Below are 132,500 nucleotides of genomic sequence, written 5' to 3'. Positions count from 1 at the left end.
GAAGCACTTCCTCTGTCTTTAAAACACCTGCACCTGCAGCCTGTTGTTATTACTCCTGGTGTTCTGCACTGCCATCCTCCCACTAAAGCCACACTCGACCCATTTCAGTGTTGATCCAACAGCCAAATTCACACGCTCTCTCTAGGCAACTGCCACAGTTCATTCATGTTAATATTACAAGTAATTTTGTATTCTGCCACAACAGCTTACAGCTAATTATATGTCTCATAAATTATATATGTCCTCTTGGCTGAAAGAAAATCATTTACATTTCATTACTGGGCATACACTGAATTAAATCCTCACTCAATAAATGTTGATCTTTTGCATTTGCAATGTGTCGTATTAGTGACAACGTTAACTTTAATTAACTGCTGTTCAGGTGTGCGAATGCAAACACCGATATTGACTTTAATGGGGGTTTCTTGGGGGACTTACCTGTGCACAAGAGAAGCACGGAGAGTCCCACGCACTGAAGTGGCCCCATCGTGTTTCGGCGTGGCGTCACCTCTCCTCCCGCTGCCTCCCTCGAGTTATACCGCAGAGGGAAAAGCCACTGCCGGTGACTCCTCCGTAGAAACCGTCACAACTTTGCACACGATAATTTATCCTCTCTCAGCAGTGCTCCATTTAGGATAAAAGTGTCCTATTCTGTGCGACACGACCTACCATCACAGACATAAGGAAATGGTCAGGAAACGTCCCCCCAAAATACAGTTTCAATACACTTTTCTGGCAACGTAAAGAGGGGAAATTATAGGGGCCAAAGGAGTGTTCACATTTCTCGTTTTCGCCCCAGAATGATGGATTTATGAAGTACACAAATTAACTTCTCGCAACCTTCTTTGCTGAGCTTTAGGCTGGGATTTCTGCACAGTACATTTTGAGTTTAGTGTTATTTTTTTCAGGGCGTGGGATAAAACAGGTGCTCTGGGGTGCGTAAAAACAAGACGCCTGGCTGTCATTAATCACACCTACAGTACTGAAGATGCTGTAGGTGTGATTATATATCTGAGCATATCTGAGCTGTATGTGTCAAAGATTTTTTTTTTTTTTTAGGTATCTTATTAGTCGTCTACTGTAGGCTCAAAAAATAAAAGTCATGTGCTGCAAAACCATATGTGGAAATCCATCATTAGGTTATAATAAATAAAAAAAAATAATAAATAAAAACGATAACGAGTCGTTAAATGGAAATAAAGATAAGTCCGTTAAAATGATACAGAGGTTAGTGGTTTCTTTGCATCTTACCATTTCTCTTAACGCACAGGCAACGGCGCCGCGGTCTCATCCAATATTGGCATGTGGCATCAAAATTGAAGCCTTCTTTCCTCATTACAATATTTTCATCAACGGGTAGAGCAAATAAAAGTCCTCAGCAATTTCTGTCTCTGTCTCTCCACAAAGATCCTATGACATGCGCAGCTATATATCTTCTTTTTTTTCCCCCTCTTATTCATAGAGTGATGAATTCTGCCGCGGTCTGGAGATAAATCACCTGGATGTGACAGGTGCCACAGGATTGCAACATCTGAGAAAATAGTCCAACTTTCCCATGCGATGAAGAAGTGCACAGATCTGTGCTGGGAGAAATCCTGTACTGTCGTCGCTCTGCACTCCGCCGTGACTGTGCGCCGGTGCAGAAACCGGAGGGGGAATGGGACGCACTCCGGGCTGGATTGGCAAATTAGAGGGTTTGCGATCGTCACGTCAGCAAGTATTGTGCCATCCAATTCCCAGCTCCTGTCATACGGGGACTGATTTTGTATTTAGTCCCACTGTTGGAGGAAAACTACTCTTGGCTCTAATTTGCAAAACAACCCCACTGCTTGAATATGTTTAATTAGCCAGGCTACACTTTCGATTAGATTAATCTTTCCCCGTGGTGAAAAGCAGCAGCAGAGAGCAGGATATAGATAACAGTGATACGTGCAGAGAGGAAGATAACGCAACAAATAATTACAACGAAAAATATCGAAAATAACACAGAAAATTATGTAGAGATAGTCTTCTCTAATAGATTTACAGAATGGAGCGAACGTGTGCATCATTATCAGGTGTGCACCATGCATGAATTTTAGCAATTTAAATAGCCTGAGGAACTGTCAAAATAGCACTACATCTGGAAACAAAATTAATCTAACTGCATTCAAAGTAGGCCTAGTTCATCTAAAGATATCGCAATGTTTCATGGCTTGCCTGTTGTCATACCAAATGTCGTTGCTTATGTTTTAGGCTAATTAAGCCTATTTTTTAAGCTTTCTCTAGATACCCGTCATATAGCTTCCTCTGTCATAGACTTTAACAGTGTCTAGCACTACATACCACACAGCCTATAGGCGATTTAGATTTGGCTTAGAAAATATTTTGTCTTGACACCCTGATGAAGTTTTGACTTAGACGACACTGAAATAGCCTTGAATTTAATTAAAACTGGTTAACCATGAAAACAAAATGGCACACAATATATATTTTTTTAATACTCACCAAATAACTTGGATTATCAGTCGCTAGGTTCTAGTCAACCTCTTTATAATACTTTTCATGGCAGCTGTTTTTTCATCAGTTTCAGATCAGACAGTCTTTCCCCAGCTGAGTAGCTACAACCTGTTGTGCTATGGGGTCGTTCATGAGAATCAACAGTGCCCCCTATGGGGCGCCTCTGAGTGCAATGAGCGTCTGACTCATGACTCAGACACCACAAAATGCTGCATATTATACAGAGAGACTTCTTCAGCACAGCTGTGAGCCATACGTGACGAGGGGAAATATAAAATTGCCGTCGAAAGTCAAGTGGCATCAATTCAGCAGAAAAAGATAGCAGAGCTGCAACCAGATAGATGAAATCACAAACACAGAACATTTTAAACAGTATTTATATTGTACAGCTCTCTCTCTCTCTCTCTCTATCTATCTATCTTTCTATCCCCCTCTCTATCTCTCTCTCTGTGTGTGTGTGTGTTTCTCTGCCTTAGTGCCTTTAAAACACCATGGAACAGAGGACCTGTCACTGGTTTAAGTGGCTCCTACACACCCTGCTGGGTGCAGGGCCTGAGCTGCCACAGTACATGCTCGCCGTGCCTCAAAGGAAGAGTGAACAAGCCGTAATGGGACACACTGGCCGTTGACACTTTTAAAGGCAGCCGGAGGAGCGGCCCTTCAGCTGAAGTCGCTCCACAACAGTGCTAAACACCAATTATAGGCCATCAGAGGAGTGGAGGGACCCTGTGGGTTTTGGAGGAGAGAAGTTCTCCTTCGTCATTCTCTCTTTCCTGCTTTCCCATCCACCAGAGGCATTCAAATAGAATGAGATATCAAAAGGAGAAACAAATTCTGGATTTCCCCCCTCAAACAACTCTGCTTGAGGAAGGCTTCCCATAAAAACGCAGAGCAGACTCGTAGAGAGAACGTAAAATATGAATTGAACTTTTTATCACTGTATAGTCTGTTATATATTGAGTTCAAACTGACCTCTATGACACTGGCTGGCTTTGACTATTTTCTGAATCCTTTGCCTGCCTTTTGCAATTTTCTTCCGAGCTCAAAAATCGAAATATGTGGTTATTATGTGTCCTGGAACATGTTATTACTTAAACATTATTGTATAAATAATATTAAATTGATGCTTTGAAGAGCTGTCAGATGATTTGTCAAAGCACATAAGTGGACTAAAGAGACCAATAAAGAGACAGAAGTTATTAAAGTTATGAAATGTTGCCCAGAACTAAAACAGTACAGCAATCAGAACAGCAAAATCATTCTCCATCTTCCATCCCTGGCTGAAAACTCATCTCTTCAAGAAGTACCCATCATCAGCCTCTCATTATACTGTATCCCCTCTCCCACATCTGCCTCTACTCACTTTAACTTGCTCTTATCAAAAAATATATCCATTCTGCCTCTCTCCTTAGCTCTTATTCTATTTCTTTTCCTGACGCTTTTCTCTTACTTGATCATTCTAGGGTCACAGTAATATTGTGAGGGCGCTATGGCTCTGACCTCTGCCCTCATTATTAGTGGTTGCTTGCAATGTTGGTGATCTAAGAATTTAAGCTGATTCACTGTTAGAACTTATATGAATCACTATGAATAATAATATCAAATACAACATGTTACAAAACACAAAATAATAATGTGAAATGTGTGTGTGTGTGTGTGTGTCTCTCTCTCTCTCTCTCTCTCTCTCTCTCTCTCTCTCTCTCTCTCTCTCCCTTTCTCTCTCTCTCTCTCTCTCTCTCTCTCTCTCAAACTATAAATAAATATCTCACTCCACCTCTCTCAAAGGAAATGTCATTTTCCATCCCATGTCTGTCCGGCACCAGGGTGAGAAGTTCAGGGGAACAGATCGCCCATTTCAAATGTAATGTATCTGTTGTAATAACGGACATCAAGCTGTTTTATACTGATTTTTAGAAGCTGCAGTGGATTTCTCAGGTTTGAAGTCATTCTGTAGACTGTTTCACCACTGTTCCCACAGTGGGTGTTTAATACGCTTCTGATGAAACAGGCAAAAGACAGACTTAAGACAGATTATCTGATGCCGGTGTGAAGTGATGCACCACTCCAGAAAATGTAATTGTTGTCAGGAGAAGGGGGGGAAGGACCCAGTGTGACCCTGCACACACACACACACACACACACAGACACACACATTCAGGCTGTAAAACCTTAACTGGTGTCTACCTCCTGGTGGGCAGAGTCCCATGGGATTTTACTTGATGCTCTGAGCGTCTCCTGGTTTCCCTCTGGGACAGGTCAGCAGGGCGGCATGCTTCTGGACAGCCGCTCTGCTTAAAGAATAGAGAGAAGCTTACTGTAGAAGGCTCTCACATGAAACATCTCTCTCTTTCTCTCTCTCTCTCTCTCTCTCTCTCTCTCTCTCTCTCTTCTCTCTCTCTCTCTCTCTCTCTGTCTTTTTTTTTTTCTCTCTCTCTCTCTCTCTCTCTCAAATAGTTCAAAGGGCAGCCCTATAAGTGATGCTTAATGCCATGGATCAGGCAGTGCATGTTGTTGAACTCTAAAGGTCTGGAGCATATACACCATGTCAGCGTACAGTGAAACGGCTTGTTAAACATCACAAGTGACTTTTCCACAGCAGAGCCCGAGTGTGACTTAGCAGGAGCAGGTCCACAGTTACATGTTTATAAGCAGCGGTGGGCTAAGCAGAAGCACCCGCTGCACCAGTGACCCATACATCAGTTATATGGGTCACAACACTCTGAGGAACACAGGTCATAAAGTGGAAGGCAACTTAGTAAAAGGGTTGAGTGCAGTATTAAAAAATACCCAAAGGCACACAGGTCTGAGTATTTCACAGGTGCTGGACAAATAAAAAAGTCAATGAAAAATAAAAAGTAGAGTCCACACACACTGTTCTACTCCCATTTGCACATTTATTTACCAATTTGCAGCTATGTTGTGACGAGTCATGTGATGCGGTTAAAAGCCTTTGAGACCGGTCACATGATAAGTCACCTGGTCAAAGAAACATCACCAATCATAGTGCATATAAATAAACACATTAAAATATACTATACTCAATAGAACATTGTATTTACAGTATTATGGGTCATTTACAGTACACACAGTACACATTTACAATGTAAAGTAAAGAGCCACAACTTGCAATAAATAGCATTTAAATGAGACAGAATAGAGAAAGTATGATCAGGCCAAGTTATCAAAAGAAAGACACACACACACACACACAATGGGGACATTTGACCAGTTGAACGCCCAGGTATCTGACGGAGGAAACATTATGATGTGCTTGTGTAAAATGAGCAGCTACTGGGCTTTTACAATCACGGTTCCTTATTGCAGATCAGTTTCCTTATTGCAGATCTCGTTTCAAGTGATCTGGGGGTTTTGCCGATGTAGGCGAGGCCGCATGGGCGATTAAGCATGTAAATTATGTTATTAATATTGCAAGTAATCACACCCTTGATCTTGTAAGTCTTGCTCGTGCGTGGGTGGTTGAAGGTAGAAGCTTTATATGTAATTTTGTATAATAGAATTACATTGTTGGCCGTTTGCACATCTTTAATTGCCTTGAGGAATGTAAAAATTGTGAGGTCTCTTCAACACGATACAAGGCAGTTGAGCAAAGCATGTGCCAAGTGCAGGGTCAGATTTTCAAATAATATTTCCAGCATTGTCAAATAACAGATTCAAATTTTTTTACCAAAAGGTGACTATTGAATAATGCAACTGACTCGAGACAATCTGCCATAATGCAACTGACTCGAGACAATCTGCCTGAGGCCTTTGATTGATTGAGTGATTGATTGATTGAGTGCCCATGTCATCCGTTGTTGTTTGTTCTTTCTTTGTTGAAAGCATTGCTCTAAATCAGCAGCTTGTGTTATAAAGTGCTTACCAGAGCTACAGATCCAGTGAATGCGAATTAATTGGGAAATGGAGAGACTCCTTTTAAGAGTTGTAGGATGATAAATCTGTCCATGTAACAGAGGATTCCTGTCTGTGGTCTTGCGGTAGAGACTGGTGCTGCAGTTTGTTGTTGTCCTTGCTAACGAAGTTGTCCAAGAAGTTCATCTTGTGTTTGTCATGCTCAATGGTGAATTTTAAACATTTGCTGCTACTATTAATGAACTCCATCACTTGAGTTTGAGAAGCTGTCCATTTGAAGAAAACATGTCATCAATATACCTCCGGACCGGTAGTGGAGAATGAATGGTAGAAAGGGGTTTCGTTGATTATTCAGGATGACTTAATGTTCACAGGGGCCGCAGCAGAGGGAGGCAAAACTGGGAGCCATTTTTTATCCCGTGCTCGCACTTGACACCTGCAGGCAGAAATCCAAACCTGATAAACTATAAATAGTTGTAGGAACAATCTCAGTAAACTCCATAATGCATTGGGTGCTGGGATTGCAATCTGGGTGTTGGCTGAGGAAAATATCTTAAATTCGAAGTTCTGAGTTTGAATCCAGCCATGGGACCTTTGTCACATGTCATCTCCCTCTCTCTCCTATTGTTTCCTGTCTATCTCTAATGTCAAATAAAGGCCAAAATGCCAAACAAAATTATCTTCAAAAAAGATACATTAGTGTACAGGGATTAAATGTCCATAGCCACTACAAACAATCTATGTCTGGAAGTTGAATGAACTGGATCGTTTTAATGAACTCCCTGATGTATGAGGGATACGACATGTGGTAGGAGAAAGTAACAAATTCTGATATAGTACAAATTCTGATATAGTAGTATAGTAGTATTCAACGCAGGATTATGATCCAATTTACAACTGAAAGCAGTGTTGGTTAACTGTCTTTTAATTTTCCCAGTCATAAACTGAACAGTCAAGGACGACAGCGGCACCTTGGATCACCACAGATTCATCCTCCTTAATGGACTTGAGTTCCTCCCTTTGTGTTTTGGTTAAACTGTTTATAACCGTATACTGTATATATTCCCTCTTTTTGCCAAGAAGTAAGAAAACATCTCTCTGTATTAGTCTGCAATATGTGTCTAAGGATGCGTTTCTGTTTTTAGGGGGGAATTAATGTGTTTTTACCTCTGTGGAAGTGTGTGTGGTGCAGCAGTTAGGCTTGGATTGGCTTTGTCTCTACCAGTCAGCATTCCTGGTGTCTCATGGTTGCTACCTTGAAAAACATCCAAACTGGAATTAGAAAAAGGCCTGTCTTTCTTTCTCTCTTAAAATGTATGAAAATCAACAACAGTAAGTCTTGGCAATATACAGTGGGGACAAAAGAGAGCCGTTTGCTTAAAGCGTCTAAGTCAATATCATATATGGTCTTAGTTGATAAGCTGATAGCATCCAGCGCCTCTGGTCCCTCCTGTGAGTAGGATATGGATCCTTTACTGGATGAGCTGTTCCCTCACCTGCACTTTTTTCTTTTTCTCCATTCTGGAGGGCCTCATCTTGTCTGATGTTCTGTGTTAAAAAAAAAAAAACCACTTGAGTAAGAGTTGGCACCTGTTTCTGAGTCATGCTCAGTATCAAATCAGGAGGACGTCATTGTAACGGTTGCTTAGACCAGATGTAGCCTACTGATGTGTCATGTCTGACTCAAGTTGTGGTGGATAACTGTGTATACATTGTGAGTGTGGTGCTTTACTTTGCATGATATTTTGCAATGATATATATTGTAAATATTGTAAATACTGTATCATGAAATGTCACAATGTTTTACTGAGTATAGTATATTTGAATGTGTTGATGTATATGCACTATGATTGATGATGTTTCTTTGACTATAGGTGACTTATTATCTGAGGCTTTTAATGGAGGCGGTGTTCATTGCCTTTCATGTCTGATGAAGTTTCGAAACGTCACAATCTAGCCGGTAATTGGTAAATAAATGTGCAAATGGGAATAGTACAGTGCGAGGACTTGATTTCTCCTTTGAATGCAGTATTAATCAAAGTGTTCTTCCTCAATCAATATTGATTGAACAGATGGGGTTTGCTGGAGACCCAGCTGCACTGTTTGTTGATAAGTTAATACAAAAAAGATTTAGCAGTTAAACATATGGTTTTCTTCATGATGCAGTGGAGCCATCAGGCACTGAAGCCACCTGCTTCGTCTTGAGAGAAAATTAAATGAGCAAGACAGTGAGACAAGTACCGGTATCATTAAACCATTTCTCTCTCCCTTTCTCTGCCTCTCTCTCTACACACATATACCACGCACACACACACGCACACACACACACACACACACACACACACACACACATATACACACACACTAACACAAATGCACATGATTATTAAGGATCATTTCCAGAAGCTGACCTGATTGACCTGATTAGAGAGATTTAAAATGATTTAAAATGATTTCATGCCCTTCTCACAATGGGGGCAGCAAAAACAAAACCAGAAAACGAACAATAACACAGTAATGCAGACAACTTCTTAACCCAGATAGTCCAGAATAGTCTGTCTATGGAAACAGGCTAACATTTGGGCTGATTTGAGAGTGCTCCCTTGTCTCTTTATCCATAGACAGTCTATTCTGGACTGCATAATAGTTTGTTTTCTCTTTTTGTTTTGTTTTTGTTTGCTGTTCCCCATAGTGACAAGGTTATAAAATAATTTCAAATCATTTTAAATCTCTCTAATCACGTCAGTCTGGTCAGTCTCAGCGTGTAGCACCTAGTCCTCTTTATTGTTCAAGCCTTGCAGAAGCTGGGTTCTTTATACCAATTATACAGTAATGTTTCAATGAATAAAAGTAGAACCTAAGCAGAAAGGCGAATAGACAGTGACTGTTTGTATTAAGGCCTATACAGCGACACTATGTTTGCTGATGACGTTATGAATAAAAGATCAGATGTCGCTGTGAAACACATGTTTTCCTTCACAATGTGATGCACCTTTTAAATATTCTTCAAAGCACAAGAGGGGCTAAGGAGGTCAATCAGAGACAGAGGGATGTTGGATGTTGTTCAGACAGAAAGGTACGAGAGAAGCAGCGTTGAGGTAAACATGTTGTCAAGCATGCTGAACTATCTCACTGAACTTTCATTGTGTCATTAGGAAACACAGCGGTTCATTGTGCTGTGTAAAATCTGCAACCTGCTGATTAGAACTGATTCATAAATTTACTCTGGGATTAATTGAGATGGTTAATTAATTGAGATTCCCATTTCCCAATTCTGAGAGGAGGAGCAGGTGACTCTTGCCAGCATTGGGTAGCAACAGACTACACTGCATTCGAAATAATGAGAACATAATGTATTCTTATTCCAGATACTTGTGGAAAATGAGAGGATTACTTCTGGAAAAGCTTTTAGGGTGAAAGGAGAAACTCACAAGGCCATTTAAATAATGACAAATTGTGTTCTAGTTTTTTATAAAATGTGGCACAGAAGAAACTAAATTTCCTGAACTTTTCCCACTTTTTCTTATTTGTACCTTTATACCTCAAATATGGCAAAGTAGTCTGAAAGTGACTAGAATACATTACTGCGTTTGGGTAATCCTTTAGATTATGTTACTGATTACTATTTCAATGAGGTAACTAGTAACATTTTTAAAGTAGCCTACCCAACCCTGTGTGTTGCGTATTTAACACATGCAATTACAAAGCAAGAAAGCCGGAGTCCTCGCCTGCACAGTTTTATGAAAAGAGGTAAAAGGAAATTCTCTTGTGCTGCCAAAGAGACTGACAACAACCTCCATGGCGCCATACGATACCTTTTAACAAAACTGGTTACACTAGTGCAATGCCCGTTCGCACCACTGCTGCACAGAGTGCTGGTCACTTGTTTATTCAAAGTTTCTTAATATTGAACGTGTCGCGTGTCCAAATTGCACCAAAGCCGACACTGGACTTCCTTGGGTCCCCAGTAATACACCCGCCAAGTGTGAAGTCAATCAGACGAACGGTTCTGAGATATGCGACGGACACACAGACAGACAGAGAGACAGAGAGACAGACAGACAGACAGACAGACAGACAGACAGAGATTCCTTGCTTTATAGTATGATGATGATTTGTAACTAGATGGGCACTTGGAGAGCGCAGACCTCCACCAAGGTTCGTGCTATTATTGCTTGTTTGCGAGTCGGATCCGGATCCGCTCCAAATTTTTATGGGTTCTTCCTTGGCCCATGCTACACCCTTCCACGAAGTTTCATGAAAATCGGGCCAGTAGTTTTTCCATAATCCTGCTAACAGACAAACAAACAAACAAACGGCACCAAAACCTCCTTGGCGGAGGTAATAAAAAAATATTTTGGTAATATTTCATCTGACTAAAATACCAGAGTAGTAGGTATTTTTTTAACATCACTCTAACCCTGTATACACTGTAAGAAAAGAAACCCTTTAAATGTATCCATTCAATATGAGTATGCAAAACAAGAAGGAATTAATTAAAACCTAAACAAAAATATTGAGTTGTTATCAAAAAGGGAAACCACCAAATTTATATATAGTACCAATAAAAACATATTTAATTATACACACAAATGAGACATAATTGATTAATAATCATCTATATTAATCAGTGCATTAATTTGAATTTATTTATTTATTAAGTCAATTAAATCTAAATATGTATCTTACTTAAGAATAACACAAACTCAGAGTTAATGATGAAGAACTCTGCACTTTATTTTAATGGGATACTGCTGACATGGTCTTAAAATTCATGTAGAGCTTAAACAACTTATACAAAAACACACCTTTGGTTTGTTAAACCAAACCATGAAAAGGACGAAGTACAGTTTAAAGCAAAACATGGGCCATAATTCTTCAAAACGGCCTACATATGAATACTGTTAACACCTTAAGTGACAAATGCAGTCACATTAATTGTACATGTTCAAAACCTTGAGTGCTTGAAAAAAAAATATCTAAACAATGAAAGAGATTAATAAATAATACCATTCCATTAAAGCCAAAAACATTATAAGAGAGGTGATATTAAATGGGCTCAAAATAGAACTTTGAATGTCATAGACAGGTACAAGTACAGACTTCACATATGTAAACTTGTGCATGGAGACATTAATCAATCAAGAACAAAAGTTGAAGTTTTAAAATTCAGTGCAACTGGAACATTATTGTCATCGTCTCATATCAAGCAGGCAATTTGCTCTTTGGGATTGGACTTTGTTTGACAGCTTTGAAGCATCCAGCTCCAAGAAAGGTTTTTGGAATACCTCAAAGGTATACTTCAGCTGCCTGGGACAACTGAGAGTCAAGGCGTAGGTCAAGCCAAGGAGGAAGCCAAGGAGCAAGCCCTGGCAATACCTTGGAGTCCTGTGATGACTTGCACCCCTCGACAGCAACTCCAATGTCCTTTGGACTGTCACTTGTAGAAGCATCCTCCTTCGTGATCACAGTCATTGCCACTATGAGTGCCACTGCTCAAGCTCCTCCAAACCCTCAGTATCCTGCAACATGAAATTGTAATTAGTGTCATATAAAACTGTCCAAAAAACACAGTAGTACGCATATCACATCACTAGACAATGTTTTTTTTTTTTAATAAAAAGGGCTCGTGTGTTAAACATGTTAATATATCAATCTACTTGACAACAAAATTTAATCAAGGAATCAAGCCAAAGAGTGGGGCAGTTCACCCAAAATACAAAAAGTGATATCTATTCATCCAGATAGTGATGAGCCAAGGTTTGGAGATATCTGCCATATCTGATGTCAATCCAATACAATGGCGCTCAATGGCATAAGGTCTATGGTGCTCAAATTAACAAAATATTAGATTTGAAAAACTCAATAGCAATGGGCCTCATTCACCAACCGTTCTTAAGAAGAAATTTCTTCTTAAAACCCACTTACGCAGTTTTCACGAAGATTCTGACATTCACCAATGTTTTCTTATTTGGGATTTGTTCTTAGGTAAGAACAGAATCTACGCACACTCAAGAGCACACTTACGCACATTTGAGTGCTGACATGTTTGTGCAAAATAAATGGTTATTGCGTTTCCTTCAATTCTACAGTTGTATAATATTATAGGATTTAAATTACAATAATATTTGTATCATTTATAATATTTTTTAAGAATTATTTTCATTATTTTACAAAGTATTATGGTCTTTTAAAATAAATAAACACTACACTAACACTTCAATTAATATCAATTATGTTAATTGGGATCCCATGCATCTTTTCTGTTATTTTATATCCACTACTGACGCTACTACATATGACAGCTCGTTTGGTGTTCACTTCCTGCAGCAGTACCTCCACTTCAGAACTATTGAAGTTTTTTTTTACGTTTGGAGTCTGGTGCTCCACCCTCTTTAGACTTTTGTTTGGGCATTCCTGACTTCTCTCAACTTTTCTTTTCAATTTCTGTGTGTGATTTCTGTGTGCACACGGCCCTGCAGTCTCATGCCCTTTTATGGGGATTGGCGGGGCGTTTACCTATGCTAATTAGGATCACCTGGCACGCGCTTTCAATTCACGAGGACAATGGGATTCATCATTATAAGAACACAGGTGCGAACAATTCTGCGGTTTAAGAACATGTCATGAATCTGACGTAGACTTTTCTTAGGACCTTTCTCAAGAACAAATTTAAGAAAAAACTTAGGAAGATATTGCTGAATGAGGCCCAATGTTTCTTTCCAGAATTCATGACACAGTTACTCAAGTAAATCTACAGACCTCGTTGTGCAGTTTCATTGTGAACTATTTTCCACAAGAAAACGCCTGCCAAAAGAAGTGCTTTCGCCGTGCCAGCTTGTCTGCAGATGTCTTGTGTGGTAGCTGACAAACTGCTACATTCAAAATCGCACAGACAGGAAGTGCTTGTCAATTGAAAACTGCCTATTTGCATTAGGATGGATTCACTCAATATTCTCTCTATTTGGAATTACATAAACGGAATACTTATGTTTTAAACAACAAGAATAAGAGGATTTTATTCCAAACATTTTATATTTACACAAACAATTGCCACAAAACCAAGGACACAATTCAGTTGAATACATTTTACATAATACATTTAGTAAAATCTACATGACCACAGAATCATTTATTACAGTGTATGTCTATTTCTAACTCATTTAAATCATTTGTTTCGATATTGTCTCTCTGTCCCACTGTCTCTCTGTCTCTCTCTCTCTCTCTCTCTCTCTCTCTCTCTCTCTCTCTCTCTCTCTCTCTCTCTCTCACACACACACACACACACACACACACACACACACACACACACACACACACACACAGATGTTTGCATACTCTCATTGGCTGGCTACATCAGGCTCTCTGAGATAATTTGAAGAGAAGATCTCTCCACTTGTGATACTAGCTTATCTCTGATCAGAATTTCTCGAGGATACAACAGCTGGTTCACACACAGAGCATGTGTTCTCTTACAGGCAAAGCCATTGAAGTATTGATTAGCTGTATTACATTTGTACCCCTTTGGTCAGACTAGGAGTGAGGCTCTTAGCTGATCCGTATTTATTAATGAGGACAAATGTATCGTGGATAAGCTTCTACATGAAAACCTCTTTTGTTGTCCTATTCCAAAATGTTCACGTTTCCAAAATAGTTTCCACAAGCAGTGGAAACTATTTTTTTTTTTTTAAGTTGTTGGGTATGTTGTGAATATGCCCTGACCACACGCTCCTGCTCCATTTCTTTATGATTGGTACTTTATTGGTACACATTAAGGATGACAAACCACAACTTGAAGATAAAATACAGGGAAAAAAATTGACAAAATGAATACCAGGATTGTAAAAAAAAAAAAGGGCATCAGCGCAAAAAGAGAGTAATGACCCAAATAATGTACAGCTATAGAAATTACAGTGGGCTGTAAGCAAATACTCTGTCCATTATAAAATGCCTTTAGACTCAGAGACACCATCAAAATGCACCCCAGTGTGCACCCCAACATGGGTGATTTTGGTTCTGGTTTACTCCTGGAAACCACTCCAGGATCAGTTTCAGAAAGTGCTGCAGAAAATGTGGATATTCTAATTAATTAAATCCAGTTTAAGAATGGGTCTTGTTTGGATATTTATATCATAATATATGGGAAATCATGCTGTTATGTCAATCATAATTATTAATAATAGTAGTAATTTATTGTATTTACAAAAATGTTGAGGCAAGTTTCCTACGCACACCCTTACTGCTTACACACACCATTCTTTCTCTCCCCTCTCTCTCTCTCTCTCCCTCTCTCTCTCTCTCTCTCTCTCTCTCTCTGACAAACACATAATCACACACAAACACATAGCCACACATGCAACAATGCTGATATTTGATAGGGACATATCCAACCCTTCTCTCCAGCAGTAACTTGCCCTCTGCTTGCTGTCTGCGCCGTATTCTCCGGCCTCTGTCGGCTGGTGTCAGGGTGGAGTAATTAACATTTATCAGTCTCCGAGCGAGACCTTTCCCCCACCAGGGAAGACTGATGTGTAACCTGCCGTGGTCTTTACTTGCCCGCTGCGCTGCTCCCTCAGCCATTACCGACAACAGGCGGTCAGGGAAAGAGCTCAGATCAAGGCTGAACTGTTATCAGCAGCCATTATACACTGTAAAGTAGGTAATGCTGAGAGAGTGGCCAATTTGATGTGGTGACATGAACCAGCAGCAAAGTTCATGACCACCTACACAGCTATTAGATATAATGTGCACCTGAAAAAAAGTGATTATTTTATCTCGTAAAAGATAGGTTGATCATTACCATCGCTGCCTAAAAAGTGACTTAGAGACATTACTTAAGTGTTCCATTCACCGAATAGCTTATTTCTGAATTGAAGGAATTATTAAGAGTGGCAGCTCTTCAGAGGAAATTATTCTCCATTATCTTAGTGATTACACCTGGAGATTTGTGGTTATCACAGAGCAGCGGTACATGCTACTCAATGGTGAGAGATCAGGTAGAGGCGCGATAATAGTTTCCACCTGTTTTTCCTGTGACATTACCATTCTCTCAAAACCCCACAAATTCAAGCAGAACAGTAATTTAGAGCTAGGTAACTCACTCACAAAGAACCAAACGTGTTTATCTTATTAAATAAAAATAAACGTATTCTCGTGGCTTCCACAATTTGATGTGATCACCTCATTTGAGTTTAATGAATAGTATGTACTGTATACACCTGAGGGGCGCCTACCTTTGTCAAGAAATTAAAGAAACTGCATTAATTAACCAGACTTAAAAAGGTGTCGTTTTTGGGGGACACAGTACCCATCACCTTTTGAATTAATGTGTAATCTTCCAGTCAGTGAATTATATTTCCAGACAGATTCCATACAGCTAGAGATGATGACTAACAGGTTCAATTAAAGAGTGCTTAATGAATCATTGTCATGAAGTCATTCACAGGGTCATTAAAGGAAACTCTGTCATTAGCACTTTTATAACATCAGAGGGTAGCGGATAATTATCTGTCTTATATTAGCGTGCATGGCACGTCAGACACAGACTGACAACGTTTCTCAAACTAAGAGGGTTTGACAGCTACCTGACAGGTACGTTAACAACTGTTCAACAACTAGACAATATAATATAAGGGAAGGAGCGTTATTTGTTTGTAATCACACATTATGATTCACACAGCATTTGAAACTAATAAAAATTAAATGAGAAAAAGAAAATCTCTCAATAAATCAACAAAAAACATTTTTGATTGTGGTAGTATGTGTGTGAGTGTGTGTGTGTGTGTGTGTGTGTGTGTGTGAGGTTACCAAAGGTCAAGAGATCTCCTTTTCCAGCCTTGTGACATGGGGATTAGTATGCATTCAGGAGCCAAAGATACATAACAAAGTCCCTCAGTGTCTCAGTAATCCTCCCCTCTGCAGCAGAGCCAAGCAGCAGCTCCCGACAGCAGCTCCCTGCACCTCAACCCCTGGTTAAGTGGGATGGACAGCAACAGATTGCAGCAGCCGCTGCACCTCCAGCGCTTACTAAAGGGCTCTGTGATCCACACAGAGCCACTTAGAGACTAACTAACAGCAACAGACCCTGCCTTTAACCTCTGCTGGTCAGAGATGCACTTGCAAAAATGGAATCAATTACCTTTTCAGCTCAAATGGTAATATGTAATATCTATCTTGCACTATATCACTAACACTACAAGGGGGAGCAGTTTGATTCACGGGTCATCCATGCTTAAAATGCATGCACTATACAAGGATTTATCTATGAGGATCAATGAAAGTATCACATTAAACTGCATATATTATTCTATTCTATTCTATTCTATTCTATTCTATTCTATTCTATTCTATTCTATTAATATTTGCAATGGATTCAATAACTTATCTCAGATTGCTGGATTTTGTACTAGAAGCAACTTGATTGTCCGAACAATAATTGCTCCAACCCATGTTGCAGTTGCAGACATTTTAAATAAAGGGCTGAAAATAGCAATAATAACTGACTGAACTATCTGATTTTCAAAATCATGTAACTATATGTAATGGTTGACATAGGTACTTTTACAATATTTCTGTCTGAGTCCTTCTCATGTAACAAGATTTCACTCTTTCCATAACAACTAAGATCTAGGGGGTTTTACCCAGAACAGACTCATTTTAAGTTGTCTAAAAGGCTATGAGCGGACACAAGGCGGCCTGAAGTCAGCACCTGGCTGGAGGCCCCAACACAGTACTGACAGGCCTGCAGCACCATGGACAGCACCCTCCCTCTGCCCCAGGTCAGCACCATGGACAGAGCAGCTGGGAGAGAACTGCATGTGGAAGCACAACTGATGACACATCTAACACATCTGAAGCCACTTCAGCTAATCACTGCTATTCCATAAAAGATAAGTACTACAGGTATGTAAGAGACAAATTATACTGTATAGGTCCAAAATTGCCGAACATATCCTTTTAAACCTTCTTGGGTGAGCCATTGTTTGAGTTTGGGGATGGAGTGACCTCTCTTTTTTCTTCCCCAGAAAGCAGCAAAAGTGGTGACAGTAGAGACCAGAGTGGAGACTCACCCTGCCAAGAAGAAGAAGACTTTTTTGTTACCCTTTTTCAAGAATTGAGTTGTACAGTATGAGGCTGGCAATAACAGATCTTTTTTGGTTTGAACCTCAATATTGTCCCTCACAAAGACATTTCTAGTTTTGTAATGCATGCATGCATGACAGCATGGAAACAAAGCAGGCCTGAAAATCTATCACACTTCTCTATAGCATGCATACGTGGACAGTTGCAACAAACTTTGAGTTACAGAATGTGTATTGAACAACAAATATGTAAAAAAAAAAAAAAAAAAAAAAAAGCACAGGTTAACATGCATTTGCAGCATTTTTATTTTTTTGGTCAGTTTGTCAGGACATCCTGATACAAGACCTACTCTCCACCTCCCTAATCAAGACATCAAAAACAGTCCTGCTAGTCCCTGGATGTGTCAGAGTGACATATGAAAGCGCTTAACATCGGGGGGGCATCGAGGAGGAGGAAGCGAGTGCAGGAGTGGAGAGGTGTTGAACTGCAGGCCTAGCATGTTTGTAATGAGGAGAGGACAGGTCACACTGCAGCAGCCCATAAAGAAAAGAAAGAGCTCTATTGCACATTAAGTCTGGAATGTTTTACAGAGGGTAATAAAGCCCCTAGCTAATCACATTCACCGGGAAACCACTATCCTTCAAGCACTGACCATGTACAGTCTGCCAGGAGGTTTTCTATAACAAACAGTAAATATCTTTTTTGTCCTTTTTTGGGATGGAGGAGCAGGGATTTGGGTTTGCTATTGAAGTAATATCCTTTATCTAGAGGTGTGTCTCTCTTCTCTTTAGATACAAATGAAAGGATTTTGGATATAGGCCTGCTTGATCTGCAAAAAGAAAAAAATGCACTGGATGTTGCTGTTGGAGGCTAGCTCTGCCACAGATAGAATAATGGGGAACATTATCATGAAATACCACAGTAGTGTTTTAGGTATCAGAGCTATAGGTTATGATATTATATGCAATTTATCTATTGGAATACAATTTGGTTCATTATCTAAACTAGTTTATTGTCAGCTAAATAACAATGAAACAGCAGAGGGCTAAGCTGTTTTTTATGTCTTTTCAGAGTACAAGTAACATTGCTTAGATTATTATGTCCAGTCTTTTGTTTCTGCTTCACCCAGGATAAATATCCAACAGCTTGACCTGCAGAAAAACTGACACAGTCCTGAATGTGTTGTCGGTGACGAGGTGCCACTTCTCCCCTCTCATCATCATCAGCTCATCACCCAACACGTTACTATGCACCCGCACGGTATCACCATGACACACGAGTGGCCAATCCAGCCTATTGTTCAGCCAGCAGCATGATGGTGACACGACCACATCTGAGTGTATTTTATGATTAATTTGGCTTTGGAGGATTCAAGGCAATTAAGAGTCTCATTCATTACAAGGTGCATCCTGCTGAATAGCAAACAGAGGCTCTTGAGGGAGGAAGATGAAATAGGTTTCCTGCCTTAGACTGACACAAACACAGGAGTGGGATATAATCAGATGTTTTATTTAACATCCTTTATGATTAGGAGGTTCAGAATGAAAAGTTGACTATCATCGTGGGCATTGGATCAGAATGCATGGAAATAAAGCCAGGAAACTTCAATCCTCTGAACAAAGGTTTAATTTCTCCAAAATCAAAGGAATTGCATTTATGAGCATAAAGGGAGAAAAAAAACACACATGGGCTTTTGAATCTGAAAGAAAACAAAGATTAAAACTTAACACAATAGATCAAATTTGTCTCACATGTTCGGTAGCAACATTCACTGCCAAATGGTTTAGCCTGTGTAGTAACTTATGTAAATGTATTGTAATACACAATGATACATAAGTACTTAATGAAACAATTAAAGTATAAATACAAACCATATAAATGTAATGCATAATTAATTACTAACTTTCCCTCCAGTATCTAACATAAGCTTTACAAGATGTGACTGTTTCTGTCAGTTTTCTTTACTGACATTATGTTCTCTATCATGTTCTACAGAGTAATAAGGCAATTTGTAATTTTGTGACTTTGGTTCAAATGATTCAGCATATTTTTGGAATAAGTATTTACATACAATTCTGGAATATTCCATACTGTCTTTGAAACAAAGGCTATTTCAGTGATGAAAGGTTAGATCCTACATACATTCTCTTGCATTTATAGTGTTTCATATGTTTATGTTTATGTTTATATTTGCATAAAGCATTTAACCAGCATTTCTTGTATTGGCAAGAGTCTAAAAAAATTGCACATCTCTCCTGTGTTGCATAACTGCTAACATTCAGAATTATGCAGACACACGTCCGCAGGTCTTCATAAGCATGTCATCCCAATATCCCTCCAAAACTGAAAACTGAATTAGAGTAAATTGTACTTTGGGCTTGTTCAGGCAACTTCATGTGGCATTGTGCTCTGAACTGCAACATTGCAGCATTTACTGTGTGAACACTTCATTTCTGGACCATCAAAGAACCAAAATGGCTCTTTTTTCATGCAGATTCTTGAACCGCAGTGATCAGTGACCTGTTCCAAGGCAAAAAAAAAAAAAAAAAAGCTATCATACTATCATTTTTAGTTTCTTGTCTTGTTATGGTTTAAAGGTAGGCTAAAGTTTGTTAAGACATGATGAGGAAATGCTAATGACCAAAATCCAAAAATGCCCGCGTGACATAGGCGTAGGTGCACAGGGGGGTGTAGGGGAGGCTAATGGCCCTGCCCTTTTGTCCTGGGTGCCCTTTTCAGACTGAAACACCGAGATAGTTTCTAAATGGACATCATTAACACTGATTGCCTGAGGAGTTATAAGTTAAAAGGGCATTAATACCACAGCATTACCACTATATATTGGATATTTCTCCCCTGGTGCACATGCCTCACCTCTCTTCAAGAGATTACATTGGGCAGCAGTAAGCATTTAAGGAATATTTTCATCCTCTCCAAAAAATTGTAAGGTACTTCCCTCCTCCTCTTATCCAATCTGAACAGATAAAATGTCTGGAATAAAACTTTCTGAGATGCCAAACTGCACTGCATACTAATCAGGCCTGTAAACACTTTTACTTGTCTAATTTTTAACACCATTAATTGTGTGATTACTTTTGGTCTGAATATGGGCCATACTTTAAAAGAAACAGCATGCCAAACTATCAATAAAGTGATTCTCAAAATGCCTCTTAACTTTCAGCAGCCTGGTGCAGATTCACCTGGAATTCATCAGGACAAAAAACAGTTGAGCATTGACTCTTAGTGATACAACAGTGCTACTTGTGGATGAAAGTGGAAATTTCAAATACTGAATACTAACACTGGCTTTTTTGTATAAACTGAGTGACATACTAATACTTGTTGAGTGCTTTCTTATCTCGTATGGAAACTGTCAGGGTTTTGACTTTTGCCCTGTCTAGATTTTGTATTTCTTTGTATGTTTTCCCTGTCTAGTTCTCTTAGTTCTACGTGTACCTTGTTTTCTGTCTGCCCCAGCTGTGTCTCATTTGTAATCACCCCATGTGTACATTAGTCTTGTTTCCCCAGTCAGTCTTTGTCGGTTCATTGTTCTGTTACTGGTGTCAGTTTGTGTAGAGCGCTTGTCTTTTGGTTTCCTGTGTCACCTGCTATCTGTGCATTAAACACCCAGTCTTGGGGTTTTTGATCACCACCTGTCTCGCTGTCCTGCGTTTGGGTCCTCACCACACCTACCCGTGATAGAATGAACCGACCAGCCTGGACCCAGCGGACAGCACCCAGCTACCACACAGCCTGCCTTCACCTGGTGAGCCCCACTTGTCTGCCTGACCAGCGCACTCAAGCCCCAACCCTCTCGTGTCCCGGCAGTGGAAGAAAGCTCCGGGGGGTATCAGCCCCTTTCCCTGCCTGCTTGTCTGTATCCCCAGCACTCTCAAGTCTACCCCTTTGTCCCGGCAGTGGAAGAAAGCTCCGGGGGGTTTCAGCCCCTTTCCCTGCCCACTTCTGTCTCCCCAGCGCACCTCTCAAGTCCCCCTTCCTCATTGACCTTGTGGGACGTCAAGAGCCATCCCTAGAGGGGGGATACTGTCAGGGTTTTGACTTTTGCCCTGTCTAGATTTTGTATTTCTTTGTATGTTTTCCCTGTCTAGTTCTCTTAGTTCTACGTGTACCTTGTTTTCTGTCTGCCCCAGCTGTGTCTCATTTGTAATCACCCCATGTGTACATTAGTCTTGTTTCCCCAGTCAGTCTTTGTCGGTTCATTGTTCTGTTACTGGTGTCAGTTTGTGTAGAGCACTTGTGTTTTGGTTTCCTGTGTCACCTGCTATCTGTGCATTAAACACCCAGTCTTGGGGTTTTTGATCACCACCTGCCTCGCTGTCCTGCGTTTGGGTCCTCACCACACCTACCTGTGACAGGAAACATGTTTTTCTCAGTTTCTGGAAAATGGAAACTATCAAAATACTTTGGTATTGATGATATTCCAAAGTTCTTATTGCATATAATGTTATACCTGTAATTTTAGATTGGTACAAAACTCACCAGAAATTCGTTTTTTTTTTCCAACATTCCAACATCATGCCCTGGACACCCCTAGCATCTCTGGGGAAGTGCCCTTTTAAAGATTATCTTCATGGCATTTCTGTTTTTTATTAGACAGTTCACAGTGAAAAGAGACTGTAAAGATGGGGGAGAAGGGATGTACTAAAGCAACACAGGCTGGTTTCAAACCCAAGACGTTGCATTTGTATGATAGACGCCATTAGGGAAAAGGAAGATGGCTGTGGATAAATACATCAGCAATTTAGCAAATAATTGTTCTTGTCAATTAAAATAATTAATCAAGTACATAATTACAGTGCTTAATTTGTGCCGGATACTGTTCCAGCAGGATCCGGCACCTCGCGGTTTTGGACTACCTGCATTCCGGTACTTATTTGCGTGGACCCGGCACCTCTGGTGGCATGAAAGTTGTTGTTTTTTTTGGTTTGTTTTTGTCTGCCATGTAATAATCCCAATAGTTGACTCTTCCTTTCCCCTCCCTTCCAAAAATCTAATTGGCTCATTTCCATATGAAGACAGGTGTTTACCATATTAGAAAGTAGCAACAAGCGCATAGTAATCACGTAATCACGTCACAGTGAGCTGCTCTGTAGAGCATGTTATATTAAACTTGAGACATCGTCATGGCTAAAAGACAGTTGAATTTGCTGTCCATATGTCCGCTGTGTGGACTATTTTTGGAAAATTAGACAAGATAAGCATGTTTTTGTTTTTTGTTTTTTTTGTAAACGTGTTACAGTTCTCTGCTGGGACAATAACATCTAAATTCATATTTGCATAGATGAAAATAGAAATTATTATGGAGTGCGGACCTGTAAGTCCCACAGTTAAATATGTGGGCAATTGCGCGTGTTATGTTGAGTGTCCAGAAATAATTGGTAATATAATTGGTTGAGTGAAGGGTTGTAAGCCCCACATCAATGTGGGCATTTCAAAACCAGCGCGTTCCAGCTGAGTGTGCGCATTTAGGCTGCATGGCATGACCATGACACGTTTTATTTCTGTCATTTCATTATTCGCTGACATTGTTTCCTACGTTCAAAATAGATATCCTATGAAAGTAGTCTATTCGTGTTGAATATTAATGCGTAACTAGGCTATTCGAGCCAGAATTTGTCTAGTAAATGGTTGAAGCCATTGCAGTTTCCTTGATGTGTTTATGTATGATTAGGATATCTCAGAGCCAAGTATGCGGGCATTTTTATGATGTGCACAGCGCTGTATATCTTTAGTCCACTACTTGAAGGGCAGGTTTATAAAAAACCCATCGGTTTGGACAAAATGAGCATTATGTAGCCTATACAATAATCAAATATTGTTATAGGTCCCCAGTAGTCGGGGCTCTAAGGTCATATAGTCGGTCATTTAGTAATGTTTAGGCTGTTAGGTCTACAGTAAGCTATATGGCTGCAGTGAGCACCACCGTGCCTCCAATGCGCTTGTAGTCTTGATATGTTCCGGAACCTTTTCCCTCCAGACCGACTCACGGGAACACCGACCACTTGGTGTTCCAGGACCTCATCATCAATAATAAAGTAAATATAACTGGCCTAGCCAACCTTCCCTCTTCTCAGATTGGTTAACCCTCATCATCAAAGCGTGTAAAAAAGTAGAAACCAGCTGAACTTAAGTTTGTAGCTGTGCTCGCCCGACACACTGCTACATTTTACGCACTGGTGTTTGTAGCTGTGTGTCGCCAGCTTCCATTGAAAATTAATGACTTTCTGTTGCTTTGTTGCATGTAATCTGAACATACCATAACACAGGATTTATATACGTATATGGTAGCACAGCTGTGGTAGCAGGAGTGAGTAGAGTAGTCGTACACTGTTCTCAGCTCTTTACATAATTGCCTGCTGATACAGTTCGGTTTCTGAACTGCTGAACCGGCTGTTTCAAGCCAGAAGATCAGTCATCCCTATAATCACTGATAGAATTTGGTTTCTGAAGTGATGAGTGGGTGGTTCCAAGCCCGCAGGGTCAGTTTATTGTTACAAATAGTGAGTTTAAAAATTAGTAGATCATTCTGGGAACTATGGAAGCAAAGCACAGGTGACTATAGCAGTGTTTTGGCTTTGACAGACGGGTTTCTGGGATGCCAGAACTCACTGTTGAGATTTCTAGAGGTGTTGTGGGACTAATTCAGCGAAACATCTGTGTTAGGATGTGCCCACTTGCAAACCCCAATGACATATCTGCACTCACACACTCAACCCTGTAACATTTAGATTAGGTGGCAGGTGAATGGCGCTGCCTGTCTGAGGGTCCTGTAGATTTATGACGTAGCCTGTTGTCCTCTATAGTCACAGTTGGTGTGTTAGTGCATCATTCTGTTGATGTCTGAATTGAGCTTCTGTATGAACGCTCGACCTGGATTACGGTACAAGAGACTGTTACATCCTGTGTATTGGCAAATTAAATTTCAGTACAGAAAACAGCAGGAAATGAAGTCAGCAGTCCACACTATATTTGCACATTATATTTGCACACTTTCTACTTAGGCTACATTATGTTGTTATGTCCGTATAAGTAGCCTACATTACATATTAGGAGGATTTTCCAAGTACTAGCACAGTATATTTAGAATAGGCTGCTACAGATCAATATACAATACAGTTTAATACACTGGAATAAAGCCATAAATTCAAATGTTACCCACTGGGTAGTCTAGTTTAGTGGATGTTGGCCGCTGGATAATCCTCCCATTAACTCCGGCGATTGCTGGGCGGCTCCCTCCACTTCCGCTCTTCACTGTGTGTTACCTCTTTCAAAATCCCTCAACAACATACAACAACAACAACAAAGCTAGCTGTCCCACTAGCAGCAAAATGCTCCCTATTTTATGATGGAAAACTGCAAGGAAGAGTTCAATCGAGCACATACAATTTATTCAAATGATAGATTAAAAGGGCTCTTCTCTCGTGTGCATGCTAGTCCCATTTGCCCCCAACATTATTTTGGAAGGGCAGCATCACTGCATCATGACTCAGCACTGCCCATGACTATAGTGATTGGTCGCTTAATAATTAAACAATCCCAACTGGGTTTTTTTGCACTATCTAAGCTCAGAAATGGGTTCTGCCGGACCATTCTTCTGTGCTGTTATTCCAAAAACAAAACTGCAAAAAATAGTGCAAATTATTAATTAAGGATCCCCTTAAAGATTAAAAAAAATGATCACATCTCAATATTAGCCAATGCAAATGTCTAACTGTGGTCTATTAGATACTGTCAAAACAATCGATTTTCTATCTGTCAAACCACTTGGAAAGAAGATGTAACATAATTTGTGAGAGATGCAAGATTATTGGGTGCCTTAAGGCGATGTTATGCTCTGAATTACGTTTGATTTATTTCACTGTTTCTCTATTTGCTGAGTTTGAAATTCTACTTATGCCGGTTTATGCCAATTTAGATATGACATGAAAAAAAGGCATTTTGAGACGTGGGCAGTAGCATCATGAAAACACTCTTTGTTCAAACCTTGAGGGATATTTGATTAACGAGAGAGAGAGAGAGAGAGAGAGAGAGAGAGAGAGAGAGAGAGAGAGAGAGAGAGAGAGAGAGAGAGAGAGAGAGAGAGAGAGAGAGACATAAACAGACCTGCCCTATACTGTGTCCTGTGAAAACCATGTAACTCCAGTTTTGGTGATTTTCATGTTTTCACTTCATTTGAAGGATTACATGCTCCTCAGACGGTTGTGAAATTTCTCCGACCTCTTGGGTTTCAGAAACCAAAAGAAAATCCACAGGATAAAGTAAAACATTTTGATCAAGCATTGTGATCAAGCTAAAACAAGGCTGTTTTTCTTAGTTCCACCACATTTTGGTGACACAGGGTTTTCACCTGACAGCGATGACTTATGCCCGAGCGCTGACTGTTCCTGCTGAACTGCTTCTCCTGGGTTACAGTTTCGCCCCGCTGATACAGTAGGCGCTACACTCCTCACTGTTAGCTCTTTGTCAGTGTCATTTCCAATCTTATTTTAAAACTCCTTTGTCTGGCTAGATATAGGCACTTCTAAAATCATTTTCCCATACTAAGACACTGTGGGACTCGCTATTTCCTAACAAGCTAATTAGACCCTCTAACTTTGATATAGGTATCTCATATGCTGTTAAAGGGCCACATTAGTCAAGGCAACATACCCATAATTGTTTTAATACAGTTTTAACTTGCTTGGTAGTCCTGACCTCTCCATGCTCTAGTATAATACCTCCTGCCTTATTTTCTGAATCTGGCCCTTGTCATTTAGGGTTTGTTTTTAATCACATTTGATGGACCGATGGACACAATCCAGATTCCCCCTTTACCCTCTATCTTGTCCTTTTATCTTGTGGTGCCTTCTTGTTTTACTGTTTTAATATATTTTAGGAGTTTGACATGTGCTTTTTATTTGATTGTTAAATTACTTTGTACACTCTGTTATGAAAGAGAGAGAATATTACAATTTGGCCCGTATGAGAATAGTTCCTTTCAGTGGAACTTCAAAAGTGTAAGTATGTGTATTGTAGGATATTTTTTAAGGTTGCATCATGCCACCTTCCTAAGCTTTTGACAGGCTTCTCTAAAACTGTTGGAACTGCTTTCTCATCTGTGTAGAACATTTTGTTTGCCAGTTTCCCCTTAACAATGCAGATGCTCCTAGTTTAACTTTCATCCTAGCCCAGTTTAGGTTATCATTTCATTTAACTGTCATCATCCTGCTGGGTTTATAAAGGACAGCATCCACTCTTCCAGCAGGGTGGAATTCTGGGTAATCGTGATCTTCTCATTTCTGGCTAACTTTCAACCAACTGAGTAGAAAGTAATGTATTTTGTGATAATATCAATCCAAGGAAATGTTTGACCTTAGTAACACACTCAAAGCAACGAGAGTTGAACAGCCAAGAGGTAATGCTCTAGGGAGGTGTAAATTCATAGAATAGATTAGTTGCAGTTTCAGTCGATACACAGCAATATTATGGTCTGGATCTGTGCCACTGAGAACCTGTTTTCAATATACTGAGTGAGTATGATGGACTTAGATTTGCAACTCCATTATTTATAACTACCAAAGCTGTAAAATTATTCATATTTAATTCAAATAAAAACAGGTAAAATAAAAAAAAACTTCTCTGCTATTGGACATTGTGTTCACTATGTGAAATAAAGCGTCACAGCAAATGAATAGAAATAAAATTAAAAACACATAAAAAGGACAGCTCATTCAAATGGACTTCACAATAACAATTTGTGCCATGCTTCAGTAACATTCATTGTTGAACCTGCATTTTGAGACAGTGAGGAATGATCAAGTTCCTTTAGCACAAAATATTCAGTATTGGCCATGAAACGCTGGCCATTAATGATGAAAACTTGTCCTCAGAGATTCATCGTCTTCTTAACTTTACTTCCAGTCCCAGTTTCTCTAGCATAAATGGGGGAAGCTTAAGTTTGAGTCTCTTTCAAAGAAAAAGAAACCTGAAGGGATTCCAGGAAAGAAACACTGATCACATATCATGAATGACAGAGCAGCAGTATAAGAAATAACTGAAATCGAAATAAATGTAATTAGGCGAAATGTAATATGTGAAGTAGAATAATTGCTTTTCTGAATCTTTTTCCTGAACTGGCTGGTGACTCAGCTCACACCCTCGCTGTGGACGGGGATGGGACGTCCATCACTATTGATGAAGACCCAAACAGGAAGCAAATAACACATTGCAATGAAGTTACATTAGATATAAACTGCATTACATATAAGGTAAGATAAAGTAAAATATGAAATACTGCAGTGAACACAGGAATTGATGCATTCTAAAGTTAAAATCAATATACAGGAGTTAGCTGATGTATCTCTCTCTCTCTCTCTCTCTGTCTCCCTCTCTCTCTCTCTCTCTCTCTCTCTCACTCTCATACTCTTTCTAACTTTATCTTTTTTCTCTTTCCATTTTGGGATTCTCTCTGTCTGTCATATTATTCATGCGAGTGTGCGAGGATGAAATTATTGAGATGAAATGAGCAGAAACACCCAATCTTTCCATCCTGGCCCAATTCCATTTTTCTTTATCTCAGAAAGAGCAAGATACCTTAGGAATGCCAGAATTAGACAGGACAAACATTGTTTGAGCAGAATTCATTTTATGACCAGCACCCTGAGGACCATAACAGAGGGAAAAGATAGATCGGGGAAAAAAGCTATATGGGTCAAAACTGGCAAAGCTCCAGGTTAAGTCAGACTCAAAAGATACTCATCAGAGTCTCGTGGGTTTCCTAAATCCTCATCTGGAACATCTCATTGCCTGAGATGGATGCCTTCTTTCCAAAAGAGCCTATCATCTCTGAACTATGAACAAAACCCCATCAAATTTCAATGGAAGTACAAATGACACCCCAGACTCTCTGTCTCTCTCTCTCTCTCCCCCCTCACTCTCTCTCTTTCTTTCTTTCTTGCTGTCTCTTTTTTTCTCCATGGAGACACACCGCCCCTCCCTGACTCATCCCTGACAGCATTCATGGCTTAGCTGGGCTGGAGCCACCAAATCCATCATCCCTCTCCAACCCGGCCGCTGCGGCTGTCTGATCAATGATACCACTAATAATAACTGCCACACTGTCACCTCTGTCTCATCATCCCAACTGGCACAGCCAGGGGCAGCTCTCTCCAGATTGCCTCCACAGATTAGGACTCCATTAGAGGAGCTATTTACCCACGATTCCGTCCCTCAGGCTCCCCCTCACTTTGTTTGCCTATCAAAAGACCCCATGGAGGGCATTATGACCTTTTTCAAAGTGAGAAATAACTGTTTTATGTATATTGCTTGAGAGGCATCCGATAAAACTTGGGTGGAGTTCTTTTTTTGGGACACCAAAGCGTTTAAGTCTCAAACTTTCAACTTTGGGGCCCATGGCAGGAAATTGTATTCAACTTTTTCAGTGAGGATCATTCATCATTTTGCCGGTACACACCTCCATGGCACCACCCACCCTTCTCACTTAAAGGTTAGGTTGAGACCGGGCCGATCCTCTCGTGTTCACTCTGCAATAAGTATGCGAAGCCACACTTTGCTTTGCGGGAACGAGCAACAGTGATAGTTTAATTTTCTATGAAGCAGATATTATTGCAAAAAGAACGCCTGAACTCTCTGCTCAGCCCCTACAGCTTGGCTCAAAGGCTTGACGACAGGAAGAGGTCCCGTAAATCACCGGCTCTGGCACCCTAGCCCATTACAGCACTCACTTAAACCAATCATTAGAGAAAGAAGACCCACTGCCTTGTCTATCCCTGCCCTCCTCTGCCATTACCACTTCCCTATCAATCATCTGCTTCTCTGGAGAGGGAACGGAGAAGAACAAAGGTCTTTTCCCCCTAAAACAACAGGACAGGATCCTTTTTGGCCTTTTGTCTGAAGAGTAAGTGGGTTCAGTCACTTTGGAAAGCACTATTGCTCAGAAGAGAAAACTCTACTGTTACTGTGAAGCCTTTCTGTGAAAGAAGTAAACATATAGAATTTTTTAGGAACGATGGCTCCTTGTACTAAGCATGATGAGACTTGTAAATCCAATATTCCTCCAACGGGGGGTGATTTGGGGACGCACAGGATCTGTTACACAATAGGAAAAAAGGGTATTTAAGTAGATACAAATGATCTATTATGATAATGTAACTCCCCTGTCTCTCAAATTTCCCACAAGGCTGTAAAGGTGTTTCGAATTTTCAATGCCAATCTGCCCTTACGAGAAGGGAGAAATTACTAGAGTGAATCGCGTTTTTTGGCAGTCCATTATCGGACCAGCTTCTCTCCAGGTAATTTCACTGGCAAGCGAGTAATCCCGATAGACAGAATGGAAAAAGAAAAATGTCATATTTCCTCCATCACTCTTTAATTCATGAGGCCTCTGCCTTATCAGACCACTGGAGTCCTGACCTGTTTTACTTTCTGCAGGCGTCCATTGTGTGTGTGGGTGTTCTTCCCCCTGAAGACTTCCCTTTTCCCTTCCCCAGCACTGCGCAGGCCAAGGTTCCCCTGCGTTCCCCAAGGGACTGATAACACCTCACACATACAGAGTCAAGGGGATGGGGTGGGATAAGGCTTTCAGAATTCAGAATTGGTTTTCGTAAATTTGATTAGCATTTCACCGTGCTTCACTTTTCTGCCCTGCACCAAGGGCAAGCAGTGGAATTATGCAGCGTACTTACTTCATACGTGACAGACCTGGGTAAAAATAGTTTTCACAGATCATTTTTAGTGTTTGTTTTAAACTGCAGGGAGCGCCAGATGGCCGGGGTTTGCCACGTCGGAGAATACAAGGAGTACCAGAATGCCATTTGACCTGAAACTGATACATGCATATTTCTTCTGTGCGGGGGAAAAGCCTTTTGTGGTCTCCGATGCTTCCGAATCAGCACAACGACACAAAGCAGGTTTATGTTAATGAATCTGCGTATAAAGATAATATCCCTATCTCTGATTGAGTATGAATAAAATCATGGTGGGTTAATTGCACTGTGATTGAATCTAATCAAATAAAAGCAGAGCAGTTAAAACATAATTAAGAAGAGGATTAGATTGTGGATGGTCTTTTAGTTAAACCCATAACTCATGAAATTGATCAGAGAGGATGCGCGAAGAAGCCAGCTGCCAAGGAAGGGCGCCAGTGAATGATAGATCATAGGTCAGAAGGACCATCCTGTATCGCTGTCATATGCAATTCTGTGATCAAACTTGTTGACTGGAAATTTTTTCATGCCTTTTGACCTATGGGTAAATCGATCGGGATGTCAATTGGAATCAGTCAGGGACGAGCCATCATTTCATCACTCTCCATGGTATTTGGCCCGGCTCTAATATAAAAGGAATAACATTTGCAATAACATTTATATTATTCATATTGGCAGCAGGAATATACAGTAAGATAACACCATCTGGGCAGTTTAGATAGCTTCCCATTAAAGATAGTTGCTTGTGCGGAATATGGCAATGGCTGAAGTATTACCTGACTATAACTTTTCATCAATCATAGGAGGCAGAACAATGTTTAAAACTGGGGAGGCACAGCTGACAATACAGCATCCATTTGTCTTGTCCTTTATTATAGTCTTTCTCCATTTGCATTGATTGGCCAAAGAAAATGAATGTGGGCAGTGGGAGGATGGAATTAGAGCGGCAAGGGGGAAAGAGAATGAGTGTGTGTGTGTGTGTCAGAATGAGAGAGAGAGAGAGAGAGAGAGAGCGAGAGAGAGAGAAGGAGCAAAAGAGGGATGGAGAAAGAGATACGGACAGACAACCAGACAGACAGACAGAAAGATTAGGAAGCCAGGGAAATTAGGGCGAGAAGTCACAGTAATGGAGGAGGAGAAAGAGAGAAAGGCCGACAGAGTTGAGCGGGAGGAGAATGAATGATAGAAAGAGTGGTACAACGAGAGTTTCGCAGAGAGAGAGAGAGCGAGCGAGAATCAAACACACACATGCACACAGATAATGATCCAGGTTAAGCAATGGTTTGGCCCACCTCCAGCTGCTGCTGGTCACAGGGAGGTCAAGCAGGCCACATCCATCAGCACAGAAACGCAGGATAGGCTCCTAAACGGCCTGGTTCCTCCCCTTCCAGCCACTACAGAGTGATGACGGCCTTGTCTCAGATAAAGGCCGATCCATTGGTCTGATTTGTGGCCGGCGGGGCAATTTCAATACCCGTCTTTGGCCTGATAGATGAGGCCCCCATTTGATAAAGGGCCAATTTGCCAAGGGGCCAATAGGGATGAAATTGCGGCAGTCGCCTTTATTTTGTCCTCTCCTCAATCCACAGCAAAACAAGGCTGGGGGCGAAGAACCACATAATGCAAAGCAGACACAGTAAAAGGAGGGTTAGATTGCAATATTGCTCTTCTCAACTATGCCAGATACTGAGCCCGTCTTTGATCATAAGCAGACGTCTTGTTTCGTTATCCAGCAGCAGTCAGATTTTCGGTGTATGAATGTCAAGAAAGCAAATTAAGATGTTTTTGGTCTTTGGATGAAGACTGGGCAGCTGGACGACACACACAGAATTTTAACTATCCCGATCAATAGGCCCAATTCAACTTCAGTAGTTAAAATAAGACCCAAGCCATTAGAACTTAAGATGCATTTCAGCCTCCTGCCTATCTTCCCTGCAGACTATAACTCTTTCTGGGTAACTGATAATGACATGCGGTGCGAGGGTCTAAAGTCTAAAACTCAGGCTGACAAATAAACACAAATTTGCAGATTTGATTCCCAGCCCTGATAGGAGGGCCCATTAAAGCTCTGCCCTGGATGGTGGGCAGTGTTACAGACTGTCTACCATCACTGCAGGTGGAGCAAGGCACTGAACCCCAAATTGCTCCAGGGGCTCTGCACCGAAAACACCTGCAATCTGGCCTTTCAGGAAAAATTTATATTTGGAGAGTTTCATTCGATAATGAGATACCCACCATTTTTTTTTTTTTTAAATGACACCCATATTGACTGCTGACCTGAAAGTAAGGGTTTTTGTTGGTTTTTTTTAATTTGCCTATAAAATGGTTATTTTTTTCAGGACAGACTAATTTGTGTTTTTCAAATATTGCCTGATGAATTGCATGTGGCAATATTTTTATCCAAAATGGATAAATAGCATTTTGAAATGAAACCCTTAATTTCTAGAGGATGTGTATATAATTTGGAGAGACATGAAGATATGACATAATCCTGTCAACAGCTTGGACATTTGCTTTCTTCTTCTTCCTTTTCCTCTTCTTCATGAAGCAGATTTGAAACTGCACCATCATATCTGAAATTTGGACCATTATGAGAGCCATCTGTGCGTTATGTGTTAATAACACCACTGATATTACACAATGATAAATTATTAATATTCTTACTACTCTATGTAGATGTGTGCATTAAGTGAAATTGAACAAATAATAATTATCATCATCATCATCCTCATCCTCATCCTCATCCTCATCCTTATCTTCATCATCATCATCATCATCTTCATCCTCATCATCATCATAAACTTTATTTATACAGCACTTTTCTAAAATAAAAACAGCCTTTACAAAGTTCTTACTAGAGACCAAGAGAAACAAAGCACAAAACACAAATAGCAATACAAAAAGAAGGGCAACAACAACACAAGATTAAAAACATGAAAAGCAATTACTTAAAGGCCAGTCTATAAAAGTGTGTCTTGAGAAGTGATTTAAAAGAAGGCACTCTGGCAGGCCGTTCCACAGTGTATAGGGCCTCTGATGGCAAACGCCCGATGCACTGTGGCTCATATGGGGTTAAAAGGTCTGACATGTAGCCAGGCTCCAGGCTTAGCCCTCCAGACAAGGGAGATAGATACATATAGGCTCACAAACAGAAGCAGACTGTAAACAATTTCACAGAGCCGGGTAGAGTTTGGTAGAAGAAATGGTGCAGTGCTGCTACTTCCCAGGCTGTGGATAGAAATACATCGGTTGGTCGCCATATCGTTTTCAGAGACTGGCTTTTTTGGAGACATTTTGATAAACCCCATTTGGACTCATTGTTAGCAGCAAGAGGCCTAGCAACATAGCTTGCTGTTTCAACCACCAGCTGGTCTGGAGTCACTATTTTCTTATACTTATGTAGGGATTTGAACTGGTCACAAACTCGCTTCTCCAACCTGAACAATCTGTACCAGCAAGTTTAATTTCCAATAATGTTTACCAGCTCACTACACTGATTAAGCTAGTTAATCACTACAATGTTTGTATTTTCTAAGATTATCAAATTATCAAAAGATAAGATGGTTACTGGTCAATGATGCTTGAGAAATGAAATTTGGGGAAATATTGAAGTGGATTAAGATTGGTGCCATGATGTAAAACTACAGTCAACAATCATTTCTGCCAATTCAAACCCAGTGAGCATAGCCCAAGTTTTTTGAGTTTTTCAGCTTGTTGCAACTTACAGTAACATGTCAGCTTTTTCTCGTTCTTTTCATTTCATTCCAGTCATTTCTCCATGTTAAGCTTGGCTAGCTTGCCTGTATTTTATGATTCATGACTGAATGATTGATGAATGATTTATGAGATAAAATTTTTCTATGTTCCAAAAGATAGATTCATACTAGTTATATCTATCTGGCGTTTTGGGGTGGGGTGGTTTGTGTTTGTGTGTGTGTGTGTGTGTGTGTGTGTGTGTGTGTTTGTGTGCACGTCTGCAACTATGTCTCATCATCTCTTACCTGTTTCTCTTTAAACAGAACAGCCCAATTGTTCACATTAGAAAGATTTGAGACCAATTATCTTCTAAGAATGTCTTTTTGTATAACAACAGTAGATCCCTTTAATTTAAGACTCATAAGAGGAAGTACTGACATAATGATGAGAGAGGCCTATTGCTCTGATTGCACCACCTGTGTTCATTACAGTGGGAGTGTAATCAATCAAAATTCAGCTTCCCAGACAGAGATGATCGGAAACCTTGTTTCTACCTCCTGAGTCTCATTATACTCTATATGTCCACCATTATTTTTTACTTTCATTCCACTGTCATCATCATGGAGCCTGAACTCTGAACAGAAAGATGTGCTGTTAGGTGTTGTCTCCCTCTTATCATTAATCTCATGGATTACTGGGGTTTTGTTCTCCAGCTCTTGTTTCTGATTCATGTTGCATGCACAGTGTTTAATTAGCATGTGTGCCTGTTGCTAACCAGAGGAGACAAAACATAGGTTCTGTAAAGGGGAATAAGATAAGGCCGGGCTTCATCTCACATACTCCCACAGAAACACTTTTTAAATAAAATATACAGCACTTCACACAACTCTTCACACAGTAATCTCTAAGAAGCAAGGCCTTCACAAGTTCAATGTGTCTTTGTATGAAACAGCTCTGACTACATGTTAAACAGAGTCAAAGTTTCCCATGTGTGTACCCTGCATCAATGGTAAATCAGTTTTATGAATTTCACTGATCATTGGGCCTATTTTATAGTAGAAGGAGCATATAACTATTCAGAGACAGACTCAGAACGGCCTTTTACAGAAGAAAAACGAATACAATGAAATGCATCTGAACGATCATTATCCACTGAAACAAATTTCCATAGGAAACTATGGCAGCTATTCTAGCTATCCAGCTATTAACTGGCTTTAGGGTAAGAATATATCATCTGAGAAATAAACGGAAGTTGTGCTCCCCACGATCATGCAGGGCTTTTCTCTTTAAAATCAAATTTGATAGGCGATAATCATATTTTTCCCAAATGTGGGTTAATCTTTCACAGCCTATGTCTTGGTTTTTCAGGAGGATATTCAAATAATTTATTTTACAAGGCATGCATTCCCATGCAGCACCTCATTCAACCCTTTTGCCTGTATGGATGATCTCCTTAAATGTTGTATTACCCAGACCAATCCTGTTTTTGTCCTTTAATCCTGTTAAGCAATTTGTGTTTGCCTCTGTGTCACAGCTTGCTGTGTATCTGTATGAGTGAATAAACGGAAACATTGATGATGTTGATCATGATGATGCCTCTTATTCAAGGCCACCCACTGAGAGGACAATCAGGACAGCTATCCTGGCCATGAGCCCAAGGGTGCCCACCGCCCATGGGCCCATGCAGAGTGAATCATATCATCATCAATCATCAGAATCATAGGTCAATTTGTTTTTTATAAGTTATTAGTAGTACCCATAAGGTCAAGTATTGCCCTGGTATTTACAGTGTTCCTGTGTTGGGGAGCCAATCTGTGTCTTATATGTAGGTAGTTTTCATTGTAATTTCTTTTGGTCCTTCAAGCTACACTCATGTGCCTTAGTAAAAGAAATGCATTGATTAATGTCATTCCAGATTGAAAACACAAGCATCATTTGGAGATTTGCCACCTTGCTATAGTTGGGAGTCCAGCAAGTCACTTAAATTGCGACTGGCCTCTTGTTGAGAGAGAGGCTGACATGAAAAACCAAACAACATCAGTGGTTTTAGTCTCTAAAAGACAATTTTCCTCCATGATCTCAATGAATACTGTGAAACCATTAACCATTAATCCTGCTCCAATAAAGAAAGACATGGTGATATTGGATGCCCAAGTGTGATATGTCTGTTGTAAAGTGATGAAATTCGAATTATTTACCAGCCATTTATTAATCATGTTGACTGGCTCACTAATTTCCGGGCAGAACAGGGGACTCCGAGGGTGTTTGTGAAGGATGAGTGCATCTAAATCAAAGCAGGATGTAATCAGCCATGTAGGGTGTTGAGCTGTCCCAAGGGGATTTAATACTCCATTATTTAAAGCAGGGTATATCAATGTGAAAATAAAACACAAACACCAGCAAGAGAATGACACTGAGCTGTCAAACAGCAAACTAACAAACATCAACATATTTTGTGGTTTCATACCTTATTATCAGATTTGTCTGGTTTTTTTTTTTATCATATAAATTATTATTTTATTATCATGACAAGTCCCCAACATTTTAATTGGGAAAATGTGTTCTTTCTAACTTTTCATTGCGTCTTCTCTCATGTGCTGGTGAAAAATGCACCTGTTACCTGCTAGTTCTTAGTAAAGACTTTAACTAAAATTAGTTGCCTCTGTGTTTTTCCTTACAAAGAAAGACCAAACCCATTATTACACAATTTTAGCCCCAAATCAAGGCTGTATAGGCTTTTAAAACTCAAAAAAAGTGTAAATTCCTGGTGTCATAACTATACGGAGTAATTATTATCTGTTGGTGGACAATAAACAGACAGATTAATTACAGATTAATTTCCACAGTGAGATATGAGTGTAAAGTAGAATATAAGACTATTCCTGCAATAAAATCACTCTAATGTAATCTAGATTTGGAGAATACCATCGGAGGCTGTGGCATTAAAAGTTAGAAAGGCGGGCTTATGGCTGGAGCAATTTCCCAGATGTGAAGGAAGGATCGGGGAAAGTGACCTTCTTATCTCTCTCATCTTGACAGTAGTCACTGCTGGTTGCACTAGGCTGCTTCCTGATGTGTTTGTGTAGCAAGATGGTGGAAAAAGAGTATTGTGTGCTCAACAGCCTTCCCTGGATAGATAAATGTTAAAGAAACTAGCAAACTATTCAAACCACTAAAGTTGCACATTGTAATTTTTAACTCATCTATATGTGAGGACTTACAGCTCACACTTTCGGCTCAATATGTGGCTCGCACTGCCATCTACTGAAAGGTTTTGCTATCACAGGCTGCAGTGCACCTTTTGAAAATGGGAGGATGCCGTCTTCATGAAAGTGAATTCCTTCTTCCTACTCCTCCTTTTCCTGTTCTTCTTCTTCTTCTTCTTCATCTATATTTTATAAAAATTCCAGACTTAAGGTCCCTGACTGCTTTCATGCTTTCCTGTCACATCTTCAATAGATTTCTCCTTATTATTCATTTTCCCTTTCTTTTCCTTTCAGATCAATTCTATGTCCAGTATGGATGTGATTGTAAAAGCAGCTGGGAGTCATGATAAAGAAAGGGGAAAAAACGAAGAAGGGAGGGTATGACATGTGGGCCAAGTTGGCATGAAGGCACTTGGCAAACTCACTTTTGGAATTTTCAGTGATTTGCATAAAGCAGGGGAAGAAGAAGAAGAAGAAGAAGAAGAAGAAGAAGAAGAAGAAGAAGAAGAAGAAGAAGAAGAAGGCAGTAAAAGACAGTTGATTGGAAAGGGAACTTGAGTTAAGAGAGGTTCTGATAATATCATTAATTTCAGTTCAGTTAACTCCATGTCTGCCACTGACACCAGTGTTAGTTTGTAACATTAAGTGAGTGATGCTGTGGATGCCTGTGAAGGTACCAAATTAATTAAGATGGTGTGACACTAATTAAGGTACCTAATTAGTTACCTTAATTAGCATTGCAAACTTGACACCTAGCCTGTTCTCTCAAATCTGCCAATTTCAATGAATGCCTAATGTTCCTAGCTAGCTTACGTTTACATGTAAGTCAATTTGCACAATGATAAAAGGATCAGAGAGATTTAAAAAAAAAAAAAAAAAAAAAAAAAAGAACAAAAACATAAAAACAAGGAATGTAATCAATAATCTGTGCAGTTTGGAAGAGGCTCACAAAAACATCTCACAAAAACATCTCACAAAACCCCCCCCAAAAAAAGCAAAAAAAAAAAAAAAAAACTGAGTTGAAAAACATGATCTAAATTACAACATCAAAATCATAGTGGACATTTTTGGGAAATTAAGAAATTTCAAAATATAATATTTGTAGAACATCTGAGGTCAAGTCTCTATAAAAAAGGTCCTGGTGGCATATGTACTGTGCACAAATGCATTTGTGTTATGTGTAATGGTGTATGTGTATGTGTGTGTGTGTGTGTGTGTGTGTGTGTGAGAGAGAGAGAGAGAGAGAGAGAGAGAGAGAGAGAGAGAGCGCATGCATATGTGAAAAGGGCAAGAAGGAGGGCGAGAAATACATTTTGTGTTGAGTCACTGGGACAATACTTCCAGCAGCTTGGTTCACCAGACGGGTCAGACTAGTTTATATTTGAAATTGTTAAAACATGTGGATTCATTGGGAATGTGAATGTGAAGTTATTCCACAGTTGAGATCCTCTGGATATTAGGGTGAATTTATAGTGAATTGTATGACAGTCTGGGAACATGCAGGTTATCGGTGCCTGATGTTATAAAAAACTTCTCTGTATGTGTAGCAGGTTAAATATTTGTATAACATGCTGAAACTGTATTACATGTGAAAGTTCAATTCAGAAAGTGTTCCAAACCCTTGGAGATCAGGGATCTGCCACGTTCTGATACTTTTTTTAATGCTCATACAGAAGAGCATTGTCCGTTGGTCCGTCTCCTGCTGAAGCACCTGCATACCTTTTCTACCAGCAACTCAACTCTCACTTACAAAAGCCTACTGGAGGAGTTCAAGAGGTGAACTTCGTGTTTTGAGTTGTGATTTTTATGCTTTATGAATGCAACAGTTCCATTCTTTGTTAATAGATATTCCTTCTTTCCTGCTTTTTCCTCGTTGTGTTCTACCTTTTTGTGTTGTCCTGATCAAATCTCTGAACAAAACACAAAAACACTGCTGATTGTTGTGTAGCTGAATTGTGCGAGTGCAACTTGAGTGTGTTGCTTCCTCTCCAGGGAACACGTGATATTACATTACACAGGAGAACAGAGCACTACAGTATATGCATATATATGAGGAAAAAACCCCAAAAATATTTACAGTCCCAGGCTGAAAAGGTTTAAAGAGATCCTGTAAAATATATAAGATTGAAATAGGATTCAGAAGCATTAAAAACATTTCTTATGCTGATTTATGGGGTATGTTTATGTAATTAAATTTCTTTAAACTTTTTCAGCCTGGGACTGAAATTTAGTTTCATGGATGCTGTCTAATGACATGCTTTTGCCCAGAAACATGCCACTATTAAATCATAGGAAGCCACGTTTTGAGACTGTGAATGCAGCACCCGAAAGGTTAAGCCATGGTGGTGACTCATTCATGAGGGAATAGCCTATAATAAGCCAGGCAAAGACAAACAACCAACTGTAATTTACACCAGGTTTGCTACAGTGGCTGAAACAGTCATGTTTACTGTCCTGAGAAAGTCTGTCAAATCAAATGATACACTTTAATATGCTTCCAGGTTGTAGAAGTACTTTTATTGTCCTTATATTTCACAAGTAACTGTCATCTTTAGTGGAGGTAGTTTCTCTGACAGACCAGTGAGTGAGCACTCGATGATGTGTGCAAAGCCCACTCCCGTTTCCAGTAAAAGGAAGCAGCTTAACTTAGTCAAATTACTATTCTTTGTTCTCTGTTTCTAGCAAAATGTTTCTCTCCACTCTACAGCTAGTCCAAAATGCAGCTGCCAGGATTTTAACTGGCACCAAAAAACTAGAGCATATATTTCACCAATTCTTGCATCCTTGCAGTGGTTGCCTGTTTTGATTTAAAGGAAGTTCTTACTGTCCATATTGCCCATCTGTACTGGCTCTGTAACTGCTGTTAATGTTCTAATAGGTTATATATAAATATATATATATTTTCTTTTCTTTTGCCATTTTTGCACTTATTTGTGACATTTTTTAACATTTAATATTTGATATGTTTCTTGATTTTTCTCATGCCTACCACGTAGTTGTTGCTTGCCTTGTCCTAAGAATTTCATTGTTCAGAATGACCTTGTGTTATACTGTGCATTTGATAAATAAAACAGTCTCTGAGAGTCAGCAATACCGCCTGTTGCTCTGCAGGGCCAGTTAAAGGACTGTAGCCCAAGGGACTGTCCCGTTGAAGTCAAGAATAATCAATAAAGATCATAATGGAAAATTAAAAAGAAAAACACAGTCACAAAGGCCTATCCTAACTTGTTAACTGAAATGAAAGCAAATCAGTAGCAGTCGGTCAGGGGTCTCAACAAATACAAACATATGTATTGTAGTCATATTAAATCCTATGCATTCATTGCCTAAACACAGCGTGTACTGTGCAGTCCAGCAAGAATCGAAAAACATCACGGAGAAAAGCCCACGTAAGTTCCCGGGAGCATTGCGCTTAAGTGCGCATGCGTGGTTGTTTGTTTGAGCTGGTGGTTCAGAGCAGCGCTACCCTCATTTCTTGTAACTTGAGTTGTTGCTGAGATTTGGTGTGTTAGCCAACAGCAAGGCCCAGGAAGAAACGTGGACGACGTGCTTTACCTTCTTCACCCACCCGCTTTCGTTTATAGTCCGTTGGCGTGAATTAACCTAAATTACACAGAGCTAAAAATGACTGAACAATCCTCGCTGTTACTACGTAAACAACTAGCAGGTAAGTTAGCTAGTTACAGCTTATTTGTTAGGTGGCTAATCAGCTGAGACTGAGCCACAGCTGTCTTGTTGTGGTTGTTTTCTGGGCTGGCATAAGTTTCTTTAAACAGGGATCTAGATACTGTACAACTTAAGCGAACATGTTTAGTAAAATCCGCTTGAACAGATAGCTTGCTAGACTGGCTGGTAGCTAAGTTGCGGCATTCATTTCGGCTAGCTAGCTAGCAGCTAGTGTCAGTAGCTAGTCACTGCTGGTAGCATTTCAAAATTCCCATGCCATGTCACACACATGACATGTGCCCGTCTGTCTGTTAAAGAGATGTAACTAGCAGCTCAGTGTTGTCAGTCCTCCTCCAGACACGTCTCCTCCGGCTTTCTACTGACATTGAGGCCACTTCTACTGGAAGTTATATTAGATAAAATCCCTGGCCACGAATAGTCTGAAGCATGAAAAATAGGCCATATTGATTTCAGTTTTGTTTGATTACACGCGGGTATTTGGATCTTTTATTTCAGAGCTCAACAAGAACCCAGTGGAGGGCTTTTCTGCGGGTCTTATAGACGATGATGACATCTACCAGTGGGAAGTGGTCGTCATTGGACCTCAAGATACACTGTTGTGAGTGAAATATGTGACTAGAGATTTTACCTTCCCTGTCCGCTCAGATCTCTGCTCACTCATACTGACATCCTGACATCCTGTCTCTCATTTGCAGCGAGGGAGGTTTCTTCAAAGCCAACCTGACCTTTCCCCATGACTACCCTCTGAGGCCTCCCAAGATGAAGTTCATCACAGAACTCTGGCATCCCAATGGTAAGGGCCACCTTGTTTCTAATGAATCTGAATCAGTCAATTTATTCTGTGCTATCTAGAGCAGACAAGACAAGACAATCAGTACAAACATTGGAAACAACATAGACTATAAAAACATACAGCATACAGTGGAGGTGTGGCCTTGGCTATCCCACCTCAACAAAAGTTCAAGGACATTTTAGTAGGATCCCACGTTGTTGGCCATTTAACTAAATTTTGAATTTAATGATACAAATTGGGGAGGGAAGTGGTATATTTGTTGATTTGAAAATCTTTGCTAAACTAGAAGGTAATAAGTAGAATTCATCATGTATTGGGTGAGATCAGTAGTGATCAGTAACGATTTTGTGAGCTTTCTTTCTTTCTTTCTTGTATATAGTTTGTACAGGCCAGCTAGCTGTGTGCCTGAGGCTTACCTAGCATTTTTTGGGGCCATGTTTACCACGCTTGACAGTTAAATCCTGTTTTTGACACCAAGATTCCCGTACCACATGACCAATATTTATAAGCAAAAGTTTTGGCTTGAGAAATAACTCTCCTTTAGCTTTTTATTTATTTATTCAGACGGTTGGGGAGTAGAAAGTGAGACAGAGTGGGGTAGACACACAGAGAAAGCTCTGGCATGATTGCAGCCCTGGGCCAGCAGGGACACACGTGGCTCCAGAAGCGGCAGACTTAACCGCTCGACTATCTCTGGGGAGATTATATTCTGACATTTAGAAATTTAGTTGCTTATTTTCTTCACCATGCTACTGTCACAATGTGTGAAAACAAGTTTCTCTACTGGCATTTCACTAAATTGAAACAGTCATTCATGCCAGTGGGCACCGGTCACCACAAGGTGGGATGTTAGCTTGCAGCTAGCAGTACCTATTAATTTCAATTGGAAACGCTAAGAACATTCATAAGATGTTTACAGTGTAGATTAAGGACTGGCTACTCCATTATGTGTCAGTTTTGGCCTTTCCTGCTTTTCAGATACAGGTCTAGTGGCATAGCATGAGAACAAATTTACTGAGGGACAAATTTTCTCCTGACATGCTTGATGTGTGTGGAAATAAATAAAATTCGAAATATTATGGCATCCAGGGAGATAATAGGATTTACTAGGTATGCCTAAGTCCGATCTGCTACCTTTGGTACTAACAAGTTTATCAGTAATATCTGTACTATTTTCCTTTCTCCTTATTAATTTCCTTTTTGTTCTTCCATCAGTGGCAAAAAACGGCGATGTGTGCATCTCTATCCTGCATGAGCCTGGAGAGGACAAGTACGGCTATGAGAAACCTGAGGAGCGCTGGCTGCCGATCCACACAGTGGAGACCATCATGATCAGTGTTATCTCCATGTTGGCAGACCCCAATGGAGACTCTCCCGCCAATGTGGATGCAGCTGTAAGTGCCACTACAGTCTTACATTAGGAGACTCTCAAGCTGGGGCTAGATCCAATACCAGACAGACCGTATCTACCAGTGGTGCATATGTGGCAGACTGGATTTCAACCTGAACCTGAGGAATTAGCACATAGAGTCAAACCCTTCATCATCTGTCATCACATATATGTCATATACTGTATGTGTGTGTGCAAATCAGAGTGTGTGTGTCAAGGTTTAAAGGAAAGGCAATGTAGAATTAACAAAGTGATGAAGCCAAACATCTATTAGTCAGCCATAGTGTGGCTGTGATTGGTTCAGTTTACACTCCACACACTGGACACCCAAAGGTGTTTGCTGGTCAAAGCCAATTGTGTACTTGGTCACTTCAGTCAGTGCATCAATGAGAACCATAATGGACTAATCCAACCACAAAGGGCTTGGGCCTCGTGGCTATTCATAGTATTCACATGATGTCACATGCATGTCCTATCAATATGGTGCTTTACCATATACACAGCTCATGGTCTGTGGCTGTCATTTGATTATAATCACTGGTTCATCTATTACAATCACAGCTATTTTCCTACCAAGATGGCCGTGTGGAGATGTAACAGAATACTATGAATAGGAAACATTTTCGCCTGGTTAGGTAGAGCTATACTGCAAAACAAGACATAGGTAGTTTGCTAAGGGAAGGTAAACTGATTAGGAAATAATGCCCTGTGACACTGTATGAATAAACATTATTCCTTTTACATTGGGTGTTCTTTTATGACGCTCATAATCATAATTAGAATATGTACAAAAATGTTGATGTGGTGCTGTTGTGCTTTGCCATGCCCTGCAGAAAGAGTGGAGGGAGGATCCCACAGGAGAGTTCAAAAGAAAGGTGGCACGCTGCGTACGGAAGAGTCAGGAGATGGCTTTTGACTAGAGCCTCACTACAGGCATCAGCCCAGAGTAAGTACCGCCTCCTGTCAGGATTTATAGCTGTTCGAACCTCGCAAGAGGAAGAAATGGGAAGGAGCGTGCGTGATTATTGAGGTTTGTGTGGTTGTATACTCAATTCTTTTTGTTATCACTTAGATGAGGAGCAACTGTTGTGCAGCTGATCACATGCAGATCGTTTGTCACAATATTATACATGGCTTTATACATATTACTGAAATACTATTTGTATTGTCATGAATATAACCAAATGGCAGTGATGTTTTGTTTTGTTTTTCAGGTTGGAACTAATCAACAGGGGATTGAACTAGGGGTTGCACTTGGGTTTGCACTTAAGTCAGCTAGGAAGACCACTTGGCAGAACTTTTGCAATGTCTACTAGCCACCCACAGAAGAATAAGACACACAGGAAATCTGTTTATTAAGCCATGAATACTTTAGTACCATTGGCTGTGGTTTAAAAAAAAAAAAAAAAAAAAAATATCTTGACATTGTTGAGCAGTCAAATATTTTTTTCTCTGCTAGTATCAGTTTGAGAGCCATTGTTCATATTTCTGCATACGGCTGAATGAGCAGCAGCATTCACGCTGCCTGAAGTTTTGTTTTACTTTCAAATGTTCAACATCCGCTTATATAGGTCCGTAGTACATCTTCAGGTGTTGAAAAGATTATGTAGCTTTTGAAATTTTTTTGTTTTTATTCAACTCTCTTCTTCAACACACTGTACTTAGCATGTTAAATTGACTGAATTCAGGTTATTTGAGAACAGAGAAAATGATAACTGGCACTATTCATTCCTGCGTAGATGCACATTATGAAAGTTCTTCCACCAATGTGTTCACACCAATTTCAATATGTCTGTTGTATTTCTTTACCAACGAAATGACAGTGTAAGGGGTTTATTTGTGCTGACTTTTTAGCAATATTTGTTACTCCAAATCCATGTGACGGTTACTTTCACCAGGGCAGAACAGAACAGTCTTTTGGCTGTCTCTAAAAAGCTATGATGGAAATGAGGTCGTTGCTCTGAAAGATGTAATTGGATAAGCCGTGCATGCTGTGTATTCCTTTTACCAACGGCCCTCTAGTGCGAGAAATTTTATTTGTAAAAATTCAGCATAGAAGCTCTTGCGACTAGTCAACTTTTTTTCTCAGTTGCTTCGAATGATTTGTTTAAAAAAAAAAAAAAAAAAAAAGTCTGCCAACCCCAAGATAAAATCAAAGCATTTTCAACTATACATCAATATTTAATTCATAGGAAGATATGAAAATATACAGCCTACTGTTGTCCATGTTATGTAAATACTCATCAGATTTCTGCCAGGTGAATGTGTGGAGAAAATATCCCCTTTGATAATGCACCGTTTTCTCACCTGAGTTCACTTTTTATTTATTTAGATTACGATTATTTTGATGCATGTCTCTTGTTTTGAAGGGCTTTTATTCATTTATTTTCAACCTGCCACACTGAGCCATCCACTCTACAATTATGTCATCAATTATGCAATTTTGGGGTTTGGCGCATTTGCGGTCATTAAAGAGATGGAGAGACCAACAATGTTTTTCCTCGTCCCTGCACCTCCGAAATGTTCTGCAGAGAAAGTGTTCCTTCTCTTAAGGAGAAACCATCACACAATGCTGCCTTAAAAATTTGTTTCACTGCAAGGAAAGGAAACTTTTCTTCAGTGACGTCTGCATCAGGAGGCTTCTCTTCTGTTTTGAGTCCAGAAAAAAGATTTTTGGACAAACCAAAAAAAAGCTATGAATTGAAGCATGAAACACCAATAAATATTTTTTGTAATGAAGATCAATGCTACAACAGTATTTTTATCTATGTAAATATTAACTGTATCATAGAAGGCAAGTTGTTTGACCTCGTTTGTATTCCCTTGGAGAAACTGTCATACATTTTAACATTGCACATGTACAGAGAGAAAAGTGCTTCCGCCTTTCTCATGCGAGAGGCGGCGCGTGTTGCCATAGTCCAGTAGCGCTTCAAAGCCCAGCCACAGTTCAAGGGTCTCCTGGTCAAGTGATTTAGTAAAATGTTTGAAATAGCACTTTTTATGCTCTTAGTAAGGATGTTTTTGGTTGAGTTACAGGTGTGCAATTTCACCCATTGATGAGGTCATATGAATATGTTAGATTGTGAGAACAAGCAATAAAGCTCAGTGTGGATATTCTTGACTGATGATGTGGAATTTCTCTACCCATTACTTTTATTTATTTAGTAGTTTATTTGATAGGGACAGTGCAGTTAACAGAATTACACTTCACAATTGAAATATAAAAGATGTATGCACATGGAGTTTGTAGCTACTGCTAATTTCCAACCCTAGTCCTTATTTGGCATTTTAAACAGACGGCAACTATCTAAAATTACTTGTATAGGCTAATTAAAGGTACAAATATAAAAGAAATAGCCTACATTATACATATATATACATGAGTTAACCAAAGTTTTTCAAAACCTGATATGCAATGGACTAGAATACAACTTTTCATATTTCCTTTAGCATTACTTTAAGTCATTAACTGAAAGTTTCAGTTTCACTAAGCTCCCAATTTTATGCATTACTTTTATTTCAATTAGCTGTCTTATTTTACTTTTATTATTACTATTAATATATTATTCTGATTTTCATTGTATTGTATCTATTTATCTTCTCATTTTAAGCACTTTGTATTGCCATCTTGCACGAAAGGTGCTATATAAAGTTTGATTGATTAGATTAGCCATTTAGTTTGTTTCTAAGCGTAAGGTGCAGTAAGGACAAAATACAGTGCCATATGTATTTCCAATCTCCATGATTGCTTTATTGAATTAAGCACCAGCTCAATATGATTAACAACCAGACAAGCAAGGACACATCCTTGGACTCATATTCAGTATAAAATCATCTTAGCCACACAAAAGCAGAACCCGCCCCACCCCAACCCCCCAAAAAAGGGAAAAACAAACAAAAATCCATCCGTCTTGCACGTGTAGAATAGAAACCGGGGGTCCTGAGTCGTTCACTGTCCAGGAGCTGACAGGCTTTTGTTCATGAACTGCTTCTTGACAAAGCACATCCACCACTGAAAGAAACAAGCCACTGTTAGGAGGAATCTTTTCAGTCAAACCAGCCATGGCTACATTTAAAAAAAAAAAAAAAAAAAGCATCTTGGTACCAACATAATTTTTTAATCATAAGTCAAGAGTACAAAACTTATCTCCCAAACCCACAATTGTACTCAAGATGTTAATATATACTGGCTGAGCAAGATAAACAATGTTCCATCAAGCAAATGCTGAAAGGAGAGGGAGTATTTATACATAATGTGCATCAATTGCTCAAATCCTTGCAGTAAGGTAAGAGGCATGAAGAATAGTTGTGGTAACCTGGGACCATTCGCCTTGTGAATCAGTAATTTTTACACTGCATGAACTGACCAATGGTGAGCAGTCTCACTCACAAGCAACTGGCCAGGTTGAGCATACAGGTAGGGAGCAGGGATAAACAGGGATAAATAGAAGCATGATCAATCAGAGGGTTTTTTTTTTGTTTTGTTTTTTTACTTTTACACAGTATTTCATCTTACACTGCAGGAAACAATGTATCTCTTATGAAAAACTATCTTGCAGACTGATCGTCTCTGCAAAGATGGTTCCTACTATAGGTTTCCCCTCGCACCATCACCGCAAATTTCACACAACTCCCACAATCCTTGAATTGAAAAATAACTATTATGTCATCACCACAAATGTGCCGTGGGGCTGTAAAGAATCTGCTCTTGTTTTGAACAGTTTTCCTTGCTAGACATAGACTTTCAGGTTATGGACAGCAACCCGCTTTTTGCTGTTGACTATTATTAACAGGGTTCCCACACTTCACTTAGACATCAAATTCAAGGATTTTACAATGACTTTTAAGGTCTTGCGTGGTGAGATTCAAGACCTCAAACTTGGCATGTTTTGGGGTAAGACATGACATTGGTCAAAATTAAACATTGTAGATGATCATGATTTTGTCAAGTCAACAAGTCCTGTTTTAATCAACACAAATCTCCATCCCAGGGTTTTCCTCAGTGTTGATGCCAGAATGGAGAGCTGAGGCATATTAATTAATTTGGGTGCTATATTTATATATTTTTAAAAAATCAAGAACTTTCACAGCCATCCCTTCATTTTCAAAAGCTTTTAAGACCTTGTTTTATTTTTCTGAAATCCGCAGACTTTCAAGGATTTTCAAGGCCAATAGGAACCCAGTATTCAGCAACTAAATAGCTCAAATAACTCAAATTTCATGTTAGTCTCAGTGTTTCACATGAGTAAAACCACCTCGCACATACAGTAGTTGACTCAATAATTATATTGTGGATAAAGGTTACTGGCAATTTTCCATGTTTATGAGATCTGGAAAGACTATTACTAAGCCAAAAGGTGGGTCAGAGCAGGAATGACTTGACACTGCTATATACTTGCTTGTCATCTTCACTAAGATTTTGAAGCCAGATCCGAATTTCCAAATACCTGGTGCAAGCGCTCTGTGCAATCACAGCTGTAGAGGCTTTATGTTCGGAAAATGTGGGGACTGTCTCACCTTGCTGGGTTTGTCCGTCTGGGGGTCAAACACGCGGTCACATAGCCTCAAACCGGTCTCTTGGCGGATCTGCTGGAGGTACGCCCTCATGGTCTCTGGAAAGGGAACACAGCCACCAACATCACTACCATCCCAACATCAACAACTGCTGTTTGGTTTAAAGTCCCCATGAAGTGAAATCACATTACTTTTACTTCCCGGAAAACAGAGTATCTTCAATGGTGACCTCATGCTGCACCAGTAGCATCAAATAAAACTGCCTTTCTCTCCCACACTGATATTCCATTGGTTTAGACTTCTGAATGCTCCCTCACTGTGTTATGTCCCACCTCAACATCCTGTTTCAACAGGAAATACATCAAATCAAGGAAGTAAAGATGCAGTTTCATGGGGTCTTTAAGAGTTCACACCATGAGTATTACGAGACAAAGTAGCACAGTGCAGTACTTCTGGTATTTAGTTAATGACTGCTACACTGAAAGTTAAAAAGGTCGAAAAGACCTAAGGCATAGCAATAATTGTTGACCATGCACCTTTAACATGTTCTTATCTTTACAGAGAGGAGACATGGGGCATATAATGAGGGGAAGACACAGTAAAGACAATGATGGGGTTCATTCCCAGGCCAAAACGGGAACGTGCTACTTCAGAGGGACACGTCTTAACTTCAACATATCATCTCTAGGCATGAATGAATATCAGCACCCATATCTATTAAGCTTCAAAGGATAATAGCACTGATATTGGAACAATGACCGAGGCTCACGGCCACACAAGCATCAATATATCAGCACTTCCCAATCCCAGATACTTAATGCTTATGGGCCCAGGTCAGCATGGCTATTTTGGGCTTGATGTTCGTTCAGGCAGAGCATTGCTCGCAGTGTAAGAAGTGGAAAAGGAAACTGTTGCCAATTCAGTGCAGGGCAGAGAAACGGCACTGGTGGGAGTCCATGCTAAAACTTAACTGCTAACGCTCACTGCTAATTTAGTGTAATGTCCTGAGCAGAGGTGGGAAGTAACAAAATAAAAATACTTTGTTACTCTACAAGTCACAAAGTAAGATTTTCAAGTATTTGTACTTTACTGAAGTTTTTCTTTCAGTTAAGACTTTTCACTTTTACTCACTACATTTCAAAAGAAAAATCTATACTTTCTACTCACTACATTTTCAAAACAGACTTGTTACTCTCTGGAAATCAATTGTTTTGCTTTTTTCTCCTGCATCTTGATCAAAACCAAATGTGATTGGCTGCTTGTTCACCAAAGCAGCCAAAAAGGAGGGAAAGGGACAGAGAGAGAAGCAACACGATGAAGAGAGAAGCAACAAGAGAGAAGAGAATTAACATTAGTGAATTTAGCTGCTAGAATTAATGTTAGTGATTTGAGGTGCAGACCCTTTCTCATCTTTGATTCAGAGGAACGCTCAACAGAGAACCAGTTTAGTACATTAGAAATGCCTTTTTAGAGGAATACTTTTACTTTAAGTAAATTTAAGCCCATGTACTTTTATACTTGGACCTGAGTAAAGGAAATGGTACTTCAACTTTTACCAGAGTATATTTCTAGATGCGTATTTGCACTTTTACTTGAGTAAGGGATTTGTGTACTTCTGCCACCTCTGGTCCTGAGAGACTGTGAATAAGACTCTTTCAGGTCTTGGTAAATCTCCTCAGACAGCACTTAGCAGGCCATGTGCCCTTTCTGCTCTGTAGTGTGCAGTGTTGGTTCTTACCCTCCTCCTGCTTGTTGCCAGGCTTGACGTACATGGCATTGAGAGGGAAGCCGGGCTCTCCGGGGATGGGAAAGTTGGTGATGCCCAGAGTGTACATCTCCTTCTCTCCCTGGCCCCTAGAGCTGCACTGGAAAGACCAAAACAACACCAATACAGAGGGTGAGATCACGAGGAAAAAACCAAGCTCATCTGTTTTACTTCAGCCCATTCAGTTAGGCATTAAACAAATTATCCCTATATTTGTGTATAATTCTTAACAACGCTATATTGTGATTCATTGTACTTCTTTATTGTTAAACTACTGGCAATTCTTGAACTTTGCCTTGTAGCCTCAGCGGCTAAGGGCCTAAACTGTAAACATATTATCATGATACAATTTTTTTTAAAATGACAATAAATTTGTATGAGGAATCTAGTTTTTTTTGCATTTCAATTATCAACTGATGAGCCGCTAAAGATCATCTTGCAATCCCCTTGTGGGTCCTGACCCTCTGGTTGAGAACCACAGCTTTAGCACATATCTTTCACTTATCACTGTCAATTCAATAAAGCCAGCGTAAATTACAGATGTTGCCCGCTGTAAATCCTGTGACAAATTGTGCAGTTTACCTTCTGTAGCTTCTTTAGGCATTCAGATATGTACAGTGTGATATAGATCAGCGTCCTGTCCGCCTCGTTCTGAAAAATACACAAACACACACACACATCTCACTGGTTGCAATACTTGAAATAACCCTGAAAAATCCTGTATTTTGTCTAATGCATTGATATTTACAAAAGGTGGACTTGTGATCAGTACAGTTCCAGTCTGGCCTGACCAGTATTGGGCTGTGTAGTTAAAAAGCTATGAAACTATGAGAAGATTGTATTGCTGAGGGGAACACGCAAGCCGGGGCATGTGGGAGAGCGGAGACAACGGCCTCAAGGCACAAACGGAGAGGCAGGGCTATGAGAAAAAAAAAATACAGGAAAAAGACATACTTGCTCCTCACTTGAATATTTTAACTGTCAGTGAAAAAAATCTAAACCTCTGTTTTGTTTATGGTTGGATTTACTTTTACATATTTGGCTGGTTCCACCGTCAACAGACTGTAAAAGAAGAACTGACAACTGACCAAACATCCTACGTCAGTACTCCTAATCTTTTTAGGTTTATGCATATAGACATTCACTTCCCTAAAACACTTCTGTCATTCGGACTCTAATAGAGCAAGCATGCAAGCTGCCGTGCATCGGAGCCAACACAAGTGACAATAAGTTTCTCACCTTGATTTCATAGTTCTTAAAGAAGACATTGGCTTTGAAGTAGTAGATAGCCTCATCGATGATATCTGAGTCTCCGGCTGCAATGACAAAAAACAAGGCTGAGTACTCAGGTGTGTGAAATTATTCATCTGCCAACACACAGAAGAACAAACACTTAGCTCCAACTTTTAAAAGACATTAATCCTAAACCTTGACATTGTGCCCCATGTCCACAAAGTCTAATACAGTACATACTATTCATGCAGAATTTGAAGATGACAGATGACAATTATGACAGTCTGCCTTAAAGGGTAACTTCGGTATTTTTCAACCTGGACCCTATTTTCCCAACTGCGGGTGTCTAAGAAACTAATGGGGACAACAATTTTTGAAATTGGTCCAGTATTGAGCGAGATCGCTTCAGCCGGCAGCCGCGAAACGGGCTGCAATGTAATCCGACGGGGCAAATGCGCACCGTCAATGTACGTCCACTAAAAGTGCTTGTTTTTGCCACTGACTGGCTCAGATTGTTATTATAAGTGTCTGACACAATATGGAAAGGACCCTATACAGAAATGAAACGTACTTCCTTACCTTTAGCTTGATCCCGTCTGTGTGTAACCAAGTCTCGCCCAAGTCCCGCGAGAGCTTAGTTGTTGCAGGAAGTCACCTGTGGAAACGTGAGTGAGAGTTGGAGAGAGGACTGCCACCGGGAGGAGTTTGTTGTGTTGGAGTACAGAGATCGTAGCTTAGCGTTATCTAAAAGATCTAAATAAAAAATAAAAAAAAACAATGGTTCGTGTTTGCGCATTTCCGAATTGTGCCAACAAAATGTCGCGCAACACTTCGCGCAGCTTTCACAGACTGCCTTTGTTGGATAGTGACCCGCTGAAGTTGTGGCTAGTTGTGCTACAAATGGATGCCAACACTCCTGTCCATACGCTGCGCCTTGCAGACCATCGGGTCTGCAGTGACCATTTTGACCGGTATGACTACAGCCAGCCAAAGAGGAGACGAAATCCTATCCCAAAGCACTTTTTCCTAAAGAAAAATGTTGTCCCGAGAGTGGAGAGACCTGCTGCAGACAGAGTGGAGGTAATGTTATTAGCTAAAGTTATTGTGTTGTCCTGGCATCAGTACACACGGCAAAAACAATCACTAAACCAGAAAGGCACTCGGAGAGCGCAGACCTCCGCTAAGGTTCATGCTATTATTGTTTGTTCGTGAGTCGGATCCAGATCCGCTCCAAAATTTAATGGGTTCTTCCTTGGCCCATGCTACACCCTTCCACCAAGTTTCATGAAAATCGGGCCAGCATTTTTTCCGTAATCCTGCTGACAGACAAACAAACAAACGGCACCGAAAACATAACCTCCTTGGCGGAGCTAGCCAGTAGTATGTGTAAAATAGCCTATCAACTGAGTCATGATTGATTATAAAATATGTATATAGATTCATTTCCCCTTTTCAGCAGTTGACATTCATAATAATACAATAAGTGATATCAACAAGCTGAAATTATCTGTGTAATATTGTTGCCAAAGTGTGTGCGTGGTGTAAAAATGTCATATTTATGCTTATCTATTATACGACCTATACGACCACTTTTATGCCTACATTTGTATATCCTATACATTAGCAGATATCATAGAGATACTTACTGGCAATGAATGATGATGGTAGCTCTTCAATGAGTAGGAGCTCTTCATCCGTATACTCTGGCTCAAATAAATACGGGCCGCCATCGAATTCAAAGGCCTCTTCCACGTTGTCGAAATCAGGTAAATATTCAGCCATGACTTAGAAAATCTTTGAGATAACACTGAGCTACGATCTCTGTACTCCAACACAACAAACTCCTCCCGGTGGCAGTCCTCTCTCCAACTCTCACTCACGTTTCCACAGGTGACTTCCTGCAACAACTAAGCTCTCGCGGGACTTGGGCGAGACTTGGTTACACACAGACGGGATCAAGCTAAAGGTAAGGAAGTACGTTTCATTTCTGTATAGGGTCCTTTCCATATTGTGTCAGACACTTATAATAACAATCTGAGCCAGTCAGTGGCAAAAACAAGCACTTTTAGTGGACGTACATTGACGGTGCGCATTTGCCCCGTCGGATTACATTGCAGCCTGTTTCGCGGCTGCCGGCTGAAGCGATCTCGCTCAATACTGGACCAATTTCAAAAATTGTTGTCCCCATTAGTTTCTTAGACACCCGCAGTTGGGAAAATAGGGTCCAGGTTGAAAAATACCGAAGTTACCCTTTAAAGAGGCTAAAATTGAGGATGCACACATCAGACCTTATAAGGAAGCGACATGCATCTGCAGCTGAGTAACGTGTCACATCAGGGAATGAACCCTTGAAAAGCTGATTGAAGAGGGTAAATAGCTACATCGTTTAAAGTAACTGACAATTATTTAATGTCTATGAACAAGAGGAGGGGGGACTTCCTGGAAAACTTTGCTGTCACGGCACATCAGAAGAAGCAAAAACAAAGACATAATACTGTATAACTTAACCGTACTCTGTTTCGGAGCTGGTCCCTTGAACTGGGTTTTGAGGGGAAGCAAAGCCATGTTCCCCACCGGTTTGCCCTCAGAACCCACAAAGCTGGAGTGGTACGCCTGGAGAGGAGAGGAGAGGAGAGAAGAGACCAAGTAAGTTGCTGTCACATATTTTCGTACTGAGTAACGTTCCCTGGCTAGCAAAATCACAGTATGAATAACACCTTAGACTGTTGTCACCCGTGTTATGCTATCACATCGCCGAATGATGCCATTATTAGCCGTAAAATGACCGTTTTTGCAAGTACGAAAGCACGTATTTCTATGTTTTTCTGGCAGTTCCATCATCACTTAATTCCGAGCTAGCATGCTAACTCGGCTAGCCACAAGACTCGTCATTTCTTCCTCGGAGGCCCCTCCATCACCGAGGGGAGTTTCGGTGCAAATTTAACTCCCAACCTTCGCAAGAAAAAGCTGGTTATGCTTGTCGGTATTTTGGGAGTTTTTTACTCACCGGCATCTTGATTGATAAATATCTGTCCTACTGCTCGGCGAAAGAAAAATGTCAGCGCTGCAGGACGCTGCTTCCGCCTGTCCCACCCAACAGAGCTACAGTCAGGAAGTGGACAGGTGTTATGCGCTGTATTGACCACAAGGAGGCGACAACAAACTCGTGTTTTTTTTTTTTTCCTGTACAGACCATAGACTGTAATATGGAAGAGGATTAGGGCCACGTGAAAAATGTATTTGAGTTCTGAGTGTTAAGTGAGAATTCTGAGAAAAAAAGTCAAAATTCTGAAAAAAAAAAGAAGAAAAAAAGTCACAATTCTGAAAAAAATAAATAAAAAAAAGTCACAATTCTGGCTTTAATCTCAGAATTCTGACTTGAAACTCAGAACTCAAATACATTTTTCCACGTGGCCCCGATCGTCTTCTGTAGTACATGTAAGGTACAGACCAGGCAATTTGTGTTTTTGTTTCATTTTTTTATTTAAAAATATAGCATTAATAACTGCATTTGCATAACAACTCTTCAAACTTTAAATGTTGTCTGTTAAAATAATCAGAGCTGAATGGTCTGAAATCACACACGTCTTGAGTCGTCAGAACAACAGGCAAAAAACAAAAAACTTATGAAAATAAATATTATGACGCAGATATTCAGTGTCAGCAATGAATTTTTCCCCCTCTCTCAGCGTACAGGTGTCCCACGCAAAGTCTCTTTCTCAGCATCCGTGGAATCACATTGCATCTAAACTTTCCGCGTGGACTTGAAAGTGTTTTATCGAATTTGGGTTCCTAGGTTCTTCATCAACCTCAGATGTTTTTTTTCCTTTCACATGTCCCACACAAAGTCTCTTTTCCTCAGCATCCTCTGGAGTCACATCACACCTTAGCCGTCCACTTTGTCTTGAAAGAATTCATCATAATTTGTGTTACTAGGCTCTTCATCAAGCTCCTGTGGAAAAAAGAAAGGATGGGAGACAAGTGACAAGAAGTGAATTAACGGTGAATGTGTGTGCTCCAAATGCAAGATAACGTCTTTGGATAAAATACAATTAAAATATATTACATGACATTATATTTTATTCTTTTTATTTTCACCTTTGGCTCCTTGAACTCCAGATCCTCTCCATACTGTATAGAGAAGTCAATGTGTTGCAGTACTATGTTGATCCCTTCCTCATCGGTGCGGTCAAAAGGCAGAAATCTCACCATGCTGTAGTCATCAATCTGGAGACAGACAGAGAGACAGTCAGACAGACAGTCATTAGGTCAGAAATAAAGGGGGAGAAAAGCAGAAAAATTAGAAATCTGTCAAAAAAAATTGATGCAAGTATCGAGTGCAAAAAGCAGGAACTTCCGATAAATCACATTGCTGATGGGAATAGCTTCTGTTCAGTTTCGATCAGTGGAGCATTTCCCAAAACCATCTGCAGACAGACTGTAAGGATTTCACTTACCAGACCACAGATGGCTTTAGTCAACTTCTTGAACTTCTTGCTTCTGATGGTGTCGGAGTTATCTTCCATCATTGTGTACATGTCTGGGTCCAGGTACCTAATGGAAAAAGACAGCAAAACATAAACATTGCTGCTGAGTAACTCAGTCACTCATTCCAGCAGTCAAACAGTCAACAACATACAGGGACATACAGTATATTGTATTATAAAAAGCAGTTGCAAACATCGTATAAAATGAAAAAACACATAGATACCTAGGTGCAGGTAAGAGATAAATACAAATAAAGGGAAATGTCTTTATAGTGTTAAGAAAAATATTCACAAAATTATTTATCTGAAATATTGTTTCAACCATAATGCAAACTAAAGCATCAGTGTGTGTGAATTTAATTTCCCTTATTTGGGTCTCTACAATAATAGGGATCCAGCCTTAATGGGTAGATTTCTGTTTCTGTTTCATGTGAACTCAAGAGGAGCGTATGAAGACACACATGGACATGTGGCAAACACTAAAAACTACACTCATACCAAACTTACTTTTCAATTTCCTTCTTGGCCTTGGGACTCAGCAGGTCCATCTTGGTCATAATGTTTACCTGAGGGATTTCTAATGACACCATGGCACTCAGGGCCGCCATGACTCCTGAGATGAACTGTAGTCAGGGAAGGAGGAGACAAGACTTCAGCTTTGTTGTAGTTACAAATTTTAGAATGTCATTACAATATCTACACTCCATTATAACACACTAATACAATATATTTAGGAGCAAAAGTGAGTGTGTCAGATAAATGAATGAAGGTTTTGTAGAGATGGACAGTTACCTTAAACGTCTCCACCATGAACTGGGAGTCTACCAGGAAGACGCCACACACCCTGAACTCCCACTGCTGCAGCTGCTCCACCAGCTGCCTCATTACAGGCAGGTGAGTGTAAAGTTCGATCTGACCTGCAAAATCAAGTCGTCTGTGAAAAAAGTGTTTTGTAGGCGCCATGCTGCTGCCAAATTTCCAAAACTTTGAAGCGGTGGCTGCAAATATGGAACAAAGCCTTACCTATAGTTCTGATGGAAATACAACTACTGTTATCGTTGTAACTCATAATCATCATAACCATCATCAGTGCAATACTCAATACAATGGCAAACAATCACATTACATTAGTGTTCCCACATCTTTTCACTGATGAATTTCCAAAACCTTTCCATGACCCCTTTTCAAATTTCCATGACCAAATTTTAATGACACTGACCAAAAAACTAACCATCAACTACCCTACTTTTAAGAATTTGTTTTTTTTCCACTTTTTAATCAAGGATTCTAGTATTATTTTAACTCTGCAAACAAAACAGTCAGCAACCAACAATATTTTCCTCCAACAGGTCTAGACTGTTTCAGAACCAGCCACAGCTGCTTGTGACATTTGACAGCATTCAAGAAAAAAAAAAATCATTAGCTTCACAAATAAAATTTCAGGACTTTTCTAAAACTTTTCTCCCTTATATTATTTTTCATAACTTCCCCAGGCCTGGAAAATACTATTTTAAAATTAAATCAGTCATCCCCTTTTATCACCCATCAAATCACACCTGGTCAACTGTCAGATACTGTAGCCTGGTATCCAGCCCCTATGAATCGCAGTTTTCAGCACTCTTCGAATTTGCATGGCGATAATCGCCATGCAAATTCGAAGAGTGCTGAATACCAGGCTACAGATACTGAGCAAACCCAGTCCTCTCACAGGAAGAGGTGGGTAAATTCTGTACACCTTCATCGCACGGCCTTGTACTGGGACCTTACCTGGGCAGTCAAACAGTATGTAATCATCCTCTACGTGACCCAGGCTCTCCTCCAGCCAGTCAAAGTTGTTGGTAAAGTACTCCATGCAGAAGACCAGGCCTCCGTTAGGGCCGAACCTGAGAGAGTCGTCCTCCATCACATCGTCCACCTGGATGAGCTCACGGATGTCTGAGGACACAGAAACATGTATCATACAAAGGGTAAATTAGCAGGAGCACCATATTGGGGTATTATCATATACTGTATACAGAGTAACAAGTCTAGAAAACCTGTATCTCTGTAACTGTGTGTAACTGTGTACTCAATATCAGGGTTGGGACCATTCATGAACTGAATCGAGAATGCATGGTTAATCCCAATTCCAGGAACTGAATTGGAATTGGAATGTCACCGAGCTCTAAGCACACAGAATTGGAATGACATGAAACAGAATTGAATTCCATTGGATTCCATTGACATTCCACTTCTAAGAGAGGTTGTCTTGACTCGCTAAACATTATAAATCAACCATTATGAATCAAATAAAAGACAGTTAAACAAATCAAATACATTCAATCATAATGTATGTATTGCGGTTACATGTTATGCATCAAATACCACCTGAACGGTACCTTTAACATTTTATTATATTCAGTATTCATTCAGTAATCTATGACATTATGTGTAATCTCGGATATATGGTAAGAAGAAAAAAAACATGGAATTTCACATAAGTTAACTGAATTAAATTCAACTAACTGAAATTCCAATTCAATTGCAATTATGTTTCCTGTAGGTTTTGTCAAATTCCAATTCCTCAGTTGAATTGGGATTGATGATTCATGAATTGACCCCCAACCCTTCTCAGTATGCTTCTACTATGACGAAATGATGCTGCTACTGTTTCTACTTTATTGATGGAACAAATTGATATCAAACTCCTGTTAACGTGATGAACTAACAGCTTCAAAGACTTAAAAAAATAACATTAACTTTTATTCTCCCTTAAGAGGAGAGTTGGTTTTCAGACACGATTTAAAATAACACAATAAACACAATGAGGATACATCGGACAGCATCAGTCAAAGGCACATGTGATTGGTACAGAGTGCAAGTGCAAAACCGGGCTGTCAGACTAACAGCTGGGTGTTTCTCATCTTCTCACCTGCCATGACAGGATAGTCAAAGTGTTCAGCAGCTGGGTCCAGATTCACCACCTGGACGGACCGGTTTATGGCCTCTGCATGCTGGATCAAAGTGGAGCAGTAGGTACTCTGAAAGTTAAAGAAAGGGACAGAGCAGCTAACATAAAACTGCTAGTGTAACGCTAGTCAACTCAATTCAATGTGCTTTATTGGCATGACAGGTTAAAAACACACATTATTTGCCAATATGCAACAAGAAATGAATCATCAATCAACCAACATTTCAGAAAATGAATCCCATCCCCTCACGTGTCAGTGTGTGTGTTGTGTTGATGTGTATACTCCGCTGTCCACTGACGTATCATTATTTCTATTTATGTAACTCGCGCTTGTGAGGAAAAACAAATCAGCAAAATATAATATGAGCCATTAAAGTAGGGCTAGTCTCTGCAGAAAGCAAAGGAAGATAAGTTAAGACTCGTAGCCGAACAGCAAGGCACTTCAGCAGCTTTAAGTTGACGTTAGTAAACTTAAGAGGCTGGATAGCAGACGGCCGCTAGCTTTTAGCCTTCCGCCCGGCTAGCTTACCTTGCCGCTGCCCGCCGGGCCCATCACTAGCTGTGCGTAGCGAGGCATTTTGCCTCTCCCGTCTCAGGATTTGCAGTAATGTAAACCCGCTCTCCCACGTTGGAAATTATATGTTGTGTACCGCGGAAGCCCTCGCACGTCTTGTTTATCTTCTTCTTGTTTTGAGGAGGGCGGTAAACTCCGCTACCGCCACCTACCGCTACTGCTGCGGCTTCTTCTTCTTCTTTAGTTTTGAGGCGGTCGACATCTACTGAGCTGGAGTGTGGGTAGAGACCAAGTAGAGACTTGGATGATCTGGACTCTTGAACTCTCACCAGATTATATGTATTAATCATGTTTCCCGTAAAACTAAAAAAAAAAAAAAAAAAAAGTGCTGCTGCTTCTTCTTTTGTTTATTGTGGTCGACAAACAACTGATAGCTAAGTGTATACTGCCACCTACTGATATAGAGAGTGAACCGAGTATTCACAATATCTTTAAATGATAGATAGATAGATAGATAGATAGATAGATAGATAGATAGATAGATAGATAGATAGATAGATAGATAGATAGATAGATAAATAGCCTAGTACAAATTTTGCTGTTGTACTTGGGCCTGAGATGATAGAAAACCCTATTTTAATACTCACAATAAACTCACAACAACTTACAATCTATCGCCATCTTTATTGTTTGTCTGTGACTTTTGTTCTACCTCAGTTACCTGGCACAGTTTAAACCTGATGCCCCCCCCCCCCCCCCCCCCCCCCCCCCGGGCTTGGTCTGTTTTTTTTTTGTTTGTTTTTTTATATATATATATATCAAGATCTCTGAAGCTCTTTCAAGTCCTCCTCTTTCTGAAACTCCCTTCACTGCTTCCTGGATTATCCACCAAGCCTGTTATTTGTGATGCTCTCTCCCCATCTGTAATCTGTCTGTTGGAATCACTCTGGCTGTTTTGGACCAACTTTTCTCACTCAAAAAAAAAAATCATGCCAGGACTCTAGGATAAACGGTTTTATAACTGTGTTTGAGTCTATTTCAAAGAAAGAGAAACACTGATCACACATCATGAATGATAGGGTAGCAGTATAAGAAATAAAAAATACATGTAATTAGGTGAATGGTATTGTATTTAAAGTATAACAATTGCTTCTCTGAATGTTTAGTCTGAACTGCTTGGTGACTCAACCCACACCCTCTCTGTGGACGGGGACGGGACATCCATCACTGCTGATGAAGACCCAAGTAAGTCTTCCTCACAGGCTGGAGGCCTGGAAGCAAATAACACATTGCAATGAAGTTACATTAGCTATAAACTGCATTAATATGAAATACTGCAGTGAACACAGGAATGGATGCATTCTAATGTTAAAATCAAAATACAAGAGTTACATGTAGCTGGCATCTCGCTATCCCTCTCTCCTTCTGTGTATCTTTCTTTCTCTCTCATTCACTCACACACACATACACACACACACACACACATGCACTGGAGGAGAAGTGGCCTGAAGCTGCATGGACAGGCTAAAAAAACCAGAATGATCATTTTAGCAATTTGTATTGAGTAATTTACCTAGTAATCTGAAAAGTGCCTGGTAAAATGCCATCTTGCCTTTTGTAATTTGTAAGACTGTGTGACTGAACTGAGCAGATCTGAATGTGCTTGACATCGAAGCAGGACGATGCTGGAAAAGACCTTGCCCGCTCCGCAAAACTTTCCCTGGATAAACAAAGACTTAATGAAAAGCTCTGAACTAAGCCAACATTCTCATTATAGATGTGCTGTTGGCAATTTTAAATTAGCATTAGGACTGTGGTAATTACATTCTCCTTGAAATGAACTTCCGTGTTGACAGAGCAGATGGTGCCTTCCTCTCACCTCACCATACAACGAATTCTTCCTTCAGCAATGTGCCACCTGCTATTATATGAAGTTTGTAACAAAGAACACAAATAAATGTTTAATGAAGATTTCCTTCCGTATGTAGCCTATGTCAAAACACCATCAGCGGGGAAAAGAAACCTCCACAAACAAATGCCTCAGCCCTTCAGATTATCATCAGTGCTCACTCGATTACATAAAATTACAGATTTGTGCATTACACTAAGATAGTGATTTATTGCATTTCAATATTTATCTTACATTATAAACACATCATTCTGTAACTGGTAGTAAATGATTTTTTACAGCTGTATTTTGACAGAAAGGCAGTTTTAGTTGTTTGTAGTTTCTTCAGTATAGATTAGTGCTAAAAAGGGAAGATGTTGTCCAGTGTGTGTCCACTAGATGTCGCTGTTGCCTCAACTAGAGGTTAGAGATGAGGTAATGATTTTCTAGTAGGTGCGGTAAGAGATATGCAGTGCTGTCTAACTTGACATTTCAATATTGTGTGTGTGTGTGTGTGTGTGTGTGTGTGTGTGTGTGTGTGTGTGTGTGTGTGTGTGTGTGTGTGCGTGTATTCAGCTCCCATTCCTCCACCATTATCATCAGTGTCATTTTCGATAAGTAGTGTTTGTGTAGGAACAATTAAGTCTAAAATAAAAACAAGTGAGCAGTGTGTGTGTACTCACAGGTTGGGCAACTTAATACTAATAAGATGCGGTCCACATCTTATTGGTTTAATAGCCTATATTTAATGTTATAATTAAAAATAGAATAGCCTATACACATTGGGAAATGAGTGCAGTATTTAGACTGGCTGTTTATTTTTTTATTTTAATTTCTATTTGATTATTATTATTATTATTATTATTATTATCGCTATCATTAGAATTATCATTATTATTATTATTGCTATTGTTATTATTATTATTATTATTATTATTATTGTTGTTGTTGTTGTTGTTAGACTGGAAACAAGAAATTAGACTGGAAATAAGCATCCGACTGTCCGGACCGTCTGGACTTCCTTCCCTTCCTCCTACGCGCCAGCTGGAGCACTATCTTGTCTGTCGTTTACACTCTTTGGATAGACAGCGCAAGGGAAACTCAAGACGTTGGTTTGCAAGTCAATAAGGTATGTTTATGATTCATGAGAGCTAATGGACCCAGTTGCGTTTGGATGTAGAATTACGGCGTTTGATATGTTAGCAGTGTTTCATAACACTGCCGTAGCCGTTAGCTGATCGAGTAGCTTTTAGTGGCAACCAATGCACCATTAGTGGTATCGGTAAATGAATGGCAGCGCATTAGCGAGTCTAGGCTAACGCTAACAGAAAGCGATACTGTAAGCTTATGGCAAACACCAGCACTAGTTTTTAATGTGCGAGCAGATCGGGAACGAAACAGAAACAAAACAGATCTTTGGGTATTTGCTATGATGACATAAGGTTGGTGTTTATAGACAACCTTACAGTAAATTGGTCAACAGTTAACGTTAGCTAGCTTGCTCGGTAGCTAGAGTTGTGACAGATGACAAGTCAAGGTATTTAACGATAATGTAATTAACATTTGACGTAACGTCATACAAGTAAAACAAGTCTATAACGATGCCAGCTTAAATTGAAATATACCAGTTGTTCTCATACCTTGTCACGTAAACAAATATAAGGCAATTATCAAGTTACTGTTTGCAGCTTACAAGTACTTAAACCTTGCTAACTTAATCAAACACAACAGTGTGGTATAAGTCATTTTGTTCCTCATTGTGCAGCTGACAAAGTGGGTTTAAATCGTTCATTTTAAATTCATTGGATTGTTTGTGAAGTGGCAAGGCCCAGTGATGAACTTTATGTATGATTTTGGTCGTAGAGTTCAATGGGAAATCTAAAATGAGTTGGGAGAAACAGTCATCAAATTTAGTCTTTAAAATTCATAGCAGGCGCATGATGATCACTGCTAGTTCCATAATCCTGATCCATAATCTTGAACTGCATATATAGCTACAGAATAATTTATACCCAAATTACACTTAAGTGTTAAAGCAAAAGCTGCACCTGAAGTCTCCCAGCCCTAGTATTTCCCAGCCCTTTCTAATGATAGAATAATAATAATAATGTGACATTTTATTGATCCCTGTAGGACAGTTTTCTTTCTCTTGCACCCCTCCAGGGCAGGCTCAACAACACAGCAGCCAAGTGCCTGGCTCAAGGGCACTACTCCCTACTCACCGCTCCCCCCTGAATGTCCAATGTGCTAATGTTTCCAGGCCAAATGCAACATTTTCAAACACTAAACAGCATTTTGTTTGATATTTTTTGATACTAAAATTTTGTTTCAAGAAAGGAAGACTGAACCGTTAGACTTTTGAAGTAGTTTCAGAGCCCTTGGTGTTGCAACCTCAGTAGATACATGTCTTTTATTTGGATAGCAGGTACAAAATACACAAATTATACAGTATCGACCTGTATCTCCAACCATAGAGAACTGCATGGACTTCCCCATGCAACGTCTCACTTAACGATCTATTGTACAATAATACATTTTGTGCTTTTGAATAATGATGTACTGAGTTTATCTTCATTACACCATATGCATAATCCAGCTATTTATTAACATAAAAGGCACATGATTGAATGTGGACTTTAAGGTCACCTTGTTGACAAGCTTTTTCATACACTGTCATTCTGTTTGGGCTAAATCTATATGTTTTTGTTCTCCAGTGTTGTAGGCTATGAGTGTGTGTGATGGAGGACAGTCATTGTGGGGAATTGGACTACCTGATCCAAGATGAGGACACCCTCATTGAGGGGGTCAGCAACCAGGTGCTGTTTGTCGTTGTGCTCAGCATCACCTTCCTGGGAGGCCTGCTGACGCTGCTCTGCAGGTACGGCATGAATTCAGCTTTAAATATATGTAAAACAGCATCACAGACTCTGGCCTGCACTAACATAACAACAGTAGGGTGACATGATGGTTTTTGTAATTTTCATCTGGAGAGACACACTTTACAAACTGGTAGAACTCAAACCCATACCTGTCTTCCACCTCCCTCCCTTCCTCTTACTCTCCATCCCTCTCTTTACAGTAAAGTAGGAAGAGGGGGAGGAAAATATACACATATACAGTATATAAAAAAAAGAAAAGAAAAAAGAGGGGAAAAAAAGAACAATGACAGACATACTGAACAGACTGCCAAACAGAAATGCATGCAGACACAATTTTTTTTTTTCCAGTGATAGAAGACAGATTTGGTAGTGTTCTGGGTAAGCTCATCCAGGTGAAATTCTTGTCAGTATCAAATCTTTCAGATGATACCTGCCGCTACATGCAGGGTCAAACATTTTATTTGCTTGTTGTGCTGCTGCTACACCTGTGAGACAGACTGTTTTGAAAATCCTGCACTACTAACACAGGATAAATGCAGGATGATGGAGGTTCCTAGAATAGCTATCACCAAAGTTGTCTTTTGACAACAGTGCCTGTATCTGACATTTGACCTTTGCAGAGAAGATCAGCAGAACATACATCCTGAGAATCAGGAGCATGTTCGAGCCGTCCGCCAGCAGCTCCAGACGGAGCAGGTAAGCAGCCATTACAACCCAGGCCTTTCTAGACAAACAGTGGAAATGTGTGTGTGTGTGTGTGTGTGTGTCTGTTTTGCTACAATCTCTGATTATTTAAACAGACCACAATAGTCATAATATTTTTATTATGTATCCCCCACACCTCACACTTCACACCCACACAGACACGAGGCAAAGGGACACCGACACCAGGCTATGTCTCACTATAGAGGGAGAGGCAGACTGAGCGTCCATTCAAATTTTTGAGCATGCATCTGGTATTATCCCTTACTTATAACATGGCCTGAGAGAATACTCACTTCTGATTGGCTGGAGCAGTGTTAAATTCAGTGTTTCCTCTAGGATTTTTTTTAGCAGCAGGGGGAAAGGGTGCGCACGCGTAGTAACGCCGGCGATCGGAGTGAATATCAATAGGTAATTAAAAAATATTTCATAAAATTCTGAAGCAGCGGCGGCAATGTATATAACGGAAACTCTGAAATTTGGTTAACATGCAGTAGAACCAGGCAGCAGCTCAGATGCAACTGTTTGAATTGAATTGTTTGAATTGAGATGCCAGCAACATTTGAGCTTTAACTTTATTAGCCTATATGCCAGCTGAATAAATGGGTTTTCAAATTGTCTTCAAAATGCTGATTATGGCATCAAAAAACAATAGTTTCAAAGAAAGAGTCCTCAGTTTCAAAATCACAATGCAACTCGGACGCTGTCATCATCCCATGAAACCCTTTGTATCAACTGACCTAAGAGTGATATTGTGCAGTTTAATGTGAAATGTGTGACTGCAGTAGCTAAATGTATGTTCACGGAAAAATTCTAGTTTCCAGGAAATACCTGGCTTACAACAAGAAAGAGATAGCACAGCAGGTCTGTGTTTATATGTGTGGTATATGTTTGATTTGGATAAGTGTTCGGCATAGAAAGTAGGCTACTAGAAGGCTGAAGCAAGCAGCAGATCTGTGCATGTTGCTCAACGGCCACAGAAAGTTGTGAAAGGACCGTCTTTCTTAAAATTAACTGTGAACAAATTCTAGACATTTCACTCTGGGAAAATATGGATTGATTGACCATGGTATAAATGAGTAATGCGCTTTGAGGTGTTGCAGGAGTTACCCTTTATACGTAATGCAATTGTTTTGTCCCCCCCTTTATGTTAAGATGAGATCCCTCCAACAAAGCTTATACTATAGTGCTATGAATACATGTCATGTCCTTTTCATGTCATTTCATAACTTGCTGCTATATGATAACCCTCATATCAATTTTTGGCAGGATGAAAATCCTCAGTCCGAGGCCAGGCAGCAGTATTACACAGACATGTCTTGTCCTGTGTGTTTACAGCAGGCTGTTCTGCCTGTAGAGACCAACTGTGGACACCTCTTCTGTGGTGAGCTGGAGTTGTCACGGTGGTGCCATTTTCACACCGGTGTTGTTTTCCTCCTCAACACCGGCCATACCGGTTATACCGCCTGTCGCCACTCGGGGTTCTAAGCGCTATCAAAGTCAGCGTCACTACAATGAAAGTGAAACTTAAAATTTCTCTCCAAATTCACGTGTGTTAACTACGGAAGAGGATTAGGGCCACGTGAAAAATTAATTTGAGTTCTGAGTTTAAAGTCAGAATTCTGAGAATAAAGTCAGAATTTTGAGAATAAAGTCAGAATACTGACTTTAAACTCAGAATTACGACTTTAATCAGATATTAGTGATCAGTATGTTGTTAGTATGTCCATTTATCATTTAGTAGCCTCAGTTGAACATGGAAGCTCTGAATATGTGCTTTTATTTTACAAAATACAAAATAACGGGGCTAATAACACCGGTGTGGACTAATACACAGTAAGCAAAGAAAGATTGGCACATTGTGAAAAGTAAAGAATAATTGGAGACACTCATCACTGCCAGAGACATCTTCACCCCTCTGTTAGCAACTTTGTAACCATCACTTCTTGATGATAATCTATTTCATCAGCTCTCCTGTTTGGCAAAAGTTGAGTTGATTTGTGTTTTGTTTTTTTTCCTTAAAAAAGTTAATACCCGGTGCTAATTAGAGGGGAGTTAGAATGGTTTTGACTTTAAGCAGTTAGCTGACAAAGTTTGGGGCAAACAATAATAAGCAGAAATATGAGTATATATACATATACTCAATATACATGTCCTAATTTGATAGAATTAACCAATCTTGTATTTGTACTTATTTCTCCTATAAAGTACAGTGTTATTTGTCTTGCTCTGCAGGTCCCTGCATTATAGCCTATTGGAGGTATGGCACCTGGCTGGGTGCTATTAACTGCCCCATCTGCAGACAAATGGTGAGCAATTACCTCCGCCAAGGAGGTTATGTTTTTGGTGCCGTTTGTTTGTTTGTCTGTTTGTTTGTTTGTTTGTCTTTTAGCAGGATTACGGAAAAACTACTGGCCCGATTTTCATGAAACTTCGTGGAAGGGTGTAGCATGGGCCAAGGAAGAACCCATTACATTTTGGAGCGGATCTGGATCCGACTAACGAACAAGCAATAATAGCACAGACCTTGTTGGAGGTCTGCGCTCTCCGAATGCCCTTCTAGTTGGACATAGAATACTAGGAATATCATCCAAACTTTTTTTTTTCTAGTAGCTGTCAGTGTCCCTTGCTGCCAAATGTCCCTGTAGAGATAAAGGAAGTGATCCCAATGGGCAATTTGCTGAGTTTCAAGCTGTAGAGCTGAAATACTATTCTGCTTCAGTTTACATTTTTTTCCCCTACTTATTTGGGAAAATATTATTGTTGATGCATTATTGATGCAAGTTTTATGATTAACAGTTCTTATTAGTATTGCTAGTATTGTCATGATTGTAATTTGTCTGTTTCTTTCCTTGTCCAGGTGACGTTGCTGTTCCCTCTCTTCCATGAGCACGCTGCTCCTCAGAGGGTGCAGGACGGGGAGGCCGAGCCCCAGCTGATCCTGAGAGACATCAACGATTACAACTGCAGGTTCTCAGGACAGCCCAGATCTGTGAGCATGCTATAGCTTTGTATACATTTAGGCAGCAGTATTTAAAGGTTCATTTGACTTGCTGTACACCACATGCATATTTAAATATATTTTGCATGTCTGTGTTTTACAATACGTGTTAAAAAAAGTATCCATTACTTTGCTCTCCAGTATGATCATAAAAGGAGAAATTTCTTGTTTACCTCAGCTTTTCATGAACAAGGAAACATGGGACAAGACATGTATGATTGCATGATAAAATGACATGCATATCTCCAGTAATGTTTCCAAAATTGTGTTTAAAAGTATTCAGTATGAGATACTACTTGTGTTCCGCATTATAATACAGGACAGACATTCCCATAATAAACGTTTTTCTCTCCGTCTCTCCTCTGCCCCTCCAGCTGATGGACCGGCTGCGGGACGTGCCCACCCTGCTCCGTCACGCCTTCAGGGAGATGTTTTCAGTGGGCGGCCTGTTCTGGATGTTCAGGATCCGGATTCTTCTCTGCCTCGTCGGTGCGCTCACCTACCTGGCCTCGCCGCTCGACTTCCTCCCTGAGGCGCTTTTCGGCCTCCTGGGATTCATGGATGACTTCTTTGTCATCCTGCTCCTCTTTGTTTACATCTCTATCATGTATAGAGAGGTGGTTACGCAGAGACTGAACGGCTAGGTGCTCAGTTAAAAAACGGGGCTCTGGTTTGCTCTCATCAGGCAAAGAAACTCTGGAAGAGTGGACTCTGCATCTGAGGTGTCGACACTTTATGGACATGGAGAGACTGAGTAAATGGTTGTAGGACAGTTGATCGATAATGCCGGTTCTCTCAAATGGGTTTATTTAGTGGCCTGGGGTGTCATGTTATGATTTGACAGGGGCTAGCGAAATACTTTGAATCATATGTGTTGATTTTGTAAATAGAATTCACTGCTAATTGTGCATAGATTGAATCATAACAATTCCAATCCTAAGAGACTACAAAACATAAGGTGTGTTTTGGATTTCCACTTTGTACCAACATTACAGTAATCCATGTAGATCCTTATGGCCCATTCAGCTACCTGTGGGAAATATTTAGCGAGCATTGCTACCAGTCTCTCTTTACAGCCTAGCATATATGTGCAGATGAAACGGCAGAGCTTTAAATTTTAAATTCTGACAATTCTGAATAAATAAAAACCTGATGTATTACAATTTAAACCAAGGTTCAGTCTGTAGCAGTCTGTGTTGGACATTGACTAAAAATCTTAATTACACTTTGCAGCCATGGCTTCCCTGAAGTCGGATTTACTGGGGTCATTCATATGTTAAATATGCATATCATCATAAGGAGCGTTTTCACTTTCAAGGGACTTTTAAAGTACTACAGTATATTAATGGCAGTGTCTCCACTATATGAATTCAACCATGGCAGCCTGCTGCATCAAGGTCGTCCTCCAGCACACAAAAAAACCAAACTATTTTACAGGAGCTGTCACCGCCAGCCTGGTCCATTACACAAAATAAGCAGATGCTCAGGGCCGTGCAGCCACTACGATGCCCTGCAAGGGGTAATGATGCACTGATTTATGTAACCGTGTTGACAATGCTGTGCATATTTGAAAGGACTTGATGCACATTGCTGGGTTTTCATGCTTTTAGAGCTAGTGGGGGAAAATCACCTGGATCATTTTGCATTTATTGAACAAATCTGATAACTTGCACAGGACGACCAGTAAGTTGCTTGTTGACTTTTCAATTAACAGATTTTGATTCAGGAAATAAAAACCAAAACTGCCTCCAAACAGGTCAGTAGTTTGGAAATGCAAAATGTAACAAAGGTCATGCCCACCAGGATCAGAAAAACAAAACCAGAAGGAGAGTAATCATAAGTTATGTTGAATGTAGACAAGCTCAGGTTATGAATGTTCACTAATTAACTCACGGTGTATACCCTACCAGACTAGAGATATTTTGAGTTCGGATATTTGACACATGATTAGGATCTTCCAATCCTGATTCATATTTGAAAGAACAGGTCCCCATTGACTTCAGTTGTTTTGGAGAAGGCTGCTACGAAGTTGTGCTGGCAACCTCCCTGTGTGTTATATGGCCTAACAAATTTCACCTGTGTTTCATTTGGCATGAGGGTAAGTAGATGATAGAATTTTCGGGTGAACTATTCCTTTAAGTGGTGAGTTGTTTTCACAGTCTTGATTCAGCTATTTTGCACCTTACAACCGATACAGATAGTGGCACAAAATGGATAAATCTGAACAATGAAATACAAAACCTATATTGGACTAATATTGACAACTTCTACGTTCATATTATGTACTTTAAATGCAAAGGGTATTGTCAACATTATCTAATAGTACTTTACTGTTTCCGCTTGCTGTGTCATGCTGTTATGGCTCAGTAGTTGTCACAGTGAGAAGCACTTGAGTTTGATCCCTGGCTCTTTCTGTGTGGATTTGCATGTTTCTCCTGGTGTTTGCATGAGTTTCTCCTCTCATCCCAAAGACATGTAACTGGATTGGAGAGTCTAAATTATCTGTAGGCATGAATTTGATTGTCTTTGTTAAGGTGATGATACACAGGCAAATTTTGAAGGCAATATTTTCTCACTGAAATCATATCAGTCTGAAATCGAGCCAAGCTTTGCTGGCAGGGTTTCATCATCAACCAATCAGAGACAAGGAAATTTGTCAGGTGAGTCATCAGGCCAAAATATTTTCCAAATGGCAAATTTTGCCCCAAATAAACATTTGCCAGTGTACAAGTGTATCATCGGCTTTATACTTGTGATGGACTGGCAACCTGTCCAGGGCGTTTCCCTGTCTTCCACCCAATGCATGCTGGGATAGGCTCCAACTCCCTGCAACCCTCTTTCAGCTGCCTCATTTTTCAGTATATTAGCAAATTTTAACAAGTCCTTACAAGTTTTTATTCCAATCCTTACTCCACTGGTTTTTACAAATGAACTCTAATTACGTTTGCTCAGATGTGAAATGTAGACAGATTTGGGCAACCACTGTCCCTTTGCTTGTGATAATTGGACTGGAGTGAGAGTCTCGCCCTGTTGGGAAAATAGCTGCGGGAACAGTGTGTGACATTTGCATTGGTGCAATCTACATTTTCACAAAATTCCCATCCAAAATGTGCTTTCTATTTCCATTTGAAAACATGACACTAATTATTTCTAGCATAAAAGTAGACATCAAAATACAGTTAACAGTTTTTTAGCTATTTACAAAAGTTTTGGGGATGGAAGCATATTTTTCAAATACTACATACTGAAATTAATTTGGAATGAAACATGTAATTTATGTTAGCTCAGTGTTTGGTTGTAGATTTGATAGATCATCTCCATTTCCATGTTCATGTAAAGGTGTCAGGAAATTGGCTTAGCTGATTTTAATTGAGCTGGTAAGCGGAGATGGGCAAAAACCTTAATTGAGTCAATGGGGGGAAAAGTTTGAATGTATTTAACACCATAGATTAACTTTCCCTTAACATTAAAATCTTGGTCAATACAATGATTGTTTTAAATTGTCCTGCTCTTCACAAAGTGCCTCTGCGTTGATCAGATGGAGGCCGTAGCTGTCGCTGGAAAGCCGGAGATATATACATATGCCTCCTGCAGTTCAGCAGAAAGGTAGAGTATATGATGCTCATAAAAACTAAAACACCTACACAAATCATTTATATTCTCTATGTTCACTTTCTCTCTGTCTCCTCCCCCTATAGATTACAGTGGAGGGTGGTACAGGACAGAAGCCACTGAGTGTATTAGAAAAATCCTCCCGGCCTTCTTTGTTGGATTGCATAACAAAATTCCAAAGTTGGGCCATGTAAACAAACAAAAAAAAGCCGAAGCCAGCTGCTCACTTGAAGATGTTTATTAAAGTAGCTGAGCGTCTAGTGGTCCCTCGGCTAGTGAGAAAGTCTTTGAACCATCAACTGGAGGAAGCAGGTCCTTCTGCAGCAGAGAGTCAGTTGTGTACTTTCTCTTGAACATGCAGCACAGTTCAGGGGACGAGGGCTGAGGACGCCATTATTAATATCTGTCATCATGGGTGAAAGGTTGCCTGATATTCAGACTGAATGGCCATTTCGTGTTCACTTCACTATTGAAGCAGTGTGATCATTCCTGTGACATTTCCTTTTCTCCATCTCACCTGGATTTTAATTAAGAATGCTCCATCTTGTTAAAGAAGACTATGATGGGGGCTTCTGTGTCATCAGCAAAACAGTATTGAAGTCCATACAGAACATGGGGACATGGACTGTAAATCCCAGATGGCTCCATCTAGACTGCCTAAGTATCAAGACCTCACAACTATTAAGGGGCCTCAAAGAGCACGAACTGAACTGCAGCACTGTAAAGTCTGAGGCAGACTCAACTGTTGTGAAGTCAAATCAGCTGGAGATATCCCTGTTGGAAAGAGAGGATGATGACACTGTTGCTAAAAACATCTTTGTGTCTGGATGAAATACTAGCTGCAAAAAAAACTGATAGAAAGGTTGACTTCCAGAAATGCTTACTTACTTCAAAACAATCGAGACTGACTTGGAGCAGCTGTTGTCGGCCCAAAGGGGAAAGCCTCCACAGAAGACCACTGACTCAAGAAGGCTGTTTTTTGTGAAAGGTGCACCTTCTTTGTGCCATGACTTGAATACTTTACTTTTTGAATACTTAAGTTTACTTACGTTTGAATACTTTCTTTTTCTGAAAAAGATGAAGATCTTTTGACAACAACATACAGACACACAGATCCAACGTCTGCCACAATGTACAGTACAGAGAAGTCTCTTACTGACAGTTTTTGGGTGTTTTTCTTATCTAACATACCTTGTTTTCAGACATCAAAGTGATGTCTGAAAACAAATTGATTTTGCATTATTTGGCCCAAGGAAGGACCAAATCTGTGGGCAGGTAGTCTACTTCTCCCCTGGGTGTTACAGCTCATTAGGAAACAATAGGAACAAAAGGGAACAAAAAAAAAGTGAAATACCTACGCTTGAATCCAGTCTCATGTATCACTTTCGTTTTCACTCGAACATGGAAAATGTGAAATCCTAAATGAGGATTGTGGGTGCCTGTTTGTGTAGGGAACTTAGGAAAGAATGACCAACAACTTTAGTAAATTGCAGGATATGTAGGCTGGATAATGCATATATGTCCTGGCCTATCAAGTTTCAAGTATTTGCTATTTACATATAAATGCACTGGAATTATCAATCAATCAATCAATCAAATTAACATTATTTTTTATTTATTTATATTCTGCCTATGAGTTACTTATTGCCACTATAAAATACATTACAATGCATAGCACCACCCATGCTGGATATGTATGATGCTCACATCACACTCATTCAATATGCACAATACTTATTTTATGCCAAGATGATAACCCGCCAGCAGAACCTACAGTGCATGCGCCACTTTTGTAAACAAAAACCGAGACAGCAGCTGTTGACGTAATCAGAAGTCCATCAAAACCTCTTTGTTTATCACTCCAGTACGAGAACAACAAACGTATGTTGTTTATTGTTGTTTTGTGTTAATTCTATGTTTCCACAGACAACGAAACGTGGGAAATGCTACTCGTGCATCAAAGAAAATGAGCGCTCTCTTCCTGTATGTTCTTACTGGAAGCGTAACGATGGCAACAGTCTGAATTTGCCTTCGCGTTTGTGACTAAAATGTGGTAACAAGCCTAATGACAAACCTTTTCAGCCAAAGGTCAGCAAGATTTACCCTCCACACTGAATAACACTGCTGTTTATCTGCAACACTTTCTGTACAGCTGTCAGAGTTGTCAGCCAATCCCAGCGCTTTGAATCTTGCGTAGACTGACGTGCCAAAGAGAATATAGCAAAGCAAGAGACTAAAGTGGTACTTACTTCCTGTCACTGCATAAATACAGGATGCCTGCAGAGCCTGAAAAAAGTCTTCAAATGTCTATATTATCTAAATTGAAGGCCTTAAAATGTCTCGAATATAAATATTATAATAACATATAATATAATATTAGTATATATTATTAAATATAGCATTTATGTCTTCAGTTTTAGAGGCCTTAGAAATGTTGTGTTTTCTAGTGAGAAATCAGCCCATTATTTGCAGGCATTATATTCTGATGGTTCTACAGGTGTTTTCATTTTCACGTTTATTTCATTGGAACAAATTAGTCTTACATTTCTTTCTAACTGGCATTAAATCTTGTCTTTGAAATTCTTACATTTAACTTGGTGGAATTCACAGACACCCTGTAAATAAAGATTTCCTATTTTGTATTTCTCTTTTTATTCTTTTATTCTAGTACTGTACTTTTGGTTGTTTACGTTGTTTGATCTGAGCCACGCCCTAAGCATTTCATTGTACAGATAACACTGCGTTTCTGCACATTTGACAATAAAGGACTTGAATTTGAACTAAATGCTCTTAGTAGAGCAGACCATTTCTGCTTATACTGAAAGTCAGTTGGAGTGTTAAAGATTCAGTTGCCTATACGCAGTAATAAATATGATTAAATTGTCTTTGCCATTGTATATTCTATAGGGGAAAAAATCTGTTTTGTACACATTTCTCTGTGTCTACAGTGCAGTGGTTTTTATGGTAGCCTATGTCAATATTAGGCTACAGTGCAAACAAATGTAAGTTGACCAGCAAATGTGATAAAAGCTATTGAAATATACTGACAAAGGAGTATTGTCAGGGTACCTTGGCTCTGGACCTTGTAGTCCTTTATCAGTTGCTTGCAATTTTTGTGATGTTGGAATTTAAACTTATTCTACTGTTGCACTTAGTGTACGTCGCTCTGCATAACAGAAACAGCTAAATGCCTAAAATGTAAATGTAAAAGGTATGATCACAGTTAAAAATGTAAGATCCCGAGTGTGAAATGGAGGGTGAATAGCAAGATCTATGAAAAGAGCAGACTAGATTTGACTTACAAGAGGTGTAACTATTAGTATGTCAAATAAAGATATCCGCCACCACACACAGGGAACCTACAGGCACATTATGTAGACTGGCTTTTAGAGCATACCTGTTACGTATTGCGTTGATGTTGACTTTAGCTGTAGGTAACCAGCTGAGAGTTGAACAGCAAGCTATTTTGTGTGTATGCATGTGTGACATGGTAGATCATTTTCAGTAAAATATGCCTTTTCAAGAATCAGATTAAGTTTTCCCTTTTTTTCCTTTGCAAATAGAGTTAGTTCATAAATTTCATGTGTCATGTCCTGTCATACCCATAGGTTTCTACATACACTATGGTCACACCTCAAATAGGAAGCCGGAAAATCGAGTAGTTTTTTTGTTTTTTTTCAATGGAGTTCGCCTTTAAATGGACTGCAGACTCCGCCCACCCAGTCCGCCTCTCTGGCATACGCCGGACTGTGAAGCAGCGAACCCGACTATTGGCCGAGAGACAGACAGCCAGAGAGCTCCCTGAAGTGTATGAAGCGGACTGTGACTTCCCCAGGATCCGTTCCTATCACAAAGTCAGTCTACGTTAAGTTACGATGAGTACTTCGGAGTCCCTGGACCGAATGGAACTGTGCGAGAGTCTCCTGACATGGGTAAGTTCATGAAATACGAAGGTTTTTTGTTTTTTTTTGGTTAAAATTTTGACTGACACACAGCTCCCAGGCGCCGGCGGTGTTAGCATTCCATGCTAATGTTAGCAAGACAAGCTACGGTTACGTTAGCTCTTGGGTAGCTGCTGGCCAAAAAAAAAAATAACAGCGGCTCACGTTGGTTACGTATACAGGCCAGCTGTATGGTGTTTGAAATAGCTGGTGGTGTGTTGTTTGCTATCCGCTAGCAAACCGTCCAGTAAAGCCTGTAATCTGCTTCTCTTTGTGACTAGCTGGCTAACTTTCTTAATGCCAAGTCGTAACGTTATGTTGTAACGGTCGGATCGTTTACTCATCGGTGAAGACGTCGCCGGAGACGTCGGCCTTGCTATACCGTATGGAGAATGGTCTTTAGCTAGCCTTACCTTTGGGCTGAGCATACGGCACCGTGGGTCGGTGCATTCCAGTCATTGTTGTCTAATGTATGTCCGCCTCTCCATTGCCTTCCCCTGCGCCTTCCCCATTCCATCCCCCTTGATTAAAACGAGCAAATACGGGGCGACATAACAGCTTTGGCTTAATACCTCAACTCCTGCTCCAATCTGAATACAAACCCCACCGAGGAAAAGGGCATCACATTGTAGGACAGTCACATTTTCCAAGCTCAGCGCAGGGTATTGGTAGTTCATGTAGGGCACAGGCGCCTAATAAACACAAGATAGCATGCATATGATGCAGACTGGTCTATGTTAGCTCTGTTTAAATATAACTGTCTGTCAATAGTGTCAGCTGAATTCTCTGGTCGTCAGTGTTTATGTCATGTTGAAAGACTCCTCATATCAAATGACTACAGTGACATTGCTGATGAAAAGCCGAAGTGCATCAGGTGTATGATTTACCCACTAGATTCATGACAGCCTTTCAGACGCCAGTCAAATAAGTAACAAAACAAATCAAGCATCATACGTGATAAGAGTGATAAATACATCTTAAGTAATTGGCTCAAGCAAAATGACATTTGAGTCATAGAGAAGAGTCGAGAGAGCTGGTCTACACCACAGACATTGTGAGTTATTCAATATTTATATGGCCTGTTTTCTTTGTATCTTCGGACAAATACATCCATGTGGCAGTGTAGCCCAGTATGAAGTCTTATACCTCTAAATATCTTGCTTAGCCTTTGGCTGACTTGTAGATATTTGGTTTCCTGCATGGCACCTATGTTCAAACCTGATTTTTTTTTTTAGACAGGTGCTTGCCACAGTCAGTTTAATACCACATGCCTCTACTTTGTCCAATTTGTTAATGGGTCAGTTTGACTGTTGAATAACCTGTTTATTGACTTATAATAATTGACCCTAGATGAAGAAAATGGGTCTGTGATTGTTGCAAGTGCTTGGATAATTTTTATGCAGCAAGATGAGCAGAAGTGATACAGGTGGTTTAGGAAACACAGATGACGTGGTAAACTTATGAGTTTTCTGTCATAACACTCTGAGATAACTCAAACTGTAAACTGACTCACATGCATATGATGCATGGAAATTAAAGCATGTGCATAGCATAGTAGATAGAATCTCGAACAAATCATGTCAGGCCACCTGACTCAAATTGGCTTTCAAAGCTTTGCTTCTTGCAAATGAAAAAAATATCCACTGTTCCTACACAGGTCTGGAAATGTATGGAAAAAGAACTGGGTAGTTTCCAGGTCTTGAAAAGTTTGGAAATCACACAAAAAAAATGGAAAAAATATTGTTATAATGTCCTCATGTACATGCAACTACACATTTTCTGTTGTTTAGACCCCTGTCATCTGATCTGTTCTGGTGTTTGTCACTGTGAAGAATAATCTTCATAATCCACAGAGTGATATGGCAGTTAGCAGGGACAAGACAGCTATCTATGTAAATTGTATTGAAGACCAAAATCTTCAAATCAAATTGTAGCCCTATAACGGACAAGTCGCCAGTCCGTTACAGGGATACAACTTTGAGGGTTTCAAGCAAAATGTTAGGCTAATTCCTTCAGGACAAGCATTAATGTCAGGCTCAGAAAATGTCAGTAAAGTTTGTTTACAATTTCCAATCAGTCAAGTGTTAAATCACAAAGTCAGCTACTGTAAATCTAGGAGTGTTATGAAGGAATAATAACCCAAATAGTATTTCTTGATCACAGAATTCCCAAGTGGGTGGATGGGGCTGGTCTGTTGTATGTTTCATGGATGTTTATGTTTTTAGTTATTTTTGCACTCAAAGCTGTGATCTTTTTTTTCTTACACAATATAGCTCTAGACACACAGCATTTGTCAAAAGTGTAGACCGTTTGAAAGTGACTGGATTGGCTGAGCTGGGCGTGTAATTGGAAATATGTGTGGGTACTTGTTGCCTTGTTCTCAGTGGTTTATGCCATTGCTGTTTACTAAACAAATGTATAGTGAAAAGGAGTTTGTTGGCTATTGTGGCGTGGCACAGGCAAGCTCCCTCGCCCAACAACATCTGTGTAGTCATGTGCTTACCTACACATGCTTATATGTGCTTGAAATCATATTTGTGAATTCAATAGTAGGCCTTTTTAGAGTTGATGACTCTTACTTGAATATTTTAGTTGGACTGTAAGTATTTAACCTCCATTGGCGGCCATAGATGATTTATGTCAAACTTGGGGTAGGACACCCAATGTGGAAAACGGCAAAGCAGACATAAACATTTGCAGACTCGACCAGTCTTTGGACCAAAAATTAAAAATACACAGTAAATTTATCCTTTCATATTGTTGAGAAGAGCTTGGTGGCTTGCTGGAGGCCAAATTACGCAGGCAGGTTCAAATGAAAGGCTAGAGCAACTGGATTGACGGGTGCACAGTGTTTTAAGGTAAGACTTGTTTACACCAAATGCTTCACCCACTGATGATGGTAGCACATGTTGGTTATATTTTACATTCTCTTTAGTGTAAAATATAATGTAAAAATAGAGCTGTACTTTTTAGTTCATATGAAGAGGGATTCGACTTTGCTTAGCTAATTGAAGGCCTTCAAAAGAATAGAAGTAGAGGAGCTAATGTTAGACTAGCTAACATACACATGACAGTAGGCAAGTGTTGCTGGGTGAGTTTACTTGTTCAATATCATACTTGTGCATTCAGGAGGTGTGATGTAATTTTTTCTGGTATCGTTTTGGCATACCCAATTTCCATGGGAGTACTATTTATATGGAAATGAGCTATTCACTATTTGATTGTTGAGGCCCATTTAGTACAGAAAGTATCAACTTGGTAAACTCTCTTTATGCACAGTTGTACCCCATCATAGATCCTATCTCTGTCCATCCCATCAGTGTCTCTTCCTCCTCCTCTTGTCCCTGCTTGGCCTATGTGTGAAAACTCAGAAAGGCCTCTCTTCATCTCCCTAGTAATGATGTGGCTGGCTAACATTCCTCACATACCTGTTAACTGTGCAGTCACAACGCTGAGGGGGGTGATTGTTTCTAAAACACCTGAGAGTGTGATTTCTTACTTAACAGCAATGCAAACAAAAAGCCAACTAGTTCTGCTTCAGGCCAAGGCGATAGGCAAGCCTAGCAAGAAGAATCACCAAAGTGTTGGTTTGGAGGATATTGAGGACGCAAAGCTCTTTTTGACCGTGTAATTTTTGAGTGCAAAACGTCCAAGTAATGACTGCTTATCGCCAAAGGTGTCCCCAAAATCAACAAGAATCTTGCAGATTATCACTTGAACTTTACTCACTTGATGCTCCCAAAATAATATGCTCCTCATTGGTTGCAGTGTCGCTTTTGGCAAGCTGTCGCATTTGACAGCTTTTACCGTCAAGGCAGGCGGCATTGTAGCAAATCCTGGTACCCAGGCACCAGCTAAATGCGTGTTAAGTTTTGCTGTGGCTGTTAAGTTTATCTGCTTTACCAACCATTTTTGCCGGATACCATCTATCATTTACACAACAAACCAGTTCGGGTGATAAAACAGTGAGATGCAAGTGAATTCAAACATGGGTAGTTAGGCCTATGTTCTATGTTGATTGTGCTGCTGTTAGATTATCTATTATTTATCCTATCATTTTTTTTTATTCATTAAACTTTTACTGCCAGTTTATGTTGAGCTACTGTAAATGGTTCAATATTATTTTCAGGTGCATGCACACACTCAAAATTTTGTTTTCAGTGATAAAATAAATGGGTCATATATCTAAAATATAGCCTACTGTATGTGTTGGGTATTTTTGTAGCAGTCTGGCATTGGTGGGCCTAAATGTCATCTTTCCCATGGGGAAAACCCATGGAAATATATGCATATGGACATTTGGCTACCAGTGACAATAACAGTTTAGTGGTATAAGGAACAAGCAGCCTCTTCACACATATCACTTTCATGTCAGCTGCTGGCTAGTCCGTATCAACTTTTTGGCTTCCCATTTTTTTAGGCCTAGTTAACACACAGGCACAGGATTTTTCCTGAGCTCAATTGTCTCCTTTTCCAACTGTTTCCACAAACCTTAGCGTGTGTTTGTGTATGCCTCTGGGTGCTGTGTTGTCTGTAGGTGTGGTTTTCCTTTTTTGACCTCAGTCTGTCATTACACAGTATAGTTCTGTATGTCTGTCCCTCAGTTCTGGCTCTCTCTGTGTTCATAATCCCACATAAGCAGGAATGATTGTTCTGTTTTTTTTCAGGGTTCCAGAGTTTTTGGAAACTTAACTCATGTCCATTCCTAATTGAATATTAGACATTCATATTACTTTAGAGAGTTCCAGTTTTCCTGTCTTTTCCCCATTTTCTTGTCCTGTGTTTTGTGCTGTCTTGATCATAATGGTTTTGTCCCTTGTTACTCCTTTGCATATGCTGTTTTGGTAACATATTATACATAACCCTATGGATTTAGCATTAGGATAAGTCTGCTTAAGTCTTGTACTTCCTAGTAGAAATAGAGGCCTGATTATGAATGCAGTGAGTTTAGTGTAGTTGAATATTGTGTTCAAGTAACAACCAAGAGATGCAGTACAGTAGATTCAACATCAACTACAGTCTAAAGCTACCTGATTTTGAAGTCTATCAAATTGTATCAGCCTAGCCAAGGAAAATGGTATGGCTTGGATTACTGTGGGAAACTGAAGCTGAGTGTCGAACCCTGCCTGGGTCAGGAGATCAGTGACCACAGAATTAAAATGCATAGAATGGGTAGCTATTCCCTTTCAGTGCTCATTTTCCATTTTTACTGTGCCTGTTTTCCATGTCAACTATGGATTCTGATGGACATTACCATCGTAAACCAAGCAGTTTCCTGTCCTTTCATTCCAGTTCTATGGCATTCATTCAGCTGCCCTATTGGCAGATTAATATGGATGATGTGATCAAGGCAGATTGGCGCGCTGATGTGGTATGATTGCTTGGAACATGAGCAAATCTAACTAAATCGTAACCTACAAAGCACCCCACTTCACTAGGGCTGTCAATATCCCCTAAAAATTAAATTTGACTATGAATTGACTGGAATTCAACGTGGAAGCAGGGCGGAATGAATCGACAATATGTTCTAAAAGGATAGTCTCTCAGGAGTTTGTTCCCAGTATGCAGTCTTTAAAGATTTGAGTAGGTGTTCTGCTGATTCTTCTCTTTTTACTAAGCGGAAAACATGGCCACTCCTCCTAACTACTCCTCCCAGCATGGCTTGGAGGAGTAGTTAGGAGGAGTGGCTATCTCCTCGTCAGGCTGGGTGTTCTCTGCCATGATGCCGCTAGCAAGCATGTGTGTGCTAAAAACAGAGATAGGCACTGGGAGCCAGTGATGTGAAAACAAAACAAAAAAAAATACAGATTTTGATGCATTTGACAGGCAGGTGGGGTTCTGATTCATCATGATTTTTTTGACACTCGACTGAAATTGAAATATTGAAATTCTTTCTGGCAGCCTCACAATTCACATTATGCTTTCTTTCAATTGGGGCAGGGTTGAGCTATGCCATGGCCTGTCTGTCTTTAACAACTTTATTTCTCCACTGTCTTTAGAACCTAGCTGAACCTGCTGGATCACACTTCAACTATGTTCACTATGTTTTCCAGTGCTGAAAATAAATATTGATTTGAGGTGTGCATGATGTGGCTTATAGTGATATGTTGGTGATCCTCCAATAGCAGCAGTCAGTCACTCAGTCTGTACTTGTATTCACAGTTTTGGGGCGCATGGCAGTTAAATCTGTTTTGTGCTTGAGTTTGAGTCTTCCAGTATTCTTGGGAGGAATCTTGTTGTTTTAACATTTTGGATGACAAATTTGTGGTTATAATCCAGTGCTGGTTTGAGTTTTATCAGTGATAAGGGTTATTTGGTTAGTAAGTCTCTCTCTCATTTTCTCTCTCTGCCAGTTCACAGCCAGTCCAGGGTCACAGGACAGGGTTTCCTAACCAGCATGTGTGAGCTAAATTTAAATCTCCACACCACAGTGGTCAGTATAACAGAGTCTTAGGACTATTAGCCTAATGGTCGGGCTTTTTTAAACAACTCATTATTAATAAGGCTAGCCTAAATATTTTCACCTCATACTGATTAGCGATGAATGAAATAGATTTTGAGCACTGGAGAACTTGCATTGCTAAGGCTGAAATGTACAATTGTGTGCAAGGTCTGAAGTACTCCGGGTTGTGCATACATTGTAGTGGTGCAAGACTGCAAAAACTGTTTGGGTAATAAAACATGGCAGACAGAAAACCAGCAGTGGTCTGGATCTCGAGGACCAGGGTTGAAAACTGACGTAGAGGAAAGTTTTTTAAAAATCAGGCTTTTCATATTCACAGGGAAATTTTAAGCCTAGTAGCTATGAGCAGCACAGTAGGTTAGTTAGCCTAATCTCTGACCATGATACATGAAAGATGAATATCTTATTACCTAAAATGATTATTCTGCATTAGCTCTTTTTAACAATGTGTCTCAGTTTATGTTTTGTTGCATAATCAAGGGAAAAGAGAAAAGATTATAACAGTAGATGCAGAGGTGGTTGTTGAGCTCCTTTTACTTTGTTGTCGGTGCTTCAAGGTTCAGGGACTAATATAATCATAATAAGCTGATTGGGAGATGATTATGATGACGCAGGGGACATGGCTTAGCCCAGTGCTGTCTGTCTACAAAGAGTTGTGACCTTAACACTGAAATCAACAAGGCCCTCATAGTTATCATTGGCCCTTTTTACACTGTGGGCCAAAAGCCTTTGACCTCGCCCGGAACCAAATTACTGTAATTGCCATCTTGATTCAGATAGCAATTTGGTGACTATTTTGCCATGCAGGCAACTATTCCACAAACTATCCATACAGGTTGAATACACAGTACTCTGTTTTACCACATTGCTTTCTAAATACTGCTGCCAGCAATCAGGGACATCCAGTACAAAATGAGCAAATCTGCTGCAGCTCAAAACGGCTACAGTAGCTATAGCTTGTAATAGGATTAGCAGCTAGCTATGCTAATTGAGATAACGTATGCTATTTGGTGGATGCATTTGTTCAAAATACCTCATGCTAAACTTCTATCGAGAGGTTTAGTTTAGCTTTTGAGTAGAGGAGTAGAGGGTTGGAGGAGTAGGCTAAGGCTATATAGAGTAGGCCTAATTTTCACTGCTGTCATCATTTTCCTTTCCATAGACAATGACTGGAATCTTGTTGCTTTTCCAATGTACAGCGTTGAAATGTTATATATTGTTGAAATTATACATGTATATTGCAATATCGTAAGTCCATATATTTTCAGCATGGGCGGGTATGGGTGGGATTCATACCCATTAGCCTTGCAATGTTTTTGCCATGCTCTAGCCTGAGTTATAGAGGGCCATGCAGCGTGTGATAAAATGTACTGTTACTGGCATTTCTGTGAGCCTATGAATACACTACAACAGTTGACACCTGCTCTTACTTTAGTTTTCAACCACTGATTATCTGCTTCTAAGTCATCATCTTGTAATCAGTAATTTTTTGCTCAGTCATCTTTTTTTTTTTTTTAATTCACCAGAGCTTACAACTTTAGTCCTGGCATGTGTCCCAGGAAGAGTCATGTTTTGACCTAACCCAGCACAGTTGAAAAGGGGGCATGATAGTATAATTAAGTTTAAGCACCAGGTTTGACCATAGTGGAAAATTGGCTATACATGCTGCCATGGAACAAATATACATTTTGACAAATATTGCTTGGCAGCAATAGTTGTAGGAAGTAAAAATAAGAATTTCCTAAATGTAGTAAAAGTTCTATACCCCTCTAAGAGGGGACTAAAATACTGTTGGTCAGTTAGTTTACAAAACGATACAAATTGTGCTGCATTAGCCCATAATTGCCCAGGCACAATCAAATTTAGACCTGAAACAGTTGGTCACCAGAGAGAAAGATTGAGACTGATTTGCAGTAGGATTAGAGGCAATGACAACCTCTGACAAGCTTGGTGGAAAAGCCTTTTTGATGACAGCTTATAGATTAAAACGTGTTATGGTTGTTATAATGTAATTACAGGTAGCCTACACAATTAATCACTTTAAGAACCATTACATGCAAGTGGCTGATATACCAAACTCTCCAGCACCAGCCAAAATAGCTGATGCTAATTTTCCATTCTGATATCAAACACTAGGCATAATGCACATCAAGGGACATTGATTAGTTTCCTTCTGAGAAACTCTGTATAGCAACTCTGCAGGTGACAGTTGTTGTCAGGCTGTCATGCTTGGGGAAGCGTCTCTGTCGAGGCCCAGTCCCTTGACCGTCTGTGTGAGAGCGAGAGTGTGTCGGGCTTCCTGGGGCTGGCTCGTCCTACATCACTTCCCCTCCACCTCTCTCCTGCTAAGGGAAATGGAGCAGACCAAGTCTTGTAGTGGGAGAGGGCAGTCACCCTGTCATAGAACTGTGAATTTTCAATACATCACGGTCAGTTGTGGGTTATGGATTAATTACTTGTCCTTACCTACAGTGACAACAGTGTGTCCAGTGGAACCCATTGGTAAACAGGGGCAATATGCCAGTCTCTGCACTGCACTCATGTTAACTTTCTATTTGAGTGTTGGACAGTTTTACACATCTCCAATAACTGTGTCAAGTTACTGTTTAAGATAAGATAGCGCTTTATTGATCCCCTTGGGAAAGGCAACAAACACTGTTTCTAATACATGAGTTTGGAACAAATTGTGGAATGTTTACTTTTACTTTAATTTTCACAACAGGAGGCTCTGTCAGATTGAGTGCAATTCTACTGGTGTGTGCAATGTGAAAGCACAATTGCACAGCCAGCTTGACCTTCAGCGCACAGGAGAAAAATAATTTTCTACTCTGCTGATGTATGATTACATGGCTTGTTGAATATATAGACTCCGCTAGCAACTGGAGTATATCACTTCAAGGACAGTAACATCCCATGTTCAATGTTGGATAAAACAATTACCTTCTGCTGTTGAGTCGATTTCTCCACACTGCACGTAGCTTTGTTTTGTTTTTTTTTAGGTCAGATTGCATCCTTGTCCGCCTGGCAGGTGATGTCTGTCTCACACAAGCGGATGAGGGAAAAGGGCATGTGTGTGCAGTGTGTTTACAAGCAGCAGCTGAGTGAGTGCCCCAGCCTGCCAGATTAGTCTCTGGTCTGACAGAGAACCTCTTAGGTGCAGCGTTGGAGATCGATTTAGATCAATTTCTAGACACCGACCAACTTTTTATTTTGATATGCCGATATTGTGATGGTGCGCCACAGATGAGCCTATATGGGAAACACTGCACTTCTTCTCTGTTGGTAAATTGAATTTTGTTTTCACCAATTTTTATTTGGTTTTTCAGAACCACACACAGATAATAGGAATACAGTATTTTGCATTTGCTCAAATGCCCGTGAAGACAAATGGGCCTACTGCCTCACTTGAAGTCCTTCCATGTTGAGATCTAAGAGACTGTATTATTACTCTAGTGTGTTTTTCTCTCTCACTTCCTCTCTCCCACCCTTTGCTCCTACTTTCTCCCACTTTCTATCCCTTTTACCATTTCCCTCTTTCTGTGTCTCTCTCTTCATATCTTTCTCCGTCTCTGACCATCTTTGCTCTTTCACTGCTCCTCTCAGCCAACCCAAAAAGCTCTCTGTGTAAGTGTTTCTGTGTGTGTGTTTTTTGTGTGTGGATGACTGAAGCTGGTGAAGTTCTCTCCCTGCCTCTCACTGGTAATTGGTATTATGTAACACGGGGTATTGTTTTGGTGCAGCCCCTTGTTGGCTCTGGGCCAGTGGCCTGGGTAGCTGGCTGACTGAAAGACTAAGGAGCTATCTTGTTGATGGCTTGATGGCACAAACAGCTGGAGAATGATCTGAGAGATTTGATTTGATTGGCCATAGGTAGGGGCTGGTGATATGGACAAAATATCTAGGATATCTAACCCTGAATTGGAGTTTTAAGTTTTTGTGCAGCAGGAATATTATGGTCTTAAGGTCTTCAAGGCTCAACAATCACTCTTCTTTACTGAAATCTAAAGTAGAATAAAAGTTTGAACCTAACATTTAGGTTTCCTTACTTTGAACTGAGTTAGCCTACATCACTGAACAGTGATGTCAGTGGTGGTGTGGGTGTTTTCGTGACTGTAATGTCACCCCCATGCCATGTGAAGTGTGTCCTTCAGTGAGGACAGTGTCAGATGTCGTGCCTTCTTGTTTACTGATCTCTCTCTGTCTCTCACTCTCTCGCACTCACACATAAAGGAGGGAGATGAGAGATTTGTAAGACGGGTTTGGGAGACCTTTCCTCACATCAAACAACAGACAGGCGGAATGACAGAAAAATAGCATAGACAGGTCAAAGAAAGTCAGGGGTATATAAAGACTGTCAAGGATAGCGATCATGCCACAATTTTACTTTGTGGTATGGTTGGACAATTATTCGGCACAAAAAATAGCCAACTACGAATATATTTTTACTTGTTTGTCACGTTCTTTAAGCTAAGTGCTGTTCATTCATCCTTATTCATATAACCCCATGACTGTGACTAACACATGCTAATGTGGTGCTGTGGCTAGGTCTTAGCCCTTTTTCCTCTTTTTCCTGCTTTGGCATTATGAAATAATGCTTGATGACCTTACTTCACACACTTAACAGTAGAAGTGTCTGTGGAACTGGCTGTGGAGTAGGGCTGGGCGATATGGTTGAAATCAATATCATGATAATCATAAGGATTTTTCTAGATATCAATATATATCACGATATGGTTCATGTATGCAAAATCACGTTAAATAATCAAATTAATGTTCATCTCATTGAACCGAATAGTAATGTTAGGTGTGATGTCAAACAAAACAGAAATATTCAAATAATATTCCTACTATACCTCATTTTTTAAGTAAAATTTGCTTGTCATTATCAATTCAGACAGCAGAAATGTGTGTCACAATATCAAAATATCTTCATATCATCACGATATGATTCCACTGAAAGACGATAAATGCTAATATTGAATTATCGCCCAGCCCTACTGTGGAGAATTAAAAATTAAATTACTCAAGTACATTACTTAACTTTTATTAAATATTTGAGCTTTAGGCATCTGTATTTTTAGAATTTTAAAATATCAATTTGAAAAATAAGACTAGACTGTCATTAGAATTTAACCCACAGAAGATACCCACATTAGATGGGAAGCGTTTAGTCTGAACTGCCCTAGTCAGGCAAGACTTAAACAGTCTTCTAGTCTATCCTAGGCTTAATAGGGAGTAGTGTAGTCTTGATAGTTCTGAGTGTGGTACAGGATTCAGAAGCCTGACTTTCTAGTTTTAAGCTAGTTTGTGTCACAGTTTCACCAGAGCAAGAATTAATTCTGCTGAGCATAGCTCTGTGCCTGAACTTGGTAAGATGTTAGAGACCCTGTAAACAAAATGTGATGTCATCCTTTATTGATTCCTGTAGAGGAAATTTCCTTTTTGTCTGCCGCCCTCCCCGGGGATGTTAGAGTGCAGGATCAGCTGCACTTGCCAGCACCAGTGGAGCTGGTGGGGATTCAGTGTCCAGGACACATCAGCAGGGCAGATCCTTCCTGCTCCCATATTGGAAAAGCCTGTGTTTGTGCTGTGCTTTTTCTTCTCAGAAACTATTGCCGTAGATAGGCTTTCAGACATCTAGAAATCCATGCGATTGTTGCCAACTGCCCTTGGTAGTTTATTTTGGAATTAATTTAGAGAGCTGCAGCTAAAGGGCTTGGGAGCCGCATGAGGCTTTTGAGCCACGTATTGAGAAGTGAGGCAGGCGGAACGATGTGCAGGCAGAATCTCAATATCCCGTCATTTTCTTCCTGTCAACATTCCAGCATTCCTGCTCTCATTCCCTCCCTTCATTCCCCTCCTCCTCTGGCACGTGGACGTTTGGCGCTTGGACAAAAAATAATTCCCCTCTGTCTGTCTGGGCAAGACTCTTTCAGACTGGAGGGAGGGCAGTAGAGAGGGATATGGTGGGCAGAAAGAGAACAAAAAGACAAAACAGATGAGGTAGTTGGAGAGGAGGATAAGAAGATTGGAAACAAGTGACAGAGGTGGTGTAAGAGAAAAAGTGAGCAATGATGACAAGCAAAGTGGACAGAAAACATGAGGGAGGAGGGAGAGTGAGTTGGCTTGTTGAGGCTGTATTTACCCTGCACTGCAGGGAGCTACAGTTTTGCACATTACATACTGCCATATAATAGTGTGATCTGCATCAGATATTTTGAAAAATTGACAGCTGGATGACATACCTATGCTAATGTTCTGCTGACCGCAAATTGGCTCATACTTTTTACAGCACATGTTTGACTAGATCCGGCAATTGAAACTGTTTTTGTTTTTGTTTTTAATTGGGCAGTTTATGACCCACTTTAAACGTTTATTGCCTGTTTTTGATGTTGGCCAAACAATGGGTGCATCCCTACATATAACCAATGACGTTCACTCTTAAGACTACACTAGAGCTAAAACATGGGCTGCTTTTTATTTGTTGGCATGTAGAAAGTTTTTTTTTTTGTTTTAACATGTCTAATATAAATATGATTTTGCTCAATTTTTCATGTTGCGTTTATGGCTTTTTTAGGTAATTTTTCTGCCTGATAATAGCTTTATTGGAGCTCAGCAAGAAATGAATTATCCTAGTCTCAAAACTCTTTGACTTATAACGTTTTTGTTGGCCTTCAGTTCTTCCAGCTATTCTGTATGCTGGGGGGAAGGTGTTATTTCTAGTCAGTGTTCAGCCAAATGCTGTCAAGATGGAGATCCCTGGACAGTCACTGTCCTTCAATGTGATAGCTGAAGTCCAGCCAATGGCAACAGTTTCAGTGTCAAAGGTGGCATTTGATTGGCTTGGATTTCGACAGAGGGCAAATGATTGATAAATGGACCCGCCCCCAGGCCCCACTATTTTATGGGACATCATGTACAAGCTGATGAAACATGAAGTTACAAACTGATCCCACAAGAAAATTCAAGATTCCTAGCTCTGAAAATAAATTGCTGAAACATCCATTTATCAAGACTATCACAAACATTAAGTTACAAGCATTCACATTTTTTTTCCCAAACTGGTATTACAAAGACTAACTTTTTTTGTTTCAAGTTTGCAAAACTTTCATATGTGCATGTAACCTAAACATGAGTACAAGTTAATTCTCGCAAAACTGTTTCAACTTTTCAAAACTTTAAACTTTAAGATTGTGACATTGTCTCTCTCCATATAGGTGTTGCTGGCCACAGACCTCTGACTGCCTTGTTTTATTCTGTGCCAAGCACTCAGTCTTTCTGTATGTTTTTTGTTTAGATCCAGACATTTGGAGTGGAGGCTCCATGCAAGACGGTAGAGGACTTGACCAGCGGTATCGTCATGGCCCAAGCTCTACAGAAAATGTAGGTTAAATACATTCAAAACTATCCTGAAACTGTTCAAATGCATTCAACTTCTCTGAATTTAGTAACAGCCTAAAAATACAAGTGTACTGTTACGGCATAACACCAGGCTGAAGTACACATGTTTTATGTTGGTAAAAGTACTTGGATGAAATGGTTTTCTGTTGATCACATTAGGATGAGGATGATGCTATTTTATTAAAATATGATGATATTTGATACTTGATTATAACTGGAAGATGTCTTGACGCATTCTCCTTCCCCTATCCCTCTGTGTGCTGTAGAAACAGTGTGGTTCAGTGATAGTACAGTTCCAGTGTTTTTCTTTTTCTCACTTACATATGTTTCTTTAATGCTTCATTGTGTAGATGCACCACAACTGATACAAGGTGCTGAATATTGGGCCAAATACTATATTAAAATAGGATCTTGTATCAGAGCGTTTCACGAATATTAACAGCTGGTGGCTCAGTAGGCTAAGGTGCATAGGGTCCAGGGTCTGCACATAAAACTATGGAAAAATGAATATGCCAATCATTTTTGTCCCAGGACCCCAAACTAGTTGTTGAACTGAGAAAAAGTAATGGATCAGATTGATACTTTGTATTAGCCAAAATTATAATTTGAATATAATTTGAAATCTGTATCGGCTATGAGTGAAACCCTACGTAATTTTCCTTTGGATATTTAAGACAAAGCAGTTATTATTACTATTTTGGCTTTAAATAGTAACTTAAAGCCAAATCTGAGTAAAGCCTGATATCTAAAGGTAAAAAGCATGCTGCTGAAATTGCCATCTGCTATTAGCTGATCTGTGGTGCCAGGTGATGTCACCACCTGTTGTGCTCCGTAGACATGGCACCAGCAACCTATTACCACGTGAAGATGAAGCATATGAGTACGAGTACTGTAAAAAATATTTTTGTTTCAGTTTTATCAAAAGTTTACATGAGTGCTCCAAATAGAAAAAAGTCAACATCAATGTGATAGCTGCCCTGAAATTAACAAAATGTTGAAATTACTGCACTGTTGAAACCCCATGCAAAAAAAGACCCCACAGGGTTCCTGTACTTAAAGTTTTTCAAACTACATTACCAGAAAAATGAGTATACAGTTTTTTAACTTTTGTGACATAAAATTCAGGCCATATCGCCCACCACTTATTCTCCTGTCTCTTTGATTTTTTTTTTTTATAGAGATATATCATATTTCAATGACAGTTGGATCAGCAGAATCAAGCCTGAGGTTGGGGACAACTGGAGGTTAAAGGTATGAACCACATTTACTCTGTCCTTGCTTTCTTTTTAGTTGGGATGCACCCTTGCCGATATTTATTTTTTATTTTTTTTATTTTTTTATTGTTTTATTTGTTATCGGACAATCCCAGATCTGATTGCTGATTGATGATGGATGCATTTTACCCAGACTCTCTTCTAACAACAACACAATACAGTATGCTGTAATACGTGTACATTAAGCATAAGTAATAAAATATATACTGGATTTAACAGATTGTTCTTATGGCATTGGCTGCATGACATACCTGGCCTGTCCATGTAAATAAATCAGACGTTTAATCCAAACATATTGTTGCCACTGGTAGTGCATGACATTACATACTGCAATAGTGTGATCTGTATCAGATATTTTGAAAAATTGCCAGATGTACAACATACCTGTGCTAGTTACTAATGATTGATTGGTGCACCCCTACTTTTTAGTCATATTTTGTAATGTAGATTGATTTGTTGCCTTGGTAAGTAATGTAGGGGTGACACACACTACTCTGTGTTCCAAATTTGGTTGAGTCACCTGTAGCAGTTGAAATTGAATTCTGTGGTTTATTATTGCCTGTGTTAGTAACAGGTCTGGATTGTTACTGGTAGTACATGGCGCTGATTATTCCAGTGAAACCCCTACATGACTTTTTCTCTTCTTATTTCAGATCAGCAATCTAAAGAAAATTCTGAAAGGCATCCTAGACTATAACCAGGAGGTAAGAAGAATCTACTCTACTCGGTTTTAAATAAAATAGGTCCATGAGCCTGAAATCAGTACCCAGTGGTAAGACTATTGTGAGTCAAAGGTTTTCATTGGCTAAGGGGGTGTGAGCATGAGCATTACTCTATAACACAAGCCTCAGTGTGTATGTCAACTTAGACACAATCACACAAAACCCTCCTTCGTATTGGGGGGGGGTTGGGAGTGGGAGGAAGTTGTCATCAAGTACTCCACCCTTAATCCCTCCTACCCTAAAAATGCATATTAAGAGGGAAGGCAAAGACAACATTGTGTGTTGAGTTTCCATGCATATCTATAGTCGGTGTTGAATTTCACCTATCTCCTTAAACATGTCCAAAGCCTCTTTTTAGCTTGAAATAATCTAAGGCGTAAAAGGAAGTAGAGGCCCGAGGTGTGAACACTACTACAAAGAAAACCCAACTGAAGCATAGGCTGAAGTATGAAGCAAACAATAAGCAATGGTGCTACTTCGTAATAGTTGCCTTGAGCATGACCATGGACAAGAGGCTATTGTTTTCTGTGAATGCTGCCTCCTATGTTGAATGTATGTGCCAACTGGGTCAGAAGAGAACTCACTTCTCTTTGTGCCCTATATAATTGGTCTAGATCACAGAATAGAATGGTAGACTGGTCATTCCCATTCAAATCACCTCAGGTCAGGTGTACCATAGAAGATTACAAAGCCCTCTCTGTCCATTAAATTATATGGTCTAGTGCAGAATTTCTTAACCTTTTAGTTCTGTACCCAGAATCGATCAAGGTTTGGTTTGGTTCCCAAATGAATGGTATGTTTTTAACGAGCCTAGGTAGCACAGTGAGAGACGTGTGCTTGATTTATAGTACCGCGGCGTGACCTACCGTACCAGTCATTTATAATATTTTGCCCTATGATTGTACCTAAGTGTCAAGAGCGCTTTTGTTTAGCTAGTTTTTTTCTTTGTTTTAACAAATCTGTCCCTAAGGTTTTTCCACTTTCTGGTGCATTCTTCAGTATTGCAGAATTTCTGTGATTTCTTGCCAGGAATTCACGGGAACATGTTTTTTTTTGTAACCACTAGAAGATGGGTCATAGAAATGTCGGTTTGAGCAAACCGTAGTGTTTTTCCTCAGTACTCTGACAAGCCAATCAACTGTAACCACCATTACCGTTCAAGTGTGAAATTAAGTTTAAATTGGCATAATTTTTGTCCTAGTCTGCAAAGGTTTTTACAAACCTAAGTCTAAATGTTTATCCATGACAGCACAGGCCATTATTAACCAGACCATTATAATAACCTGAATTGATATTATTTAATACATTGCAACGCCCTTCTTCCCTGTGTCTAGATCCTAGGCCAGCAGATTAATGACTTTGCACTGCCAGATGTTAACCTTATTGGAGAACACTCCGATGCAGCAGAGCTTGGGAGAATGCTACAACTTATACTGGGCTGTGCAGTCAGCTGTGAACAGAAACAAGGTGTGTGCCCCAGTCTGTGTGTGTGTGTGTGTGCACGTACATACTATATGTACCATGTGTGTTTATGTGGGCTTTAATTTGATACTGGTATCACATTGAATTACTTGGTGAATCAATTTTACCTCATTATTTTGTCTGTTTCTCTGTTTTCTTCCAGAATACATCCAGACCATAATGATGATGGAGGAATCAGTGCAGCATGTTGTCATGACAGCCATCCAAGAGGTAGACCATCATACTGTTTAGACATGGTCCAAATAATATCTGCAAATACTTAAATGGTTTGCTGTCCTCCACTTCTGTTGACATCTTCCCTGACACCATCTGAACTGGCTTCATGTGATAAACCTATCTGGTACTTCAGGCTGTCAGAAAGTGAGCAGTTTGTTAAAAGAGCTGCACCTTGAAAAGTTTAAAAAAGCTCAACTTGTTAGAGGAGTTCTCATGGGGCAACCAATCACAACGAAGAAGAGGCTGGTCTCATGCTACATAGGCAGCTGACAGTTTACTGCAACAACAACTAGAATGGAAGTAGAGAGAATACCAGTAGGAAAGTTGGTAGTTATTGTTATCAAATTCCCAGAAACTCTAATTATAAAAACTTGGCGTGGGAGCACGGTGTCGTGGGAGTTTCTTGTGTCTGAGAGTTGTACCTAAGTACTGTTTTCTGGCAACTACTGCAACTAGTTGTCATTATGGAACCAAAGTGTGGGTTGCAACCTTCAGTTGAGGCAGTGAACTTGCCCTTTTATAGACTTTTCCTCTTCTACTTTTTCACACCATTAACCTATTTCTGTGTTTCTCTAGCTGATGAGTAAAGAGACTCCAGTGACAGGAGGAAACGACTCATATGTGGACTTGGACAGACAGGTATGGAGATTTTATAGAGCCTTTACTGTGGTGCATACAATGTTTTTTTGTGTCTGTTGCTAACTATGCCAGCCATATCGTCTCAAACGTTGGAAGGAACATACAGGATCATCTACCCTGTGACGTTAACTAATTGGTGATTTGTTCATTTTCACTCAGGGAAACTACATTCTTGACATCTAAATTTGAATATAACTTAACTTACACATAACTCAAGTAATTTATTGGACATTGACGTGCCACACTCCGCAAAATCACACACAATGCCTCTTAGATTGCTGGGCTTTCCACTCCGAACCTCACAGACCTCAACACAAATTCTGTTACACGTAAAGCACTCTCTATAACACACAACCTTGAACCACCCCCACCCACCCAGCCCGTATTTCACCCTCCCATCCGGCCACAGATACCGATCCTGGATCTGTAAAACAGCACGCTTCAGCAGAAACCTTGTGTCCTCCGCCATCATGGCCCTGAACAAGCTGTCTCAATGACGTCTCGCTTTACTTTTTGGTTAATTGTGTTTGTATATCTCTAGCGCCGACATGTCTACATGTCTGTATGCTGTAAACTGTTTATATCAGGTGTTACTGTTCTTTATAGTTTCCACATTCCTGTGTGACTGGTCTTTAGTCTTTCCATGTGCTGACTGTAAAAATAAATTTTGCCTTGGAAGACAATCAATCAAGCAGCACTGGGTAATATCATCCCCTGAAAAGCTGCCTGAAAGGTGAATATTTTCCCTTTCCCTAGGAAACAGGACATTGTGAGCGGGTGAAAAGGATCTTGTTGCTTGTTTTGTTTTGTTTTGTTTTTCTTGTATGGATGTAACTTAATCAGGGTGTGCTAAATTGTTGTTTCTGTTCTCAGCTGAAGAAGACGGTGGAGGAGCTCAATGATGCTTTGGCCACTAAGGAAGAGATTGCCCAGAGGTGTCGTGAGCTTGACATGCAGGTTGGTTTGGACATGATCTGCCACTATTGGAAGATAAATTATGTACAGTGGGTAGACAGCCACAACTAATGTTCTTAGCAGAGACATTCATTTTTGAACTTCCACAGCATTTAAGCATTCAGACAATCACATAAGTTTGTTTTGAACATTATTAATTAGACAATGTAACGTATATGAAATATCGTCAAATCTATCATTTGAACTGTGAATGTCATACATTACTCCAAAGTTCACAGTCTTGTCAGTCTTTAACAATGAGGATACAGTGTTAAGATAATGAGATTTGAACGGTCACTCATTTGAAAAATTTAAATGGACTTAGGTGACGTCTGAAAGATTAAATTGTTTGGCCATGGATAAATAGCCGCAGTTGTATTATAAGTATTATTTTTTACGTTCAGGTTAAATAAGGCATCTTATTTCAGGTTTTATTAGGTTGAGTTTTTTCAAAGTATACTGAAAAATATAATGACAATACATGAAAATGCAGAGCATTCCCACTGTTATTTTTTCTGTTTTATTTAACAACTCTTTAAGCTGTCTGATTGTTTCATACTGTGTACCTTTTGAAGCTATATTTTTTTTGGTTACGCTTTAAAAAGCAGCTCCCTTTTTTGCGTAATCAGTGTAATTACACAGCTTCAAACACACAGCTGGTTCTGTTGCTGCCAGTAGATCTATCAATTTATCTCTCCTTGATCAATTATTTCCTTGTCAGATTGTTGAATTTTGCTACACTTTGAGAACAGAATAAACTCTGTTGGAAATAGTGATATGTACCCTCCATCTCTCTAGCAGTGTATCCATACTTTAGGCTATTACTTTTTAATTTTACAATTATTATTTTTTGTATTTTAATTACCGCATAAAAAAAGATGGAGCTGTAATTTAAAGGGTTACATGTTCTCCTGTTTCGATTAATCATTTTTCTCTAATTGCCTGACTGTGTCAATACTGTGTGCCTTGCTTTGAAGGCCCTCCATGTCCAAGAAGAGCGTGATAGACTGAGGTTAGAGTTTATTGAACTAGAAGAGAGGGTAAATCCAAACTTTCTTTTCTTTCCATTCATGGTGTGTGGCGTGTCTAATAGTCCTGGATTTTTTCAGTCTGCTTGCAACAGCATCCCCTTTGGAATCCAGATTCCCCTTCTCCAAAGTGTGTGTGTGTGTGTGTGTGTGTGTGTGTGTGTACACGTTTGTGCACATATGTGTGCGTGTGCATCCTTGGGCACACCAGCCACAATTGCAGTGCTGTGTGGGTGTGTCAGTCAGTCCTCACCCCCTGACTAATAACCTCCTGCCTTGTTAACCCTGGTGTTTCTCATGTTTTCTCATGGCGATTGTAGACAGGAAGGGGAATAGCTTGGTTTTTGGACCCAGGAAGAAGTCATCAGAAGACATCATTGATGCAGACAAATAGTTGAAGATACTTCAAATATTTGAAGAATATAACATGATGTGCACTTGATTGCGTTAAGTTTGCGTGTGATGTTGCTCTTTCTGCTTTTTTTCCATGGATGGAAAGATGAATCAAGTGCACGTCAAGAAGCTCAAATATTTTCAAACATTTTCAAAAAGAGATTTTTGCCAGGTCTGTTGTATGGTTTCTCTAATGGCACTCTGCAGGGAGAAATCAGCAGCAGAGAGAGATTTAATCTTAAATGTAACTCAACACCAGTTGGAACTAAATGGATGAACACTATTTCAGTTCCTTTCCAATGGAGATTGATTGATTGATTGACTGATTCCCACCTTATTTCCTGCTTTTTGTGCTGGCCTGATCACATCTTTGATGTGATGTTTCTTTTAGGTATGACAACAGGCAAACCGGACTGGCAAAATAAGTTGATAGATTTGAGGCTAAAGACAGATAGACCTATCCTCCCCCAAGATGAGAGATGAGGTTACATCTCATTCCATTTAAAAGTCTCAGTGTTTTGAAGAAGGGCTATGAAATGGATAGAAATAGAAATCCACTCAGTCAGGGATGAGAAATCATGGTTTGCAGTAATGGTTTTAACTGCCAATCAGTACTTGAAAAGGCTGAATAATGTGAATAATGTTTTGTTTTCTGTAAACAAAAATATTCAGGTGTGCAAAACCCCTAATATTTTGACTGGGGGCTGTTGAAAGGTTTTTATGTTTTTTAAGGCGTGGCAAACTCACTCTTCACGGGTTTGTGTTCTATAATTAGACACATAAAAAAAATATATAAAAAAAAAAAACAACCGGCTGCCGCTTTGCTTTGTGTGGAGTTTGACACCCTACCCATCACATTGAGAAGGCCACATCAAACTGCATGTAGCCCTGTTGGCTATGTCAGAGTTTGTTGGTTTGCCTTGTTGAAGTGTTTTTGATGTGTGCTTGCTTTATTACCCAAATGGATACCACAGTGATTGTGAATACCTAATGGATTTTATGCTGTAAAGAAAAATGTTATGTCAATTTCAGTTGCTTGCAAGATGAAATTTGGCCAACTAAGTTTCACTCAATAAATTATACTTTCTTTTCTTTTCTCTTGCTCTGTCTACCCCCCCGCTCTCCTCCATCCTAACTTCTTCCTCTTCTCTCCCTCTCTTCTCTTTTCCCTCTTATCATCCTCTTCCTCTGTCCGCCTCTCCTCATCCGTTGCTTCCTTTTATCCTCGACCTCTGTCCTCTAATCCATCTCTTTTTCTTGCCTCATTGCTCCCCTTTCATCTTCTCCCCAATCCCTCCCTCTCTTTTTCCCTTGGCCTTCTTCTCTCTCCTCTTCCATGTACCTCACTGCTGCACTCTTTCTTTCTGCTGCCCTTCTTTTTCCAATCTTCTCTCCCTGCTTCCATTCTTTCTCCCACGCTTTTCCCTCTCCTCTTTTGCCATTCCTCCTTCTGTCACCTCCCTTCCTACAGGTGGCAGCCTTACAAGAGGAGAAGGGCAGTTTGCTCGCGGAAAACCAGATCCTGATGGAGAGACTTAACCACTCTGACTCCATAGAGGATGTAAACAGCCCTGCAGGACGCAGACACCTCCAGTTGCAGACACAACTGGAGCAACTACAGGAAGAAACATTCAGGTGAGGGATTGCCAGATGGATGGAGGGATGTTGTGACAGAAAAAGCAATAGAGGAATTGAGGGATAGATCAGTCATGATGGAGCAACCCCATAGAGGACCTTAGCAGGACTACAGGATGCAGTCACTACAGTAGGTAGTTTTAAAGTTAAAACTTTAAACCTAGCTTAAAGGCCAGCAGCCAGTTGCACCAGCTGAACTTAAGTTCAAACGTAGGCTAGTTTGAACGTAAAGTCTCACTAAGTCCGAGTTTACGCATTACTAAAATTTTAACGGTTGCACCAACTGAAATAGTTACAACGTAGACTTAAGTTACAACTTAAAACTTACACCTGCCTCCTACTAGGTGTAAAGTCCTCCGTAAAATAACAGTTGGCATGGCGCATCAATTTGACAGACATTTTTAACTTGCTGGAGAAGCAGGAGGGACAAATCCAGGGCGGTTTATGTCGGCAACGGATTACATCATTCTGAACCGTATGATGATTTTGATTTATACTCGTGCTTTCGTTTTCCCCGAGCAGAGATACGCACACAGCATCGGAGCCTAAATTAGGCTACATGTTATAGGCTTCCCCGGTGGTGCGTTCAGACTTGGGTGTTAGCCAGTATTATAGAGTATTATAGACACTTGGGGTGATTATTTGTATTCATCTATGCAGAATACGTACTTTATACAGCGATTTCATAACGTTTCCACGTGTCTGTCATGCACATTTCAACAATCATTTCAGTCTCCCAGATGATGTAACAAGCTACATTTCCGATGTGAATATTGCTCCACTTCACTTGCTAAGGAGAGATGCTCCAGACATTAAGGTGGTATGGAGAGCGACAACACTGCGGGGGGACAGGAGGAACCACTGAGTTATATCTGGGACATGAGTTTAGATCACTGAACTGACGAATAACAAGTCTACAACTTTCTTTAGCCATCAATAATGGTTACTGAGGGGGAAATGCCTAACTTTTGCTCCATTGAAAATAACGGTTAAACCGCTTGACGTCACTTGTTGTCTAACGTTATATTAATTCTAGCCTAGTTGTAGGCTACTATCTAGGCTAGACTGGTACAGGAGGCAAACTAACATGAATCCTTACAGCCTACTTTATACTCGTTAACGTACCTATTTGTTGATGTGTTTGTAGAGGTTTGCAAATTTCCAAGGTTTCTAATCTTTTTCTGTTGCTATCGCGTAGCCATGGTTAGATGATAGTCATTGATTTTAGCTGTAGGTGCGGCCCAAGGAGGTTCTATCAAGGAGGTTCTATATTAACATGTTCTATATTAACGGTGCGGCAGGGGAAAACGTCACTGTCTGCGACAATGTTTTGGTTAGTGGTCCGTTTACGCTCTACTAGTTAAGATGTACCTTAAGTCTCATGGTGCAACTAAACAAAGACACAACTTTAGTGTCAAACTAACTAGTTTCAACGTAACAGTTAGTGTAGACTTTACACCCTAACTTACGATGGAGCTTACGTTCAGCTGGTGCAACTGGCTGCAGACCCACCTCCTACCTCCACCAGCCCCAACTTTACAGTGTCACTGCAATTTTTTTATTGAGGTCACACTTGAGAGTTAATGGCTGAAGTCTCTGTCTCTCTTGGTTCACTCCATGGTATTTTCAAGCGTCCTTTACCTTTTATGGTGTTTTAAGCCTCTTCACTAACAAGGGTTTAAAGCCAATTTCTCCTGTGTTTTAAGGCCACTTCACTTTCAGTCACAATTTCAAGGCCTTTGTTTTACAAGGATGCTACAGGATAAGACCTGATCCAGGGTCATCGTCACTCACTGGGACAAGTGCAGAGCCGTTGATTGTACTAGTTTAGTGAATCCAGCTATAGGACTCCAGATTGTATTAGGATTATTAATCATGCAGATTTGTGTAGATTTGTCATTCTAGAAACTTGGCCTCCCCCAGTTACCCCGTTCACACATGCATGTAGGGTTTTTTTCTGTTTAAGCGCCAGGAGGCATAATTTCCAGAGAGGCATTAATATTGACATTGTGAGAACAACACCGTACGTTAACAGTTCAATCATGACCAAAATCTCTTTGATGTGTTGTATTATGTGCCAAAAAGCTCTTGAAACTGGGTTTCTAGAAAAATAAAATGATTCCTAAGCATCTCGGCATGAGAAGAAGTTTGTCAGTAGCTGTCAGTGATGGTTATTGATGACGGTTTTCACAAAATAATTATCCTCCTTAGCACACAGGTATACATAGTAGGCAAAAATAATTGACATAACTAAAATTCCTTGACTAAGAGCAAAATGTAAGGAAAAAAAAAACCCTCAAAAACCCTCTGCAACAAAAGCAGCAATGATGCAATAAGCTTGCCCTATTTTTAACTCTGCCAGTCTCTCCGGAGGTGCAGTTGTTGGTTCTGTCAGCAAGCTGGCCTCACTACCTTTGTAGTAGAAGTTAATTCAGCAGGGTTTTGTCTTCCATGTGCAAAAGGGTCTATTATTTTCCCTCACAAGACCTAATTTGCAATATCTATGGTTCTGAGCTTGTTTGTGTGTGTGGGGTGTATTACTGAAGAGAATGATGATTGTAGTTTTCAAGTTTCATGTTAGCTGTGTAATCCTACTCCATGGCTGCTGGTCTTTAGCTTGTGATTCTGTGGTAGCATTTCACCATGGCAGTATTATGGAATGAATTATTTCTGGAGAAGTTCAAATTCTTCATCCATTGCTCTGGGTTGTAACCAGTAACTCTTCAATCTATACCAGGGCAATACATTGAGTTGCCTATCTCTCAAATCTCAGGGTAAGTTTGCTTGAAAAGGTCTTGGAACTACTTAACCCAGTCATGGAATGAATTATTTCTGGAGAAGTTCAAATTCTTCATCCATTGCTCTGGGTTGTAACCAGTAACTCTTCAATCTATACCAGGGCAATACATTGAGTTGCCTATCTCTCAAATCTCAGGGTAAGTTTGCTTGAAAAGGTCTTGGAACTACTCAACCCAGTCATATTCCTACATATTCCCAAAGAGTTGCAAATCACAGTTGCTGTCATTGGGCTGGCAGATTGAGTTTATGTGTATGTTCAAGATCCTGATGTCATTATAAATCCTCACAAAGATGATGTTTGTGATTTCTCTAGGTTGGAGGCAGCTAAAGACGACTACCGTATCCGTTGTGAGGAACTGGAAAAAGAGCTGTTGGACGTTCGGTCTCAGAATGAGGAGCTGACGTCACTGGCTGACGAAGCCCAGTCTCTCAAGGATGAGATGGATGTCCTCAGGTTAGTTGTGGGTTTAAAATCTAGGCTCTCTAATGCTGAGATTACATAAGTAATGGTTTAAAGTCGCAGAAACCAAATTCCATTCATTTTTTATTGCCATCTGGTTCACAGATAATGCCTGTTGTAAAAAAGTTAGAGCTTATTGTATTTGTTCATTACACTCCTCACTTAAGGTTTCAAGCTAATTTTATTGTCAGTACAGACACTTAATTTTACAGACACTAAATGTTGAGAGCTCATAAAGAGTGATATCTGAGTGAATAGTCTGTTTCTGTAAATTGACATTATTGTATTTTTAATTGTTTAATTGTTTTTCATTGTTTTTTACTCTGGTTTATCATTTTCCTTGTTTTTCGGTGAGATGGTATATGACAGAGACATGAGATTTGGCAAAATGATAGATATTTGTGGTGGCTTCCTAAATAAAAAATATGACTCCAATTCACTAGATGGTGCCGCTATAATTAAAGATATTAAAATTTCATGTTTGAAATCCCACGCCAAAAGGCGGATTGATGCGAAGTTGTACCAGAAGCACAGAACATGACACAGGGCAACAAATACATTGTTGGAACATGAAGTTACGTATACTTTTCAGATTACTGTTGCTACACAAACGGAGCCATATACAGAATGTGATAGTTTTCCCTCGCCTTGCCGTTCTAAAAGTTATATCAGACAGTGAATCTGACCATGTCTGTTGTTCCCTCCTCAGACATTCATCAGACAAAGTATCAAAACTCGAGGGCATGGTGGAATACTATAAGAAGAAATTGGAGGACCTGGGACTTCTCAGGAAACAGGTACACAATCACACAGACACACCAAAATTTTGACTTTGGTACTGATATCAGTCTAGGTATTACTGTTAAGATTTTAAAATGACACCACGGGTGATACGCCACCCACCCGAGCTTGATGACTCGCCTGTTGCCACTGGCAGCACATGAAAAGTTTTTCAATGTGGCAGCAAAGGCTCTGCCTTCTGTCCAATGTATTAAACGTGTTCTGATCTGTGATCATAGGTTCTGAAATTCAAAACAGTGTCTGAAATGAACTGTCAGAGCCAGATGGACAACATGCCTACAGTGCTAATGTTCTGCTGACTGCCTCAAATTGGCTCATACTTTTTACTGCAAACATGCGACCACTTCCATACGACTGGTTTCCTTCCTGGTTTGCCTATTAAGATCAGGCAAATGGCTGGCCTACTAAAACAACATTCTTAGGCAGAGAAATCAAAGGACTCAAACACGTAAGACACTTTCTTTCTCTTTTTTTCAGGTGAAGCTTTTGGAGGAGAAGAACACAATGTACATGCAGAACACAGTCAGTCTGGAAGAGGAGTTACGTAAGGCTAATGCTACCAAGGGCCAGCTAGAGACATACAAGAGACAGGTAACCATGTGACAGACATTGAGCCAACCTGTGTTGACTTTCACACGCACAATTACTGTTTACATCACTCCTCTAAATTTATTTTATAAATTTATGTGCTTGCTGGTACTGTATGGTAGAATGTGTTGTTGTAAGTGTAATAACTTTATATACTCCAAGTATGGCTGTTATACCAAGTAAAATTAAATTGGAAGCTCCAACTGACTCCCATTTATTAATTTGAACATTGAAAAGTACCAAAATTAAAGTACCATAGTTAAAAAAAAGGATGAAAGTAAATGGACTCTGACCTTTTTTAGCAGAATATATAAAAATGTAACATTATAAAGACAATACTTGAAGGTGAAATCTTGTGCAGCAAATAAAATTGATTTATAAAGGGCATTGACCACCATGCATTTGTATATGTAGCTGAAAAGTTAACTTTAAAATTAAAGCCTCTGAAAGTATAAAGATAATTGATAAAAGAAATCATAGCACATGTCCCAAAGAATCTGTGCAGTTGAAAGTTGTCCCTTTTAACCAATGTTTGACACATTCATCCACTACTTCTTTTTTGTAACGATGGCTCATGGCCTGTCAAGCAAGCATTGTCTCGAATACAGAGTAAGAGACTGGAAGCTACAGACGAGTGACAAACATATGTTCTGTATGTCACTTGTGTGACAGTGCAAACTGATGTTTTTAATGAGACAAAAGTAAAAATATACCCATATTGTCATTTATTTGAGTGCTGCCAGGCACCATCTGGCACTTTACAAGAGACTGGTAGAGCCACACATTTGCCCCTATATTCATTCAGTTAACTTCATAAAGAAAAAAATGTCAGTTCCTGCAAAAATGTGAAATAATGATGATAAAAACATTTAGCCTAATTGGCTCGAAGAACACAAACTGTCATAGGCCCAGATGTTAAGAGTAAGTGGTTTTATCACAATAAAGTACCAAGTCAAACAGAATAACAAGAAAAAATGGTACTGAAATGGCAACGGATGTGGTAAATCAGTTGACCACTAACCACCATTGCAACGAAACCTCTAGAGGCAATGATATGCACACAGATACGTATAGCTACATTTACCTGTTTTACAAAGTAATTTCTCCCCTTTAACTATCTTCTCTCCCCTGTACAGGTGGTTGAACTTCAGAACAGACTGTCAGAAGAGTCTAAAAAGGCTGACAAGATGGAGTTTGAGTACAAACGCCTCAAAGAGAAAGTGGACTCTCTACAAAAAGAAAAAGATGTACGCACCATTTGTTTGTTTATTTATTTTTTGAGGGGGCAGGGGGGCAAACTGGTCCCATTTATTGAGCCGCCTCAGTGAACTAACATTAGCAGAGTCAGTGTTATTGTAGGGATACAAGCTGAAGAAACACAGGCTTGTCCCTGTGCTGTTAATTATTTGAAAACCTGTGGTTTGCATACAGCACATGGTGTATCACTGTTATTCGTCAAGCCAGACATACCAGCTCTGCAATGCCAAGCATAGTGCTGCTGTCCAAATGAGATTTTATCTCTCAAAAGTTGTTCTTGTTTTTTTTTTTTTACAAAATGAGTATGTTCCCATGAAAACGTAAATGATGGAATTAGTGTAACAAGGTTCACTGCAATGATCTCAAAGCAAAAGCCTAGTATTCCTATGTACTATATTGAAGGCATCAAAGTCTGTTTTTGTTTTGTTTTTATTTGCTACTGTCCAGTCGTGGTTATGTTTTCTCACCAGTTGTGTATCACTGATATTAATCATATTCTTCTAGACTCTGTGACTTTACTCGGATAAAATATTAAATGTACATACTAAGAATAGTTTTACAGGCAATAGATATACATTTTTCATAGAAATATGCCACACCACCCCTTTGCCGTGTTATTTTGTGTGTAGAATCAGATGCTGTGTGTTAATTAGGCTCATTAACTATTCAGGCAGCAGAGAAACGGGAGGAAAGTTTGCAGAAGTAGATGCTGCTGTTTTGTGTGGAGCCAGCGTGACAGGCAGCCAGTCAGGAGCCTGTTTGATACAACCATTGTTGTGGTTTGAATGGATTTACTCAGGGTCAGACAGTGGTCAGCAGGGACAAAGTTTGAGAAAAGGCAAAGCCAAAGACTGTAGATAACTGAGCCATTCAAAAGTTACCATTATAGTCTGAAAAAGTTACCGGCCGGTATGGCGGGTGACCCTAAATTATTAATTGGAGAAAGACCGGTTTTACCACCATTTGCCGCTTGGCAGGTGTTTATTTCCCTGCCCTATTTCTGTACTTGTGTCTGATTGTGTATTACTCATTCACACATTTTTGCTCTCTTTCTCCCTTTCTAGCGTATGAGGACAGAGAGAGACTCACTGAAAGAGACTATTGAGGAGCTGCATTGTGTCCAGGCCCAAGAGGGACAGCTCACCTCAGGTAAAATGAATAAATGGTAAAATAAATTAAAAAGAGAACTAGTAGTCCCCATGTCTTTGTGTAACTGTTGTACTTGGTGAATCAAGGCAATCTGACTAAAAAAGAATGTTTTATGAAATAACAAATTAATATTTTAAGAGAAGGGACTCATCATACTTGTCAGAGTACAATGACTAAATATGAATGATGGGCTTTTTCAAGGCTAAATTCCAGTTTTGAATACACACTTATCTGCTATCTAGAAGCTAGAGTACCTGCATAGTTTTGTTTCCCCTTTACTAACAATACTATCTCTTGGTCCAGGTCTGTTCCCATTGGCCAGCAACGAGGGCTCTGATTCGCTCGCTGCTGAGATCACCACCCCAGAGATTCGGTATGACTTTTGAACCCCACTTTTTGCTTCAAAACGTGCTTGACAGGGCAAGAAAGGGAATAGCAAAGAATAATAAAAAAAAAAACGAGAGGAGAGGTGTGGGTTTGTTTGTGTGTGTTTGGACATTCATAGGCTATTTTGTGTTCTGTGTGTTTTGTGCTCCATAAAGACCTTTGTTGACATGCTTATACAAAAGAAATCTAATTCAGAAGATAGTTTTTGATACAGTATTTCATGAAAACATCACATCAGAGAAGGGAAAGATTTGAAAGCTGCTTAAAACGGCTGTTGGGGCTGATTCTAAAAGTTTATGTTTTCAAAGCTTCACTCCCTTAAATTCAGTCGGGCCCCGTTCTTCACCTTTGACCTTACATTGGTCTGTTTGGCACTGACCTTTTTTGTGTGTGTGCGAGTGTGTGTGTGTGTGTTATTGTTCTCCATGTAGCCAGATAGCCTCTAGGCTTTTCCTGTTGTTGCTCCCTCCACCGTTTTAAGGCAGATGAGCCGGGCCTGAAAAGCGAGCTGTGTATGTATAGTGAGTTATGTAATGGTTAGACTCCAGATGCGTGAGTTACATCAGCCGGGCTGCTGCTTTCCAAGAGGGCTGGTTTTCCTGCTGGCAGCGCAGCCTGCCGGGCCTGCTAGTGGCCGTGGTTTGATTAGGTCAGGGAATGTTTTTTACAAAAGCATGACAGCTTTTTCAACCCTAGTGAACCTAGAAAGTTTTTCTGAGATGACTGCCAGCTTGGCACTGCAGTATATTGTTTTCTGAATCCCAGACTACCAAATGGGGATAATGAGAAGAAAAAAACATGGCGATATGGATATAAGTTATTTTATCAAAATCAGGCTAGTTTTACTGAGCTCACCATCTCATGTTCTCACTTGCTCACACACTTGATATTGAGGCTGAGGTTAGGATTAATCTGAGGTTATTTTATCACAGGAGGTGGAGAAATTAAAAGAAGTAAGAGTGTACAAGAGAGATGTTTTGTGTGAGAAAGATATATTGATCGTTGGTCATCTTGTTGACTTGTTACTAATTTCAGTAAGCTTTTCTGAGTCCTGAAGTGATAACAGAGTGAAAAGGCCAGCATATGTTGTGCATTTTCCCTGGATCCAACCTGTTGCCTATACAAGGAGCCTCTGTATGAGGGATTAGTTCTTGTCTGCCAGTTTTCTCATTATAACAGGAGCCACAGCTGGAAACACTGTTATTCTCAATCTATGCCAGAGCGGGAATCAAAGCTCTAACTCTGACGGTGTTGGTGCGATAGTTTACCTAATGAGCTACACAGGACCCTCTACTGAAGTCTTGCTTTGCCTTTCTTAGCCTAGCCCGTCTTAGTCAGCAGCTGTGAATCTGGTATGTCTGGAAACATTTAGTCAGTTCTCCAGTTGGCAAGGAGTCAGCAGCCACACCTAGAAAAAAACAGGACTCAAAAGACAGACTGTACTAAACGCTATCAGAAAAACAGATCATGTCTTATCTATTTGATAGGTAGATGGACACATAGATGGATGAATAGGTAAAGTATCTTAAGTATTTAAACAGAGAGGCAAAGCTATTCATAAACTTGAATAAGAAAAAACATGAAGCAGACGGACCTATGAGACAAACCCCTTATCAACACTTGGGTCAACCTGACAGACTGAGTTTCAAACAGCATCTCACTGGCTGACTGACTGACTTGCAGGTTGACTGTCAGACATTTTCCACAATACTGGTGCTGTCAGATTTAGGCGTTTACTGAGTACAGTTTTTTAGTGCAAGCTGGGTGCACTCTACCAGTTTCCACAGGCATTCTATCAAATTAGTATACTGAATAGAACTATACTGCTTAATGAAGTCTGTGTATTCTCAACCCTTTTTATACTTGGTGTACATTTAATAATGCCAATTAATTAATGACTTACTGTTAATGACTACTGTGGAGATATGTGCACTTAAAATATTCTATGAAATGAAGTGAAATATCACATTTAACCTGCTGCTGTCCCATGTCGTTTTGTAGAGAACATCTGATTCGTCTTCAGCATGAGAACAAGATGCTGAAGCTGGCCCAGGAGGGATCGGACAATGAGAAGATCGCTCTGCTGCAGAGTCTACTGGAGGATGCCAACTGCAGAAAGAATGAACTGGAGACGGAAAACAGGTCAGAGAGCATGGAGACACACACAGAAACGCACACAGACTGTCAGGGTGGTAACAGCAGAAAAAAAAACTAATTTGAAGGTGATAATGAGTACATACATTGGGCAGGACTGTCTAAACAGAGGGCCAAGGGTCAAATTGTTAGCGTCTACATTCAATTTTTTTTTCTCAGTAGCACCCAAGGTCTTATTAAATTGCTTCAAAATGTAACAAATTAAAATATTTTACTACCTGGAATCCTTGGGATTGTTAAATAAATTCTAAATGAGAGCCACATTTTGCTTGTGGCCTGATTTTGGTTTCCTGTTTGGAAGCTTGGAGCAATTTATTTCCCCCTCCAGGATTTTGTTTGTCAATCCATGGATTTGAATCAATACCCATTCAGCCACAAGCTTGTTTCTCAAATGTTTCTAAAATTTGATCTACCACTACCCATGTTTCAGTATGCTGACTGCCTCATTAAAACTACGTTGTCAAACTGATGTTATGTGTGTTTCTTATTAAGGTTAATAAATCAGCGCCTGATGGAGGGACAGAGTCAGGTAGAGGAGCTACAGAAGAATCTTCAAGAACAGGGCTCCAAAGCAGATGATGTAAGTAGTACAACTACAACACCATATGTGAGGGTCTTGTATGGCTTTGTATTGTGTGCTGAACACTGATACTGGTTGAACTGTTGGCAACAACCACAGAAATTCAAATTCCGTTTTACATGTAGTTGGTGATGGTGAGTAAAGATAATCCTATTTGTAACCTTCTACAACAAGACTGCTACCATCTGGGGAAAAAAACAACTTCTGTCACCGTTTTGGCTCCAGATTCAAATATTTAATTTAAAATAAAAAAGTTAATGTTCCCGTCAACAAAAGCAGCTCACAAAAGTGCGAAGGCTAAATGAGTAACGCCTTCATTTGTTTATTCATTTATTTTTTTTGGTGCGTGCGTTCAGCTCTTGTCCTTGTGCATAGAAACAATTAAAATCACCTTTTATTTATAGTTGTCCATTTGTTGTGTGATGTGTAACTAACTCTTCCTAACACTAACCTTTTCTAACACCCATGTCATCCATGTTTGTGGTGGTCTTGTTTTTCTGTGTTTGTGTGTGTGTGGTTACATAATCTGTGTGTTGTAGCATTGGAAAGGTAGTAGTTTTCTATGGATGGCCACAAGCCTTGTTGGAATGCCTGATTGGAATGAGGGCCTTCATATCATCAGTGGCATTACAAGGAAGTAGTGATATTTGGGATTGCACCACCTTGAGTGCATCTCAAAGCTCAAAAAAATCACCCCACTACCTTTCCTCCGCTACCCCGTTTCCTCTGTGACCTGGAGATCGATGTTCAGGCTGCCATGTCACCTGCTGTCTAAATAGTGGAGACTGGGAGAGAAGCTACTTAAAACTTCTCCTTGTGTCTCGTCAGCGGTGGATACCAAGGAGTGTCTTCTACAGGAAGTAAATTACATTATTGTTTGACATGTGGCCAGCAAAAAATGTTGTGCTTGTTGGATGTGAAATGATAAAACCATAAATTTGGGTGATAATGATAAGAAAAGTGTCAATCAGTTACATGAAAATCAGCAACAGTAATTTATATTCATAGTACATATTGACATAATCAACTGGTGTGTCTTCTATGATGCTCTATGATTTCCTTGTCTCCTCTAAACTACTCCATGGTAAGGGACAAGTGGTATTTAGGAGGAGCAGTTGTCTAAAATGTTGTAACGGGTCTTAAGAAGGTGGTGTGTGTGTGTGAGAGAGCTTGCATGCATGTCCATCGCCATCTTCCATCAACTGCTGTGTGTCTTTGCTACATGATTAACCTGATTAACCTAAAAAATATAAACACTAAATGTTTTCTGTTTCCGGGGGTACCTGGTTCCATTCCTGCCAACCTGTACGCATTTTGCATACCATTAATAGTAAATCATTAGTATGGTGTTGACTATGAGTGTCCTTGCTCAAGCCACCAGAGCTGAGGTGCTGTCGTTAAAATATGTGGAAAATGCAGCGGGATGAACAGGCACAACACTTTTTTTTTATTGTATCCACACTTCATTTCATAGATAATGTATGAAAAACATATTAGTAAACAATAAAAAACATATTTCCTTAATGCATCATCACCCCTGATTTAATCTGAGCAATGAGAAACTTTGTGGTTTGCCACCTAATTCAGTTGTCATCAACTGTGTTCATTTGTACTTTGCGGTATCATTTAAGTCTTCCTTTTCTTTTCATTGGTATGTCTGAAGGTCTAACTGTACCACATCAGCATTTAAAAGAGAGTGATGCACCTGTTCATCTCAACCGGCTTGACATAGTTGGATTTTAGATCACAAACAAGGTGCATTAATTCCCACTGGAGTAATCCTGATTATCTCCAAAAGGGCAGTTTGTCTCCCAGTCAACCATTAACTCTCAGCCAAACATAACTAGTTGAGGTAGTCGGTGATTGAAGGAGCAGATGTGTCAGACTGCAGGTATAAAGATAGGGAAGAGACTCTACCGGTTTATACCATGGATGTGGTACTGAAAAATCGTCCATGGTTGGCAGGTGTGTGATTCCTTCCATTCAGTAAATCATTTGTTGTCCATTTTCTTTTCACTCGCTCCCACTATCAGACTATAGTAAGTATGACTTGCAGATCCCCAACAAACTCCCTCCTGTAGAGTTAGTACTTCCAAATGCTGATGTTGCTTTAGACTTAATGTTTGCAGTGGTTTTTTAGGCCTCCTGAAACACGTGTAGCAAAATGTAACAAACAAGCATATTGTAATAACTGTGCATAATATGAAGACTTTTTGATTTTGTTTTATGTTAGTTATATCATAAAAAAATGTACAGAATAGTGTAAGAACTCAAGACTATAATGTAATACGAAACCAAAATCTATCCGTCAAATTTATTTTGAGTGCCATATCTTATGGAAAAGATCAGATTATGGGCTAATGTTGAGAATACACACACAATATAAAATTCCAAAAAAGTGTCCTGTCTTGCCATTCTGCATATGGCTGCAATTCATCCAGTCTTGCAATTTTGTTCTTGACGTAACAAAAATGCCATAGGAGTCTATGGTCCCATTGGGGGGAAAACTGATGTTTTTTAATATTATTAACCAGAAATTTGCTCCTAACTTCATGTTATAACGTTATGAGTTGATTTTATTACATTATTTACCAAAAAATGTGCTACATTGTTGCTTTGCTAATTCATAAAATAATTATGGCCATTAATGTTGTAACGTGTTACATTATTTGCAAAGAGGTTCTTACATTGGTTTCAGAATTTCACTAACTTATGCACATTATTACAATTTGTGCAGTTGTTACGTTGAGTTGCTACACGTGGAATAATAAGTCCTTTTTCTCATACTAGTTGTCTCCTTCAAGATTCTCCAGTTATCTTTTCCCTATTAGAAATATTTAGAGTCATCTTTAATCAGTCCTGAGGCATCTTTTCCCCTCTACAGCTAGATCTTTTGTCCATGTAGAATCCCGAGGTCCCCGTTTCCTCCTGATTCCTCCTTGCTGTTACCTTCTGATTTAGAGCCAATCTGAGCATGAAATCCTGTTTCCAATACTCTGCAGATATCTGGTTTCACATGATTTTGCCGCATACCACATCTAATACCACAGAGGAGAGTGACACTGCCTAAGGATATCCCTTTATAGACTCTTAAAAAAAGATTATTTAGAACACTTCAAAAAAAAAAAAAAAAAACAAGTTTGTTTTTCATTCTATGGCTTGACTGCTTGTAAATTTTCTTCATGATAATCAAATCCGGAAAATCATTTTATCAACCACACAGTTTGGTTTTGAGGCATAAAATCATACATTAACACAGTTAGGTTTCTCTTGGTTATTTGTTTACAGTCATACCAGAACTTTGATTTAGTATTCTGCCAGTATGGTTCTGTATTGTAAACATTATCTGCTCTGTACTGCCCTCTGTTGGATGCCAAGGCAAATATGCAGGATTTTGTCAGATCGAGGTCCCCGTAATGAAACCCATGACAAAGCCTTTTGAACCTAAACGAATTGGATACTGTGCTTGAACTTCTCTCAACCATGTGAAAGTATTTGGTCATGATATGCTGTAGATGTTATGATGCTCAGTCCTTATCATCTTGGATAAGACTTAAACCTAATGTATTTGCCGTTAGCTGTCCACTTATCAAAGTAGAACTAATCACAAAATTGTCTTTTGTCGTGTCTTTCATTTGGCTGCCCGTATAAAGATGAACCATAGAGACAAAATTGCTGCTGTTCCAGTGTGGTGCAGTGCAGTATCAACTCCTGCATTAATCCAACAGAGTGGCCATTTGAATATTTCCAGGGCTTCTTTTGAAAACTCAGAGTAGATTGAATACGTTGTAAAAGTTAATGTTTATTTGTTTTTTTTCAGTCTGCTATTCTGAAGAAGAAATATGAAGACCACATGTAAGTTATCTTTTTTTTGATTAATGACTGTTTTAGTTTGCTGAAATTAGACTCAGAACTATGTTTTGCTTAGTCTGGATAACCTGAAAGCTGATTTGAAAAGATTTCAAATCTATGCTCATACTGAAATACTGACAAGCTTATAAACATGGGATATTGGACAGATTTAGGCCAGAAAGTGTTCTGTTGTCAATGCTTTGTTCTCTCTACCAGGGAGAAACTGCGCGAGTTGAATAACGAGCTGCTGAAGAAAAATGCTTTCATCGACGACATGGAGCCCAAATACAACGCTAGCTGTGAGTTCGGAGCCGCTGTTGAATTCTGTGAAGTGCAGTTGAAGCCTGTTGACCTCAGTCCTCCACTACTATCCATTGTTTTTGTTGTTGTTTTTTTAAATTTGAAATTATGTAACGCATGACATCACAATACAGAAATCACAGTATGGCACTGAGACACAGAATAATTTATCACTCTGTGCATAACCGAATAAAAACATAAAATGTGTGTGTGTGGTAGAACGTAAAAGAACATCACAATAAAAGAAAAATAAAATAAACTCTAAATCTTTTGTGTTCTTCCCACTCAGTCCAACGAGTGGAGGAGCTGGAGGAGGCCTTGAAGAAGAAAGACGATGACATGAAGCAGATGGAGGAGAGATATAAGAAATACCTGGAAAAAGCCAAGAGCGTGAGTTTATTATTCATTTTATTACCAAAGGTCCTACTGATAAACTACTATTGTAGACTGTTCTCTTGACTGTTGGTAGTTTCTCTAGGTGTAGGCCAACATAAACACCTGTGTGTTAAACTGTGTGTGTTCTCTTCAGGTGATCCGGACCCTGGACCCCAAGCAGAACCAGGGTTCAGGTCCAGAGGTTCAGGCCCTGAAGAACCAGCTGCAGGAGAAGGACAGGATGCTGCACTCACTGGAGGTAATCAATCTGCACTTCAGCTACCACTCGATCAATTAATTAATCAGTCATTTCATTGATCCATCAGTGAGTGGAGTGGGGCAAGCATGTAAAATCGTGACAAATCCAAATTCCTACAGAAGTAGCCACTGTGTAATACTATAATGTAGTTTAAAACAGTACTTTCAATTTTCATGGGTTTTACGTTGTTTCCTCCAAACAGAAAGAGATGGACAAGACGAAGAGCCAGAGAGACCACGAGGAGAAACTGATTGTGTCAGCCTGGTACAACATGGTAAGAAGGCCACACATAGTCTGAAACTAACCTTTTTTTTTTTTTTAAGTCATGGCACATATTAAGACACAGGGATGTGGGGCCAAGAAGGAAAAAAAAAAAAACGGGGAGAAACTCACAAGTGATGCACACATTCATCCCACATTTAATTGATTCCCTTGTAAAACCACTTTTAAAGATTAAAATCTAAACATCAACCCCTTTAATGAAATAAGTCATTATTACACAAACCAGCAGCCAACCCCAAGAGCAAAGCGCAACATTGTCTTTTAAAAAAATAGCTGGCTGTGCTGTCACAGAGATTGCAATCAGAGTGCGAAATTAACACCAGCTGCCATACAAATGTTGGTAAATTTTGTCTGTGGCTGGTAAGTTTGTCTGTTCCACCGGGCACTTTGGCTGATATCCAACCCTCAATTTGAGGTTCTGTTTTATTCTAAAAGCCTAGTTGGCCGTTAAAACAGTGAAAGTGGTTGGTAAATGTTGGGTCACATCAGCCACTGTTGCCAATGGACAAAAACGTTAGTTTCTGTTTGTTGCCTTGTTGCACTCTACTCATCTGCCTATATGCAGTGAGCTCACTAGCTAGTTGAAGTATTATTAGCAGGTTGATTGTAAGTAGTAAAACTTTGCTCACCTTACGTTCAAGCATCTGAGCCAAGGGCCAATCTAATTAATTACTATTAATGGAAAATGTTGATTTAGACCATTAGTTTGGATTCATTGGCCAGAAATTATTGAGATGTCAGTTTTTCCTCAGAGATTAAACATCTTTCTACATGTGAAAAAGGTAAAAAAAAAAAAGGTAAAAAATTAAATACATTTTAGTAGCATATTTTCTGATGTCACACATGATGTTACACACATAATTTATATTGAATTTAAGTACTTGAGGAAACTATACCAATATGATAACCCTATTTTTGCCTCGGCCCTATATTGTAGTCCTGCATCAATGTCTTTAATAAATTCAGCTTTCATAGATCATACATGAAGTCACTTCCACCACTAGAGGGCAGTGTAGACCATTTACTGATTCTCTGCTGACACTTCTGTGCCTGTGTTACTCTGTATGCCCTGAGTAATATTGGATGCAGAATAGTATCATTAGTATCATCAGTAATATTCTCCTGCTGACACTGTTTAACACTGAAGTTGTTGGCATCCTGGTGGCCCAGTCTTGTAATGTGGACTTCACATACAAGCCACAACTGCATGGTTTTTGAATTTCCGGCTCATATTGTGCTCTTGTATCTCCATTTACTCATTGTCCTGTAATACATACTGAAGGCTGGACTATCCATCCTCATCATTATTATTATTTCTTTCTGCCTGCCTTACACCTGGAAAGTTCTTGGGTGTGTGTATTTTTCCATTAAGCATCCTCTCCACCTGTTTCTCTTCCCAGGGAATGTCTCTGCAGAAGAAGGCGGCTGAAGACAGGCTGGCCAACACTGGTTCCGGTCAGTCCTTCCTGGCCCGGCAGAGACAGGCCACCAGCACACGCCGGTCCTACCCAGGCCACGTCCAGCCAGCTACCGCCAGGTAGACAGCACCAGGGCAGAAAAACACCACGCCAAACTACCTTACAATTCCCTTAAACCTAGATAGATGTGCCAGTTTTTTTTCTGAGGCACACTATTCCAATTCATTTCTAACGGAGGTTCCTGTTTTCCTTCATTCTGCCCATTGATTCCCTTTTTTTTGTCTTCTTGTGTCAGATCCTTGAGGTAGAGATGCCAAGGCTGCCCAAAACTTGAACCACTTTTATTCCTGACTAAGCATATTTCACCTCTGACTCCTCTGACGCCAGACTTCTACCCTTTCCGCACCCCAACCCATATCCGCTTTAGCTCCTACCCTCCTTTCCCAAACGCTAGACATAATTGGAAGGTCTGACTAACCACTCCAACCCTCTCCCGCCCCAACGCTGACTTCCCCGAACCTGTACGCTGTGACAAGCTCTTGCCACACTGTATCAGCATCCCCACAGGTGAGCGATCTGGACCCCGAGGCGGAGAAGAACGACAACACCCAATTTTCTGTTATCCTCTTGAAAACATACTGTCTTTTCTCGTTTTGAGAAACTTCTCTACCTGTTCATGCAGTATTTATGCACATCTCTACCTGTTATCCCGTTTGAGGTTCAGCTTGTTGTTTTGACTTGGAGTTTTTGAATTTCTGTCATGCGTCGTCTGTTTTAATTCTAGGATGTAGCTTTAAGCAGATGACAGCAATTTTTCATCATATATTTGTCGGGTCTTTTGAATTGTTGTGTACAAATGGAAGATATTTTCGGAAAGTTGCTCTTCTGCAGTGTCTTATGTCATAATGTCTTGTTCTGTGGAATGGGATCAGTAAGGAGCAACAAGTACAGAGGGGTGTAGGATGATGTATAGTAATAATCATGTGTGTTACTGTAAGTGTTCGGGTTTGCTTTGAATGTTTAATGGGTCGAATGATCTCTAATGGGCTTATATGATGTGGAAACCTACGGCTAAAGGCTTAGTTGGAAACACAATGCAGCAATAATTTTAAATTTTAGCATATTCCCAAGAAATCATTGAAATAACCGCTCAAGTCTTTGATGTGATAAAAGAGATGCAGTCCATAAAATGCACTGCAGAGTTTGGTAGATTGCGGCACAGATCAGTGTGATGTGTAACAAAGTAAACTGGTTTCAGTGATGTTTCTTGAAGAACGTTGAGCCATTGTGAAGCAAAGTGGGAAGTATGTTAAACGGATTCAAATAGCTTCAGCTTTACCAGCATTTATCAGGTTGTCTCAGACAGCATCTTACGTGCCATTAGTGTTGTATTTACATGTAATCACGATGTTTCATCAGTGTTGCCTTTGCAACACTGGAGGCTTCCCTCCTCACATTAGTTTGCTGCCTTTTTGATCAAGTTGATGTCCCTTAATACCAGTGAGTCAACGGGGGATGGATTGGATTCAATGTAGCATATTGACATGGACTTAATTTCCATATCATTTGAGGATCACCGTCTTTGCAAAAAATGTGTCTTTCAAGGTTTGTTGAAAGGTGATTGGATAAGCACTACACCTAGCTACATACAGAATAAGCGCTACATATTTTTTGATGTGTGTTATTTATCAGTGTTACTACTACTACCCACATCTTCTCCTCGTGTCTGTGTCACTAAATCCTAATGAATTTTAATAGGAATGCCTAACCATTCTCATTTTGTCTTTAATCCATTCTCTCCTCACCTCTCCATTGTTTTGCCTGGCACATCATGATTGACATTTTGGACCTGAAGAAGCCTTTATGTTAACCCTGCCGCTTTGCTGTGTGCCTGTCTAAATGAGGGCCTGGAGTACTGGACTGAAACATGCAGGCCCTGCTATCTGACTGGTGTCTCTCTCTCTCTCTCTCTCTCTCTCTCTCTCTCTCTCTCTCTCTCTCTCTCTCTCTCTCTCTCTCTCACTCTCTCTCCTCCCTCAACAGCAATGTCACTGCATGACTGGCACTCCAGTGAGCTGGCCAAGCCTGGTTTGGCCTGGCGTGGGTTGGACTGGGCCGGGCTTGGCCGGGCTGAGGCGCGCGATGCATGAACTACCTGCCTGCCTGCCGTTTGCATGACTTTGTATTGAGTTGAGCCTGCGAATAACCAACACACCACCAGCAGCATGAGCACTAACAACCCTCTGCAGCGTCATGTACTGTAACTTCCAGGCAAGCCTGAGGAGGGACGGAGGCTCCATTCAAAATGCAAACCTCCTCCAAAGACTCCTTTCTTCCCCTCCAACTCCTTTCTCCTCTTCAGCCTCCTTTCCTTTCAAATTCTCCTCTCCTCTCCTGTCCTCTCCTCTCTCTCACCCCCCCCCCCTCCTCCTCCTCCTCCTCCTCCCTTACTCTTCATGGACATGCCTGCTTGTGCTTCCACACCGCAACAAGTCCATCATGATTCAACCTAAGGCGCAGATTTGGAGGACAGAGGCAGAACTATCCCTATCAGTATAGTTGGCCTGTAATGATAAGTCAATCAATCAAACAGTTGATTAATTAATAGGCCTTTTTTTGTAGTATTTGTGCATAATTTGATGTTGGCTGGCTGTTTCAGGATACCTCAGTGACATATTTCCATGTATCTGTTCTTGGTTCAGAACAATGGTTGTAGGAGAGATGATCCATGAGAGAGAAATCTTTGGGAAGTGGAGTATATATATATGAGTTCTTCCGTTTTATTTGACAATGACTTAAGATCAAGCGATTGGCTATTTTCTTTATTATTATTTTATTTTTTAATTTTAAGTGTTGTTTTAGTTTATAATGTTTGTAGCTTGCAGACCAGTCTGCATAACAAGATGGAGTCAGCTCCCCTAAAAAAAGGTATATGGCTTTTCTCCTGTCTCTGTCACTGTGTCACCTTTTGAGAAGAGCACATGGCTGACAGGTAATGATTCTGCCTGACCGCTTCTCACCATGTTACCAGATAACATGTTAGAAGTGCTTTTACCTCAAGTATTAGTGAGTGTACAATGAGTTTAGGAGGAAAGGAGTTGCTCTCCTGTCTCCGAGGCTTTTGGACACCTTGCATGAGGAGCATAGGATGGCAAAATCAATGTCTTCTTAAAAAAAATTGAATAACATTGTTACAGGTCTGCTTTTATACAGGATAAAAGCCCCCATTAAGCCTACTTGAAAGTTTCCATGAAGATGTATTTTCTCATGTCAGAGTGTACCACCTATTTTTCGGTAAAATGTACATATAGTGTTACTGAGTTTAAATTTTGTTAAATTGGCTACATTATCTAATGGAGCCTAAAGCAAGAAGCACTGCTGAAAATTACACATTGGATTGGAAAAAAAACAAAAAATGAATGCATGACCTAATTGATGGAAATATTGTCTAAAGGATTAAAAAATACAAAACTATACATTACCCCACCTAGCCCGTACAGAGTATAGACACATGATCAAATGAAGCGGGCTAACCTGTTAACATATAGAAAGGGTAAATATTGTGAAAAGCCTGTGAATCCTGTTGATTACAGGTCAAACCCCCTCGTAACACATTCCAAAAGTTTTCATGCCGGGCGATTTGTAACAGCCCCGTGTTTGTGTTTGGGTGCTTTTGTTAATGCAAGTCAATGGGACAACTTCTGTGAAAATAACTTCCAAGTAGTTCTAGATTTATTCCTACCATTACTGCCGTTTATGGAAGAAGTTGGCTAGCTCGCGTAAATATTTGCATTTTTATGGCTAGTGCTTGTGAGGACGTGAGTTATATGAGAAACTAATGATAATGTCATGCATAGGAAAACCGTTAACTGTTATGGTATTGCTGGATGTTGTACATTTTCTGTACAGTTTATTTGTTTTGTACTTGCTATTTAAGTTTTACTGACAGTGCTCATTAAGATTATAAGAGACAGGTAGGAAAGACAAACTGAAATTAACACTGAAGTGACAATGATAAGTGCATATTATAGGCCTAAAGTCATGCACCGAGTTGAATGGAAGATATGGTTTAATATTATTGGTCAATTTGCAGTGCCTTTTTAAAAAAAAAACCTGATATTGAAAAAAGAAAGACATGATGGTTTTATTAGGAATAAAGGCAGTCATAGAAGAGTATATGTTGCCCCTTGAGGCCTATCTTATATTATTTAAAAAAAAATTATTTGCCATTTCAGATGAGCTTAATCCTCATCCATGTGATACATTTATTGACAAAGTCCTTATGTGTCTGTGCTAGACACATAAAATCTGTCCTATTTTAGATTTAGGTGGGCTTAATGAGGGCTTTATTCCTATTATTATATTTTTATAACCAATTTTACTCTCATAATTGTTATATTGTGTATTGGTTTAATTCATGCCATGCATTTTTGTTATTTTTTTGGCTTATTTATTCTTCTGCGGCTTGTACAGCAGTTTTGTAACATTGTTTTAAAGAGTGCTACATTATTATTATTATTATTATTATTAGTATTATTATTATCTCACCCCTTAAACTGTTACTGTGGATGTGGAGTTTTCATACTGGATCAAAATACTGTTACATGCCCGTATTATGCAACAAAAGGAGGATGAGGATGAAGATGATAATGCGGTGTTTGTCTTGTATGAAAGGAAAACTCGTCTCCATGTGGTGAAAATGACACAAAGGTTTTGTTAATGGTGCCAGTGCAGATCAATATAAATGAGAAAAATAGGGCAAATTTACCTCCGTCAGTCTTTTTAGGAAGATCATTTTCTTAAAAAAAAAAAAAAAAAAAAAGAGTCAAAACTTTTCCTGTAAGAAACTTGTCATGTCCAGTCTGAAAATTAATGTTCTATCATTAGCAAAAGAAGCACATTTTCCACTTTAACTAAAAATGAGAGTGAATTGATTCTGGACCCACTTGCAATAATCAAATTTTCACTGTTCTATTTGCATACAGTATATAATTGCATTGGAAAGATGTTTGGAAAACTCATCTCGACTAAACGAGGAGAAATCAGACTCCTTGTTTAGACAGAAAATATATAAAATCTGTGTCCCACAAGTGAAAATTAAAATAACATTTGAGTTTTCAGTATAAATGAGGTTGTTAGGTGTCTACTAACAACTCCAGGTGTCTACTTGGTTTCTGTCGGTAGTTGGGTTTTTGCATGTCTCTTACATGGAAAAAAAAAATCAAATAGCTAGTTTCTAAACCACCTGTCATTAACCTTTACCGTTTGAACTGTAAGTTAAGTCACACAGGACTCTCCTAACCGTCCATCCCCATAGGTCAAAGATTTGATAAGAGATCTGCATATGGAGCACACACACACACACACACACACACACACATACACATACACACACCCTGGTTGACCTGTTTTAATTTAACATCAGGGATGGTGGGGAGACACTGAAGCATTGTTTTTGAAATATTTCCTAAAAGAAAGCAGACACACGTCATAACTTCCTTTATCAGGAAGGATGTTGTCCCCTTTCATCCCCCATCAAATCAGCCACTGCACATTTGGCACTCATTTGTTGCTTATACATGTGTGTGTGTATATATATACTTGGCTTATTAGCTCCTTGAGGCAAATAATGAGAGACTATTAGAAGGGAGTTACAGTAACGTAACCATGGTCGGTATTGTCAGCAGCCCACTAGTTTGTGAATATAATTTCCAGTCCTTGTTAATGTCAAATTGTTCTCAATAAAGTTTGAATGTGGCTTTATAGAGACAATTTACAGCTTTGTACACTCACCAGACGACAAATCCTTAATTACCATCCCTGTTTGGAATTGCAAAATACCAGATGAAGATCACAATAACATTGCAAAGCTCATGCTAATACTTTACATATTGCTTTACACACATATAAGCCAAAATGAGTGCCCAGTAGCCCGGTGTTCCCTAGTGTTACTTGGCTGTTAGTCCCAGTGTGGGACAGTCAGACGTGTGTTAGAGAGAAAACAAACAACAAAAGGCTGTCAACATGTCAGAATCTGTCACACCACCTTGTAATGTTTGCTGTATTTTTTACTCATAGGAAAATCTTTAAACATTTAACTGAAGTAGCAAATAACCTTTCCATTTGCCAAGTTTTATATTGCTTGTATACAAATACTCTATGTACATAACTGTATGTGAGAGACAGTGGTAGAGGAACTTTCTGGCCATTGGAGAAGGAGAAAATAAAAGGTCTTGTTTAGAGTTAGATGGATTTCATATAGCATCTGTCCGTTCAGGACTTGTTGATAAAAATGTGCTTCCTACACTGCAAAACTTGGAAATTACATTGTAAATAAAGCTTGTATAAAACTCAGCATGCTTGTGTGTTTTTGTTTGTCATGATAGGATGAAATATATTAAACCATAGTTAGTGGTTTTTAATAGTTAGTTGGTTTTGTGGTGTTAGATGGTTAGTCTGTTTTGTGGGCCATGTAAAAACAAAAATATACACTACATTCAATCGTACCTCCTCTGGAAATAAATGAAAATAATAAAATTGTTGTAGTCATATCAAAGGGAAATCAGTCCATGGGTAGTAATTGTGGGAATAATAACTAAATTGGGGAAAATAAAAATAGTGAACCATGATAGTTTTTTTTGACAACTTCATTATGCCGTTTACCACACGCATTCACAGAATATTTTTGTATCTGTGGTTCCATGTGAACGCCCAAACTATTAACTCTCTATTTAAAATAGTTACACCTAAACTAAAACGGGGCTGTGGGACAAAAAAACGCATCTGCGACCTCAAATGTGACTGCCTCGTTTAGGGGATAACTTCATTATTTGCATGCTTTTTAAAAATAAATTGATTTAATTAAAATGTCACTGACCCTAATCCAGTTCCCATGGCCCTGCTGAGGAGATCCATCCAGAGATCCAGGGAGGGGAAGAAGGAGGGAGGGAGGGAGGGAGGGAGGGGCGCTTCTCTCTTCCCAAACCCAGCTGCAGCTTCTTTGTTCTGTACAGCGATGCAAGAGCTGTTGCTTTAGGAAGGAGAAACCATCAAATAGTGTGTATTTTCTGGGTGTCAGTGAATGTGTTTTCCTGTGTTTGTGTCTTTCTATGTGCACAAGTATTGGATGGCCTCTGTCTGTAGCTGTGCTCCCCTATAAAACCATAGAGCAGTAACTAGTGACACTAGTTGAAAACAAGTGAAAACAATGACATCAAAGTTCTTCTCCTGTCCTGACAACGGTCATATTAATACAGAAGTGGACTGTGATTATGTTTGTAGTATTTAACGATATCGTTTTTATAGTTTTTGTTGTATGAAGTCTAAACGCTAGTCTCGACCTTTGACTTTTAAAACACAGAGAAAGCACTTTGCCTTTGTAGGGCAGTGTGTGTTTCGAATTGGTTTGCGTCTGTGTGTGATCTAAATGAAAAATGTATGTCTTTTTGTCTTTCTGCTTAAAGGTGTAGCAGAATTTTGTATCTAGATGGGGAATGTGGTTCTGTAGATGCACCTGTGTGTGTGTGTGTGTGTGTGTGTGTGTGAGAGAGAGAGAGAGAGAGTGGACCAGATGAACAGCAGGCATTTTGGTTCTTCCATGTAATCTGGAGGAAGTCAAACCCTCAAACAGAGAGGACGAATGATGCTGGGAAGCCTTGGGCCAAGATCTACTAAAATATTTGCTAATTCTGCTTTTTGTTTTATAAGCAGAGTGGCTTGTCCAGTCCTATTTTTATTCTTTAATGAACTGTGAGAAAGTAGTGAGGGAGACAGAAGCTCTGGCAGGATTTGGGGCGGGCATCTGAACAACTAGAAATTTTTTAATTGAAGATTCTGATCAATCAGGCGCACAATTTTTTGTGTGTGTAAAGTGAGGAAAGAAAACTGGGACGCTGACTTTTTGTGCCTCTAAACTCATTAATATGTATATTGAGGCATGTCAGTAGGAGATTAATCAGATGACTCCCTCTGTGTTACTTATTAAACCAGATAGTGCTAATCACACGTTTTGTCTGAGCTCAGTATGTAGCGCAGAAGAAAAGAGAAAGCATGTCTTAACTTCATGTGCCAAATTAGCATTGACTAAAATGAATGGTGGATACAGATAGTGAACCAGGGATGGAAGGCATATGATGGGAGGGAAGATTCAAGATTTTTTTTTTTTTCTCACAACCGTGTCTTGACAATGACCTAAAAAATAAAAAATATAAATTTCTCTAATTCCCAATGCAGAAACAGGCAAGGTTATCTAAGCTATGTGCTTAATTAAATGTAACAGGGAAACATGTTGCCTTTTCATTATAATAGACCAGTGGTTCTCAAACTTTTTGGCTCGTGACCCCTTAAATGAAGCCATGCCTACTTATGACCCCTCTGTCACAGTTCAGCCAAACAATGATTTTCCTTTTTCAGCTTGTTTCATTTGATTAATTATCAGAGGAAGCCTAGAGGCTTAAAACTATTCAGTATTTCACAAGAAAAGCAACAGTTGGAAAAAAATAAGAAAAAATACCACCTTAAACCATAAATCATCTCACGACCCCCTGGGGGGTCCCGACCCCCAGGTTGAGAACCACTGAAATAGAGCATGCCTATAGGGAATTTCCCACCCTTTCCTTAGTTCTGGCATTTTTCCTGATATAAATACTAATACTATTGCTAGTACAGTACTATTCTCTCATAGTTATGTATTAACAATGGGTCAGAGCATAAGTTCAGGTTCATTCTTGATTTGCAATGTCTGCTTCCCTTATGAGTTGAATCCTGAGTGTTGACCTAAACCCATACATACACACGCACACACACACGCACACACACACACACACAGCCATGCCTGGGAAACAAACCCGGGACACCCTCGAGGCTGTGGACGCAGGAACTTCCCTGTATCGATGTCCCGCTCTCGACTCTTCAGAGCTCGTCTTTCCCTCTGCAGCCTCTGCCTCTGGGAACTTCCTCCTGACATGTCACAGCACAGCTCCACCCTGCAGGGACACTCCGCTGTCAATAAAAACACACCTCTCTGGTTTCCCACTGGATCCCACCATGGAGTGCCCAAGTGGGAAGAAGATGGTTTCACTCCAGTGTGCAGGGACAATGCTTTCCACACCTGGGTCAAACAGTGTATGCCAGTGGTTTTCATGGTTTATTTTATCCCAGTTAGGTTCCAGATAGGTGAGGTTTGCCACATACAGGTTAATTCAATGAGCATGAGCAGAGATACTTTTAGTTGTTACTAATATTGTTCACTGTGCCACTGTGAGGGAATTTTAACTTTGAAGTAAAGTTGAAGGTTTCTGTTTGCATTGCTGTATAACTCACTTGCCCCCAGGAGTTAAGAAAAGTTCTACCGAATTGAACTGTTAAAATGATTCTCTGTATAAGTTAACAGTGAAATGAAAAGTTGCAAAAGCGTATGTTTCCAATGTAATTGTAATTTTGCCGAGATCACATCTTTTGTCCCATTGCTGTTGCCTTCATGAGAGGCAAACCTAGTAAGCTTGATGGTGTTGCCAGAGTGTAGACAGACTAAAGTGGAATTGACAATATCAGAAGGAGAGATTGATCAACAGCTCAGATTTTACTTTAGTCAAGATATGACAGGCAGAAATTGCAAAAACAATCAGTTATCCATTTAAGTTGTGATCTTGAGAAAAAAATTTTTGTTACCTCATGAGATAATTAAGTTGTGATCTTGAGTTAACAGGAGTAAAATACAAATCATGGCCCACTCTGCTTCAGTAGAGGAAAACTGACTCAGTTCTGATAGAAATCTGTTGAATATGCATATGGGACTACCGATATGTGTGATGTGCAGAAAATTAAACAAATGCTGTAGCGCCCCTATTAGACCAATCAGTGTAATTTTGAAAATGCTGTTCAGAGCAATGACACACATCATTCGCCGAAGTTTCATCAAAATCTCATCAGTGGCATTTGAATAGGCAGACAAATAGACAGCCGGACGGACAGACGGACCGGACCGATCCAAAATCCCTCCTCTGATTTCATCGTGGGGAGCAAAAACATAATTGATGTCCAGTGAATAGCAAGACCAGCCAGAACTAGTCTTAGCTTTCTTTGACAATAAAGTCTGATTAGATAGTTGACTGTTATATTATTCCAAAAGTCCTATAAATCCCATGTGCCCTCTTCATATTTGGTTGCCCTATTATGAAAATACTCACAAGTTTGATTTTTCCATAATCTGCTGTGCTACAAAATTATTTAACATTTATTTAGGATTTTTGTCTGAGTTCTATGCAAACTATTCTGTCAAAGTGAAAAGCAAATCTCTTACCCATAAAGCGGGTGAGACTGTCAGCTGTCAGTTATTAAACAAAGGCAAAATTGGGAGTGCAAAAATTCTGCACTAGAACATTGTTACTATTAACAGCAAATGCTGTCAGTTCAAGAACATTATTGTTATTGGTCGAAGAAAAGGTTGTCATTCGTCCCAGCTGGTTTCTTTTTTTCTGCTCTCTCAATATTGAAGTAATTATGGAAACATTCCACTGAGAGGAAAATCAGAGCAAATGAGAGCTGTCATTTCCCTAATGAAAGAGCCTGTTATTATTTCTTCATAACTTAGCGTTTGGCTGACAATATGGGCTTTATGACACGTTCAATTTACATTTCAATCAGACGGGGGTGGGGGGGTATGATAACACAAGGCTCTCATTGATACACACACTCCAACACACACACACAACCACACACACACACACACACACACACACACACACACATGGGCTTCATGGATCGGGTGTTTCAACTCTCTGGATTGGAGCCTGGTGGATACCTGACCCTAGACTTTAACGTGCAAGTGCACACACAACCATAGACACATTAACCCCCCCCCTCCAACACACACACACACACACACAGACCACTTTCACCACCAGCCAACACACAACCAACCTCTCCACTTTTACATTATCATTTTTGGCACAACTTCAATGAGACACAGGTGAGAAGTGCAGCGGGGAAACTCAAACCTCATGCTCAGCCTGTTGACACAGTGGGGAGTGAAAGGAAGGGAAAGTGGCTCTCCAGATTGTATTGACCCCCGTGAGCGAGGAGAACTGAGCCCAGTCTGAGAAGACTAGTTTGACAGACAGCCCCTATGTACAGAGGCCACGACTTAAAAAGGCAAACATTTAGGCCAATCACGGATGTGATTTTTTTTCAGAGACACAAATCCCATTAATTTCTGATGGAGATTTGTGTATTCCTACCATTCCTGGCCTGCTCTCTCAGGCTCGTTATGCCATTACAGCCCGTCTCGTTGAGTGATAGGTTACATATCAAAAGCAGAGGTCACTAGTTTCCTACATGAAACCTGACATTTTCAGCCAAATTTCTCAGGCTTGTTATTCCATTAAATCCCCTCTGATGTGCGCATAGGTTAGGCATCAAAAGCAGTCATGGCCTAAAAATACTAACATTTATCAGGGATATAATTTTTGTTTTTACAGAATTTTTGTGGTTATGAATAAGCTTGTTTGGGCTCACATCTAACATTTTCAAACCATAATTATTCTCTCTACTCCTTCTATTTCCATTGTTTTTTTTTCTTTTTTGTGGGTGAAAGAGAGTCGTTTGTGTTCACAAATCTAAACTGCCCAGGGTCTTAGGAATACTTATTAAACTCTTTCTTTGTGGTGGATTTCCCTTTCCTTAATCCTGGAACCTCCTAATTAAACCACTTGATGTTTTTTTCACTTGGACATTGCCTCATACACCAAGCTGTTTTTTATAACAATAATCATTATTATCTTTGTGTTGCGCTTTCTTAAGGTTAAAGTGCAGTTAAATAACTGAAACAAAACAATCATATTAACACCATAGGCTATAACAAAGCAAACACTTGCACTGCTGGCTCCAGAGCAGAATTCACACAAAATAAAAGTAACAAATACGGAACAAGTGAGTAACAGTTATATTATGATAAAAATACAAATTTATATGCAAAATTATAACACTATAGGTTCACCCAACAGTTCAGCATTGACACCATCAAATTGAAGCCAAAACAACAACTGATAGTGTGGGACTTTAAAGGCCTAATCAGAAAATCAGTGTTCAGTTTTCAGTTGTTACCTATAATGTTACCTATAAAAAGATACAGAGTTTGCTGATTGTATTTCCTCACGCAAGTTGTTCCAAGGTTTAGAGGCCTTGATTGCAAATGTTTGATCACTGTCTGGGAAAAAAAAAAGAAATCTCAGAAAAGTCCACTTTCCGGAATTGAGAAATCATACGTGGTTTCCCCCGCTGAAGCCCGTGCATTTTTCAGATTTAGTAACACATTCCAAATGGTTTGACTTGGTCCCAGGGTTGTGAAATGTTTCTGCATGTGCGGGACACTGTCAGCTCGCAGCGACAATAAAAACACGGAAGTCAGTAAACGACCACATCCTGCGTGTAACTCATAAGATTCCTCTCGGTGACCACAGCCGCCGCTAAGTGTGTTTGTTAACAAATTATTTTTTTTTATCCCACAATCTCACTGGGCATTCAGGTTTTTGTACAGGTGCTGTACAGGATATTTTGGTAGATGTACTGTACATCACTGTACAACACAGTACATCTTTTCCTATAAGAGATGTAAAAAATAAACATAAAATGGAGATACAAACTCATGCAGGACACTGAAGATAGATACTTGACTTGGACCATTTTTCAGAGATATTTCATCATATTTCAGACATATTTGTCTCTGTCGTTGACTTTTGCCCCTACAAACACTTAGAAGTGTTATGCATGGTGTGTGTGGACATTTCTGTTTATAGTTTAACTCACTGCAAGGACAAGTTCAAGTCTCTCTCTGTGTTATTCACATGCATGCACACACACGCAGACACACGCACACACACGCACACACACGCAGACACACTGCACTGAAGGAGAGGCAGGCGGAGAGCAGCAAACCGCTGGACCAGAGGGATGAACGTTTGACTGATCTCCACGGTGTTGGAGCCAGAGTGAGTCACGCTGGGTGCCGTGACCACTAAATCAAAGGGCTGTTTGAACAGCTGCATTCCTTCACACCCCCTCATCCTCTCTCTCTCTCTCTCTGTCCCTCTCTCTCTTCCTCGCTCACTCTCTCTCTGCACACTCTATCTCTCTCTGTCTATTTCTCAGTGTGTATTTCTCTCTCTTTCCTCTCTCTTTCTTTCGGTCTATATTTCTCTCCCCTCTTTCTCTTTCTCTCTGTCTCCCTCTCTCTGTCTCTCTGTCTGTTTCTCTTTCTGTGTCTCTATTTATCTCCCAAATTCAATTTTCAATTTCAGTGCATGAAAGTTCACAAACAGTGTTGCCAATGCATCAAGATAAATGTCAGCTTCATATTATATTCCCTGCCCTGTGTATCAGTCTAAGTGTGTGTGTGTGTGTGTGTGTGTGTGTGTGTGTGTCTGTGTGTGTGTGTGTGTGTGTGTGTGTGTGTGTCAGTGCATCGACAGAGGAGGATCTGGGTTGTTGCGTATTCAGCTCCTCCACCGCAAAGTGTAGTATCAGTAAACCATAGGAAGGAATTCATGTTTGTTTAGAAACTGGTTTCTCTCTCTCTGCAATAATATTCATTCTGATTATGATACTGACCCCTCTTCGGGTCAGCGGTTAATGGAATAAGAAGTAAGGAGAAGTGAATTAAGTCATCGTTTGGCTGGACAGGTGTTTATTACAGGATGAGAAACTCTGACGCTTCTCAGCAGCAACAGTGACTGATTTATGAAGCCATGACAGCCCAACTGAGTCATCATGGCTTCCATTTCTTTTTCACGCACACAGCTGCGTCCTCCAGAGTCATACTGCTGTCATTTTTTATTTCAGTGTGACTTTGCTACAGCCAACACCACTACTGATAGAGCAGGAGCAGAGACATGACACCTGTGGCACAAAGTGGCCAAACTCTCTCCACCAATGTCTTTAAGCTTTTTTTTTTCTTTTAAATGCAGAGCCAGTGAGTTCACACCAAATCAACAAGAACTTTTCTGCTCATCTTTGCTCTGGTTGCCTTTTTGTATCATCTCAGATTCAGATCCTGGAAGGAGATGAGGCGATACTGTCTCCATTAAAAACTCATCTTTTATTGTGAAATCAATGGTTTTCTGGTAACTGACCTTCAGTAGACTGAAACTAGTGACCGATGAGTGCCATTTCCTTTCCCATAAAAGATGAGTTTTTAATGTAGATATTGTCATGGTTAGATATCGCCACGGCTTCCGCTGATCTTTAAAGCTGAGATTAAAAAGAAGGTAACAAGAGCCAAGACAAACAGAAGATGATGTCAAGGCGACTCACCTTCTTATACAGATATGTCTAGAAGTCCCACTTTTTGAATTGCATGCAACAGTGAATTACTGCAATGCTATAGTATTCCAAGAGGAATTATTTGGAAAATTTAAATGTTGTTCTATATCTGCCCATTTCTTAAACAAAACAGGCTGCAGTGCAGAACAGATATATGATAAATGCAGATGAGGGGCTTCAGCCTTCACTCTGCCGCTGCTTCAGTTCACTTCTGTAACCACTGTGTTACTCCAGGGAAGGAATTATTAATTAGAAATTAAAAACATGGGTAGAGGCAGTGTGGATGAAATCTTACTATTTTGTTTAGAGGAACACCAAAAGTGCATAAGAAAAAAATAGATAATCACAATGACATTAAGTTCACTGATCATTAACTTGTATTAGCCACAGTATCATGAGGCAGTGACATTGTTATTTTCAAACATAATAGATGAAATGACAAATTTGTTGATATTTGATGAGACAATCCAGGAATGAAGAACAAAAACTATACTCATTCAGTGGGATTTGACAGTTAGGATTTTCTTCCTTTTTCTTGTTTGGTAACAAGAAAGAAAGAAAGAAAGAAAGAAAGACAGAAAGACAGAAAGCCAAGGGAGCAGTTGGTCTGATGAACAGGCTGGAAACACACGTGCGGCAGTAAAGGTCAGAGTCAAAATCAACATCAGAATAATCAGCTTCTTTCCAAGTCTTTGTGCCGGCAGTGGAAAGAATCGCTGGTTCTGAGCACCGTGTAGCCACTGGCGGTGACAGATAACTGAGACATCAATTTAACCATATCGTCATGACAACCAATGATCTGAATACTCCTTGCATGCATCAGAGAGAGAGAGAGAGAGAGAGAGAGAGAGAGAGAGAGAGAGAGAGAGAGAGATTTTTGTGTCTAAATGTCACCAAATATGGAAGGAAATGTAAATACTGAGAATGATTTTGTAAACTTGTAAGATGCAGCCCTCATCCCTCCCAGTGTCCTATATTGCCGCACACTGACTTCAATTGTATTGAATGTATTGAATTGCTTTTAAATTCAATACATTGTTGCAAAGTTGTTGTGGTCGGGTGGACGATGGGTGGAAACATCTGTTTTCAACTCCAACACAGGTGCAATTCCACACTCAGGTCAAGAAGTTTTCTATTGTGAGTAAAGTTTACATTTTTAGTGAAAATGCTAACCTTAAACAAATTATTTTAGTTCCCTAAACCTAACCCTAACCTTAACCAAAGTTGTTTTACTTGACTAAACTTAACCATTAGCTACAAATAAGTGAAAATGGTGAGTCCAATTCTTGCTGTTGTCACGTAATCTGTATGTTCACAACATGTAATCTGCATTTCAGAGTTCAGTAATATATTAAAAGTAATTAAAAGAAATTTGAAAGAAAGAGGCTTATATCCCCTCATCTATGACCTTGGGCCATTTTGTCATTTTCATCTGTGATCTGTTTCAAAATTACCTTTTATAAGTTGAAGACCCCGTATTCTTGTAGAACACTCTAATGCACCGTTGTCATTGTCATTCTTTGAGAATTTATTCTTCCAAATGATTCAAGAAATACCCTATTAACTAAAATTACACTTATTTGAAGATCATGAAGCATATTATATTCTGAAATATAATACCCTTGAAAACAAACGGATGAAAACGGAATAAATGTGTCCTGTATAATAAGCAGAGGAGAGTGAGAGGAAAGAGGGGAGTTGACATGTAATTAAGGTCAAGAGCTGGAATCCAACCAGCAGGACGGAGCATCTGCGGCATGTGCCTCCGCCCGCAGAGCCGACAGGACACCCCGGTTTCCAGTAAATGCTTTCTACCATGGACACCATTCTGCTTTGATGCTGTGACTAACGTCTCTGTCACAACCACTTCCAACACAGTTACCGTGCAGTCATGCCTATTCTGGTCAGCGTGTCATTTGGTGTTAATGTCATGTTTGTTTTTGAAATCTGAATCTAAAGATGTTTACAAGAATGAGATAATTTAATGTGTTGTGGAAATCAAAAACAACAGTCATGTGGTTCTGGTCCCTTGCTGAAACCAGAGGGTTTGTGTATAAAACATGGTGGATTTACGCATCCAGAACGGTTGTGTGCGCAATCCAAGCACGAGTCCTTTCCAGCCCTCACCGCCAATAACACTCAACGCAAAATATGTTTACTAATGTTGGGGAGTTACAGATTGGAATTGATGGGATTTACAGTAATCCGCACAAAAACACCACTTAGGTCATTAGTTGAGTCAAGTCAAACTTTATTTTTATGACACATTTCATGCACAGGAAGCGCAATGTGCTTTACATATAAACAATAAAAGCAAAATGTACAAAAGCATTGGGAAAATATACAGACATATAGACATAAAGAACACTCTTGCATTCACACATGCACATGCACATGCACATACACAGATAGATAGATAGATAGATAGATAGATAGATAGATAGATAGATAGACAGACAGACCCAAACGAAACAGTCATGCAGCTACTTATAGATAAATTTAAAGGTCTTACCAAAAAAACCCTCCAAAGAATAAACTTAGAGATTTTGCTAAAACAAACAGAAAGAAAGATATGGCCCTGTAATTACTGATTATCAAAGGAATCAGAGAGCAGCAGGGATAAAGGTTAAAATTTGGATAAAGGTTAAACCAGCTCTGTGTTTGCTCAAACCAGATCTCCGTAAGTAGAATAAAATCGAGTTTGTTGTTGCACATGACCTCACTGACCATGAAAGCCTGGCCTCAGACCGGACACCAAGCAACGCCAGCTTCCATGAGCGAAGGGAGCCATTACTGATGGTGGGAATCACTACTGGCTCTGTTTGATACAAAAGACTCTGGACATTACACACTAGAGGTTGAGGTTTAAGCCCCGACCCGATGAGACCAGACAAGTTTGATTTGGGTTCAGCCAAAATCTGGAACATTATTATTCAGATCCAGTTGGGCTTGGGTTGTGCTTCTTTTTTCCCTCAATTTCTACAAGTCGCATCATTTTACACTGCATGCCCAGAAGCATGTGAATGATATTTCTGACAGCCTAATTAGTGCATTGTGCAAACGCCTAGTAGCCAGAGCTATCTTTGTTCATTCGTTATTATTACAGAAATTGTTCGGGCTATAATCAGTTTGAAGTTTTAGGTCCCATTAAAGCTCTACTAAATACTGCCTGCTTCTGACAGAGATGAAGCTGGGCAGAGGACTACCTGGTCCAGCAATAACAAACTTAAAGTCACAATGAAACTGCTTTTGAGAGCATCTTGCTTCCTTGATGTGATGTATTTCCTGTTGAAACAGGATATTGGGACGGGACATAACGCAGGGAGGGATCATTCAGAAGTGTAAACCAATGGGATTTCAGCTAGGGAGAGAAAGGCAGTTTTTATTTGATGGGAAGGGCGGAGGGCGGGATTGTGTAAAAATCTGTGATGGTTTTATAGTTGGGATTTTTATGTCGCCTCCTGGCACACGATGAGGTCATCACTAAAGAGTGTAGAGTGAGAGTACAATAATTTTTTTTGTCATTTTCTTGGGCATAAATTGTCAAATAGGTGTATTGTATGACAGTTCGAATGAGCTAAACAGGTGACATTTTTTCATTTCAGTGTGACTTTAATGGAGTCTATGGTCTCTTATAAAGTAGAGTGTTGTCTAAGTGACTATTATGCTGTCTCTCCTAAGGATGTTTGGTTGTGAAAAAACATTGGAGCAGATACACATAATCTTGCTGCTTTTCAGGAGACAGGCAGAGGTTGGAGGTTGGCGGAGGAGTGCAAAGACGGCATATTCCATGTTAGCAGAAAGCCTCCACACACTGGTTTGGTTGAAATTAATCTCTTTTATAGTAGTCCTGACAATTCCACTCAGGTTAAAGTTGGCAGT

General features: G+C 39.8%; 5 protein-coding genes across 8 annotated transcripts; 3 read left to right on the top strand and 2 right to left on the bottom strand.

Annotated features, from left to right (window-relative positions):
* The first annotated feature begins 40,539 nt into the window (after window positions 1–40,539).
* On the top strand, window positions 40,540–46,062 carry ube2g1b (ubiquitin-conjugating enzyme E2G 1b (UBC7 homolog, yeast)). The gene is made up of 6 exons (XM_071541086.1): window positions 40,540–40,745; window positions 41,261–41,363; window positions 41,461–41,558; window positions 42,774–42,952; window positions 43,782–43,894; window positions 44,163–46,062. The coding sequence occupies exons 1-5, from the start codon at window positions 40,703–40,705 to the stop codon at window positions 43,866–43,868; spliced, it is 510 nt and encodes a 169-aa protein (XP_071397187.1). The 5' UTR covers window positions 40,540–40,702; the 3' UTR covers window positions 43,869–43,894; window positions 44,163–46,062.
* A 611-nt stretch (window positions 46,063–46,673) lies between these two features.
* On the bottom strand, window positions 46,674–54,566 carry arpc3 (actin related protein 2/3 complex, subunit 3). The gene is made up of 7 exons (XM_071541085.1): window positions 54,468–54,566; window positions 53,974–54,073; window positions 51,467–51,543; window positions 50,810–50,878; window positions 50,201–50,327; window positions 48,466–48,560; window positions 46,674–46,960 (listed from the first exon to the last, which is right to left on the bottom strand). Exons 1-7 carry the CDS (start codon window positions 54,471–54,473, stop codon window positions 46,898–46,900), a joined length of 537 nt encoding a protein of 178 aa, XP_071397186.1. The 5' UTR covers window positions 54,474–54,566; the 3' UTR covers window positions 46,674–46,897.
* Window positions 54,567–54,935: 369 nt separating this feature from the next.
* On the bottom strand, window positions 54,936–59,725 carry gpn3 (GPN-loop GTPase 3). The gene is made up of 8 exons (XM_071541093.1): window positions 59,427–59,725; window positions 58,859–58,967; window positions 57,715–57,882; window positions 56,740–56,864; window positions 56,455–56,570; window positions 55,918–56,014; window positions 55,559–55,687; window positions 54,936–55,412 (listed from the first exon to the last, which is right to left on the bottom strand). Exons 1-8 carry the CDS (start codon window positions 59,472–59,474, stop codon window positions 55,347–55,349), a joined length of 858 nt encoding a protein of 285 aa, XP_071397194.1. The 5' UTR covers window positions 59,475–59,725; the 3' UTR covers window positions 54,936–55,346.
* A 2,575-nt stretch (window positions 59,726–62,300) lies between these two features.
* rnf170 (ring finger protein 170) lies at window positions 62,301–69,048 on the top strand. 3 transcript variants are annotated; one of them, XM_071541094.1, is made up of 7 exons: window positions 62,301–62,428; window positions 64,014–64,177; window positions 64,799–64,874; window positions 66,150–66,264; window positions 67,116–67,189; window positions 67,741–67,872; window positions 68,256–69,048. In XM_071541094.1, exons 2-7 carry the CDS (start codon window positions 64,038–64,040, stop codon window positions 68,523–68,525), a joined length of 807 nt encoding a protein of 268 aa, XP_071397195.1. In that variant the 5' UTR covers window positions 62,301–62,428; window positions 64,014–64,037; the 3' UTR covers window positions 68,526–69,048. The 3 variants fall into 3 exon arrangements, with proteins under 3 accessions (XP_071397195.1, XP_071397197.1, XP_071397196.1); XM_071541096.1 differs by lacking the exon at window positions 62,301–62,428 and adding an exon at window positions 62,466–62,741; XM_071541095.1 differs by lacking the exon at window positions 62,301–62,428 and adding an exon at window positions 62,466–62,836.
* A 6,236-nt stretch (window positions 69,049–75,284) lies between these two features.
* On the top strand, window positions 75,285–120,656 carry hook3 (hook microtubule-tethering protein 3). 2 transcript variants are annotated; one of them, XM_071541087.1, is made up of 24 exons: window positions 75,285–75,425; window positions 89,195–89,280; window positions 90,477–90,549; window positions 91,226–91,276; window positions 92,629–92,761; window positions 92,919–92,986; window positions 93,569–93,631; window positions 94,505–94,588; window positions 97,478–97,641; window positions 100,754–100,894; window positions 101,610–101,697; window positions 102,179–102,292; window positions 103,426–103,536; window positions 104,611–104,695; window positions 104,999–105,068; window positions 107,084–107,224; window positions 107,729–107,816; window positions 111,637–111,671; window positions 111,885–111,967; window positions 112,258–112,358; window positions 112,498–112,602; window positions 112,805–112,876; window positions 114,285–114,421; window positions 116,346–120,656. In XM_071541087.1, the coding sequence occupies exons 1-24, from the start codon at window positions 75,369–75,371 to the stop codon at window positions 116,359–116,361; spliced, it is 2,166 nt and encodes a 721-aa protein (XP_071397188.1). In that variant the 5' UTR covers window positions 75,285–75,368; the 3' UTR covers window positions 116,362–120,656. The 2 variants fall into 2 exon arrangements, with proteins under 2 accessions (XP_071397188.1, XP_071397190.1); XM_071541089.1 differs by lacking the exon at window positions 116,346–120,656 and having other exon boundaries at window positions 114,285–116,311.
* The last annotated feature ends 11,844 nt before the right edge of the window (window positions 120,657–132,500 follow it).

This window comes from Centroberyx affinis, unplaced genomic scaffold, assembly GCF_046629955.1.
Source record: "Centroberyx affinis isolate AG114_WGS23_722 - 3 ecotype Tasmania unplaced genomic scaffold, CSIRO-AGI_Caff_v1 ptg003784l_1, whole genome shotgun sequence".
Classification (NCBI taxonomy): Eukaryota; Metazoa; Chordata; class Actinopteri; order Beryciformes; family Berycidae; genus Centroberyx; species Centroberyx affinis.
This window is presented reverse-complemented; position numbering and strand designations above follow the sequence as displayed.

Excerpts from the sequence above, each read along its gene's own strand:
- arpc3 (XM_071541085.1), bottom strand. Across the intron at positions 50,328-50,809 it reads GCCTAAAGAAGCTACAGAAG|TGCAGCTCTAGGGGCCAGGG; the intron begins GTAAACTGCACA and ends TGGTCTTTCCAG. Across the intron at positions 48,561-50,200 it reads TGGCAACAAGCAGGAGGAGG|AGACCATGAGGGCGTACCTC; the intron begins GTAAGAACCAAC and ends TTCCCTTTCCAG.
- gpn3 (XM_071541093.1), bottom strand. The coding sequence starts at position 59,474 with ATGCCTCGCTACGCACAGCTAGTGATGGGCCCGGCGGGCAGCGGCAAG. Across the intron at positions 57,883-58,858 it reads TGACTATCCTGTCATGGCAG|ACATCCGTGAGCTCATCCAG; the intron begins GTGAGAAGATGA and ends CTGTGTCCTCAG. Across the intron at positions 56,015-56,454 it reads GCCAAGAAGGAAATTGAAAA|GTACCTGGACCCAGACATGT; the intron begins GTAAGTTTGGTA and ends TTTTTCCATTAG.
- hook3 (XM_071541087.1), top strand. The coding sequence starts at position 75,369 with ATGAGTACTTCGGAGTCCCTGGACCGAATGGAACTGTGCGAGAGTCTC. Across the intron at positions 90,550-91,225 it reads GGGACAACTGGAGGTTAAAG|ATCAGCAATCTAAAGAAAAT; the intron begins GTATGAACCACA and ends TTCTTATTTCAG. Across the intron at positions 107,817-111,636 it reads AGGGCTCCAAAGCAGATGAT|TCTGCTATTCTGAAGAAGAA; the intron begins GTAAGTAGTACA and ends GTTTTTTTTCAG.
- rnf170 (XM_071541094.1), top strand. The coding sequence starts at position 64,038 with ATGGAGGACAGTCATTGTGGGGAATTGGACTACCTGATCCAAGATGAG. Across the intron at positions 67,190-67,740 it reads GCCCCATCTGCAGACAAATG|GTGACGTTGCTGTTCCCTCT; the intron begins GTGAGCAATTAC and ends TTCCTTGTCCAG. Across the intron at positions 67,873-68,255 it reads TCTCAGGACAGCCCAGATCT|CTGATGGACCGGCTGCGGGA; the intron begins GTGAGCATGCTA and ends CTGCCCCTCCAG.
- ube2g1b (XM_071541086.1), top strand. The coding sequence starts at position 40,703 with ATGACTGAACAATCCTCGCTGTTACTACGTAAACAACTAGCAG. Across the intron at positions 41,364-41,460 it reads GGACCTCAAGATACACTGTT|CGAGGGAGGTTTCTTCAAAG; the intron begins GTGAGTGAAATA and ends TCTCATTTGCAG. Across the intron at positions 42,953-43,781 it reads CCGCCAATGTGGATGCAGCT|AAAGAGTGGAGGGAGGATCC; the intron begins GTAAGTGCCACT and ends CATGCCCTGCAG.